At 54.5% G+C, this 139319-nt stretch overlaps 4 protein-coding genes across 21 annotated transcripts in view; 1 reads left to right on the top strand and 3 right to left on the bottom strand.

Moving 5' to 3' along the window:
* Window positions 1-2408: 2408 nt before the first annotated feature.
* DUSP9 (dual specificity phosphatase 9) lies at window positions 2409-4887 on the bottom strand. Its single transcript, XM_068962961.1, has 3 exons — window positions 4521-4887; window positions 2895-3344; window positions 2409-2734 (listed from the first exon to the last, which is right to left on the bottom strand). The coding sequence occupies exons 1-3, from the start codon at window positions 4885-4887 to the stop codon at window positions 2409-2411; spliced, it is 1143 nt and encodes a 380-aa protein (XP_068819062.1).
* A 47941-nt stretch (window positions 4888-52828) lies between these two features.
* CCNQ (cyclin Q) lies at window positions 52829-62161 on the top strand. Of its 3 annotated transcripts, XM_068962763.1 has the most exons (6): window positions 52895-53009; window positions 54367-54557; window positions 55501-55684; window positions 56968-57100; window positions 58500-58727; window positions 61719-62161. In XM_068962763.1, exons 3-6 carry the CDS (start codon window positions 55515-55517, stop codon window positions 61806-61808), a joined length of 621 nt encoding a protein of 206 aa, XP_068818864.1. In that variant the 5' UTR covers window positions 52895-53009; window positions 54367-54557; window positions 55501-55514; the 3' UTR covers window positions 61809-62161. The 3 variants fall into 3 exon arrangements, with proteins under 3 accessions (XP_068818863.1, XP_068818862.1, XP_068818864.1); XM_068962762.1 differs by lacking the exon at window positions 54367-54557 and having other exon boundaries at window positions 52829-53009; window positions 61779-62161; XM_068962761.1 differs by lacking the exon at window positions 54367-54557 and having other exon boundaries at window positions 52829-53009.
* A 7088-nt stretch (window positions 62162-69249) lies between these two features.
* Window positions 69250-109577, bottom strand: ATP2B3 (ATPase plasma membrane Ca2+ transporting 3). Of its 16 annotated transcripts, none has more exons than XM_068962724.1 (21): window positions 109370-109577; window positions 105793-105990; window positions 105362-105619; window positions 105031-105156; window positions 104759-104904; window positions 101970-102006; window positions 100715-100879; window positions 100189-100403; window positions 99456-99698; window positions 98890-99131; window positions 96365-96599; window positions 91569-91748; window positions 91365-91452; window positions 90580-90686; window positions 89583-89774; window positions 88024-88237; window positions 87077-87288; window positions 85796-85903; window positions 84298-84480; window positions 79266-79352; window positions 69250-69570 (listed from the first exon to the last, which is right to left on the bottom strand). In XM_068962724.1, exons 1-21 carry the CDS (start codon window positions 109575-109577, stop codon window positions 69250-69252), a joined length of 3765 nt encoding a protein of 1254 aa, XP_068818825.1. The 16 variants fall into 16 exon arrangements, with proteins under 16 accessions (XP_068818825.1, XP_068818824.1, XP_068818826.1 ...); XM_068962723.1 differs by having other exon boundaries at window positions 79239-79352; window positions 101970-102011; window positions 104779-104904; XM_068962731.1 differs by having other exon boundaries at window positions 69545-69570; window positions 79199-79352; window positions 101970-102011; window positions 104779-104904.
* A 23233-nt stretch (window positions 109578-132810) lies between these two features.
* Window positions 132811-139319, bottom strand: part of BGN (biglycan) — a 13873-nt gene continuing 7364 nt past the window's right edge. Inside the window, exons 2-8 of the mRNA XM_068961941.1 lie at window positions 137853-138104; window positions 137469-137581; window positions 136490-136703; window positions 135878-135988; window positions 135532-135625; window positions 135291-135429; window positions 132811-133900 (exon numbers count right to left, since the gene is read on the bottom strand). Coding sequence (XP_068818042.1) covers window positions 133703-133900; window positions 135291-135429; window positions 135532-135625; window positions 135878-135988; window positions 136490-136703; window positions 137469-137581; window positions 137853-138093 — 1110 coding nt within the window. The 5' untranslated portion in view covers window positions 138094-138104 and the 3' untranslated portion in view covers window positions 132811-133702. The remainder of the gene's footprint in view (window positions 133901-135290; window positions 135430-135531; window positions 135626-135877; window positions 135989-136489; window positions 136704-137468; window positions 137582-137852; window positions 138105-139319) is intronic.

The raw sequence follows: 139319 nt of genomic DNA, 5'->3' as shown, positions 1-139319 counted from the left end.
TGACTTAATTACATCTGCAGAGTCCCTTTTTGCCATATGCACAGGATTCCAGGATTCTTATGAGGCCATCTTGGGTGGGGGGCAGGATACTGTGCTGAAGACACCTGTTGAGAGCACAGCACCACCCTTCAAAGGTACTGGCTTTATGTGTGGGCCCAGGAGGTATCTCCCATCTCATGACTGGTGTCTGGAAGGCCATGGAAAGGTGTCCCAGGAGAAAGGATGGGCTCTGGCTCTTGGGTGTAGATGCCCCTGGGTCAGGTGCTGGCCCCAGAGCTGACTCACTTCTCTGGACTCAAGTATCATTCCTGATCTTGGAGGCTTTCTCTTATTTCCCTACCGGCTCAGCCATTCACGCCAACAGGTTTTTAGGTTCATTCTTCATTTTAGAGGTTCTGGACCAGGAGGGTGGCTCTGGACATGTAGGCCACATTGCCCATAAAGTCCAGTGCCTTCTCACACTGTGCTTGTTTCTGCCCACCCTCCAGCTCCCTTCCACTTCCTGCCGTGTCTCTGTCACCGGGAATCATGACTTTAGAATGGGTGCTCCAGCTCCAGTGTGCAGAAGGCCCTGGAGGAGGCCAGAGAGGAGCAAGGCCTTGCTGTTGTTTCAGGTGACCCAGTGGCCTCCGCATGCTCCCCTGGCCCCCAGCCCTGGCCTCTGGAGTCCCAACTCCACCCTGTGTCAGCCAGAGGGCCGCACGCTGGGATGGGCAGTCTTCTCACATCCCTCACCAGCTTGGGTCTTCCTGTGGCTCCATCTCCTTGTCCTGGGGCTTGGGTTTGACTCTGCACTGAGTCTCGGGGCTCAAGTGCCCATCCCTCACGGTCACACCTGGGTCCTTGCTCCCCCCGTCTGTTTGCCACCCTGGGGACCTGATGTCATTTGCTGCATCACCAGATCTCAGTGCCTCCCTCCCACTCTGGGAAGCTGACTGTGAGCAGGATGCCTCTGACTTGCAGCTGCATGCTAGTCTGCAGCCTGCATCCTAGTCCCGAGCCACGGGGCACGGAGTTGGAGTTCAGTGACTTGTGAGTACAGGAGGTGTTCAGCCAGAGGCTGGGCAGCGTGGATGCTGGATGGCACATGACAGTGGTGATGGGGTGTGGTGTGCGAGTCCCCCGTGCACCCCCTTCCCCAGGCCTCCCTCCCCACCTTCCCCCCCAGACTCTCCAAGGTGCTCAGGATCTCAACAGAAACCATTTATTGAGGACCAATTAAAGAAAGCAACCGCGCTGTGGATTCCCCAGGGTGAGATGGCCTTGCCACGGGGACTGCTGGTCCTGGGCTGGGTCTGTAGGTCAGGAGAGTGTGTGCGTGCAAGTTTTGATACATGGACACACAGACATACATGCACACAGGCTGCTCATCAGGGAGTTGTACTGCAATGAATGACCGTGTGTGTGTGTGTGTGTGTGTGTGTGTGTGTGTGTGAAGCTTGGCCCTTTCCCCACCCCCCAATCCAACCAGGGCCGCGTGGGACCCACAGCAGCAAATTCCAGGCTGTCTTCTCCCCTTCCCCCACCCAGCTCTTGCTTAAACCCCATCTCCTCCGGTGGCAGTCTGACCACCCTCAGTCACAAAGAGCCCCAGTGATCCTGTCAAGACATCTGGGGGAAGAGGGAAAAAAAAAAGCATCTTTTCAAATGTCAAGTGGATAAACAGTCAGGGCGCCAGATGTGAGGCTGGGAACCCGCCCAATGGCTCCTGGCAAGGAGCGCACCCAGACGCGGATGGTCCCCGTGGCTGTGGGGTGGCTGCTGAGTCTCCAAGGTCATGTCCCCTGGGAGTCCCCTCACCCGACGCCCCCATCCCAAGAGGCCTCAGGCCCCTGTGGAGGAGCGGCAGGTGACTATGCTGGTGGTGGTGGTGGTCCAGCTGCGTGGCAACAGGGATGGGGCTGGGAGCAGGTCCCTGTGGCCATAAGAGGCCCATGCCCTTCCTGAACGGGAGACCCCAGGGAGGCTCAGGAGTTGGCCGGGCACACATCTCCTGGGCCCTGGGAACTGGCAGCTATCTGGAATCGTCCCTCGGAATGGGAATCCACCCCCCACCTCCAACCACCCCCCCCCCCCCAGAGAAAAGTAACAGTCGTAGAACAGGCAGGTTCTGGAGCGGGCTTCCGCCCCAAAGCGGCACGGGTCAGGCCGGTGGCCCTAGGCCTGGCCCGTAGGCACGTTTAATAGGATTCCTCGCAGATGTTTCCAGTGGGTAGGACAGGGCTGTCCCCACCGCCACCCTGGAGGGGGTCCCCAGCCTCTGCCTCGTCCCACAGCCCCGAATGAGGTATTGTGCTCTCCCCCCACCTCCCCCCCCCCGCCCCCGCTTAGGCCAAGCCCCCTCTGGCCTCATCCCCAGCATGTGGGTGGCTGGGCTGGGCACACCCGCTGGAGGGTGCCCTGGGGCCCTATGTGGCGTCCAGCTCGAAGACGCCATCGCTGGTCGGGGTGGTGAAGAAAGAGGGGGGATCAGAGGCGGTCGACTCCTGCCCCCCGCTGCCCCTCTCTCGGGCACGGCGCTCTTCCAGCTGCAGGGTGCGCTCGAAGTCCAGCAGCTGCCCCATGAAGCTGAAGTTGGGCGAGATGTTGGACTTCTTCCTCTTGACCAGATCATAGGCATCGTTGAGTGAGAGGTGCAGCTTCTGCATGAGGTAGGCCACGGTGACAGTGACGGACCGGCTGACACCCGCCAGACAGTGAACGAGCACCCCGCAGTTCTGCGACAAGGCCTCGTCTAGTGGGGGCAGATGGGGGCCCCGTGTGAGATGGCGCATCACGGGGATCACATCCTCAGAGCCGCCCGGCCCCAGCAGGGCCATCCTGGGCTGGGCCTAGGGGGAAGCCAGGCCTGGAGTGGGGCTGGGGAAGGAGTGGGGAGGGTGGAGTGGACTCACCAATGAACGCGATGGCCTCCGGAAAGAACTGGGACAAATTCTGGCTCCAGTGGTCCGAGATGGGGATCTGCTTGTAGTGAAATTCGCCATTCTTCTCAAAGAGGTTGGGGAGGTTGGGGGTGACATTGAGGATGTAGCGGATGCCCAGCTTGGCCAAGCTCTCCACGTTCGCTGAATCGCGGGCGCTGCCCAGGTAGAGGTTGGGCAAGATCTGGACGGGGAAGGATGACAGCAGCCCCGCTGGGGGGGGCGTGGTGCCCTCCAAATCCAGGCCGCAGCTCATGGCATCACGGTCAGGCTCGGAATCCGCATCAGAGCAGTCAGAGCCCAGGCACAGGCCCCCCAGCCCCACCACAGGGCTGGGCAGTGGGGCCATGCTCAGGCCCCCTCGGCGGTCAAGGCTGGTCTCACAGAGGTGAGGGCACTCGGCCTGGAATCTGCTGAAGCCACCTGGGAGAGGGGATGAGACGAGGGGCCCATTAAGGTGGCCTCTTGGGCAGCTAAGTGCCCTGGCTGGGGTTAGGAATGCAATCCTAGATCCTTTTGATGCCGGAAGAGGTGGGTGGGCAGATGTACCCAAGAGGAACTCAGGAGTGAGCAGCCTTGACCTACATGGTGTCCCAAGTGGTGTGCTTAGTCCTGTAGCCGGTCCTTTGGACGGCAAGCCAAAGAGGATCTCACATCCCTGGGGCCAAGCCAAGGCAGGCGTGAGGGCTCAGCACGTAGTGCCAGCCTTGGGAAGGACAGCAGGCATCAGTTAAAGACGAGGAAAAGTTCAGATGTGAGTTGTCTGCCTGGGTGATTCCCAAGATCAGGGGCCAGGGCACAGCCACATCTGTGCGCTCTTCAGAGAGTCCGGGAGAGAGTGTAGCATGCCACCTGGATGGTCCCAAGGTGCTCAAAAGGGAACATCTCCATCTCCAAATAACTACTATTTTCCCCCGGCTGGGGGGCTAGGAGGCAGCGCTAGAAATCCAACATGTTCTATATTTCTATATCCCTGTGCATTCAGAATTGAGCAAGGGACGACAGTCCAATGACCCTCCTCAATGGGGAGAGGGGTCTAGGTTCCTGGAAATCCTGTCTCTATCCTGGATCTCTGAGGTGGAGGGTGTGTTTGGCTTGGCAAGGAGCCAACACGCCTGTGTCTGTCCATGCCTCCCCAAGCCCTGCGCTGACCATGGCGGGGGGAGGGGAATCGGGGGAGGTCTCTGCCATTGCAATTTCTCTCCCTGTCCCCCCCCCCCCGTCTTCCCCTCCCCCTTCCAGACCCTTCGGTGAGCTGGGGGATTTGTCCTGGGGCTCCAGCCTCCTTTATCCATGGCTGAGCAGCTGGGGGAGGGGGCGATAGGGACCTGCTGGGATTCCCGGAGCGTTCTCGGAGCCAGGTCAGATCGGATTCTCCCATTTTCCAGGCTCAAAAACTGGGGCTCCCAAGAGTGAAGGGCTTCCCCAAGGTCATGCTCAGAGGAGGACAGACTCTCATCTCCACTTTGGACCACAGGAGGTCGGGCTCGCCCATGATCAGATGGATTAGGCTGGCCCTCCGAAGGTGCGGTCCTGCACTCCCCGGGCAGGGGTCCTCCCTAGACAGGTGCCCGCCCGCCGCCCACCACCAGTACCTACCCTGTAGGTAGTAGGCCAGGTAGCCTTCCTCCCGAAGCTTCTGCAGCAGAGTGCCCAGCACCGAGTCGGCTTCCCACTCCTCGGCCTCGGCCTCGGCGCGCCAGTGCCGGCCCCCGCCCTGGTCGTACAGGAGCACCGGGGCGGGGGGCGGTGGCTGCAGTGGTGGCCCCGGTAATAGCGCTCGTACCGACAGGCTCCCCCGCCGCAGGCGGCGCAGCAGCAGCGCGGGCAGGGCCACGCTCAGCGCCCCGCCGATGCGCGCCGACTCGTAAAGCTCGCGGCTGCGGCAGTCGAGCAGCAGCAGCCGCGGGCGCGGGGGCGACAGCTCCCGGCGCAGCCACAGGCACGAGCGGCCCAGACCCTCCATGGCTTCGCGGCTCCCAGCACGTCGGGCTTCCGGAGCTGGGGAGAGAAGGAAGGCACAAGACGTGAGCCCGCGATCTGCGCGCCCAGAAACGGCGCCTGGGGTCTCGCGGGGGAGTCGCTCTATCGCCGGATCTTCTCCTGCCTCTCCCACGGCATGCCCAAAGGCACCCCCGTGCGCACCAAGAAAAACGCCCCAGGCAGCCACTCGAGTGCCCCACTGGAGAAGGGAAATGCGAGAGGTGCCCCAGCCAAGGAAGGCTGAGCGTCCGACGGCCCCCTTTGAGAGCCGCTACAGTCCCTCCTGGCCCCTCGGAGGGGCTCAGGCCCCTTCCTGCGTCTCTCACGCCCGCGATCACTCCCCGCTTTCCAGCTTCCAACTGGGGGGGGACCGCGTGCGCCGGGGTGGGGGCGCGGCGGGGAGAGGGGCTCTAGGCTGAGATCATCCCCAAGGCCCGCCGGGGCGAGGAGATAAAGGCGGTGCCCAGGCGCTGGCCCTCGGCAGGCGGGACCTCTCGGGGCTGCCCGACTCCACCCGGAGAAAACAAAAGGAGAGACCTGGAGCGTGATCCCGCGGCGAGCAATCGCTCGCGGATGTCCTGGACACAGCCACCGCGGCTCGAGGGGCGTCGCTCCTGGGCTGGGTTGCCCCGGCCCCGGCCACTGGGAAGAGGGAAGGGTGGCAGAAAGAGCGCGCCGCACGTGGAGACAAGTCCACCACCGCCTGCGCGCACCGGCAGCTTCCTGGCACTGTAACTCAGCTTCCCACCTTGGAAGCAAGTTGCCTTTGGACGTGGAGTTGCCTTTGGAGGGGCGGGGCGGTGGGGGCGGGCTCAGGGGGGCCAGCGAGCCAACGGGTGCCCTCGAAAGCCGGTGAGTGGGCCCCCGCAAGTGGCCCGCTGGGCCGGGGCTTCCACCCAAGCGGGACAGGGCCAGGGGCAGAGGCCAAGGGCAGGTCAGGGGCCCAGCAGGGGACCAGCTGCAGCTCCCCTGGCCGGCGCCAGCCAGGCCCCTGGAGGCAGGGGGAGGGGTGTGTACAAGAGCCCTGTGTCCCCGCCCCAGAGGCTACCTCCAGCCAGGCTCATTTGGGGTGCCCTTGGACCATCTCGTCCTGGGACTGGACTTTAAGTGGCTTCATCCATATAACAGGCTCATCACCATGGCTGCCAGGGAAATGGTGGAGGGGAAAAAGAAGCAGAACCACAAATCCACTGCTGCCTTCTGGCCAGAACTCGGCCCAGGGCTAGCTGGAAGGCTGGGCAGGCAAAGGGCAGCTTTGGGGCACCCCAGTAGCTTCACTGGCATGAGCCAAGCCAAAGACTCCAAGAGCCCTGCCCTACTGATCGTGGGAGTCAGCCTGGCTTCTCGGGCTGCCTCCTTCCTAGTCAAGAGTCAAGGGGTTTCTACCTAAACAAACGTCTTTCACTTCTGTACTGTCCCCTCCGCCCCCTGTGCTGGCCCAGGTCGCCATCAGAGCTTTCAAAGCCCTCTCCCCATCTCCAGGCCTGTTTGCCTCAACTCCCCTCAGCCCTGCCCTACAGCAAAGGCCCCACGGTGGCCTCCAGAACCTTCTGTGGACACAGGACAATGAACCGTCAGGACACACTTGGGCCCTTGTTTGCAAGGCACTCCCAGGCCAGCAGGACAGGTCAGTAATAAACCGAGGGATGAAATGAGAGAATACCAGGTGTGATAAATGCTAAGACAATGAAATGAGGTGGTGGAGCTTCTGAAAAGTCTGGTCTATGTCCCCCCTACTTTTTTTTTTTCTTAAAGCCCTAAAGCAAATAGGCCAGTTGAAGGAAGGTGTGCAGCAGAGAAAAGAAAGCTCATACAAATTAATCAAAAAGTTGAGACTCCTATAGGCACATGGGCAAGGAACCAGAAAAGACTGCATGAAGGAGCACATGCAACTGGTGCAAGGCATTTGGAAAAGGTACAACTTCACGCATGGGAAGGAAAAAAAAATTTAAAAGCCCAGCTAACAATGACAGAAAACAAGGTAACACTTCCTGCTTGTTACATTAGTAAAATGTTCTCAGACTGAGAATACCCAGTGCTGGCATGGCTGCTGTGAGATGGGCATGTTGCTCTGTTACTGATTGCTAGAGGTATGCTGGTGTGACTCTTTTGGAAATTAACTTGGTAATATATATCCAGAGCTGGGAAGAACCCCACACTGGGAATCTACCCCAAGGAACTAAGTAAACAGAGGTAAAGCTATGCACACAGGATGGGTACCATAAGAGGGGTAACTAAGGAGTGAAAGGTGCAAAACTGCTGGAAGGTCACTGATCAGAACATAAAATAGGATGGGAAAAAGCAGAAGGTATTGCTGGGGAGATGGCAGGTCACAGATAGCCAGGTTGCCTCATAGGGACCTCCGGTTGCCCCTTCCTACCCTGCCTCCCTTCCCAGCCCAGTGGGCTACCAGGCTGAGACTTGTCTCCAGCCACACTCCACCATGTCTTGGTCTCTGGGATGAGTCCCATCACCTGGCTCCAGGGGCCGTGGGCAGCTGGGCTGGGTCCCCTCACCCTCAGCCTGGGCTGCCTCCTCTGCAGCCTGTCCTGATTCTATTCCTTCTTCACTCCCCTTCCCCCAGGTTTCTGTCTCCCTCCTCTGTGCTCCAGACCTCAGTTCCCTGAGGTTACCAGCTAGGCTGGAGCCGAGTGGAGGGGGCGGGGGTTTGTGTGTGCATTTCGTTTCTCTCACATCCCAGTTCCCACAGGCAGAGGTGGGAAGCCACCAACCCTGGGGGGCTCCCTCCAGGCCTGCTGCAGCTGTGGGCAGGACCCCGGAGTGGGCTGGGGTTGAAGGCAACCAGGGGTTCTGGGATGTGCCAGCCTGGTGTGTCTGGCTTGGCCAAGTCGCCAGAGTGGAGGTGGCTGCCCTGCGCGGGGAGGAAGAGAGAGAGAGACACACCCTGCTCCTGTCCGGTGCTGCGGTCTCCGGGGTTGGAGAGAGGGTCGCCCTGCGGTGCCAAGGCCTGCTTTCTGGAGAGGGCTCCCTGAGGGAGGGAACCAGCGTCAGGCCAGGGAGGCAAATTCTGCCCCTGGGCGGGGGTCGTGCGGGTCTGCCCCTTGCCCAGATCTCTGCTGGTCAGCTGAGAGTGAGCTTTGGTGGGGGGGTGGGGGGCGTTCAATCACCAAAGTGCTCACTGCCCAGCGCCAGCAGCTCCCGCTGCGCCAGAAGCAGGAAGATATCCTGAAACCTGTTGCCACCTCTGCAGTGCAGGGCTGAGTGCCACCAAGCCCCCCTTCCCCGACCCTCGCCAGGCCCCCCGCAGCGCCGGCTGGGGTGGGGGCTCCGACACTGGGCCCCGCACCCACTCCCCAGGCGCGCGCGCTCCAGGCGCGCAGTGGCCTCCCCAGGCCCTCTCAAGCGGGCAGAGCTTGGCCGCGCACTTCGCGTAGGGTGGGCGCTGCGCCCGCCGCCCGCCCCCTTCTCCTGCCGGGCGCCCCTGGCCTCCGCCCAGCCCAAGCAGTGCCCCTCGGAGGCCGCGGAAACGCCGCTGCCCATAGGCCTCTAGCGCGCTGCCCATGCGCCCCTGGGGCCCGGGAGCCTCCCGAGAGCGGCGCCCCGCCTGCTCGCCACAAGCCCGCCTCCATCCCCAAACACTCGGGTCCCCGCCGGCCTGGTGGCGGCAATTGGGCCGTCCGGCCCGGTTAGAACTCCCAGACACAGCGCTCCGGCCAAATCCGGTGTCTTTTCCTCCACATCCACTTTCCGCTGGGGATGGCTTTCTGCTTTGCCGGGTCGGCCTCCTGGCGGGACTGGGAGTTCCTCCATGGCAGAAGCGGTTGTGTACCCGGCCCCGAGCTGGCCCCAGCCCCCCAGGGAAGGGCCTGGCACGCGGCGCTCATGGAAGAAATGCTCGTGAACAAAGAAGGCATGAATGAATGAAACCAATTGTTGCACCAGTGAGCCCAGGGGGGGTGGCTTTCTCCCTCAGCAGGTCACTCACCCAGACACACAGAGGCACACGTGTGCACGTGGTTCCTACCCTCCCCCCACCCGCCCCCCACTGCACTGGCAGGCGGACACACACACACACACACACACACACACAGAGGCACTCCGATTCCTGCCTCCAGGAAAGCCACCTACTATGTGCGTGCCAACACCTGGGGCCCCTTTGGCCGCAGCTGGGTGGCTTCCATCTCAATTGCCTGCCTCTCCCTTGCCGTCCCCCATCTAAGTACGGTACCTTGCACCCCCAGTGCCTTCCTTATCTCTTAGGGACCAGGCCAAGTCAGTCTCTGGGGAGACCCGGGGCCTGTTTAGGGAGCCACCTGGGGGACCTCAGGGTGGTGAACCACTGCTGCAAAGGCGAGCCAGTGGCGCCTGGCAGAGATGCCACCAAATGCTGCAGCCTCCAGAACCCGTGTGCCAGGTGTTGGAGGGAGGGACTGAAATGTGTTAGAAGACGTGCAGGGCTATGTGCCATGGGTGCAGGCCAGGGTGTCCAAGAGCCAGAATCCTGCAGGTGTGCACACATATTGGGGGTGTACGAGGTGCAGGCCTGGGGAGCCAGCTGGGCTTCAGAAGTGCAGCGTCGGCCTCTGGGTGAGGGTTCCTGTTGGGGCTTCGTCCAGGGATGGGTGGATGTCAGCGTCTCTGGGCTGGGAACGTGGGTGGGGTGTCTGTGATGAGCATATGGGGAGTTGGAGATGGTGCAGGCCGGCGAGGGGAGCTGTGTTAGTGCAGATATCCCAAGGATGTGTTGGGTATCTATGTGTGTGTGTGCGTCTGTGTGTGTGTGTGTGTGTGTGTGTGTGTGTGGTGTGTGTGAACGCGCGCGCGCACGCTCTCGCGCGCCTGGGTGTGTACTGAGGCGTGGCAGCGTCTGGGATGGGTGCTGGCCTGAGTTGGGGACAGTAGTCGATGGTGACTTAGCGGCTGCCGGGGCGTGCACTGCAGGGCCCTGGGTCCGCGGTGCACGGTTTGTGCACGCGCGTGTAAGTGTCAGGGGGTGTGCGTGGCCATGGACACGGGAGGTGCACGGGCGGGCGCACTGAGTGGGTCTCCCAGGGGCGCGTGCGTCGGCCTGGCGGGGTGCGCGCTGGCGAGACTTTGGGGGCGCAGGGCGGAGGCGCACACACGTCGGGGGGGCGGCCAGGCGGGGTGGGGGTGGGGTGGGTGCCCGGGCGCCGCGTGCCCCGCTCACCTCCGTTCCGCTCGGCTTCCTGCGCCGGCTCCGCGCGTCGCGGCCGGGAAGTTTCCGAAAGCCCGGCCGGCGGGAAGCGCTACCGCCGCGGCCGCCGCGCGCCACCGGAGCCTCGGGCGGCGGCCTCGCCTGGAGCCGAGGGGCCGCTGCCGCCGCCGCCGCCGCCGCTGCGGAGGGAAACTCCAAATCCCGCCTCCGCCGCCGCCGCCTCCTCCCCTCCCGCCGCCGTCTTCTCCGCCCCCTGCCCAGGAGGGGCAATGTCGCCGGCGGAGGCGCGCGAGGAGGGAGCGGGGAGGGGCCGCGGCCTGCTTGGCGTCTGCTCCCACCTCCCCTGCCCGCCTGCCTCCCACCTGCCGCCCGCAGCCCGCTCTGCCCTCGGCGGCCCCTCTCGGCGGGGGCGGGGGGATGCCCCTGCAGCCCCGGCTCCCAGCCGCCTCGCCGCGGGGTCTCCGAGCCTGGGCCGCCGGAGTTGGGTGGGAGGTCCTGACCTCGGTCGGGCCTGGGCTGGGCTGCCTGGAACAGTCCACCCTGGCACTCCTGCGGCCATCGAGGACCAGGCACAGCTTGGACCCCGGGGCCACCTCCTGATGTCCCAGGGGCTAAGGTGTAAGGTCCGGGTGAGAGCATCCGAAGCGCCCAACCCGCGGTCCTCCGACCCCTGTCTTCTGCCATCCTCCCGTATCAGATTCTGGCTCCTGGAGCTTTGGGGCTTGAGTGCCTGGAAGGGGTGCGGCCAGGACGGTGGGGGTGGGTCAGGGAGGAGGTGCTGTCTGCAGGCCTGGGGTGCTTTCCTCCTGCCCTCGGGCCAGGGTCCGCCCCCCATAACGGGCCTCCTTTGGTTTTTACACCCATCTGGGAGTTGGAGGAGACGGTTCCCCTGCTATAGGTAGGGAAACTGAGGCAGTGGTTTCCCGGGGGTCACGCCGCTGTGTGGTGACAGGGCCAGAGTGGAGGGGGACGCAGGGAGGGCTGGGATGCCAGCTGTAGCCTGAATTCCCCTGAGTCATCACCTTTGGGAAAGAGAGGACAGAGGCTGCATGTTTGGGGATGGAGCAGACCTCACCATCTCCAAGGGCCCTCACCAGCTTTGCAGCAGTCTCTCTCCAGGGTGTGGGAGCTGGGGCAGGGTCCAGATGCCACCAGCCTGGCAGGCCCAGCCCGCCCTTTGGCCTCCTTCGGCCCTCAGCACGTGCTTGCCCTTACCACCCTTCCCTCTTGAGCGCCTGGGCCTTTCAGGGCTACCCTCGCTGGGAGGTGCATCTGTGGGCCGGGCTGATCGTTCACCTCCCATTCAGCAGCAAGGCCCCAGGGGCCAGTGTGGAATCAAACTGCCAAGACGATAGCACGCAGGTGGGCAAACGAAACCAGTGGTGGTTTGGGTGGGTCCTGCCACTCTACCCCGTGCTTCTGTGCCATCCATGCTGCCAGCTGTCCTGGAGTCAGAGGGCCCTTTGCTAAGATAGCAGCCTGTGCTAAAAGGCATGCCGTTCAGCAATAGGACCATTTTGGTCTGTCAAGGGGCAAAATACACAGAAACCAGAAAAGATGGGGGCCAGCTCCCCTGGGGACCCTCCCATTTGGGGAAGACACACGGCAGCCGTGCCCCTGGCCCTGGGCACTCGGCCCCCTGCAAAGGCTTGGTGAGCTGACTCACAGAGGAGTTTCTGGAAAGGTTGGAGAACTACCTGCCCCCCCACCCCCCCGCCCGAATTCTGTGCTTTAGTGACTCAGGGCTGAACGGCTGGAGGAGGAACATTTGGACTGGATGATGCCACCCTCACCCCTGCAGAGCTGCTATCCCAGCCCTCCCACAGGGCCTTTGCACTTCAGGCAACAAGACCCACCCAGCGCTAGAAGCGAAGAAAGCTAACCTGAACTGCTAGGCCAGTCCTGGGAGCTCTGAGGACACAGACCTGGTCTGCCTGGGAAAACGGGGGCCACCTGCCTCATTCTCAGGGGCTTGGCTAGCCAGGCCTAGCCTGTGATCCTGTTGAGGGATGAGCTGGAGAACCTTCTCGAAGAGGACTTGAGTGAGAGGCCAGCCATGTCAGAATTGAGGCTGTTTTGAAGGCACAGCTGGGCCTGCCTCTGAGGCAGCCAAGCCTGCATGCTCAGGTCCTAACAGAAACCTCAGGGTGGGCTCTCCTCTGTGGCCTCCCTGCTTTTCCCACTGGGAACCACCCCCCCAAGCCCCCCACCCGCCCCAGACACGCAGCAGAAATCGCCTGTGCCGGGTGGAGGAGCAGAAAACTGAGCAGTGGCCGGGATGCACCCCCGTGCATTTGTGGCTGAAGGTGGCCCTACCTGTGAATATGCAGCTTTTCCAGGTCCTGATTCTGGGTCACTTTTCAGACAATTGAAGCTTTGAAGAAAGGTCTGTCTCACTGGGTCCTTGTATGGAGGCCCTGGCGTCCCCAGAGCACTGGCGTTTGGGTGCACGTACACGTGAGCCTTTATTTCTGGGCAACCATTGGGTCCCACCGAGCGCAATATCCTCCGCTGAAGCCATTTGCTCACATGACAACCGCCCCCCAGGCCGCCGCCGCCCCTCCACCGCTGGGGAACTGGCTTCACTGCCCCTCCCCCCTCAGAGGCGCGTTAGCCAGCATCTTCTGGACGCATCTCGCGCTACCAGTTGCCATGCCTCCAGGAGCACATCTTAGGCCCTGTTCCAGGGCACCCCACTTGCCCGCCATAGCCCCCCTGGCAGGACCACCTGCGGGCATTGGAAACCAAATGACCCAGTGATGGCTCTCAGATTGGCGCTTGAAGCCCAGGTGAAAGGGACAGAGAAGACAGGAGGGAGGCAGTGTGTGCAGCGCAGCAGCGATTGATTTCTGAGGGGCCGGGACCTCGGGAGCCATTAACATCCCCATTCCGGGAGGGCTCTGGTTCAGGTTCGATAACCTGGTTATCAACCCCCTCTGGCCAGCCACGCGGGCTCCCGGTACTTGTCTTCCCAAGAAGCCGTGCAACGCGCCTGTCGGGATGTACGTTTCAGATGATATAATTCTTTTACTGGGAGAGAGCCAGACTCCCATGCCCATTGGCTGGACCGGCAAAGGGAGGCGGGAGGGAACCAGGGGCCAGTGGTGGGAGGGGATGAGACAGAGGGCTGAATGGGGCCAGGAGAGGGGAACCAGAAAGGTGGAAGGGACAGGCCAGGAGATCTGGCCCCTTTCAGCCCTGTCTCTCATCCCCTGCTGCAGGACCTGTCACCAACCGCTCTGACGATGGCCTCTGTGAGTGAGGCCATCACCGGGTTCTCTGGTCACATCTCCCTGTCCTCCCTCCAGGAACATGGCTCTTGACTCAGGCCATCACCTCACAGCAAGGAATGTGTGAAACAGAACAGTGGGTTCAGGCCCCTGGCTCTGGCTCAGTTGTCTTTGGGGGGCCAGGAGGGGCTCCTGGGGACGCTGTGGGTTTTTCTCATGTCCTCATCCTCAGGGGTCTGCCTCCCTGTATCACAGATCGACCACCTCGCTTCCCAATAGGACAAGGCCAGCCTGGGTCCCAGGAGCTCCTTGCACCCAGACCAAGGCCTGCTAGCAGGTTGGCTGGGTCACTGCTGTCCTGGGGTCAGGGGTGCTGAGCACAGCTCTGCACACGTCTCCTCCCATTGTGGGAGCTTTCCACCCCAGTCTGGTCTGGGAACACCTCAGCAGTGACTGGAATCAATTAAGTCAGGAGGGGGCCAAGGCCCAGGTCAGGGACCTGCCCCTTGGCTATGGTGTCAGTGCTTAAGCTGCCAGAGTCAAGGGGAGGGCATTGCACAGGGCGAGCCTAGAGCCATTTGGCCCCTGGAAGGGAGACTCGGGTGGGCTTTTGCCACGTCAACTCACACTTGCTGCCCTTTGAAGCCTTGCTGTCACCAAGTTTGGAGCCAGCCTCCTTGCTGGCCCAGAAGGCCCCGTCGTGGGACCCTTAAATAATGAGAACAGTGACTTTTTCTGGTCACTGTGCCAGGAACAAGGGCCACGAAGCTTCCATATGAGGAAACCGAGGCCCTGAGAGATGAGGCTGAGGATCCCAGCCTCTGGTGTCCGGGCTTGCGTCCAAGCCCATCTTTCTCACAGATTTCAAGGTTTCATGGTGTCAGGAGGGGACCCAGTGACACAGCCCCAGCGAGGAAGGACGGAGCTCCAGGTCACAGAGAAACCATGGAGAGTAGTCCACACGGTCCAAAATGGTGGCAAACAGCCTATGGAGAGGCCCTGGTCTGCCTGTGAGTTCAGGCCCACCCTGGCCCGGATGAGGACTTCTGTCATTGTCCCTCAGCCTCGTCCCTGTCCCCAAGCACCCCTCCCCACCAACCCCGCTACAGCCCCATTGCTACTTTCGTACTTGAGAGGCTTGCCACAAGGAAGGCCCGGGATATCTCTACCGACTCCGTGGGGATTTTTCCCATCTAAATTCAGAGAGTACCTATTACTCTGCTGTACCCGCTTCTCACAAAAAGGAGAGCCAGAAGAAGAGCAAGGGGAAGGCCAAGGCCTGATGGCGGCAGGGCCAGGGGACGGTCACTCTCTCCCCACAGACGCTGCCTCAGGCCCTTGAGGCTGGTCCTCTTGGCAGGAGGCTGTAAGGAGTCGGGGGTTCCTCACAGGGGTCCTCAGAGCTGTCTCCCTCCAACACGGTGTGTTCACCCCTCCTCATTACCTGCCACCTGCCCCTGCCGCCCCCACCCCCAGCACCATTTCACTATCACAGAGAGAAAAGCCAAGGCCTGAAGTTGGTTTCCTAGCCGTGGTGGCCTCTCTTCACCGCACCTCCATTTTAGGGACCCATGTTGGGGCTGGCGTGGGCAGGGACGAGTGTAACCTAGAGCCCAGCGTGTCAACCTGCAGGACTTGGCTCTTGGGACCTGTCTGGAGCCACAGGGTCTGTGACTGGGACTTTGACCTCCCTATGGCATCCCTGGCCTGAGCTGCCTGTTCTCTGCGGCCCCAGAGGAGAAGAGGGAATCAAAGATGGAGTCCCCATGTCTATAAGCCTGAGAGGACTCTTCCTAGTCAACAGAACGAAGTCCCCAAGGTCTTGTGCTCTGGCTCTCAGTGACAGCTTGGGATGCTTTCTCTGTCTTAGCCAAACCTTCCCTCCCCATCTCTGTGTCCTCTCTCCTCACCGCTGACCCTGTCCTTCCAGCACCAGCCCTGCCTCCACCCAAGTCTCTAAATTGCTCTCAAAGTTCTTTCCATGATACTTAGTAATAAACTATCAGGGAAAACAATCTGAAAAAGAGTATATGTATATATATATATATATATATATATATATATATGCGTATATATGTATATATATGTATCTGAATCACTGGGTTATATACACTGAAGCTAACATAATATTGTAAATCAACTATACTTCAATAAAATAAGGAAATGCCTCATGAAATTTTTAAAAAAGCTATGGCAAATAACATAAAATGTCTAAAGAAAAGCACTCCTGCATGTTCTTGCTCACTGCACCTCCCAGAGCCCAAGGCCGGTTGGCATCACCTTGTCTCTCAAGGTGATGACTTCTAGATGTGACTTGTCCATCTTCCCGCCGAATGCCAGGACCTCTGAAGCTCTTCTTCTCAATCAACCCACCTCTCACTCCCTGGTTTTGGATTCACCGCTGGGGCCTTGGGTCTGGGCTCCCACCTCTGTCCTGTCCTGTCCATTCGAACCCCTGCATCTCCGGGCTTCTCCCATAACCGTGGTCCCCTCTCCACTTGGTACCCTGTGGATCCCTTACTTGCCCCTGGCCATTTTCCTTTCCCACCATCATCAGTGGCCAATCCAAAGCTCCATCAGTCTTCTGGAGCCCAGCTGAGGCCTGACCCTTTCAGTGGGTAACTTTGCCACCCATATGACCTGGCATCTTCAGGCCAATTGGGTGAGAGCTCCCTGGACTTCCTGCCCTTCCTGACTCAAAGCCAGCAGCAGTTGTAGTCCCAGTCCCCTGGCATCCAGGCTCAGAAGAGCTGGGGTCCGCTGTCCCATTCCCTTAGCTACTGTCCCAGATGTCACCTTCAGAGGTGCCTTCCTATGTCCCTCCCACCCCTCTCTGCCCTCCAGGTTTGCTTCCCACCACTCTGGCCATTTCTGTCAAGTTTGTCTCAGGCTCTGAGTCCTCTTCTCCCCCTGCGTGTTCCCCTGGGGTGGCCTCCGCTACTGTTCTGGGTGGGCTTCCCTGGTGGCTCAGATAGTAACGAATCTGCCTGCAATGCAGGAGACCCAGGTTTGATCCTTGGGTCGGGAAGATCCCCTGGAGGAGGACATGGCAACCCATTCCAGTTTCCTGCCTGGAGGATCCCATGGACAGAGGAGCCTGGTGGGCTATAGTCCATGGAGTTGCAAACAGTTGGACATGACTGAGCGACTGACACTTTCACTTCAACATGTTCACCTTTCCTGGGTGATGACTGTGTCATCATAGTCTCCACGGCTCCCTGGATGACCCATGGCCCTTCAGATGTGTTCTTTGCCACAGGGAACTCACTGTCTCCCCTCAGTTGCCCAGTTCCCGGCCTCAGGGCCATCATTCAGTTCCCTTCTCGCCACCCCTCCCACCTCAAGTTGCCACCTCCTGCTGGGTTCCCACCTAAAGAGTGGGCACGTGCTGCCCTCCTGTCCCTGTCCCTTCCTCAGTCCTGCCCTCATCCCCTCAGGGTTGACATGGTGACTCTCCTAAAGCAGAGGCTCTTGCCACCTAACCCCCCAGCATTGTTCAATGGCCCTAAGTGGCCTTGTGGCCTTGGGGACAAAGTCCAAGCACTTCAGCCGGCTAACATGGTCCTGTGTGACCTCTTGCCTTCCAGCCCCTCTCTCTCTGGAATCTTCTGCAACCCCACTGCAGTTCCAGTGCTTGCCAGAATGTACCAGCTGTCTCGTGTCCGCTGGCCTTATTCAAGATAAGCTGACGCTCTGAGGCTCCAGGCACACACGTATTCTGTAAGGCCACTCTTCAGCCCACTACAGCCAGCCCGCTGGCCCCAGTGCATGTTAGCCCATGTGCAAAATTCCCCCCACCCTGTCATCTCCCAAAGACTTCACCTGCCATACCACCACCACTTAGTGTTGCAGCTCCTCATCAGCCCGGTAAGGGCACATTGTCTTTTTTCCCTTCGCTGGTACAGAACAGTTGGGGACAGAGGCCACATCGTGGTGGTGTCCCTCTCCAGCGTGGAGCGCCCAGCCTGGCTCTGGGGTGGGGCTCCTGTAGTGTGTGTGGACCCCAGGAGCGAATGGATCCAAGAACCTGACTACGATTGCTAGACAACTGAACTGGGTCACCAGACTGCTGATTAAGAAGCAGGAAGACAAAGCCGGCCACCAAGGAAGGGGCTGGGAGACACGGGCGTCACTGCCGGCCACCTCCATCCTGGCCACAGGGGACCTCAGAGCGTGGGGCTCTGGTCCTCCTGGTTCCCTTTGGAGTCACAGGTCTGAATCCAGGCCAGCTCTGAATGCAGGTGACACCACCCAGCCGCCGCAGGCCCTTCTTCCTGATGGGCCTGGGCATGTCCTCTGGCCCAGGATCACGGGGCACTGGGCATCCCGGCACAGCTGCATGCTGACACCCACCCTGAACCTACCGGGGTTGAGGCCAGTGGTGGTGGGCTTTGGGCCAAGCCTCTGTGAGATGACCATTGGGCAGCTCGTGGTGGTGGGACCAGCCTGACCGTGAACGCTCGGTGCCCTCTGCAAGGACTGGCTGGGGGCTGCTGCCTGGGACCCCAGCCCTGGAGGCCCCCAGTCATGGCTGCGACTCTGGGTGGGAAGGGGGCGGCTTGGCCAGGGGCCCTGGCCTCCCTCTTCCGAGCAGGAGGCAGCACTGTCATCTCACTGCAGGGGGTGCCAGGCCTGTCCTCCCAACTCATTCCCCACCATCCACCAGCCCCTTCCTGGCTCTTGGCCTTAGTGGGCTTCTGGCCAGGAGCAGGCCAGGAGGGAGCTCGGGGCACCAGGAAGGAGGAGATTTGGAACCCAGGGGAAAGGCTGGCCTGCGTCCCTGATGGACTGTGTTGCAAGGCTTCCCTGTCTGTTGTCTGCTCCTCTGTCCAGGCAGCTGGTGAGCCCAGAGCCCCCACTGCAGGCACCTCTGGGCTCCACCTCACCTGGCATTGGGCCTGGGCACCACAGGCCCTCCACAGATGTCTCCTGAGTGAATGATGTGTAACCCCATATGGACCTTCCCAGCACCCCCGCCCTGGCCCACAGCTGTCTGACCATGGGGCTGGCTCCTGCAGCTGTGGTCACTTGCCAGGGCCCCTCTCTGCCCCAGGTTGTCCTCCTCCTCCAGGTGAGGACTGTGAATTCCTGGGGTTGAGCTCCAATAACTGTCTTGGCTCCCTCCTCTGTGCCCGGCTGTACCCACAGCCCGCAGGCACGGTCACGGAGTCTGGACGCTCCCGCCGACCCAGGTGCCCTCACACCACCAGACATCTCTCCCAGAACCCTCCAACTGCCCACGCATCCCTCTTCCACTCCAGGCAGCTGGCCGGGGCCCCAGGGTGGCTCCTACCCACACCTGAGGGCCAAGCGTGTGATTGCTGAGGATGGGGTCAGTCACCCCTGCCCTGCCCAAAGGCGCTTGCTGGGCATGTAATGCAGAGGAAAGGTGGGCAGGGGCCGGAGGGGGGATGAGTTACCATGCCATCCTGTCTGTACCCCTGGGACACCTCTGCTGCAGGTTCTGTGACCAGTCACCAGCCTTGGTTACTGCGGAAACTGGAGCCTCATGTGAGTGCTTGTCAGCTGTGTGGAAGAGGACAGGTAAAGAGCGCATCTTTCCAAGGGATGAGGGCCAGGGTGCCCACAAGACTGCATGGAACCCCACCAGGTGTCCACCAAGACCCTGGCTGGCTTCCAGGCTGAGAGGGGCCCCAGAGTCGGCTAAGGGAAAAGGTTAGGGGCACCCGAGGCTCCCAGTGTCGGCGCTAAAACTTGCTCCATCAGTGGTGCTATGGTAGCACAAACCTGGAACAAGGACAGTCACGTGGTGTCCACACGTGAGTGTGCACAAGCCTTTACAGGGCATAAATTCACCTCCCCTGGGAGCCTGCCAAGGTTGAGACACATGCGCACATGCACACACTCGTATATATCCAATTAAGATTTAATTGGACCACATAAGGTGTAGCCAACAAAAGGGACAGTGACACAAAAGACCAAAATGTTCTAATAGGACATTAGTGTAAGGCTTGTTACGGGTTGAATGGCCCCCCTCCCACCACTCATATGTTGAGTCCTAACCTCCCTGTGCCTGTGAATATGACCGTCTTTGGAAACAGGGCCATCATCGATGTAATTAACATGAGGTCATACCAGAGTGGGGTGAGCCTCTAGTTAAATATCAGGGGACCCCAGCCCCTAGGCCATAAACTGGACCACACAGGAAGGAGTGATTGTCTTCCACAAAACCGGTCCTTGGTGCCAAAAAGGTTGGGGACAGCTGCACTATGACTGATATCCTTATGAAAGGGGGATATTGATTTATCTGTTGCTGCAGCATGTGGGATCTTAGTTCCTCAACCAGGGATGGAACCCATTCTCCTTGCACTGGAAGCATGGAGTCTTAACCACTGGACAGCTAGGGAAGTCTCAATAGGGGACATTTAGACACAGACACTCCCAGGGAAAATGCTGTGTGGAGCTGTAAAACCAAGGGGCATCAAAGGCTGCCAGCACACCAGCAGGAGCCAGGGGCGGCCCCTGGGGCAGACCCTTCCCTGCTGCCTTCAGAAGGAGCAGAACGCTACACACAACTCGATCTGAGACCTTCAGCCTCCAGAGCTGCGACACAATAAATGTCTTGTTATTTTAAGCCGCCTAGTTTGTGGTGCTTTGTTATGACAGGTGTAGCAGACAAGTGGAGAGCCTTAGAGCTCTTGAAAGGCTTTCTCATCTATTGCATCATTTAAAGCTAAAAGATACCCTGTGAGGACTGCAGCGCACCATGCTTCTCTGTCCTTCACCATCTCCTGGAGTTTGCTCAAATTCATGTCCATTGAGTCGGTGATGCTAGACAGTCTGAATACATGCTAGTTGGTGTTGAGGCAAATAGCCTTAGCATTTCTCAGGTGAAGAGTTCAAGATTCAGCACACTTGAGTGACTTTCCCAGAGTAATTCAGTTGGAAGCAGACCTGGGGCTCAGTGCAACTCTTCTGGTTTAAAATCTAGATCCAGTGATATGTAAAAGCGTTAAAGTCACCAAGCTTCCTGATAGAGTCAGATTTTAATTCTGTTGTAAACGATAAATTTGTGATGTTTTCGGCCTGACAGATACTGTTGATTGAATGAATCAAGGCAAATTGTCTATCCTTACTCTATGCACTGTCCTACCTCTGATAAATTGATTCCTTTTAAGGGAGAGAAAGAATCTTTCTTCTTCTTCTTTTTGCTATAAATATCCCTCCTCAGCACTGCTTTAGCTGCCTCTCACAAAATTTGCTACATTGGAATTTTATCTTCTTTCATTTCGGTGTATTTAAATTTTTTTCTTTAGACTTCATCTTTGCCCCATGGATTATTTAGATGTGTGTTTAGTTTCTTAGTGTCTGGAGATCCTTTTTTGCTATCTTTCTGTTACTGAATTCTAGTTTGATTCTATCGTGATTGGGGAATAAACTCTGCATGATCCAGTTCTTTTCAATTTGTTGGGTTGTTCTATGGCCTGGGATATGGTCTGTCTTGGTACATATTTCATGGTGTTTGTAAGGAATGGGGATCTGCTATTATGGGGTAGTGGTGGTGTGGTGGTTGTTTAGTCTCTAAGTTGTGTCTGACTCTTGCAACCCCATGGACAGAGGAGCCTGGTGGGCTATAGTCCATGGGATTTTCTAGGCAAGAATACTGAACTGAATTGCCATTTTCTTCTTCAGGGCATCTTCCTGACCCAGGAATCGAACCCAGGTCTCCCGCATTGCAGGCAGATTCTTTACCAACTGAGCTAGATCTATAAGTGTCTATTACATAGGGCTTATTGGTGGTGGTGTTGAGTTCTTCTACATCCTTGTTGATTTTATCTCGTTCTTTTGCCAGTTTTTGAGAGACGAATGTTGACCTCTCCAACTGTAATGTGGACTTCTCTGTTCCTCCTTTTGCTTCTAACAACTTTTGCCTCACGTATTTTGCAACTCTGTGGTTTGGTGTACGCACATTTAGAAATGCTATGTCTTCTTGGTGGATTGGCCTTTTATCATGATAAGTTTTTATTGTTGTTGAGATGAATTTGTTTATTTTTATGCAGATTATTATTATTATTATTATTTTACCAGTTACAGTTTTCATGATTTAGGGGATGCAGCAGAATTAGAGGGTCTTGGAAACCAAGGGAACTCATCTCAGAGGAGGTAGTTTTACTTTGTTTGGCTATTCTAGACTGAAATTACAGAAAAAAAAGAAAGTCTGCACTCTTTCTTGCCCCTTCCCATGGAAAAGGGAGGTAGCCATGAGTGGACATTGTCACCTGCTTGGGAATTCCAGCATAGCAGAGGTATGGATGGGGCTGGGCATTTTGATCAGAAATCACAAAGAGGTGTTTCCTTATTTTACCTCTGAGACAGGCCCAGCTTTAACAAGCAGCAGCAATCATAGTTGACATTGAAACAAGGTTCTTAATTTATTCTTTTTTTTAAACTGTGTCCTGTTAGCATGCAGGATCTTAGTTCCCCAACCAAGGATCGAACTTCTGCCCTCTGCCGTGGAAGTACAGAGTCTTAATCACTGGCAGGGATGTCTTTTTAGCTTATTCTTAATTAATTGTATTCCTTTAAACCCTGCTCTAAATTATAGCTTTTCCCAAATATGTATCCCAAACTAGTGATTGATAATTAGTTATGTTAGTTAAGAGCTTATCTTTAGGGAGAAAGCATAATTTAGTTGGCATCTAATAAATGCCTGTGGAATAAATGAATGAGCTGATTCGATTGGTTTCCAGGGATAATCTAGGTCTGGGCATAGTTACTGACACGGCAGCAGAGAAACCAGGAGGAAGTGGACTGCCTTCAACAAGTGTTCAACAAAATACACAGGCTGGGAAAGAACAGGGAAAGCTCTGTAGAAGGGGGGCCCTGGACCCTAGTCTTGCAGTAGGAGTCCACTGGGTGGAGCAGGGAAGAAAGTGGTACCAGGCTGGAACAGCATGGGCAAGACAGGGAGGGAGGAAAATGCTGCACCTCTTCAAGGACTCAGAAAGACTCCCTGTGGCACGTATGCGTGTGTCTACTTGGGGTAAAGATGAAGCTGGAGGCATAGAAGAACCAAATGTGCAGAGCCGCACAGCTGCCACATCAGAGAAGGGGACTATGCGGAAGGCAATGCCCAAGGCTGCCCCCTCTCTTTTGTTCAAGAGCCCAAGGCTGCTTCCCAGATGCCAGCTTGTCTCCCAGAGCCTCTGGGACACACACACACATTTTTGGGCCTTGATCACTCCCATCCCTTCCACACACTTTTGCCTGAAGTCACAGTACATGCACCCACACGTTCACAGTGTGAGTGCGAGCTCCTGGATACTGCCTCACCTGCCCTGTACAGCTGCCTGCATGCACACATGCATGTGTGTACACACACACACACACACACACACACACACACACACACACACACCCCTCTTGCCTCTGCTGGGCGAAAAGCCGACAGACATACCTGTCCTTGGGGCTGGACCCTTTAGCTAGTGGCCTCTCGCCGAACCTTCCTCTTCCCCCCTCTTATGCCAGCTTCTGGTTCTCTATACTCTTCCAGAGGTGGGCAAGGGGAGCCGGGCACCATGCAGCCTGACAGATCCCTACAAGGGAGGCAAGATGTCTTTGCATCCCCTTGAGATGGTGGGCGGGTGGTTTGGTCCACGGATCAGTGGGTTGGCTGCCAGATTGGGCCAGGGACATCAGGGTCTTTTCCAGTGACTCAGTTCTTTGCATCAGATGGCCAAAGTATTGGAGCTTAAGCTTCAGCATCAGTCCTTCCAATGAACATTCAGGATTGATTTCCTTTAGGAGGGACTGGTTGGATCTCCTTGCAGTCCAAAGAACTCTCAAGAGTCTTGTCCAACACCACAGTTCAAAAGTATCAATTTTTTGGTGCTCACCCGGGTTCGATCCCTGGGTCGGGAAGATCCCCTGGAGAAGGAAATGGCAATCCACTCCAGTATTCTTGCCTGGAGAATCCCATGGATGGAGAAACCTAGTAGGTTACAGTCCATGGCGTTGCAAAGAGTCGGACACGACTGAGTGAATTCACCTCACCCAGCTGTCTTTTGGGTCCAACTCTCACATCCATACATGACTACTGGAGAAACCATAGGCTTGAATAGCCAGGCCTCCATGTCTGGTGAGCATTAACTCAGAGGCCAGTGGCCCCAGGCAGGTGGTTCGAGATTTGACTGTGGGGAGGATACCTGGATCCACGGACAGCAAGGACCTGGAAGAGGGCTTTGGTGATGTGTACCCAGGGGCCAGGCTTCATGGTTTTGAACACCCTCTCCTCCCTGCTCTTGTAGGGTGTGATGGGCTTCTTCATTCATTCATTCGTTCAAAAAATAGTGAAGTACCTCTGGCATGTCACATACTGTGCTAGGAGCTGATAGAACAGGCAACAAAGCCAAGCAACTGTTGTCGAGGTGCTGATATTCAAGCAGGGCAGGCAGATGGTGACTCAGATGAAAGGCAAGTTTCCCAAAGCTCAGGGGAAACCTGAGCCCAGGCACCCTCCCAGAGCCCCTTGGAGCCAGCATGGCTGTGCCAGGTCCCTTCTAGTGACGGCTGGGCCCTGGGTGGCAGTGGCCTAGCAGCTGTGAGGCTGGGTTCAGGCTAGCACACTGTCCCTTGCAGCCCCCAGCCCCATGGGGGAGCCCCTGGGGCCATCCTCTCCTTGTGTGTCCGGTGTCTCTCTTGACTACATCCTTCACTCCTGCCCACAGTACCGTTTTTGCACTGTTCTCATCTTGGCATGTAAACCCAAGGAGGCCTCAGAGAACCGGCTTGCCTGGCTGCCCTGGGTCTCCACCACTCCCCTGCCCCTCATCAAGGCCAGGGAACACGGAGCTGAGGCTGCAGACAGACAAGCAGACAGGTCGATGGGCCATCAGGCCTGTAGGGAGGAGGGTCATTGTGGAAAGAAAGGAAAGGGTCAAAGTCACCGGCTTTTGTGACATGGAGGGCCTTGGCCAGAGCAGTGTCAGTAGGCACTGGGTAGGTGGCCATCAAATGGGCAGAAGGCTTGGGGCTGGGGGGTGATGGCTGGGGGGGTGATGGCTGGCAGGGTTCCCATGTGCTGAGTCCCAGTTGCTCAACCTTCACGGTCGGGGGAACGACCTGGGCACCTTGCTGGGTCCAGCATGCTCACCGAGTGATGGCCGCCAGCCCTTGCCCGTGGTCGGGAGCATCAGCTATCACCCTCCTGGTGCTTAGAAGGGCTCTTTCCCACACCCCCGTCTCCCCAGGAGGAGTGTCCTGGGGCTGCCCTCAGGGTCCCACGAAGGGGTAACGAATGTTACCAGAATGTTCTCATCTCCAGAGCCTAACCTCATCACATCTTTGTCGAATCGGGCCACATTCACAGGGCCAGGATGTGGACCTGTGTCTCAGGGTTGTTGGGGGGGGTGCTCACCATTCACCCCATCAGACCCCCAGTGTGTTGCCCTCTCTGCTTCCGAGGGCAGTGATTTGCGGGAGGGTTCCTGGGTCCTCCCAGCCAGGGTGGAGGACGAGGGCTCCTGGCAGCTCTGCGGGGGTGGGGGTGGCCACCCTAGCCGCTGTCCAGCACGTAGCCAGATGGGAGTTTCATCCCCAGAGGGGCTGGTGTGTTTGCAGCTGGGCACGTGCTCAGTGCATGACAGAGAGCAGGCCAGTGGGGAGGGGCCCAGGGCCCCTGTGGAGGGGCTGGCCTCACAGGGGAGCAAGGACAGGCCATCTGGACGGCTTGGGGGTGGGGAGCGAGGGCCATGTGGGTCACGGGGATGGCCAGGGTGGGGGGAAGGAAGAAGCATTTGGGAAGTGGGCCCAACTGCACCTTGAGAACCTTCTTGAAGGCCTCCCTCCATCCTGCCCCCAAACCTTGGCTCACGAGGATCCCCTGACCTCTGCCCTTGCAGCCCCTCACCCCCCTACCCCATGCTTCCAGGTTTCTCTGTAGGACAAGGGTTCAGCTCTCCACCCCCACTCCTATCCCCCCAGCCTTGAAAATTATGCAGCCACGTAAATGCCATTCACCGTTAAGCCAAGCAAGCCATGGTTACTTTTCTCCTCTGTACAGCATTTTGTTTTCCCAGGAGTTAATAATTGTCCTCCGGCTGACTGTTTGCTTAGCTTCCCATGCACTTATCACTAATTCAACCCGAGACTCGTCCCGGTGTGTAAATGTTCTCTCAAGACGTTCAAACACACCAGGCATTCAAGTGATTTCATCTTGAAGAAAACCTCTCATGGCAGAGCCCTCTGACTGGCCATCTGGCTGCCTGTGGCCCTGTCCCTGGGCACAGTGGGCACCCTGGGTCTCTCTTTGCCATCTCCCAGGGAAGCCCCCCATGCTGCAGCCCTCAGTTTATGGTCAATTTCCCCCTCTTAAAAAAAAAAAAAAAGCATGTGCTTACATACTGCTTATGTAAAGTTTAAAAAAAATATATTTTAAGAGAATGTGATTGGAGATCAGAAGGACTGTGATTCTATGTGGCCTTGAGAAGGCCTCCCTGGGTCTTGCTTCCATGATCTATAGAACCGCAGGTTTTGACTATGGTTATTCATTAATCCTTCAAGTATTCATTCAACAGACATTGGTTTAGCAGTGACTCTTAAGAAAACTGTTTATTGCGGAAAATATCAGCCATTAAGCAAAGGTGGAGAGAATTGTTAATGAGGCCCTGGGGACTGACCAGCCAGTGTCAACAGTTATCAACAACTGGCTTGGATTTTTCCTTTTGACCCTTATTTTTCTTTTCCTGGAGTGTTTTTTGGAGTTTATTATTTCAAAATAATTAGATTCATAGGAAGTTGCAAAAAAAACAGGCAGGAGGCCAAGGCCCCCCTCCCCAGTTCTGTGTTAATTTCTGCTGTAGAGCAAACTGACTCAGTTATAAACAAACACACACATATTCTTTTTCATGCTCTTTTCCATTCTGGTTTATCACAGGATGCTGAATATAGTTCCTTGGGCTGTACAGTGGAAACTTGTTTATCCATCCTAGGTGTACTAGTTTGCATCTGGTAATCCCATACCCCATTCCATTCCTTCCCCATCGCTCTCCCCCTCGGCAACCAACAGTCTGTTCTCTATGTCTGTGACTCTGTTTCTGTTTCATAGATAAGGTCATTTCTGTTTCATAGATAAGTTCATTTCTGTCATATTGTAGATTCCACACATAAGTGATATCATATGGGATTTGTCTTTGTCTTTCTGACTTACTTTACTTGGTATGATCATCTCTAGTTGCATCTGTCTTACTGCAAATGGCAGTATTTCTTTCTTTTTTATGGCTCAGTAATGTTGCATTGGATACATGTGCCACGTCTTCCTTATGCCTTCATCTGTTGATGGACATTTAGCTTGCTTTCATGTCTTGGGTATTGTGAATAGTGGTGCTATGAACATAGGGGTACATATATATATTTTTGAATTATAATTTTCTCTGGATATATGTGCAGGGGTGAGATTGCTGGATCATACGGCAGCTCTATTTTTAGTTTTCCAAGGAATCTCCCTACTGTTTTACATAGGGACTGAACCAACTTACATTTCTACCTACAGTGTAGGAGGGTCCTCACAAAGTGAGCTTTTGACTGTGAAATAATTTTGTTGTTGTTTAGTTGCCAAGTTGAGTCCAACTCTCTTGCAACTCCATGGACTGTAGCTCACCAATCTCCTCTGTCCATGGAATTTTCCAGGCAAGAATACTGGAGTGGGTTGCCATTTCCTTCTCCAGGGGGATCTTCCAGACTCAGGGATCAAATTTGCATCTCCTGCTTGGCAGGTGGATTCTATACCACTGAACCACTTGGGAAGCCCTGGGATAATTTTACACGAAGTTGCAAAGATAGAACAGAAGCTTCTGGGTTCCCCTCACCTACCTAGCTTCCCCTAATGTTAATACCTGGCCTTCCCAAGATACGTTTGTCAAAACCAAGAAATGAACATTATTACAATACCAGTAACTAAGCTCCAGACTTAATGTAGATTTCACCAGTTTTTCTACTCATGTTCTTTTCTGTTCCAAGATCTCACATCGTTTCTAGTTTGGATCATTTGAAAATAAATGGTAGACTTCACATCATTTCACACATAAAGACATACCTATGGATTTCTAACAGATCCTGGCTTCTAAAAACAGATACTGGCTTCTAAAAACCACCCCACATATCATGATCACACCTAATGATCGATATTAGAAATAGTCCTTAATGTCACTTAATATACACTTTCTTTGTCTGAAAGATGGCTTCTTATAACTAGTTTGTTTAGATATGAGCACCAGCAAGGTGATTACCTAACAGACAGTTGATTCACCTCTCATGTCTTATAAGATCTTGTAAAAAACAAGTCCATCCTGAAGCATTCCTCACAGCCTAGATGTGGCTGATGATGGCATCCTTGTGTCTACTGTGTTGTTTGTTTCCTGTATTTCCTATAAACTGGTAGGTAGAGCAAGACGTGTGATCAGATTCAGGTTAAATTTTGTTGGTGAGATGACACATCCAGTTGGGCTGAGCACTTCACATCCTACGCCAGGAGACACATCTTGTCTAGTTGACCACTTTCAAAGTCAAGATGGACTGGTAGGTGCAGGTGGGGTCAACCTGATACAGCAAATGTCCACCCAGCAGTTTCAGCAGGCATTGATGATCTCCATCTAGGGCCATTATTTTAAGTTATGAATGGTGATTTCCTGATTCTATAATTCTTCTTGCACCTCCTAGTTGGCTTTTTGGATGTAGCAATTATGGTAGAGACTGCTGGTTGCTTCTGTGGTGACCGATCTTTAGCTGGGCCCATGACTGTCTGAGGATAAGACTACACTTCTGAGCCTCTTTTACAATTGAGTGTTCTGAGCCTCTTTTACAATGAGATTAATTAATTAATTAGCTTTCCTTCTGGGAAATTCTTTTCAGAGGTGCTGGTGTTCTCCTTGCTCACCCTTTTCTCTATTTTCTTCCTTATCTCTGTCTGGTGCTATGGCTGGTGCTCTGGATGCCATCTTGGATAAAGTCAATGAAGGCCACACTTTAGGGGGTTGGAATGATCTGGAAGGATTCTTGATTGTTAGTGATTTTGTGAAATATCCATTCTAGTCATGAGTGTTTTACCTCTGGACTTCATTAATGCACAAGACAAATAAATGTCTCCCTTGGTTAAGCCACAATTAAGTTTTTTTCTTGTATGTGTAACTGAACCTAAATGCTAACTGATGTGGTCTCTGTTATTACCTAGTGTGGAGACAGCCATTTGATGACATTGTTATTATCATCATTATTATTACTGCAAAACTATCTATTAAAGAAAAACACAAGGGTATTCCTCAAGTATTCTTGCCTGGAGAATCCCAAGGACAGAGGAGCCTGGCGGGCTACTGTTCATGGCAATCTCAAGAGCTGGACACAACTTAGTGACTAAACTACTACTGCTACCCCTTAACAAAAAATCAAGAATGAGAAAAAGAGAAATTCATCTTAGATGAATTTATCCAGATTTTTGCAATCAGAATACCAAGAAGGAAGCCATTTTTATGACAGAGTACATGCAAGGTTTGTGATCGTTAAAATTTTTTTTAGCATTATAAACTAGATGGTCTGTGTGACCTTTCTGACGAAAATAACTAAAGTCACTGAATAAAAGATCTAAAAAATCATCCTTTTAAATGAACCAATTAGGTGGTAAAAGAGTAAGGAATCCCAGAGTCCAAAAATTCAATTAAGACAGAAATTCAGAGACGGAAACAGAATGCTGAGGCCAGTCTTGAGAACATTTGTGGATCCTGGTGACCTTGAGCTTCAGTTTTCATGGCGTCATGGATTGTGACTCCAGATATTCAAACGATCAAATATAAACTTGAAAATAGCTAAGCATACACTGTTCAAAGATATAATTAACAATATTGATAATTATGGCACGGAACTGCAGCTATAAAAAGAGCTACTTAAAAATTCTAGAACTAAAAATGACAGTAACCAAAAGTAATAAACAAATGGCTGGGCATAAGAGCAGACTATGTATAGCTAAAGAGAGTATCAGTGGACTGGAAGGTAAGTCAGAAGGAACTATGCAGAATGAACTGGGGAGAGAAACAGAGATGGAAACTAAAAAAAGAGGGAAAGAGAGACAGGATACAGAGCTAAACAAGTGGATAATTAGAAGAGGAGAGAAGGCAAGGGACATGATCAGCATTAAAAGACCTAGTGGCTGAGAACTTTCCACAAACTGGTGGGGGGTGCCTCAAACTACAAATTAAAGAGGGCTTAGAAACTACTTGCAGAATAAATGAAGAGAAATGTGCACCTAGAGATATATGGGTAAAAGAGCTAAAAACCAAATTACTGAATTGTGAAATGTTGAAAGCATTACGTTTGAAGTCAGATACAAGATAAATGCTACTGGCTAATTCCATTTGACATTGTACTTGAGTTCCTGGCCAGTGCCTTAGGGCAATCCAAATTGAAAAAGAAGATTTAGAAATTCTTTGCAGATGCTATGATAGTTTATGTAAAAAGCTTGAAGATTCTGCAGATAAATTATTCAAATTAATAAGAAAATTTGGCACAGTTTCTGGATATAAATAAATAAAAATAAGCAGGGACAGAATTTATAAATAAAAGAAAGATAATGTTTACAATAGCATAAAATATCTATGTAGCAGTAAATACAAAAAATGACATGTAAGACCATTATTTAGAAATTTGCAATCACTTGAGAAGACATTGAAGGAAAGATAAAAATAACAATAGAAATATATGCTATGTTCATGGATTGGAACACATACATATTTTTTCGCTTTAACTTTTTAAAACATAATTTCAAATATGTGAAAGATTACAAGAATAGTAGAAATAAATGGTGGAGGGGGGAACATCTTCAATGTGAAACAGGGCATGTAGGAAAAAACACAGATAACATCATACTTTGGCATAGTCAATAAAGCAGAAATAGATGTTTTTCAGGAACTATCTTGCTTTTTTCCATGATTCAATGGATGTTGGCATTTGATCTCTGGTTCCTCTGCCTTTTCTAAAGCCAGCTTGAACATCTGGAAGTTCACAGTTCACGTAATGCTGAAGCCTGGCTTAGAGAATTTTGAGCGTTACTTTACTAGCATGTGAGATGGGTGCAACTGTGCGGTAGTTTGAGCATTCTTTGGCATTGCCTTTCTTTGGGATTGGAATGAAAACTGACCTTTTCCAGTCCTGTGGTCACTGCTGAGTTTTCCAAATTTGCTGGCATATTGAGTGCAGCACTTTCACAGCATCATCTTCCAGGATTTGAAATAGCTCAACTGGAATTCCATCACCTCCACTAGCTTTGTTCGTAGTGATGCTTTCTAAGGCCCACTTGACTTCACATTCCAGGATGTCTGGCTCTAGGTGAGTGATCACACCATCGTGATTATCTTGGTCATGAAGATCTTTTTTGTACAGCCTTTGACTGTGTGGATCACAATAAACTGTGGAAAATTCTGAAAGAGATGGGAATATCAGACCACCTGACCTGCCTCTTGAGAAACCTATATGCAGGTCAGGAAGCAACAGTTAGAACTGGACTTGGAACAACAGACTGGTTCCAAATAGGAAAAGGAGTATGTCAAGGCTGTATATTGTCACCCTGCTTATTTAACTTATATGCAGAGTACATCATGAGAAACGCTGGGCTGGAAGAAGCACAAGCTGGAGTCAAGATTGCCGGGAGAAATATCAATAACTTCAGATATGCAGATGACACCACCCTTATGGCAGAAAGTGAAGAGGAACTCAAAAGCCTCTTGATGAAAGTGAAAGAGGAGAGTGAAAAAGTTGGCTTAAAGCTCAACATTCAGAAAACGAAGACTATGGCATCTGGTCCCATCACTTCATGGCAAATAGATGGAGAAACAGTGCAAACAGTGTCAGACTTTATTTTTTTGGGCTCCAAAATCACTGCAGATGGTGATTGCAGCCATGAAATTAAAAGACGCTTACTCCTTGGAAGGAAAGTTATGACCAACCTAGATAGCATATTCAAAAGCAGAAATATTACTTTGCCAGCAAAGGTCCATCTAGTCAAGGCTATGGTTTTTCCAGTGGTCATGTATGGATGTGAGAGTTGGACTGTGAAGAAAGCTGAGTGCCAAAGAATTGATGCTTTTGAACTGTGGTGTTGGAGAAGACTCATGAGAGTCCCTTGGACTGCAAGGAGATCCAACCAGTCCATTCTAAAGGAGATCAGTCCTGGGTGTTCTTTGGAAGGACTGATGCTAAAGCTGAAACTCCAGTACTTTGGCCACCTCATGTGAAGAGTTGACTCACTGGAAAAGACTTTGATACTGGGAGGGATTGGGGGCAGGAGGAGAAGGGGACAACAGAGGATGAGATGGCTGGATGGCATCACCGACTCGATGGATAAGAGTTTGGGTGAACTCCGGGAGTTGGTGATGGACAGGGAGGCCTGGCGTGCTGCGATTCATGGGGTCGCAAAGAGTTGGACACGACTGAGCGATTGAACTGAACTGAACTGAACATTATACTTTATGGTGAGAGACTGAAAACTTTCCCCCTAAGATAAGGAAAAAGACAAAGCTGTCTGCTCTTGTCACTTTCAGGTAACATTGTGCTGGAGCTTCCAGCCAGGGCAATTAGGCAAGAAAAAGAAATGCAAGGCATCCAGATTAGAAAGGAAGAAGTATAACTATCTCTAGTCACAGATGACATGATTTTGTATCCTAAGGAATCCACTAAAAAGCTATTAGAATGAATAAATGAGCTCAGCGAGTTGTAGGATACAAGATCAAGGTACTGAAATCAATTGTGTTTCAATACACAGCAATAAACAATCCAAATGAAATTTTAAAAAGTTTATTTATAAATCACAAAAAGAATAAAATGCTTAGGAATAAATTTAATGAAAGAAGGGCAAGTCTTGTACAACAGTATGCTGTTAAAGGACAATAAAGAAGATCTAAATAAGTAGAAAGACATTCTATGTTCACAGATCAAAGAACTGATATTAAAGTGGTAGTACTGTGGGCTTCCCTGGTGGCTTAGAGGTTAAAGCATCTGCCTGCAATGTGGGGGACCTGGGTTCGATCCCTGGGTCAGGAAGATCCCCTGGAGAAGGAAATGGCAACTCACTCCAGTATTCTTGCCTAGAGAATCCCATGGATGGAGGAGCCTGGTGGGCTACAGTCCACGGGGTCGCAAAGAGTTGGACACAACTGAGCAACTTCACTTTCACTGTCCAAACTGATCTATGGATTCAGTACAATACTTATCAAAATTCTAGCTGGTGTTTTTGCAGAAATTGACAAGCCAATTCTAAAATTCACATGGAAATGGAAGGGATCCAGAACAGGCAAAATAATCTTAAACAAGAAGAAAGTTAGAAGACTCACACTTCCTTATTTCAAAATTTCTAACAAAGCTTCAGGAATCAAGACTATATGGTATTGGCATAAGGATAGACTTATAAATTAATGTAATAGAATTTAGATCTAGAAATAAGCCCTTGCACTTATGGTGAATTAAATTTTTTTGAAAAGGAAGCCAAGACAATTCAATGGAAGAAAAAATGGTGTTACAACAAATGGTGCTGGGACAACTGGATATGCACCTGCCAAAAAATAGTTGTATTCCTACCTCACAGCATACACAAAAAGTAACTCAAAATGGATCAGAGACCTGATTATGAGAGCCAAGACTATAAAGCTCCTAGAAGAAAACATAGGTGTAAATCTTCATGACCTTGGATCAGGCTATATCTTATCTTATCATATCTTAGATATGATACCAAAAGCAGGAGTGACCAAAGATAAAAATAGATAAATACACATCATGTAAATAGTTTTATGCCACAAATGATACTACCGAGAAAGTGAAAGCACAACCCACAGAATGAGGGGAAATGTTTACAAATCATATATTGGATTAAAGGGGGTATAGCTCAGGGGCATATATTGGACAGAGGGCTTGTATCTACAATATAAAAAGAAACCTTACAACTTCATGATAAAAAGACAAAAGATTCAAATCTAATAATGGCAAAGCATTTGAATAGATATTTCTCCAGAGATGATGTACAAGTGGCCAATGAGCACATGAAAGATGCCCAACACCATTAATTGTCAGGAAGATGCAATTTCAAAACATCATGAGATACTACTCCATACCCACTGGCATGCTTGGAATCAGAAAGATGAAGGGGGACTTCCTTGGAGGTTCAGTGGTTAAGACTCCATGCTTCCACTGCAGGAGACATGGGTGTAATTGCTGGTTGGGAAACTAAGATCCTGAATGCCATTCAGTGTGGCAAAAAAAAAAGAACAAAACATGTTGATGAGAAAGTGGAGAAATTGAAACCCTCATACATCATTGATAAAAAGGTAAAGTGGTACAGCTTGTTTAGAAGTTTGATAGTTTCTCAAAATGTTGAACATAGAGTTGCCATATGATCCAGAAATTCCACTCCTAAGCATAGTCCCAATAGGTAAACTGCATGGCATATGATTTATATCTCACTATAGTTGTTAAAAAGAAGAATAGATAGATTTTTTTCTATACCTTTCATAAAGATTTCCCAAATGTTGACATTTTACTCTGTTTGCTTTATTCTTGTCACTTTTATCTACACACACACACACACACACACACACACACACACACACTCATAACACATTTTCTGAATCTTTTAAATCAATTAAGACATGATGCTACTTTATCTGTAAATACTTCAGAGCGTATTTCCTAAAAACAAGGAACATTCTCCAATCTCAACACAGTTCAGTTCAGTTCAGTCACTCAGTCGTGTCCAACTCTTTGTGACCCCACAGACTGCAGCACGCAAGGCCTCCCTGTCCATCACCAACTCCCAGAGTTTGCTCAAACTCATGTCCATCGAGTCTGTGAGGATATCCAACCATCTCATCCTCTGTCATCCCCTTCTCCACCTGCCTTCAATCTTTCCCAGCATCAGGGTCTTTTCCCAGGAGTCAGTTCTTCATATCAGATGGCCAAAGTATTGGAGCTTCAGCTTCAGCTTCAGCATCAGTCCTTCCAACAATTATTCAGGACTGATTTCCTTTAAGATTGACTGGTTTGATCTTGCTGTTCAAGGGACTCCCAACAAGTCTTCTCCAGCACCACAGTTCAAAATTATTAAGTCTTTGGCGCTCAGCTCTCATTATGGTCCAACTCTTGCATCTGTACATGATGACTGGAAAAACCATAGCTTTGAGTATACAGACCTTTGTCAGTAAAGTAATGTTTCTACTTTTTAATATGCAATCTAGGTTGATCATAGCTTTTCTTCCAAGGAGCAAGTGTCTTTTACTTTCATGGCTGCAGTCACCATCTGCAGTGATTTTGGAGTCCAAGTAAATAAAGTCTGTCACTGTTTCCATTGTTTCCCCATCTATTTGGATGACGTGATGGGATCGGATGCTATGATCTTTGTTTTTTGAATGCTGAGTTTTAAGCCAATTTTTTCACTCTCCTCTTTCACTTTCATCAAGAGGCTCTTTAGTTCCTCTTCGCTTTCAGACATAAGGGTGGTGTCATCTGCATATCTGAGGCTGTTGATATTCTCCCGGCAGTCTTGATTCCAGCTTGTGCTTCATCCAGTCTGGCATTTCGTGTGATGTACTCTGCATATAAGTTAATTAAGCGGGGTGACAATACACAGCCTTAATGTACTCCTTTCCCAATTTTGAACAAGTCCATTGTTCCATGTATGGCTCTGTTTATTCTTGACTTGCATACAGATTTCTAAGGAGGCAGGTAAGGTGATCTGGTTTTCCGATCGCTTTAAGAATTTTCCACAGTTTGTTGTGATTCACACAGTCAAAGGCTTTAACATAGCCAATGAAACAGAAGTAGATGCTTTTCTGGAATTCTATTGCTTTTTATATTACCCAAAAGATGTTGGCAATTTGATCTCTGGTTCATCTGCCTTTTCTAAATCCAGCTTGAACATTTGGAAGTTCTTGGTTCATGAACTGTTGAAGCCTGGCTTGGAGAATTTTGAGCATTACTTTGCTAGTGTGTGAGATGAGTGCAATTGTGTGGTAGTCTGAACTTTCTTTGGCATTGCTTTTCTGTGGGATTGGAATGAAAACTAACCTTTTCCAGTCCTGTGGCCACGGCTGAGGGTTCCAAATTTGCTGGCATATTGAGTGCAGCACTTTAACAGCATCATCTTTTAGGATTGGAAATAACTCAGCTGGAATCCCATCACCTCCACTAGCTTTGTTGGTAGTAATGCTTCCTAAGGCCCACTTGACCTCGCACTCTAGGATGTCTGGCTCTAGGTGAGTGATCACACTTTCGTGGTTATCCGGGTCTTTAAGATCTTTTTTGTATAGTTCTTCTGTGTGCTTTTGCCACCTCTTCTTAATATCTTCTGCTTCTGTTAGGTCCATAACATTTCTGTCTTTTATTGTGCCCATCTTAGCATGAAATGTTCCCTTGGTCTCTCCAATGCTAGGTCCGCGAATCAAGGTAAATTGGAAGTTGTCAAACAGGAGATGGCAAGAGTGAATATTGATATTTTAGGAATGAGTGAACTAAAATGGACCAGAACAGGTGAATTTAATTCAGATGACTACTCTATCTACTACTGTGGACAAGAATCTCTCAGAAGAAATGGAATAGCCCTCATAGTCAACAAAAGCATCTGAAATGCAGTACTTAGGTGTAATCTCAAAAATGACAGAATGATCTCTGTTCATTTCCAAGGCAAACCACTCAATATCACAGTAATCCAAGTCTATTCCCCAACCGCTAATGCCAAAGAAGCTGAAGTTGAACAGTTCTATGAAGACCTACAAGACCTTCTAGAACTAACACCAAAAAAAGATGTCCTTTTCATCATATGGTATTGGAATGCAAAAGTAGGAAGTCAAGAGGTACCTGGAGTAACAGGCAAGTTTGGCGTTGGAGTACAAATGAAGCAGGGCAAAGGCGAACAGAGTTTTGCCAAGAGAATGTAGTGGTCATAGCAAACACCCTCTTCCAACAACACAAGAGACGACTCTACACATGAACATCACCAGATGGTCAATACTGAAGTCAGACTGATTATATTTTTTGAAGCCAAAGATGGAGAAGCTCTATACAGTCAGCAAAAACAAGACTGGGAGCTGACTGTGGCTCAGACCATGAACGCCTTATTGCCAAATTCAGGCTTAAGTTGAAGAAGGTAGGGAAAACCACTAGACTGCTCAGGTTAGACTTAAATCAAATCCCTTACGATTATACAGTGGAAGTGACAGATAGATGGAAGGGATCATATCTGATAGACAGAGTGCCTGAAGAACTATGGACAGAGGTTCATGACATTGTACAGGAGTCAGTGATCCAAACCATCCCCAAGAAGAAATGCAGAAAGGCAAAATGGTTGTCTGAGGAAGCCTTACAAATAGCTGAGAAAAGAAGAGAAGCAAAAGGCAAAGGAGAAAAGGAAAGATATACCATCTAAATGCAGAGTTCCAAAGAACAGCAAGGAGAGATAAGAAAGCCTTCCTCAGTGATGAGTACAGAACAGTTATCAAAATCACGAAAATAACACTGAAACAATACTGTGATCTTACCCTTGTCCAGAGTTTGCCAGTTGTCCCAATAATGCCTTTTCTAGAAAAGGAGCACATTTTATCATGAATTACATTTGGTTGCCATGTCTCTTTAGTCTCGTTTAATCTGGAGCAGTTCTTGGGTCTTTGTGGTTTACGGCATTGACATTTTTCAAAGGTGTAGGCTGATTATTTGAGAGTATCCTCTGTTTTGGTTGGTCTGACATTTCCTCACCATTAGATTCAGTTTTACACTTTTGGTAGACGTGTCAGAGAAGCAACGTAGTGGCGCATGACACATGGAGGCACACAACAGCGGTTTGTCCCATTACTGGTGAAGATGTAACTTTGATGGCTTAGTTGATGGGATGTCTGCCAGGTTTCTCACCTGTTGAGTTGCTATTATTTTCCATTTGTGTGTGTGGGCCACATTTTGAGACTATTTAAACATCCAGTTCTTTGTCAAACCTTCACCCAGCAGTTTTTCAGTCACTGATAATTTTTACTTGAGTCAGTCATTCCTATGATGGTTGCCAAATGGTGCCTTTACAGTTCTATCATTCCTTCCACACTTATTCTTTGGCTTTACTGTGAAGAAGAACTTCCCTTCACCTCTCCCCATTTACCTGTTTATTTATACCAAAACAGAGTCATGGATTCCTTACTTTCTGGAGGAACAGGATGTTCTAAGATTCCTCCAGACCTTCCCTGGCCCCCACTCCTAGGATCTGCCATTTATCCTAGGATCCCTAGTTCATTTTGAGTGGATAATTGTTGTAATTGGAAACCTATTAGGAAATTACACACACACACCACACATATTTATGTATAACACATTCATGCATACATGTAGATGTATGTGCTTAGTGTCTCAGTCATGTCCAACTCTGTGCGACCCCATGGACTGTAGCCCACCAGGCTCTTCTGTCCATGGAATTCTCCAGGCAAGAACACTGGAGTGGGTTGCCACACCCGCCTCCAGGGGATCTTCCCAACCCAGGGACTGAACCCAGGGCTCCCACATAGCAGGCAGATTCTTTACTTTCTGAGCCACCAGGGAAGCACATGTAGATGTATATCTTTGGATATATATGTACACTTTCACACATCTGTATTATTAATCAGTATTCAATGTCTATCTATCTCTCTATCAATGATCTATCTCTCTGTCTCTCTCTCCATGAGTTCATACTGACATCTCTGATTCCAGGTTCACTCTAGCATTCTTCCCCTTTGCTTACTTGTAATTTCCTTCTCTCATTGAGAAAGCTGGCTCACTCACCCTCAATTCATGTGTGTATTTGCTCAACCCTAGAACACTCTGAAAGCAGTTTCAGAGTTGTCAACTCATATCTCTGCAAATAAGAAAGCTACTCTCTGGAGTTCAATATTTGTTGGTAGTTCTTTGTCTTTAACTTAAGGGCAGCGAGGCCAAGGACTGTGTTCAAAGGTTACCTGGCTTGGTTCTTTTCTTCCCCTTTGGGGTGGTTATACATTGATATATGTGTTGCTTCATTTGTTTTTGTTTGTATTTTATTTTTTAAGAGATTTTCCCACGTCCTTGTGATTTTATTTATTTTACATAATTCGAAATTTGGATGCTGTCTGTCTTCTGGTTATGCTGAGGGCATGGGTTTTGTGTGGTCGTATTTGTTCTTGTTTTTCTTAGTTGATTGATTTGGAAGCTGTGTTGAGAGTTTCAGATAAATGGACCTTGCCACCATTATCTTGGCTACCCAGAAGTCTCAAAAAAATCAAAGTTTTGAGCATGTTTTGAACATTTCCATTTGATTTATTGATTGACTACAGTAGCAACCTAAATGCCATTTTAAAAATGGAGCTTGACAAAGTAGTTCTTAAATGTATATGGAAGAGCAAGCAAACGGTCAGGGGGATGGAGCTGCCTTAGCAGATTCTGAGATGGATTCTGCCACCAAAGTGGCAGAATAGAGACAGTGGAAGCAGATGAGCTGCGTGGAGAAGTTCAATGCATGACGAAGTTGGCACTGCGGGTCAGTGGAGACAGAGGTTTTTCAATGAAAAATCCTGGGACAGTTGGTAATCTGCATGGAGGATAAAGTCTGACAATATCAGGCTCTCTGGGCAAACCACAAGAAAACTCAGAGGCTGCAGGCCCACAAGCCGTGGGAAAGTGATTCATCCATCCTTAGCAGAGTGGAGGGTTCGTGTGACATGCGGCCCACGGGCCTCCCCCTGCCTGTGATCATTACAGAAACTCACCCTGAACATCAGGACACCTGTCCACGAGTGTGTCAAGCCACCCTGTTTGTAACAGTACAAAAGATGGACTTGGGCCCACTGTCCATTAAGATGACCATGGGACTCAGTGTCAGCTCTTAAGGGGGAGCATGAGTGAGTCTCAAGATTCCCATGTTCAATGACAATGCAGGTTCGAGAAGAATACACACAGCATGATTCCATTTATGTACACTTGGAATCTGGCGAAAGGAAACGTGTTGTTGGGGGATGGACACATACAAAGGTGGCGAGACTGTAAGGAAAAGTCCAGGAGTGATCAATGCAAAATTCAAGAAAGAGGTCCCATCTGAAGCAGGGGGAGAAGTGGGGTGGGATGGACAAGAAGGGACACCCAAGGTCCTTAAAGGCAACATCACCTTTCTTTTTTCCAAGCTGAGCAGTGAGTAAGCAGGGCCTGCTGGCGTTGATCTTCCTACCCACATACGTTTTGTTGGTACTCTTTTTTTTTTCAGTTTTTACTGTGAAGTCTTCATTGTTTCCTAAAGTGTTGAACGTTTTAAAAGGAAAAGCAAGCTTTCAAAATTTCAGGCCCTTCATTTAAGCACCTCCGCCAGTTCCAAAAATCTTCTTCACCACCCTAGAAGCAAGACATTCTCAAAGAACCATGTTGGTACTCTTTTGTGTCTTCTCTTTATTTAGTGGGCTTTCCTGGTGGCTTAGAGGGTAAAGCGCCTGCCTGCAATGTGGGAGACCCGAGTTCGATCCCTGGGTGGGGAAGATCCCCTGGAGAAGAAAATGGCAACCCACTCCAGTATTCTTGCCTGGAGAATCCCATGGTAGGAGGAGCCTGGTAGGCTACAGTCCACAGGGTTGCAAAAAGTCGACTGAGCAACTTCACTTCCTTTCTTTTTTCTTTATCTAGTACAAACAATTTTAGAGACTAAGACTTCTGCGGAATTATCTCTGGTGAGGCGCTGGGATCCTGTCCTGGCTGGAAACTTCATAAGCCGGGCTCTGGCGCCTTCCCAGGGAGGAGGGCCCAGTTTTCTGGGCCCACGGTCTTGATCACAGCAGCTGGAACCCCGGGCAGGGCGGTACCCACAGTTAAAATGCTGCAGGATTTCTGGACACATCAGTAAATTGCAGCTCAGATGCTCCTGGTCTGCTGTTCCCCTGCCCCCTCCCGATCCTCTAACGAGGGTTGTGTGGGGCCCACGAGAGGCCCCCTGAGACCTTCTCTTTTGCCCCCTCCAGGCCTGGGCCCCCGGGGTTGGCAGCATGGAACATTGGAGCTGCACCTCCTGGGGCCTCTGGTCTGGGAGGAGGGAAGAGTCAAGGTTATGTTCGCTCACTGGGTCCCTTTGCCTCCCCGTCCTCAACCAGTTTGCCTAACCACCAGGTCACCTCCAAGCCTGCATTTGGAATTCAAATGAAGGAGTTTATTTCCACCTTTTATTCCAACACCAGCTCCAGCTTAATCAGTTTTCTAATGATCAATTTGCCTAATTTTAAAAAATGAAGCATTTGGAAACCAATTCACTGATGGCCCTTCTGTCTCTGCGGTGTGTTTCCAAGCCTTGCTTTGCGTTGGGTTAGGGATGACGGCTCTCCTGGGGGATCTTTTGCTTCTTCTTGCAAAAGTAGCCATGTCTAGCCATGTCTTTCTGCCCCCCTTCCCTCACTCAGAAGCTGTTAATGGTTTAAAGGTGGTAGGGGGTCACCCCCTACCATCGGGTTAGTCACCCCTAGCCCGATGGAGGGGTGACTCAGAGACTGTCACTCCCCACTCTCCCAGCTGCCTTCTGAGCCTGGAGTGAGGTGTGGGGAGAGCTGGCTCTGTGGCCTTGGGAATGGGGGTACCCACGTCTCCCCACTGGGGTCTCAGGAGGCTTGCTGGAGTGCCCCCCTCGATTGGCCAGGGGGTACTGAGACAGCATGTTGAGAAGGAAAGCTTGGGACCCCTGCTCGCCTCTGCCTCGGGGGGCAGGAATCGTGGGTGGCCAGAGAGCCAGTGTCGGAAAGGGGGCACCCACCTGGAGAGGAGGCTGGGCTGTGGACATGGCAGGGGGCAAGAAGACAAGGCTGGCCGGCTACCTGAGTCCTTGGTGAGGAGGGGCTGAGCCCACCCTGGGAAAGGAGTGACCCTTCAGCAGGAGTCACAGTCAGGGATGGAACAGCACCCCCCTCCCCCGCCACCTTGACCTTGGGCCGGTGGCACCAGACAAGGCTGGCTGGCCCTAGCCTTAGGAGCAGGGCAGGGGGGTATTGGGAGGGGAAAGGAGGTCAGAGCTACTTGTCTCCATTCCGGTTCATTCCAGTCCTGGGGAGGCGGATGGGGTGCTTCAAATGAGATGTGAGTCTGGGCTGAATTTTAATCGCCCCCAAGGACTAGAAAAATGAATGAGTCAGGGGTGAGGGGGTAGGGACAGGAGGAGCTGGTGAGTGGGATAAACAAAGCCTTTTGAGTGAGTTCCACCAGTGGGGAAAGTTCGGGAATGACCAGTAGAGACCCAGGAAGTGCCAGAGGGGCTTCAGGTCCGGGTGTGATTCCTATTCTAGGCTCTGGGTGCTCAGTCCCCCTGCCAGGCCTTGGGGCAGCCTCCTCACTCCCGCACCCCGTGGTGCCCTCCCTATTCCAGGAGACCTTTCCCAGAACTAAGGCTGTGGGGACAAGGTAAGGCCCCTGAGTCATCTTAGAAAACTGAATATAGAGAGGGTCCCTGAGCTGGCACAGTGGCTGCCTGCAGGTTTGGAGACTGGAGGGACTCTGATTCTTGCCTACTCTCCTGGGAGGGTGGCAGGCCACCTACAGGGCATCCTTGGGCCCGTGGAGAACAGACCGGGTCCCAAAGGGAAGCTGCAGCCCCAGGGGCCCCCAGCTCAGAGCTACCAGCAATTTCTAGGTTTCAAATGGCAGAATGCAGAAGGCTAAGACCCCAGAGTCTGTTGCGCTTGCAGGCTGTGGACACCCAAGACATCCCTCCCACTCACCATGTTCTGGCCAAAAGAGAAATGGGCTCCTCTGTGCCAAGAACCCATGCCCAGGGCCGAAACCAGCAATGCCTTCTGCCCAAGCACGTGTTGGCTTTAGCATTTGGATTTATTTTTTTCTGTGTAGTCTTTTTTGCAAGGCCTCTTGATCTGTGTGCTCAAGGAGTGTATAATGCCCTGATGTTTACGCTCTGGCCGTGGGGAGAGATCTCTGGGACTAGCTTTTTTTTTTTTTCCACCATCTCGCTTGCTTTTGGCCACTGCAGCTGCACACCCAGCCAGCACCAGCATCCCGTTGCGGGAAATGGCTTCCACCGCGCCCGCTGCTTGGTAGCAGAGTGGAAACCATGGCAACAGGAAGCAGGGAGGATCTTCCCGTCACCCTGTAGAAAGGGCAGCCTATTTCTGGGACCTGAGCCCAGTTATTCACTAGTTCTGCATTTTGATGTGAATTTCAGTTGTTGAGATCCAGCTTGGAGGGTGGTGGGCCTGAGTTTGTGGGGGCTGGTTAAGTGGCCTGCTCCCTTCTCTCTCTGAAGGAGACCCAACTCCTGGCCCCAAAGAGGGCTGTTTGTGCTGCCACAAGACTCAGTCTGTAGCACCCAGTCAGATCCCTTCTTTTGCCTGAACAGGGGAGATGGGTGCTTTGGGTGTTGACTAGGGTAACAACCGGATTGTATGAGCTCTTCCTGTTCTGAGAGCCTGTGTCCAGCAGAGAGGAGCCTTTCAGCCACCGTGGCAGCACAGAGGAGGCTCTGACATGGTTGGTGAAGAGACAACCCAGCAACGAGCATGCCCCCAACACGTCTGTACACACACTTAGACACACACACACCCGCACTCTCCAGCTGTGTGGACTTTGATGTAGTCGACTCTGCCCCCTGGTGGTAGGCTGTGGCCAGTACAATGGGCTCAGGGCAGCAGGCTAGCCCCCAACTCACTGGGATTCCTTCTAGCCTTGACTTAGGAAGACCGTCTTTGGAGATCAAGGAGATAGGAGACTGGTCCTTGGATGCTATATCCAAGGAGAAAACTGCAGGCTAAGGTTGGGGTGGAAGAACTTCTGAAAGCTTCTGCAGCTGGCCTCCCCCAGGCCATTCTTTCCATCCACCACCTGCCCCCCACTCCTTGGGTGACCTGCACCCTCTCCTTGGGTGACCACAGCCCCCCTCATGGTTGTCGAGGCTTTTCCAAACTGGGGACAGCTCTTTTATGGCTTCCCTTCTCCTCCCTAACACCTAATGCCTAACCCTCACCCTCCTGGGGGTTTACATCCCAGACAGATTTAAAATAACCCACTGTGACAGGCAGAATTTTGACTCTCACATCCTTGGTCCTCTGATGTCGTACTCATGAATATGTTATGCTGCACAGCTGAGGCGACTTTGCAGATGTAATTAATGCTATTAACCAATTGACCTGAACATGGGGAAATTAGCCTTGATTATTGGCTGGGCAGTGTCATCACAGGAGCCCTTAACAAGCAGAGATTTGCTGGCTGAGGCCACAGGGGAGTCAAAGATGAAAAGGTATGGAGAAGGACTCCACTCACCAGCTTGAAGATGAAGGGACCACAAGTCAAGGAAGCAGGGAGCTTGGTCCTTCAGCCTCAAGGAAATGGATTCTGCCAACAACCTGAATGAAGTTGGACACAGAGCCTTGAGTTAACAGCCCAGCCCCAACAGACATCTTTTGTTTTTATTTTGAAATTGTTATAGATTCACAGGAAGTTCCAAAGACAGTGCAAGGGAGTCTTGCGTGCCTTTCTCCCAGCTTCCTCCATGGTGACATCTTACGTAACCACAGTGCAGGAGTCAGTTGTTTCTGAGATGAGGGTTTGGGGTCTTTACTTTCCCTTTGAGCTTTACTGAAATATCACTTACACACTAATTCACTCATTTAAAGTGTACAGTTCAATGCTTTTAGAATCTTCACCACCATCACCACGTGGTTGTGCAAACATCACCACTCTCTTAGGCCAGAACATTTTCATCACTCACAAAAGGAAGCCCATACTCACTGAGTGGTCATTCCCCAGTCTCCCTCCCTCCAGCCCCTGGCAGCCATGAATCTTTTTTTTTCCTCAGCGCTGGGTGGCCAGTCGGAGCTCGGAAAGCCCTGCCATGCTGCCCTGCTCGGAATTGTTTACTTTTGATGAATTACAATGTATCTGTGATTTTGGAGCTCCAAATCTGCAGATGGTGACTACAGTCATGAAATTAAAAGATGCTTGATCCTTGGAAGAAAAGCTATGACCGACCTAGACAGCATATTAAAAGCAGAGACATTACTTTACCAACAAAGTTCTGTCTAGATCCGTCTAGTCAAAGCTATGGTTTTTCCAGCAGTCATGTATGGATGTGAGAGTTGGACCATAAAGAAAGCTGAGTGCTGACGAATTGATGCTTTTGAACTGTGGTGTTGGAGAAGACTCTTGAGAGTCCCTTGGACTGCAAGGAGATCCAACCAGTCCATCCTAAAGGAAATCAGTCCTGAATATTCACTGGAAAGACTGATGCTGAAGCTGAAACTCCAATATTTTGGCCACCTGATGTGAAGAACTGACTCACTGGAAAAGACTCTGATGCTGGGAAAGATTGAAGGCAGGCGGAGAAGGGGACAACAGAGTATGAGGTGGTTGGATGGCATCTCTGACTCGATGGACATGAGTTTGAGGAAGCTCCAGGAGTTGGTGATGGACAGGGAAGCCTGGAGTACTGCAGTGCATGAGGTTGCAGTCAGACGCGACTGAGAGACTGAACTGAACTGATGATGTATTTACTTATGTTATTTATTGGTATCATATCTAGGAAACCATGAACTTATCCAAGTTCACGAATATTTATGTCTATTTTTTATAAAAGAGTTTTACAGTTTCAGCTGTTATGGTACATTTAGGTTTATGATCCATTTTGAGTTGATTTTTCTATATGGTGTGGGGAAGGGGTCCAACTTCATTCTTTTGCATGTGGCTACTATCCTGTTGTCCCAGCGCCATTTGTTGAAGACACTATTCTTTCCTTATTGAATGTCTTGTCACCCTTGTTGACAATCAGCTAACCAAAGCAGTATAGGTTTCTATTTTGTGGGTCTGTATCTCCACCTTTGTGTCAGTACTACATAGTCTTGATTCCTGTAGCTTTGTGGTAAGTTTTAAAATCAGGAAGTGTGAGTTCTTCAACTTTGTTCTTTGTCAAGATTATGTTGGCTAATCTGGGTCTTTTGCATTTCGGTATGAATTTTAAGATGGGCTTGTCAATTTCTGCCAAAAAGCCAACTGGAATTTAGATAGCGATTGCATTGAATTTGTAGACCAATTTGAAGAATATTACTATTTAAACAATTAAAACCTTTTAATATATGAACAGAAGATGTCTTTCTACTTAGATCTTCTTTAATATCTTTCAGTAGTATGTTGTTGCACAAGTTTTGCCCTCCTTTTGTTATATTTATTGCTGGGTATTTTATTCAATCGATGCTCTTATGAACAGAACTCTTAATTTCATTTTCGATTCTTCATAGGTATTGTGTAGAAATACAATAGATTTTTGTATACTGCTCTTGTATTCTACAACTTGGATGGACTATTTATTAACTCTACGTAGTCTGTGTGTGTGTGCGTTCCTTAGGATTTTCTTTATATAAGGTTGTGTTATCTGTGCATAGAGGTAGTTTTATTTTTCCCTTTCCAGTCTAGATGCACTTTGTCACTATTTCAATGGCCTGCCTTCAACGTAATACTGTAACTCTTCGGATACTTGCCTGGGTATCACCAGACAACTGGCTTTTTCCCACTTATTTCTTCATCTAGCAATTTAGACCATCTCTATTGACTGCCTGCCAAGAGAGTTGAAGGCTTTATTTCCCTGTTCAGTGAATAAATAGCAAAGACAATATCTCTGGCTGACCACTGGAAAGGGTGGGTGATGACGCCCTTTTCTCTGAGTCCCTTTCTGGGTGTATGGGGGTGGTGCACAAAGTGTAACACCTGAGGTCGTGGGCTCAGATGCGCTGAGACTGACCCTGCCAAATGGGTGTCCTTGGGCTCCTGGGTTGGCATGCTGGTCACTGCCGACCTCCCACACAGCTTCCCTAGGAATGTGTATAGACACTGAGCCCCCTCAACCCTGCCACTGATTTGACCAAAGGTGGCTTCCTGTTTCAGAGGGCTGTGTGTTCATAATGAAGATTCATCCCATCAGATTCTCCCTGGGGATTTACACCTTTAGACACAGACTTGGTCAAGTGATAGCGGGCACACACATGAGAAAAATCTGGGATGCGTTACTGCCCTGTCCTGGTGGAGGGCAGAGAGAGCAATAGGTGTGTCCATGAGCCTTGGCGATCGCAAACACAGAAAGCGCTCTGCTGGCATTGACATTGACAGGGTCTGGTAGAAAGATTGAGATGGCTGGGGCTAGAGAGGCATACAGGAAAGTGGCGCCTGGCAAGGATGACCAAACTGTTGAGAAGTTCCCTTTCTAAGCTCCTGGAGCTAACAGCCCTGACCCATTTGGGCTGGCATCCACATCCTGGGAGGCTTTGAGAAGCCGCCTGACCTTCTTGGATCTGACTGCTTCATCTGCAGTCTTTTTATCTCTTTTGTTTCCCAGTGCTCTGGGGTAAAGATTTTGCCCCCCTCAGGCCTTCTTCCTTCCACTGGCAGAACTTGTGAGGGGCCCACACAACCATCAGAAGCCACATCTATCTTCTCTACTGTCTCTGTAGCAGATGGCGAGGTGGGGCTTAATCACTCCCTCCCACACCCCTTTGTGTCAATTTCCTTGGGCTGTGGCAACAGAGGACTGCAAACCGGGTCAACAGAAATGGATTCCTTCCCATCTGGAGGCTTTAGGGAAGGACCCTTCCACATCTCTCCTTCTGCATCTCTTCCAGCTTCCAGTGGTTGCAGGCATTCCTTGGCTTGTGGCCACATCACTCTTAAGCCCTGCCTCTATTGTCATACGGCCTGTGGGTTAAAGTCACTGGTGAGAGGCACTCAGGTCAAGATGTCTCCGTCAGCCCCCACTCAGACTGGCGGATCCCAGATGCGTGGAAGTGTCAGGCCTGGGTGTTCCCCCCATCTCCAACAATCCAGTCAACTCCCCTCCCCAAGGGGGAGCAAAGTACCCTGTGCCATTATCTGCCCTATTTCAGGACTTTGAGGGTGGGTCCGTCAGTTCACCAAAGAAGAAAATGGCAACCCACTCCAGTATTTTTGCCTTGAGAATCCCATGGTCAGAGGAACCTGGTGGGCTGCTGTCCATGGGGTCACACAGAGTGGGTCATAACTGAGGTGACTTAGCATGCATGCATGCATTGGAAAAGGAAATGGCAACCCACTCCAGTATTCTTGCCCGGAGAATCCCAGGGACAGAGAAGCCTGGTGGGCTGCCGTCTATGGGGTCACACAGAGTCGGATACGACTGAAGCGACTTAGCAGCAGTAGCAGCAGCTGTCAGTTCACTTGTCTCTGAAGAGCACAGGAACTTTAAAAATTAACAGCTATGGAGCTATGTCAGATACCATAATAGTCACTCATCTAAGCTACACAGTTCAACATGTTATTTTTTTTAAACATATTTACCTTTTCTCCACACCCTCTCCAGCATTTATTGCTTGCAGATTTTTGGATCACAGACATTCTGACTGGTGTGAAGCAGTACCTTATTGTGGTTTTGATTTGCATTTCTCTAATAATGAGTGATGTTGAGCATCTTTTCATGTGTTTGTTAGCCATCCGTATGTCTTCTTTGGAGAAATGTCTATTTAGTTCTTTGGCCCATTTTTTGATTGGGTCATCTATTTTTCTGGAATTGAGTTGCATAAGTTGCTTGTATATTTTTGAGATTAGTTGTTTGTCAGTTATTTCATCTGCTATTATTTTCTCCCATTTAGAAGGCTGTCTTTTCACCTTGCTTATATTTTCCTTTGTTGTGCAGAAGCTTTTAATTTTAATTAGATCCCATTTGTTTATTTTTGCTTTTATTTCCAGAATTCTGGGAGGTGGATCATAGAGGATCCTGCTGTGATTTATGTCAGAGAGTGTTTTGCCTATGTTCTCCTCTAGGAGTTTATAGTTTCTGGTCTTACATGTTGGTGGGAATGCAAACTAGTACAACCACTATGGAGAACAGTGTGGAGATTCCTTAAAAAATTGCAAATAGAACTGCCATATGACCCAGCAATCCCACTGCTGGGCATACACACCGAGGAAACCAGAATTGAAAGAGACACATGTACCCCAATGTTCATCGCAGCACTGTTTATAATAGCCAGGACATGGAAACAACCTAGATGTCCATCAGCAGATGAATGGATAAGAAAGCTGTGGTACATATACACAATGGAGTATTACTCAGCCGTTAAAAAGAATACATTTGAATCAGTTCTGATGAGATGGATGAAACTGGAGCTGATTAGACAGAGTGAAGTAAGCCAGAAAGAAAAACACCAATACAGTATACTAACAAACCAATACAGTATTATAAAGTAAAATAAAGTAAAAATTAAAAGTTAAAAAAAAAGAGACATATTTACCGAGTTATGCACTCATCACCATAATCTAATTCCAGAACATTTCTATCATGCCTTCAAAAAACCCCTGTGCCAGTTATCAGTCCCTCCTGTGGCTTGTTGGTGGCAGCTGTTTGTGCACATCTGTGGCTGGATTGCATCTTCTGACCCTCATGCTGACTCTCAGCCCTTCTCCTGAGGCCCAACTTGGCCTCATAGGAGATCTCATAGGTGCTCAGAGCTCACTCCACTGTTCTCCGTATTGAGTCTGTCTTCACTCGAAACTCATGTAGTCCAAAGGAAATAATCCAAGGCAGTAGATAAACCAAGAACTATAATCTCACCAGTGTTTGTGCCTGGGAGGACACTTGCTGGGTAAATACAGCTGCCTTCTGGCAGCCGGTATGGCTCTTGTGGGGGCTTGGAGAGGGAAGGGCACTGATTGGACTTCGTTTTTACAAAGGTGGTTGTGTCTGGAGCCAGAGCAAGGCTACCGAAGGCAGACACTGTCTGCTTTGTCCCAGCACCAGGCGTGAGCCCGACTCACTGGGCACTCAGCTGACCTGGGAGGGAGGAGACGAGCCAGGAGAACAGGCCCGGAACCTAGGAATCCCCGAAGGGAAAGCATTTAGGGCAGGAGGGCGTGTGTTGTGGTCACTGTGTGCAAGTGAGACGGACACCCCCACCCCGAATGTGGTTTGGATGTGGAGACTGATGGCCCCACACCCACTAAGAGGTTATGAAAAAAATCCCTGGCTCTGAGTCTGAGGCCCCCCCAAGGTGCTGGGAAAACAGCTCAAGTGCATGGTAGACTCTTTGCTCTGGCTGGGGCTGGGGGGAGGGTATCCTGATCAGCTTGCCCAGACGTGGGGGGACAGGGAGCATGAGGCTTCAAAGCTTGCCCCGATGTGGGGGGTGGTGCCTGAGGAGACACGGAGCACAAATCTTCAAAGCCGTCCAGGTACAGAGCCAGACCATGTACCAAGCAGTCAACTGCAACGAGTGGCCGCAGGTGGGAGACAGCTCAGACGTGACCCTTGACCTTGGCGAGGGCTATGGTCTGAATAGGCCCTCTCCCAGACTGATCTGGTGAAGTCAGAAGGCCCAAGGTGATGGTGGTACCCGGAGGTGGACTTTTGGGAAGTGATGAAGCAGAGCCCTTGTGGAATTAGTCCCCTTCCAAAAGCATCTCAGGAGCTCCCTTGCCTTGTCTCTCCTGTGAGGCCAGAGTGAGAAGCTGGCTGGCTTGTAATCCAGAAGGGGGGTCCTCTCTAGAACCCAACCCTGCTGGCATCCTGGACTTCCAGCCTCCCAGAACTGCGAGAAATCCGTGTCTCTGGTGGTTTTGTTGATGGAATGGGGGCAGGGTGGGGGACCAAAGGCACAGCGTGGAATCCAGGGACACAAGTAGCTTCAAGGATGCAACGTTGAGAAGGGTGGGTGGGCGGAAGGCAGTGGGGGGTGGGCAGGTAAAGGGATCCACAGGGAAGCTTGAGCAGCTGCCTTCACTGGTCCAGAAGGTGCCAGTGAGGCGGGGGGCAGGGGAGGCAGGGAAGAAATGGTGATAGTGTGATAGTGGAGTGAGAAGTTTCCAAGGAAAAGGGGCAGGGCTTCCACTGACTGGTTCTTGGGTGGAGGCCCCTGGGAAGCAGGTGTGCAGGGCAGGCACTTTGGAGGTGAGCCCTGCCTTTGAAGAGCATGTGGGCTTTCCTGAGGTCCTGCCCAGGCACAGCTTTCCTCTGTGCCCCAAACGCCTCTGCCCTCCTCTGCCTCATCTTTTGAGCTTCAGTGTGACCCCCTCACTCGCTTATTCATCCTTGTGAGGAGGCTGCAGCTCCCTCGGGGTTACGGAGCATGGTCAGGGGTAGATAAGGAGTCTTGGCAAATATCACAGAGTCCTCTTCCGAGATGATGTCCACCCTGCCTTTCTTGACCATCTTCTCTCTGCGGGGCCTGGAGGTGATCCCCAGGTGAGGTCAGGGGGGCAGAATGAGGGGGGACAAGGCAGGGAGTGCCTCGATAGTGGGTGTGGCTTGCCTGTGAGAGAAGAAACGCTACCCCGAGGTTGGCTGGCTCCAATTGGTGGCTAGTAAATGATTCATTTATCAACCACTGCACCCAGGCGGCCTGCCAGGAGGGTGCCCTGTGACCCAGCGCTTTCAAAATGAATGTGTTCGTTGAGTCATTCCCTTGAGTCACATTTGCAGGCACCTATTACTCGCTGAGCCTAGACTCCTCAGACCACAAAAGGCCCGGGGGAGAAGGAGGAATCCTAGGGGCACTGTTTAACCAGCAAGCCCAGTGGGCAAGGAGGTGACAGGCAGGCTGCTGGGCCACGGGCCAGAGGGAAGAGTGGTACAGTTTGGGTGTGAGCACGTGCACACCCCAGTGGACAAGGAGGGAGTGTCTGACTCTTGCATGCGTCTGTGTGCGCACGTGTTTCAGGGAGGGGGGGCATGTGCATCCTACACAGATGTGGGGAGCTGGGAGGGGTCAGGAGAGTACTGCTCTGGTCCCAGGGACAAACAGCAGTGATGGAGTGATCACGGCATGACTTGATCACCTAGATTGCCGGTCATTTGTTATACCAGCCCAGGAGGCTGGGGGTCCCAAGCTCCTTCACAAGCATGCAAACACATGCACACTCAGAGGTAATCAGCCCAGAGGGCCTGCCCCTTGCCTTGGACAGAAGGAGCCAGGGATAAAATGTGAGGAGCAGTTCTTTCACTGGGCAGAGAGACCATAACCTTCGGGGAGCTGCCGAAGGCCTTTGCCACGAGTGACCAGTTAGCAGGGTGACTTCTCCAGGACTAGAAGGTCAGGCAAGGCCTTGGGCTTTCTCCTGAGGTAAAGGGGCCCTGGAGGCTGTTAAGCCAGGCAGGGTCACCTTAGTCTTGACCTGCAAAAAACTCACTCTGGTGGCTGCTGTCGTGGGCAATGGTAGCCACCCCACTCCCACCAGAGATGTGTCCATGTTCTCATCCCGGGAACCGTGTGCATATGGTCTTATTTGGCAAAAGGATCTATGCCGATGTGCATAGGTGATTAAGGTGATTAAGGACTGCAAGTTGCTACCATCCTGGATTAGTCCATAAATGCAATGACAAATAGGGCAGAAAAAAGAGACAGACACAAGGGAAGAGGCCATGTGACAACGGAGGCAGACACCGGAATGATGCGGCTACAAGCCAAGGGACATCTGGGGGCACCGGAAGCTGGGAGACAAGGAAGGATGCTGCTACAGAGCCTCTGGAGGGAGTATGGCCCTGTTGACACCTTGATTTAAAGTTCTAATGTTTTAAGTCACCTACTTTGCTGGTCATTTATTATAGCAGTGCCAGGAAACCAAGCCAGCTGGTGTAGAGAGAACCAGGTGGGGGAAACTGACTAGGGAGGGGCTAAAGAAGATAAAGGTTGGCCTTAAGGTGACTTTTTCCTCTCAACCTTCCAAACTCTCTCAAATGGTAGGAACTGTCTGGCTGTATCAGAATGACCAGAGTGCACTGTCTATCAGTAGCTTGGGGGTCCCTTTGGGGTTGTACATCCCTAATGCCTGATGCAGAATTTCCTACTTGTGGAACACACGAAGTGTGGGATTGCACTGGGAGCTGGATATTCAATTAACACTCATTGAGCAAACATTTCTTAAGCTCCTCCCTTGCTGCCAGTCTGGAAAGGAAAGCCGCAAGCAGGTCCCCCAGGGATGCTGGGCCCCTGGAAAAGCCTGACACAAACAGCCCTACTAACTGTCCTCATTTTGTGCACACCGCTTCCTTCAGGGTTCACCTGTAGGTCTGGGAAACTCTGGCAAAGCCGGACTTGGGTTTTAGGAACACTTAGATTGAACCCCATGTCTTGTCCGGTTGGAAGACACTGTTGTGAGTTCTGGTAAGCGCCGCCTCGGCCCCACGCTGGGCCACCAGCCCGGAGCGACACCGTAGGGACTTGTCGCTCAGGCGTTAGGGGGGTTGTTTTTGCGCCCTGGCCCTAGGACTGTAGTAACCTCCCTGCGCGTTGGAGGAGTAGCCTCCCGGGTTCCCCGAGGCCGCCTGTGGGCTCCCAGGGGCGGAGTGTGAGTCTCCGAGGGCGGGACCTACGTCTCCTGAGGCGGCGCGGGATGACTTCCGGAGTCCAGGCTGAGGGGCGGGGAGCGCGGCAGTCGCCTGACAGACCCTGACAGGGCGGGCCTGTGCGCTTGCGCTTGATCTGGCGCCTGCGCAGTCCGCCGGGCTCGCCTTCAGCACCCTCACCCGGGGGGGTAGGGAGGGCCGACCCAGGCAGGGCGGGGCGGCACCTCGGCTCCCGCGGCGAGGACACCCCGGGAGCAAGGCGCCACGCGTCTGGGCGCCTCTCCTTCCGGTGAGGGGCTCTGGGTCTGTGGGGCGGGGCCTCATGGAGGCCAGTGGCCCCGGGACCTGCGGAGGAGGGGCTGAGACCCGGGGCTCGGAGGGGCGGCTGGCACCTGAGTCGAGGGTACACTTCCGAGTGACAAGGTTCATCATGGAGGCAGGTAACCGCGCCAGGAAGAGGGCGGGACGTGGTGGCCGGAGCCGTAGTGCTGCACTTGCGTCCAGCCGGCCCCCAGTCTGCCACGGGAGCCGCGAGCAGGCGGGCAGGGGCTACTGGAGTAGGGGACCCGCTTCCCGGAGGAGGGGGACCTGCCAGACGCGGAGCTGGCGTGGCTGAATGGAAGGCAGAGACCGGGCCCTAGCTGAGGCTCGGCCTGTGGGTTCTGGCCTCAGCCTTGACGCCACGCCCTGCCTCCTGGGCTTTTGGCCATTTCACGACTGGCGTCTAGGCCTCAGGAGAAGATGTGGCAAGGGACTGGCCATAGCTTAGAAGGTGCCTTCCGACACACCTGTCTCCCAGCATAAGGGGACGCCCGCACTTGGTCATATGGAACCTTCTGGAACATGCCATTGGTGGCGCTCCTGACAGGTCCCGTCATAGCGAGGACCCAAGGCGCACCCTCTGTTCTGAACCTTGACATGGCGCCCCCTGTGCTGTTGGGCGCCCCTGCTCCCAAGGCTGAGACTAGGAAGCCAGTTGTATTTCCGTGCAAACATTATTTCTCTGTCAAAAATGCTAGGTTGCTTCCAATCTTGGTTACTTTGTGTACACCCTGCAGAAGAGGGGTTTGAGTGTTTCCAACCCTGTCGCGGCGTCCATGTTGAGCGCCCCTATCCCCAACAGGCGAGGGAGCCAGTTGTATTTCCATAGAAATGTTGTTTATCTGTCTAAAATGCTACATTGTTTCCAATCTTTGTTACTTTATGTACACTCCGGGGAAGAGTGGTTTGAGTGAGTCTGCTTTCAAGTCAACATAAGCAGACTCTGGAGAAATAGTTTAGGACCATTAATCCCAGTGGTGTGTACATTTAATTTTCAAAACGTTTTGAAAAGTGTATAAAGAAGGATGGCAGTGGCCCCTCATATATGCCACACACATGCTTGGAAGGTCCGTGTAAACCAGGAAAACATGCTACCCTTTGAGGCTCACATGTAGCAATACCACCTCATCTGACATCTCTGAGAATGATGGGTCCCATGTAGGAACTGCCTACATAGAACTTCACTGTCTAAAGTCAAGTTTAAACCTTGACATGCTTAGGTTTTACTAAGTGCTGAATGTTGAAAGCTAATGCTAAAATGTTTGCATATGTCCTTCCTCTCATGTTTTGCATATGCCCTTGCTCTCTCTGTGAGGCTGAATACTGGTCCAGAGATTGCCCCATCCTAATCCCCAGAACCTGGGGCTGTTAACCTCATCTAGTGAAAGAGATTTTGCAGGTGGGATTAAGCATCTTGATGTCAGGGAACTGTCTTAGATGATCTGCTGCACCTGATATAATCACACCCATCCTTAGATATAGAGGCAGGAGAAGTAGACGGCAGAGGAAAAGGCCATGTGATGATGGAAGCACAGTTAGAAGATGCTGCACTGCTGGCTTTGAAGCTGGAGGAAGAGGCCACGAGCCAAAGATTGCAGGCACCTCTAGAAACTGGAAAGGGCAAGGAAATGGATTCTCTCCTGGAACCTCCAGAAGGAACCGGCCCTGTAAGAGAAAAAACGTGTTGTTTTTAGCCAATTTGTTTATGGTATTTTGTTCCAGCAGCTCAAGGGAACTAATACATCTTTTAAGGTAGAGAATGTTGAGCACAATTTTAATGATTATTGGTTGTTCTCCATCTTCCTTCAGTCTGTGGGGTGTCAAGTTAACCTTCCCTTGTTAACCCTGGTCATTGTGAATTTGTTTTAGTTCTGTGACCCAGTGCAGTGATTTCATTAGTAGCTTTCTGAGGGATTTAGGGCTTTTAAGGCCTAAATCAAACTATCATGCTCCAGTTTTTGAGTTCTTTCTGTTCCCTTTTCAGTATCTTGCTCTTCTTTCCTCAAGCCTGGCTGTGGTCATTGATGTTGCTTTTCTCCTGCTCGGCCTGTGGTTGCCTTTAGCAGTCACCCTGCTTCCTTTGCTTGCCTTTTCTGACCCTGTGGACTAGTACCCTAGTGCATCAGGACCTGTGGCATCTGTGTGGCACTCAGAGGCCTTTTTTCCTCTTGTCACCTTGGCAGGGTTTTGGTTACAAGCTGCAAAGGTGGGAGTGACCTCTTGTTAAATACTTCCTCACGTGGAAACAGACACACAGCTGATGCTTTTGAGATGTGCAGAAAGGGATATGCCAGGCACAGATCGGGGAGAAGTTTGAAGCCTTGGGGGCTTGGGAGACATGAGGAACCTGCAGAGCTATGAAGGGAAGGCCGCACTTGAGTGTGACCTCCAGGGGCTCATTAGCCTGTCAGAGTCTGACAGGCTGCCTCTAAATTCCTCAGGTCAAGGACCCCGTGGAAGGGTCGGCAGCCCCTGTCAGCTGGGCCCTGGGCTCTCGGTGCTGTCTGAGCAGGCGTGTGCACCCTCAGTGCCCAACTCATTGGCGCACCTCACACTTCACAGGGGGTGAGCTCTGGATGAAGCTCTCCCATGTGTGTTTTCTCTTGGTAGGTGTCAAGCTAGGGATGCGGTCCATCCCCATCGCCACCGCCTGTACCATTTACCATAAATTCTTCTGCGAGATCAACCTGGATGCCTACGACCCCTACTTGGTGGCCATGTCTTCCCTTTACTTGGCCGGCAAAGTGGAGGAACAGCATCTGCGCACGCGTGACATCATCAATGTTTCCAACAGGTAGCAGCTTCCAGTGTCTCCCAGATGCCAACAGTCAAACTCAGAAGGAGGCACCTGGGTGGCCTTGAACTGGGGCCAGGAGCTCCAGCAGCAGAGGCAGAAGTGAGCGCAGTGTCAGAAGTCTAGGGACACCTGTGCAACAGCAACTGGGGCCAGATTTGGGGGAAACCTCAGAGGCCTGATGGCATGCAGAGAAGGGTGGAAAGAGGCTGTTACAGGCTAGAGCAGAGGGAGCTTGCAGAGGGGCACCAAAGAAGATTCTCAAGGTGTCTTGGACAGGACAGATCAAAGCAGTTGGGTTCTGGGGCCGTTGTCCTATTTAGATGGTGTGGAAACTGAGTCAGAGTAGCTCAGGAGTGTCTCTCGCAGCCCTGGGCCTGAGTAGCCATGTTTCTGTTGGGGAAGAACGTGGGGTCCAGCCAGCTGGATGGGCTGTGCCAAGGCCCAGCGGGTTTGGGAGAAAGCAGTTTCTGGAAAGTTACTGACTAGCAGTGCATCATAGCCCTTCTAGGAACTCTGTAATCATTAAGGAAGAAAGCTATTTTGTGCTGCTTCTCTTTTAATAAACAGTTAATGGAAAAGCACTCCCCACACCATAAACATGACAGGTTCGCGATGTACTGAGAAGGACTAGGAGATAAAACCAGAGAGGGCACTGCAGGGGGCCAGCCGGAGTCCACTTGTAATTGCCAGGGCCCAGCAGGGAGTACGGGTGGGCACGAGGGGAAGTTGTAGGGCTCACTAATTGAATGTGGGCACCCAGGTGGGTTCTGTGGGGAGCTCAGAAGACGAGAGGGGAGCTGAGAATGATGACTCAGTGGCTGAGAGTTCTGATCACTCGAGTGTAAATCCTGTTCCCGTATATCTTAGTGATCTTGCATAGGTGGGAATCTTGTAGACAAATAAGGTGTACACAAGGACAGAAAGATCTGGAGTGAAAGAAAGACAATCTGGGAAATAGCTGAATACTTTTATGTTTCTGAGTGTGTATCATCCCTGTGTTTAAATACCTTCCCTGGGCCCAGACTGAATGCCATGGGCATTGCCACCCCCGGGTGCAAAGAGCCCATGTCTTGCTGAGTGCCATGGCACAGCCACTGGGGCTAACACCGGAGGCAGCTTCTTTCCTCCCTGGTTCCTGTTTTTATCCCCTATGTAGACATGTAGGTGGACCCTATGCTGGTCGATGACAGAGGAGCTCTGGTATGTGTATCTGGACACCCCATGACAGGGCTCCTGGGGGCACCCCCTTCTATTGCCAGCCATGTTGTTTCTCTGTTCAGGTACTTCCACCCGGGCAGTGACCCCTTGGAGCTGGACTCGCGCTTCTGGGAGATCCGGGACAGCATCGTACAGTGCGAACTGCTCGTGCTGCGGGTCCTGCGTTTTCAGGTCTCCTTCCAGCACCCGCACAAGGTACATGTGGTGGGGGTTGGTAGAAGGGCAGCAGTCACTTATGGTTCCCAGCAGCATGAAAGTCTTTGCTCTTTATCTGGAAAGTGCAGTCACCTGAGCCTGGAGCCACACAGGGCCCCGAGGAGGCACAGTGACGCTCGGGTGGCCTGTCTCATCCCCACTCCCAGGGTTCTCAGGCAGCTCCGATTTCAGCTTCTCCTTTCTGCCCACTCGGCTGTGGCTGAAAGCTGGGATCCATGTGCCCTCTGAAGCCTGTACCTGTCCCTAGACCCATATAAGTTGTGTGTTCACTGACCCACAAAAGCAGAGGCAAGGCTGGTTTCATGACCTGCTGGAGTCTCTGTTCCTGGGAGTTGCTACTCCACCTCACAGCTCACACGCAGCTCATCTGTGCAGAAAAACCCTGAGAAAAGCTGGGTCACTGACTTCACTGCTAGGAACACATTCCTCCCAACAGCAGAGCTATCACAGAAAGTAGCCCTGCAGCAGGCTCATTTGGGGCCCTGAGGCCTCATGTGGGCAATTGGTGGGTGGACTGCAGAGAGAAGGGGGAGGTGCTGTGATGTGGGCCTCTGCACTGTGATTTTGTCTCTTTCCCATTGGAATTTTTGTCGAGTGAGTTGTAGATTTAGAAGGAGTCAGAAGAAATAGCCCAGCCTCCCCAAATGGCATTTTGCAAAACTCGAATAAATAGAAGATAACAGTCAGGGTGTGGGCACTGATACAACACCCCTGCCCAAGTTCTGGGTGTTGCTTGTTTGTCACATGTACTGGTGGCCACTGCCTTGGTTAACGTATGAAAGAACAACTTGGTCACCATGGAGGCCTTCCTATTTCCCCTGTTACCATCTCTTCCCCCCACCACCTCCCTAATCCCAGAACCCATGGTGGAGATGCTCAGCAGTCGTGGTTTGTGTTGGTGCACAGTGCAGGGCTCCCCTCCCCATGGGCTCAAGGAGAGCATGTGTTCAGGTAGAACAGGAGCTGACAGTCAAGCTGGAGGGTGTTCAGAGACTTGAGCTCCCCTGATGTCCTGTCTCTGGCTGGCCCGTGGGGGCTGTGGTCTGTTCTGCAGATCAGGCTGCTGTTTCTGGAGCTTTATGTTTGAGCTGGGCCAAGGGGAGGAGCAGAATAATTGCTGATGGTGTCCGGAGCAGGGCCATGTTGACAGAGAGGCCCAGGCAGGTTTCAGGAGCTGGGTTCAGAGGACAAGAGTGGGCAAACCGGTGGGGACCTGGGGCAAGGGTCGCTGGAGGTGGACACAGGGAGACGGCATCTGATCTGTGATGTATACACACCATGGCAGTTTAGGAGAGAGGCTGGCAGGGGGAGGGCCTGCAGACTCGCAGTTAAGGAGGCAGGTGATGGTGGGGGGCGGCTGACTGGTGTGTCTTTACAGTACCTGCTCCACTACCTGGTCTCGCTCAAGAACTGGCTGAACCGTTACAGCTGGCAGCGGACCCCTGTCTCCGTTACCGCCTGGGCTTTGCTACAGGACAGCTACCACGGGGGGCTATGCCTCCGCTTCCGGGCTCAGCACATAGCCGTGGCAGTAATCCACCTGGCCCTACAAGCCTATGGGGTTGAAGTGCCTGCTGAGGCCGAGGCCGAGAAGCCATGGTGGCAGGTGAGGTGACTGCACCAGTGTGTGTCTCCCCCCCCACCCCCCGCCTTTTCCCTCCCTGAGGACCTTCAGCAGTCCCCACACCAGGTGTCAAATGTCTTTGTAGTGATTACCTGCAAAGAAAGATGCAGGCTACTGGGGAACCCTGAAGCTTGAAAATAATCCTGTCACCATAGCCTAAGCTGGGCTCTTCCCCCTTGATATTGTGGATGTTTGGGGGGTCACGCTGGGCACTGTTGGGTGCAGGGCGGCATCACCAGCCTCCATTCACTGGATGCCGTGACAACCCAAGCGGTGTCCAGACATTGCCAAGTGTCTCGGGGTGGGGAGGGGGTCATCCCTGGTTGAGAACTACTGAGCTCAATCAAGCACTTTTATTGCATTGAGTGGGAGCTTGCTGTAGGTGAGACATCAGTAAGTCTGGCATCACATTCGAAGTATCAGGGGTGCCCTAAAACGACAGTGGCTGGTAGGTAGGTAGATAGGCGATAGATACAGAGATGGATCAGTGATGAGTGGATGGCTGGATGGATAGATGTTAGAATAGGAATGTCGACGGATGATGGATGGGTGGGTGGATGAATGGATAAACAGAGGAGATAGATGACAGCCCTCCTCCTCAAGACCAGCTGGACCCAGGGAGCAGTTTATTGAGAGCTGGGTCAACTGTGTCCACCAGAAAGGCTGCATGCAGTCCTAGCAGGTTTCCCTCAGTAGTCCCACCATTGCTTAAAATGGGATTTTGAGATCATTCTTTGTTTTTCCTTTCCCATGCTTGAAATCTGCTGTTCCTTTCTTCATGAAACGAAGCTCATTGTCCCTCCTCGTCCTGGAATGAGATTCCATGTGAGCAGACTTTGAATTGCTGGAAGACTCCCCCTCTTTGTGCACTACCCCTCCTCTGTGAACCTACAGTGGCTGCCTCCCTCTTCCTGAGCACCTCCCCGCCCCCACCAGGCTGCCCTTCCTCGGAGATAGCAGCTTCTCTCTGTGCTTCACTGTCCTTTCCTGCCTGTCTGTCCTTCCCCCTCTCCTGAAGCCAGGGATCTTGTTTGCTTCATCAGCGGCCCCAAGCCCAGCGCCTGGGCCTGGCGGGTAGTAGGTGTGCAAGTATCGTCGAACAAAGGTGTCTGGCCCCAACCTCAGGCTGGATGTAGCCTGATGGCAGCTTGGAGCGGGGAGTGGGAAGGGTGGCTGTATGGACAAAAGCATTGCTCTGTGCTGGACTTCTTGGGGACTTCCAGATTGTGTGACCCCCTGCGTCCCCCTTCTGTTAAATCAGGTAGTGGGCCTCTTTTCTGGGTGACACACTTCCCCTGTGTGAGCCTACTTCTCTGGGCAGCATAGCTGCGCTTCCCTTGTTCTTTGCTCTCTTTGGGTGGCTCTGGGCTCCATGTGCTGGAGCTCTTGGGCCTCCTCTGGGCGTGTGAAGGCCACTTGCTTGCTGATGAGAGATACTTCCTGCTCACATGCACCGAGCTGCCACCTCTGTGATGCCACTTGTCTGCTCTGGGTGGGCTTCCCACACTGCTCAAGAGACTTGACATCCCCCGTGAAGCCTGTCTGCCCTTGGGTGTGGTGGTGGCAGTGGGGCAGCCCTTGGCACCCAACTGCATTTGTCCTCTGGGTGGATGACACTCCAGCTCTAAAGCAGTAGTGAGTTGTAGCAGGACTCAGAATTTCCATCCTTTTTTAAGGCTGAGTGCCGTTCCTTGGTACAGCTGGTCTGCGTCATGTTAGTCCATCCTCTGTGGATGGACTCTTGGGTTGCTTCCAGATTTTGGCCCTGGGCTACTTTTTAATGGTCATTTGTTGGCTTGGGGTCTCCAGAAGCATTCAGGTAGTGGATCCTGACAAGCAAGCCTGTGTTTCTGAGATATTTATTTTCCACCCAGAGTGTGGGGGCAGGGGGAGGGAGGGGAATGGCTGGATCTTCCTGAGCTGGATGGGGAGGGCAGGGGTTTTTCCAGGTCACTGTCTCCCACCTGAGATGACAGCCCCGATGGATTCAAGCTTCCTTGGGTGTCCATGCAGCAGGGGGAACTCAAGTCCAGCTTTTGCCCTGGCTCAGCCCCAGACCTGGAGCCCAGGCAGCAACCCCCAGGCCTGGGGGCCACAGCATCCAACCAGGGACTCCTTGTTTTGCCTTTTACTTCAGGTGTCATCAGGGGTCCTCAGGAGCACCTTTAAGCTCCATGTGTCACTGGGAGTATTCCCAGAGTTCAGAAAAGCCATTATACTCATGGTTATGGGTGTCAGGGTTAGTTCCTGGGGAAGGATGCAGGTTGAAATCAGCCAAGATAAGAGGAATGGAGGTATGGTCCAGGAGAGAGCAGGTCCAAGCTCCCAGGCAGGGCCCCTCTCATCAGGCAGGGCCTAGCAGTCCCTTCCCAGGAGCAGGGCCAGGGCCAGACCTTACTTGGAAACAGGCAGGGTAACCCCTTTCATTTGGGCCCCTGGGGACTCATCTTGCAATTTTACAAGCTCTGTGGCACAGTCAAGGGGCAGTCAGCAATTTCCTGGTGGTACAGTGGTTAGGACTCTGCACTCTCACTGCTGGGACCTGAGTTCGGTCTCTAGTCAGGAATTAAGATCCCTCAAGCCGAGTGTTGCCACCAAGAAAAAAAAAGATGGTCTGGTCCAGGGTAGAGAGCAAGTCCATGTGTTCCTCAGGGGCTGGCCTAAGGTGGGGTGTGTCCAGTCTACTTCTGGAAATGGACCCCCCCCAGAAACCATGGAGCTGAGAGCTCATGGGTAGGAGCCTGTGCTCTGGGCCCAGCTCTGTCACCAGCTCCCCACATACCCAGGACAAGTCCCCTCTTCTATGTGAGCTGGATGATCACCAAAGCCTCTTCTGTCTGGAATGGTCTCCAATAGCAGAGTCCCCATGCGATCTCCACTCCCATGTACTGTGGTTCTGTGCTTAGTGGCAGGTGCCTTGTTTAACTCAGAGGGAGTCTAACCAGAGCCTGTTTTCCTTCTCCTCCTTTTTAGGTGTTTAGTGAAGACCTTACCAAGCCAACCATTGATAACATTGTGTCTGATCTCATTCAGATTTATACCATGGACACAGAGATCCCCTAAAGCCCTGGTCCAGGCCTCCCCAAAGAGAAGCCCGGGACGCTTGGCAGCCTGGGGACAGCACCGCCAAAGGGCCGTGAAGGCCAGCCCCCAGAGGACCAGCTGGGAGGGCTGGTGAAGGCGATGACTGTCCCCAGCAGCTGTGGTCGGGACAATGACAAGAGTCACGCCTTCAGCGGGCAGGCTGAGAGTATACCGTGTGAGGTGGCTCAAGGCCAGTTGCCGCGTCAACATTTGTGCTTTGAGAGGACCTGACTGCCATTGAAGAGTGATGTCATCAGCAGGAAAATCTAAGAAGCTATGGGACTGCACCCCTGGGGATTTTTTAAAAGCCAGATTTATAGAAAGTATGAACGAATGTTCAACATAGATGGAATTTTATTTTGTGTAATAAAAGATGATAGAAATCAGCTGAGACGCCCAGTGTTTGCTCTGTAGCCCGTGCTGCCCTAGAGGTCTGTGGGTACCATCCAGACTTGATTTCTCCTCAGAGGCTCTCCAGGTGGAATTGCCCTTCCTACAACCTGAGGTGCCAAGGGCAGACCCTCCACCACTTCTGGAAGGGCAGGATGACACAACTTGTGCCCATGTCACAATGGCACCCCCTAGAGGAGCCCACGTGACCTTCTTCCTCTGCTGGGATACTTGCAGGGCTTGGCAGTAATTCTGCTTGGTGAATGAACTTACATTTTGGAAGGAGGGGTTAAGGACTATCATTTGAGATCAAGAAATCTAGATCTGACCAAAATGTATCTAGAAAGTTACAGATTTTTTTTAAAAGTGCTGAGATGGTGAGTCTAGATGCAGAGTCTAGTTAATCTCCGGCCCAAATGTCCTTCTCCCTGGGAGAAAGGGTCCGGGCTCCACGCGTGCTGGTGGGACCGCCCTTCACCATGATAGTGTGGGGCCTGGGGGACTGTCCCAGGCACTTCACTGCATTTCTGAGCTTGTCACCAGGGAATGTGGGCTCTGGACACTGGCCACTGTGCCCTCTGGCACACACAGGTGTGGGAGCTGGTTGGCATGCCTGGGGCCCACTGGGTCAGGGACATGAGGAGTCATACCTCGGTGTTAAGTCAGGCAGCAAGGCTCCTTTGAGTTATGAAGTGACTGTGTTATTTGGCTTCAAGGTGAAGGATATGAGCCAAGGTCCCCTTTTCCACTTTGTCCTTCCCTTTGAGGACAGAATTGGTGCCCAAGCCCAGGGCCTGGGCTCGGAGTGTGGATGGTGGAGGGTGAGGGCCTGGCTGGGCTCTGAAGGCGGCTTTGGGTTTCTTGCCAGTCCTTTCCACCTTGTGCTTTCTAAAAGGCACCTTGCCTCTATCACCCCCTTTCTCCCCACAGGAGGGGTGTAGCCCCTCACCCTGGGACTTGCCTGGCCTGTGTTGACTAGGTCTGTCCTTGGTGTCCCAACCCCAGCTGTGAGCCACAGAGCTGAACTGGGTGAGCTCTGGGCTGCGGGGCTAATAGCAGCCTCTCTGGAGGTTTTGTGGCCCTAAGTTTCCTCTCAACGATAATCAGGTATCAGGCAAGTTCCTTTGTCTCAGTGGGACTCAGTTTCCCGCTGTGTAAATCAAGCAGGTTAGACCAAAACATTTCAGAATGTGATAGCTATTTTAACTCCCTCATCCCACATGTGTTATCTGTCACACTGCCCTGGGGACTTAGGGCGTCACTGAGGGGTTGTATGTGTGTGTTGTCTTTGGAACAGAGGTAAGGAATGGTATTGGGACATATGTGATGCTTTTGGGGAATATGTGACATGGCCAGCTTTGCTTTGTAAGGACAGTTCAGTCACACAATATGAATTAAAATCTGGTCCAGAGTGGTTTTCTTTTGTTTGCTTTGGCTTCCTATTACTGAGGCTTTGTAAAAGATAATAAGGATTAAAGAGATACGGTCTTCTGTCTATTTTATTTTAGATTCAAAAAGGTCAATAATGAGAGATGAAGATTTTCTAGAACCCCAGGCCTCTGGGAACTTTTTAGTCCAGAGCACATCTTGAAGTGATAAATCCTTCCTTGGCCTGTCAAGCCAGAGAAAGGGGGGGAGCAAACCAGGTCCTTATAGGGGCTCGGTCCATCTCTCCATCTCTTCTTTTGTAGCTGGGATGGAGTGTCTGGTGTCCCCCAAAGACATGGTCACGTCCTAAGCCCCAGAACCTGTGGAGATGGGACCTTATTTGCAAATAGAGCCTTTGCAGTGTCATCAAGGTAAGATGCGATCTTACAGGAGTAGGGTGGCCCTCGTGCAATATGCCTGGTGTCCTTTATAAGAAGAGAGACAGACACATACCAGGTGGAGACACAAGCTCATAAGGACAAGGCCCCATGATGATGCAGGCAGAAACTAGACTTATTTGTCTATAAGCCAAGGACTGCCAGTGATGCCAGAAACGGGGGAAAACTAGAATCTGCCTTCTGGCCTCCAGAACCAGGAGAGAAGAAAGGCCTGCTGCTTAGGTCCCCCGAGTTCATGGCAGCCACCTGTGTTCCCAGGCTGCCGACTGATAAGAATGGCTCCCAGCTTTGTGAAGGGATGGGTGTCGTAGTATTTTCCCTGCCTCAAGGCGTTGGTGAGTGACCAGTTGTTGTTGTTGTTGTTTTTTTTTTTCCCTTGGCAACCTGAGTCCTATTTGCTCATGGAAGTCTACGAAAAAGAGAACTCAGATATAGATGAGTAATATCTCCCCAGAAGGCATAGCTATCTTGATATGGTGTTTGGCCCAACCTCCACTGACTTCACCTTCTTATTTGAGAGGACCTCGTGTATCAATGAAGCCAGAACTTCTTGCTATTCGTTTCTCTGCTGTTTGCTGCCATTTGCCTTTGGCCTTTTCTGCAAGTATGGTCTCAGGTGGTTGGGAGGGAGCTTAGGAGCCATTTTGCTCGTTTCTTGGCAGTTTCCCTGGAAAATGCTCCCTCTGGCGCTGCCATGTCTACCAGGGTGACATGCACAGTGGAGGAATAGAAATACGAGGAAACAGGATGCAGGGACTTTGGGCCCTGTTTCCACACAAGTCATCTGCAAATCATGAGCCAGGGTTGCCCTTGTGGCTCTGCTGGTGGGGCAGACTGGCTGGGCCATGCAGCTTGGCTGTCCCCAGGACAGATGTTCGCACAGCTGGCCCCAGCACAGATGTTCAAAGACACTTGATGTGTGAAGGCATGAATGGTGCAGTGACCCTTGGAGCCAGGGAATGAGGGCAGTAACGGGCTTTCTTTCCATGGCTTTGGTTTAAAGAGGAAATCTGTGATGGTAACCCTTGTACACTGCTGGGGGGAATGGAAAAGGGTGCCATGGAAAATGGTCTGGCTGTTCCTCCAAAAAGTAAATAGAAGATTACCATAGGTGGAGAACAGTGTGGATATTCCTTAAAAAACTGGAAATAGAACTGCCATATGACCCGGCAATCCCTCTGCTGGGCATACACACTGAGGAAACCAGAACTGAAAGAGACATGTGTACCCCAATGTTCACTGCAGCACTGTTTACAATAGCCAGGACATGGAAGCAACCAAATGTCCATTGGCAGATGAATGGGTAAGAAAGCTGTGGTACATATACACAATGGAGTATTACTCAGCTATTAAAAAGAATGAATTTGAATCAGTTTTAATGAGGTGGATGAAACTGAAGCCTATTATACAGAGTGAAGTAAGTCAGAAAGAAAAACACCAATACAGCATATTAATGCATATATACGGAAGTTAGAAAGATGGTAACAATGACCCTATATGTGAGACAGCAAAAGAGACACAGATGTAAAGAACAGACTTTTGGACTCTGTGGGAGAAGGCGAGGGTGGGATGATTTGAGAGAATAGCATTGAAACACGTATATTACCATATGTGAAACAGATCATCAGTCCAGGTTCAATGCATGAGGCAGGGCACTCAGGGCTGGTGCATTGGGATGACCCTGAGAGATGGGGTGGAGAGGGAGGTGGGAGGAGGGTTTAGGATGGGGGATACATGTACACCCATGGCTGATTCATGTCAATGTATGGCAAAAACCACTACAGTATTGTAATTAGCCTCCAATTAAAATAAATTAATTAATTAAGAAAAAGATTATCATAGGATCCAGCAATTCCACTTTTGGGTATCTACTGAAAAGCAGTGAACACAGAGGCTCAAACACATATGGGTACGCCCATGTTCACAGGTGTGCAGTTCACAGAAGTCAAAAGGTAGAAGGAACCCGCATCCATCGATGCATGCCTGGTTGAAGAGAACATGGTCCAGCCCCACAATGGAGTGTGATTCAGCCTTCAAACGACAGCCACTACAACATGGCTGGACCTACAAGGCATGATGATCAGTGAGAGAAGCCAGACTCAAGGATAGACCCCATATGACTCCACTGGTATGAGGTGTCTAGAGTTTTCAGACCCTAGAGAGAGTAGGATTGGGGGGCATGGGCTGGGGGAGGAGATGATGTTTAATGGGGCAGAGTTTCCATTGGGGAAGATGGACAGTTCTGGGGATGGCTGCACAACCACGTGAACATACTTAATGCCGCCAACCTGAACACTTAAAAATAGTCAAGATGCTAAATGTGATGTTATTTGTACTTTGCAGCAGTGAAAATAAAAAGACACCATCTGCATGTGTGCCAGGGTTCTGGCATTTGGGTGGTATTCCCCACCCCACCCACCTCTGAGGATGCTAGTCTAGACATTCAGGTGAGGCCCTTCCAGGTCAAGACCATTCAAACCTGACCACACAGAGCAGGTGAGCTGAGCACTCTCCTCCTTCCATTAGGATCAGCAAGGTGGCTGCACCCCTGGGAACCCCGCTGTCCCTGGGGCTCACCCCAGCTTGATGAAGGGGAGAACACCACCTCTCTAGCTTCAGAGAATTCACCAAATAAATCACACACATTACCCAGAGTGAGATTGTAGCAGCCTTGCATTTTTTTTTTAATATACAGAAATTTTGGTCTAGTCTTAAAATTAGGAAATTCAACTACAGACTTTAAATTATGATGCATCTGTGGTCTTCTTCATTAAGTTATATTTGTTCATCTTTTTTAACAGGCAGATAAAAATGTAAAACAGATTTAATAACTGAACACAGTTGACCAAGCCATTCCATATAAGATAATGCTTTAGAGAGAGGGGCTTCCCAGTGAGACAGGGCCCCCTAGTCTGAAGACACACAGAAACGAGAGCAGCAGTCTGCACCTCACACCCCGTGGAAAGGCACCCGGGGACTAAACGGTCGCCGAGCACAGGAGGCGACTGGATAGCAGCAGTGAGGCTTGCGCTATATGTCAACCATGTGTCCTACCAGTGTGTCTACAACAGAGGATGAAAAGAAGCCCGTGAGCGTAGTGTTCCGCGTGCATCTTCTTCCATTTCAACATTTCCAATTTGAATTCTTGTTTAAGAACACACAGACCTGTGACAAATTGAGTTGCCCTGTTTGTTGTTGTTTAAACAAGGACATTGGAGAACAATTTACAAATGGGTAACATTCTCAATGTGCCCTTTGGAAAAAAGGGATGGCTTTAAGTTATCTGTAGCTGGCATTGTTAGTGGGATTTGCCTTTCTAACCGAAATACCCTGGCCCGAGATATGACTACTCCTGCTCAGGGGTGACATGGTGTTATGTTAACAGTGGGGACTTGAGCGCGCTTGCGACGCCACCCATCCAGACGTGCACAGACACAGGTTGAGGTCAGACCAGCCCTGGCCAGGGGCTGTGGGATGGGCCCAGGATGGGCGAACCAGCCTTGCCAGTGGTCTAGTTAATGCCTCTCCGCCCCTCAGCTCCCAACTGTCCCCCAGTGGCTCAGCTCCCAGGCCCCAGCCACAGGCTGTGGTTGGACCCCAACCTCCTCTGTGCAAAATGGGAGACAAGAATTCTGAAGGTAAAAGAACCACTGCTTTTTTCTGCATTTCCCTCCTGGGATATCATAAATTTGAGGAAAACTGAGGGCATGCTAGGGGCCCACACTGCCAGGAGAGGCCCCCAAGGGAACTGTCTGGGGAACCCAGATCCAGCCCTCCACGTGGGCTCAACCAACCACATGGCAGAGCTGACCTCCTCAGCTTCCCACTTTCGCAATTACAGCCACAGACACGAGGTACCATCGCCCCCAGGGGCTTGGCATCCCCGAGGTCACCGTAGGTGGCTGCAGACCCAAATCCATGCCCTCATGCATCATAGTTATCTTTGAGTGAGAAGACCAGGGTCAGGAGAGCGCTTTGGCGAGGGGTGACTGAGAACTGATCCAAGTCTCTTTAGGGGCAGCTCAGAGACTTCTTGGCATTCTCTAAACCAGAGTGGGAGTCCAGCTGGAGGTGCTGATGGGGGCTGAGGTCTGCGTTGTGGCCAAGTCAGCTCCTCCTGGGTTTGGTCCCTCTCTGCTTTCTTTCTGACTCTGCATTCTTCCCTACCTGCACCTGCGGACCAGCTCTCCTGGATTGTCCCCAGGAGGTCAGGAACGTCTAGGGCCGGGCTTCGTGCTCTTGAAGTGGAGATGCAGACAAAGAAAACCCACCCACTGGCCAGAATTCAGGACTTAGAGAATCGGAGTTGGAGCCAAAGGAAACCGAAAGCAAAATTCCCCCTTCTACCTACTGGAGGGGATCATTCTCAATAATACTTTGGTATTTTCCTTTGAAAGAACAATTTTGACTTTTTTTTTTTTTCCTCTATAGGCAGGGGTCTCAAAGTGTAAATGTTTCCAGTGTTCTGATTTGCACCTGCATTCCTTGACCTTCCTGCTCCCAGGAACTGTGCTGGGAGGATAGGGGATGGAGGGGACTTTTGGGGGAGGAGCAGTGAAGTGGGCCCCAAGCAACCAAAAGGAGATTCTTGCAGTCTAGTTCCCTGAAAAAAAAAAAAAAAAAAAAAAAACCGACCCTGGCACAATAAATAATGAAATTTCAAAATGAAAATACTGGATAAGAGGAATGGAAATATCATGCCGATAAGTAGTTCCTTATTCTTGAGATATGCATCTGGTCCTCTGTGTGCACACACATGTATATACGTGCACACGGGGCTATGCACACACGCACACACAGACCAACTGCACCCATCCCGGCGAGGGGGTGCTGGGCTGGTGGGCCACCTGGGTGAGAGCATCCTTCCTGCAGGGTGACACTCCCCTGCTGAAACTGTTGACCCAATTGCTCTGCAGTGAGCGCTCCCCCCAAAAAACAACAAGGAGACTTCTGTTCCACTGCATGGCCTGAACGGTGAACATCTGGTGGAATGACAGTGTTCATTTAAAAAAGCTTCCATAGAAAAAGAGGGGGGACACACAACTCTTCTCATTCTCTGATCTCTCCTTCATCCTCCTCCCCCTCCTAGAATGGATTGGCTTCAGGCAAGGGTGGTCGGGCATCTTCAACAGTCCTCACTGCCCATGACCCCACCCGTCCAAGTGCGTGTGTGTGCATGGTGCGCGTGCCCAGAGCAGTCCTGCTTAGAGGGACGTCTCCACACTGTGGAGCGGGCTCCCGGGTCTGGAAGAAAACAGTGACGAGGTAGCTGACTTGGTGCCGTGCGTGGTCAGGTAGACGCCGCTGTCTATGGCATTGTTATTCTGGTTGGGGGAGGGTGGAGGGGGTGCTCGCAGGCGTTCCTCATTTTCATCCACGTCCGTGTCGTCAATCAGCGGGATGTTGTGGGTGTAGTCATTGATCAGAAACTCGGGCGTCGCCATGAAGTTATGGATGGAGGTCTTGGATTCTGGTTTCTCCAGGCCTTCGTAGAGGGAGCTACGGAACGCTTTCACCACCCGAATCTGGAGGGAGATGGGGGAGGGAAGGGAAGGGAATAGAGGGGGAGGAAGGAAGAAGGAAGGAGACCATGAGTGGTGGCTGGCGCTGCCAGTTGTGCCCACATCCATGGCAGGGGTCACTGCATGACAAACATTGGTCTTTTGGAAGAGAACGGTCGGAGCCCTCTGCCTGGGTGTGGTTACCTCCCATCATCTGACATGCATGCAGGACAAATGGTAGATATTCTGGAACTCACGAGCAGCAGATGCAGTGGACTGCTGACTACACTGGGGTGGGGGAAGGCGGGGCGATTCCAACATGGGAGCCGAGAAAGTTGACTGGGAAAAGGGAATGTGATGGGCCCAGGGCTCTCTACTTTCTCTTTCCAAAGAATCTGGAACTTTCTGGCATGAGAAAAGTCCCCAGCCTCTGGGCACACGGCAGGCCTTTCTTGAGTGGGTCCCCCTCTGGCTTCTCTAGGTCCTCTCCTCTGTCCCCCAGCTCCCATGCCTCAGCAACTGCCCCTCTTTATGGAAACTTCCATGACACTGCCCCTTTCTGGCCCTCCTACCTCACCAGTTTCTCTCTCTCCCTCTCCTCCACTCTTCCTTACTCTGTCCCAGGGTGCCTAGAGCACTGGCCTGTCCCTGTCCCTCCTCTTCGCTGTCCATGCTGCCAGGCCAACCTCTTGTCCCTGGCCACAGCCCAGGGCTCATCTGGCTGAAACCGGGAACTGTGGCTCAGGCCCCTGCCAGTCCCCCATCTGAAGGCACCCAAGATGGAAAATGGCTCCACTTTTGATTTCTACTCACCAAGCCTGTCCTGCTCGGATGCCCAGCATTTGACCAGGTCATCACTTCCTTTCACAGACCCTTTGCAGGGTGCGCCTAACCCACCCCTCTAGCCTTTCTCACCCTCCTCCTTTTCAGTCTCCAAGACAGACAACTTCTTTCAGTCTCTGGAATCTGACATATTTGCCCTATTCTCAGGTTCTCTGGCCACCCCACTGGCATCTGCAGGCCTCAGATCAGCACAAGGGTCCCAGGAAAGAGCTTCCCACAATGCCTTGCTCCCCTGCTACTACAGCTCTAGCTGCACTCAGGCAGCCCTGAGCCCCACACCTCCTGCAGGCCTAGCCCCTCGGCTTCTTCTGATGGCCCTGCCTTCACTTCCATGCATGCTCAAGTCTCATTGGGTCTACAAGCTGCAGAGCTGCTGCCTCTCTCTGCTCCATTCTTGGGCCCCCAGCCTGGCCGCTCTCATACTTCTAGAAGGCAGAATGGATGGGAAACCCTAAGCTGGCCCCCATGCTAACCAGCTGGCCCTGTGCTGAGATTCAGAGGCCAGACTCCCTATGTGAGTGAATGGACACATGTCAGTTCTAAAGCTACTTCCAAGTCCAAGGTGCTAGGGTTGGATTTTCTTGGTTTAGAGAAGGTATTGGCAACTGTGGCCCAAGAGCTAACTCTGGCCCTCAACATGGTTTTGTGAATGAAGTCTTAGTGGGGCTGCGGCCACACCCATCCCTGTGAGCATTTTGTCTGGCTGTGTTGGAGGGTGGAGCCATATAGCTTCCACAGTGACTTGGACCAGAAGCTAAAAGTACTTGCTCCCTGGCCCTTCATAGGACAACTTCACTGCCCCCTGGTTTTGACCATGAATCCTACTGTTAACAATGAGTCCTTTGCTACCCTCTAGTGTCAACCAGGCTCAGTGCTCCGTGATCAGTTTAAACCAGGAGAACCTTGCAGTCAAGTGCCAAAAAATGAACCACACTGCACCATCAAATTGGAATTTTCTAATTGCATATCTTAAATCCTGTGAGGATTTGCTTGGAATTTGGTGAAGACCCATCTTCTGGCTGCTAGATGGCCATCATTTGTTGTCGGCCCCTCCATTCCCCAGACTGGTTTCTGAGATGGGGCTGACACCAAAATGAGTGTCATTTTGACTTTTTTTAATGAAAGGGAACAGTTCACTTTTTGTAGCCACGGCAGATGTGGCCTCATCATTTGGGGCTTTTCTGGCACCAGGACTGTGGGAGAACCACGGGCAGCTTCTTGGCTGCATGGTCATGCTGGAGGACTTGGTTTGGCTCTCAGCCACACCCCCTAAGCCACAGAAGCGGGAGCCAGTGGCATCCTGCCACCCTCAACCCTGGTGGCCCTCGTGGTAAGTTTACCAGCAGTCATCCAGTGCCCTGGCCACCTCCTTTGCCCGATCAAGCCAGGCCTCTGCTCACTCACCCTCAGCTCTCCCAGTCCACCCTCGCCAGGGCCGTCCTCCGGGCTGTACTCAAAGACTCACTTGAATGTCTGTCATTAGCCTTCTTTGCTGCCTGGTGCCAAAGCCTGGCACAGAGCAGCTGCTCAGTCACCAACACGAGGTGCCAGGGCTGCCTGCTCAAACATGCACCTCTGGCTCAAGTCAACCTGAGTGTGTTTACAGCTGACCATGAGTCAGCTTCCCTCCAGCTTCCGTTTCCCTGTATCCTAATCTTGGGCTCTTAACAAATGGCTTGGGATGGGTCTTACAATGGGGTGTTTTCAGGCCACCTCCCACCAAAGGGCACAGCCAACCTCTGGGACATGGGCATGGGTTTGGTTGGAACTGGGAAGACAGAACCACCCTGGAGGCCTGGGCTCACATCCGGGGCCCTGAGGATGTCCCCATGGTGAAGTTGGTGCCTCCCTGTGAAAGCCTGGTCATAGCCAAGTGGATCCAGCACCCTGCCCTAGCTCCTCTCCTGGCCTGGGGCTGTCCCAGAGGCCGGGGCAAGGCCCTCAGGTCACCTCTCCATCTCGAGAACCCCAAAGGGATGTCACTGTACTCAAGGCTGCCAGTGTTGCCCACAGCTTACAGCCCAAGTCGATGCCATCAACACCCCCTGCACCACGACCACCTGCAGCCAGGACCCACCCTTCCTGGCATCTGCTGCCCCTGCACCTCCTGTGGATGGCTAATAGGCCTCTCAAACTGAAGGAGGTCCTGGAGGGACCCCCAGCCTTGCCTCTGCCAACCCTGCCCCTTGCCTTGTGTTCCCTTCCAGGGGGCAGGGCTCTGGCTGAACCTTGGAGGCACCCAGTACTGCAACCCCAGGGCCGAACATCAGCATATCTTGTGGCCCCTAGTTCTCAAACCTCAAACCATGGAGCCCTTCCCACCTCCATGGCTGCAGTTGTGTTTCCCGGGGACCACAACCCCCAAGCACAGAGACACTGGGGCCTGGGCCCCTGGATCTTCCCTGGGTCCCGGGGGGTCTTCCCTGTCTCCATCCCTTTTGTCTGACACTGAGTCGGGCCCTGCCCTTGCAGGTGAGGACTCCAAACATCCCAGCAGCTGGTGAGGCAGCTCTGGGTCCTACCGTGGTGGCACTCACACCAGTCTGTGCAGTGTGGGACACCCCCACCCCAAGTCCAGGTGACTGTAAGATAATTTAAAGGTGAAAGAAAGACATGAAAAGCACCAGCCAGCGAAGAGGACTCCTAGGTTAGGGCAGGTCTGGCTGGGGCTGGATGCTGTCCTATAGTTTCTCGCCCCATCTTTCCTGAGACCTGTTGCAACCCCCACTTCCTGGCATATGAGAACTGCCGTTTTTTCTCCTTCACTGCTTGGGCGTGCCGCCTGGCCATTTCCCTGTACCTCATCTAGGTTACTCTTTGCCCCTCTCTTGGTCCTGCTGTCCTTCCAGCTGTGGCTACGGAGGACCCCAGCTTCATTTGGCTCTGTTCTCTTCCGCCCCTTGCTCTCCGTGCCAACCCATTTCCAGGCTGGACACCGGGTCATCTGGGCCTTTTCTCCACCCACGTCCATGCATCTCCTGGGTGCTTCTAACCATCTGTCTGGTAAGGAGGCCTCATCTCTATGTCCATACTCAGGGCTCTGCCTGCTTCCTCAACTTTACCTCCCATTCCCAGGTCTCCTCCCTTGTCTGGCTGCTGCCTCTCTTGACCTCCGCTCTCTCTTGGCATGGAAGCCCGAGCCATGTTTTCAAACAAACACAAGTCAGACTGAGTCACACCCTCCAGTGCTCCAAACCCTTCAGTAGCCCTGTCTCTCTCAAAGGAAAAGTACTGCCAAGGCCTGCCTTGGACCATTATCTTCCTCTTCCTCCTTTACTTTCTGCAGCCCCCTGGCTCTTCCTCAAGTGGGACACTCCTGCCTCAGGGCCTTTGCACTGGCTGTTCCCTGTGTCAGGAAGGCTCTTCCCCAGGGAGCCTCATGGCTCCCTTTCACTTCTTTCCATGTGTAGCTGCAATCCACCCATCTCCCTCAGCAGCCCGGCACCTCTCTGCCTCCTTTTCTCCCCAGCACGGTTCACCTTCAAACACCTCACACATCCTATTTATTCTCTGTTTCCTGTCACTGGAACATAAGACCCCTGAGAGCAGGGGGCCCACATGGACTGGCACATGTCCCCCATCATAGCTCCCCCAACCAGCACTCTCCACCCGTGTTGCTCAGAACAGTTAGCCTGAGTGTCCCACAGGGCCATCACACCTGCCCCCTTCCCCCGCCTAGACTTTTCTTCCACCAGATCATCCCATCAGCCTTGTCTCCTCATTTGGAACTCAGCTGACAATCCACCCTCTAAGAGGCTGTCTCAGAAAACCTTTATCCCAAACAGCGCCCCTAACGTTTCTCTTGTTCTCCTTCCTTTTGTTCTGAGGCTGGTGAGCATCTGCACTGAGCACAAGCTTACTTCTTTATTGTCTGCCGCCCAGGGCCTGCCTTCTTCTCACCCTGCACTCCTGACCTGCAGGACAACTGGGGCCACATGGAGGAGGGGTGCTTGTGTCAGACTCTGCCGTGGGGCCATGCTACTGATGAATAGTTGGGGCCTGAGGAGGCAGGATTGTGAAGGTCACGGCTGAAATTGGATGGGCGGTGCTTTGGTTTTGAATTTTAATCGCTGGAGTTTGCAATGGAGGTGCTGGTGGAGGCGGGGAAGGGCCATGAAAGCAGGCAGGATGGTGAAGGACTGAGGGAACACCTACCCTATTAAAGGAAAAGAAAAGGAGAGAAGAGAAAACTAAAAGCAATAACAACAGTCACAATAGAAACTGGGCCTGACGCCTTCTGTCCTGTGGGATGAACAGGCCCTGGGGGGGTTGACATCCTCTCTACCCTCTGCTCCTGTCTCAGCATGAGGCTCACAGAACTCAGAATTCTTCCGGCCAACTCCTGCCCTGTCTTGCTCTACTCCCTGAAAGCCTGTACATGATTGATGGATATGCCTGGCTCTGGACCAACTACTAATCCAGAACTTTCTGTAGGAAGAAGGAAGCTGGCAGCTTCCCTGGCATTGGGGCTTTGGATTTAGAGCAAATTCTGAACACAGCAGCCGGGGAGAGCCATGAGGCCTCCATGAATTTCAGGTTCTCAATTCCCAAACCCCGCCCATAGACATGAAGGTGATTCATGACTTGAAAGCAACACAAAGACATGTAAGGTGATGGAACCACAGTTGAGGGGACAGCAAGGGGAAGGTTCCCTTTCCTCAACCATGGAATTAGGAGGTGTGGCCCTTTCACTGAGGTACCGAATCCCAAACAAAAGACATGGATTTGTGGGTGTTGGCCAACCGAAAATGCTGGTGGCTGGTGAAGTTGTGAAGATTACCCCCCATTCTGTGGGCATGTGTGCGTGCCCAGGACTGAGATAGTCCAGCCTCAGTGGCTGGCATCAGCACAACATTGCACTCAATTGACCAAGGCATGGAGAGTCCTGGGCTTTTTGGGAGCTTGGCCTTGCCTCTCACCCCAGCCATCTCTAGCTTCAGGATCTCAACTAAGTCTCTTGAGCTGTCTCAGCCCTGGCTCCCAGCCCCTGGAGTTGGCCTGGAAGTGCCTACTGGGAAGGGCTCCAGAGCAGGGCTTCCAGGGTCGGCCTTAGGCTTTCAGCTGGTGTGTGCTTTTGGAATTGCCTGCAAGGTCCTTCCACGTGGTAGGGCCCCTACCTGCATGAAGGCTTGGGCAGGGTTGATACTGTTCCTAGTGTGGAGACAGTGTGCACACTGTCAAAGAGCCAACTGCAACTGCCAATACACTATTCCCAGAAACCCACACGTGCAGAGTTGGCTCGAAACCAATGGATTTCCTGAGAAGGAAGCAAACTCCAGCAAATGAGACAGCTTTCACTTGCAGACTCTTTCCTCCATCCTCCATGAGGCTGCCTTAACTACTGCTCTGTGAGCATGTGAGGAGCACTCTCCCTGCTCTCCAGAAGGGCATGTCCATGGAAGACCCAAGGCCCCACCTAGCTGGGCTTTGCCAAGTTGGATGGAATGTTTTCATGTTGCAAAAGCCAATTAAAATAAAACAACTGCCATGATATGTTTCTGGCACGGTTGATCAGAACAAAACCGCCCTGAGGGAGTTCTTTTGGCCACATCTGACCAAAATCACAAGCTGCCCCTGCGACAGTAAACGTTGGAGTATAGACGGCTGGGCTGATGTGGAATGGGCTTTGGATGTGTGGCTGCGGAGGGCCTGGGGTGTGTCTGTGTGTCCCCCCTCATACCTGGGGGCAACCACCTGGCACCCTGGGCTTGCTGCTTATAAGTAAACCTGAGTGACTAGACATTCCCTGTCTGGCTCTACCATTGGCATCCTGACAGCCAGCATTATTGTGTGAGAGTGTAATCAGGGCAGGAATGGGGGTGACTGACACACTAACAGAGGATAGGATTTCACACCCCTTTCATTTCCAAAAGACTGAAGGTGGTTAGTAAAGGATGAATTTCCCTAAGCCACTCATATGGGTGGCCTCAAGGCCAAGCATGGCTGAGGTCCTGTGAAATGAGGTGGCAGGCCAAGAATGAAATGGCTGTGGTGGGGCAGCCACTGAGCCAGGTGGGAGAAATGGCTGAGTGAGCAAGGAGGAGGCAGCTAAGGCCATTGTGGAGCTGGGAGGTCATTGCCTGTTGACCAGGGGTGTGGGGACCGAGTAGGACTCCTGAATCCAGGAGCAGCAAAGACCCGCAAGCACATATAGACATGGGAAGCCGAGCTTGGGGGGATGTCAGAGGTTGACTAGGAAGCGTGGGTGGCTGTGAATGTGGGCACGTTGAGCCCCAAGGATCACTGCATCTCTAGCCTCCCCGCAAACATCCTTTGGAAGGATTCTCCTCCCCTTCAGATTCTGAGGACATTCTCTGGCCACTTCTTCCACTGATGTTACATGCTGGGACCTGCATTGGGTGATCTGTGTCATGTTTCATTCTGGCCTTCAGACTCCTCGTCCACACCCTGAACCGGGCCTTCCACCTAGAGAGCCCGAGGTTCTCCGTAGAAGTGACACTGGGCTGAGGCTGGCTGTGGTGCTCAGGACGAGGCGTGGCCTGGCCAAGTGGTGGGCAAGGAGGACAGGAGCCTTCCTGAAAGAGCCAGGTTTTCCCGAGGAAACCTTGTGCCCCGTGACCACTGGTAAGTTCTGAGGGAGAGAGTTAAGGCCTGGGGCTGTCCTCTGCTCCACCAGGCCTTCCCCTGATTTGCATGATGCGGGTGCCAGGCTTGGTGATTTCTCAGGGTCTTTGAAGCTCAGACTGGGAACTAGTTTAGAGTTCCAAGCCAACCTGCCACGCAGTGATGGTGGGAGGAAGCAGTTTTGGTGGGCAGTATCTGGAATCTGGAATGTCCCCTGGTGTCACCTGGTCCTCCATCCAGCATCTTCCTCTGCAGAGGGGTCCTTTCCGAGGTGCTGTGCCTTTGAGGCCGCCCCTTGTGAATCAGAACATCAGAACCCTCCGCAGGTTGAAGGCACTCATCTCCCAGTGGCACAAGGTGTGGAAGGGACAGCCAACCTTCTTCTGGCCAGGAGCTACTTGGGTCCCTGTAGAGTGGCTCCTACTCTGCACTGCTGGGCTCCCGGCAGTGGGAAGCGGGGTGCGGCACATGGCCACAGAAAGAAGGAAGGCACTCGCAGCCAAGGAAGATACAGAAGAGACACTGCCCCAAGGGAGGAAGCTGGAGGCACCCAGACAGACAGGCAGATGGACAGACAGACAGACAGAAAGCACAGAGAGAGATGGCAAAGGAATACGTGGAGGAAGTGGGGCAGGGGGAGGGCAGCCCCTGCCCAGTGGGCCCTGGCCAAGCCTCCTGTAAGTCTCTCTGGGTGGAGTGGTGGCAACTCCCCTGTGTGATGAGGCTGGAGCTTTCCAGCTCACCCATGAGGGCCATCAGCCAGTATTTGTGGCTCAGGTGGGTGTCTCAGTGAGCATTCAAGGTAGCCGGACGTATGTGTGGCCTGTGGGATGGAGAATGCATTTGTGTGTGTGTGCGTTCACATGCGTGACATTTCCAAAGGGGACAAGGTGACCCCAGTGGGGACCAGTGCAGCCCACATCCCTTCTGTAAAGGGCAGAGTGGCCTGAAACAATGGCTTATGCAAGAGGAGGGACACCCTCCACTGGGGACCTCTCACCAGTTCCTAAAAAAAAAAGAGAAGAAAACAAACAAACAAACCAAAAACCATAAAGAAACTACAAGACAAAAGAAAAAAAGGAAAAGAGAAGAAATCAAGGTAAAAGAAAATCCCAGAGTCTGGTGGGAAAAGCATAGTTAATGACTCCTGTCTGTGGGGAGTGGTGTGTTCTTGGAGTGAGAGCTGCCAGGTCCCACTGGAAGGAAAGGAAAGAGGCTCATATCTGAAGGTTCACTGTTTTGTTTTTGAAAATGTCAAGTTTGTTACGAGAAGTAGGTGACCCTAGGTGGGTGGGGCACACATTGCATTGTCATTCGGGGGACCATGGGGTAGTGGATTCAATGATCTGATGGCTTTCCTTTTGTCTTTGTAAAGAAATGTGAGCAAATGTGGAAGTTTCTACCTCTTCAGGACTGCCCCCTGGGTTCCTTTCTAAATGTGATGACATGGCGGGAAGTTTTCAGTGGAACGTATAGCAAGGAATCAATATCTCCCAACTTCTCGAAGGAAGGAGGATAGAGAGTATGGACCAGATCAGGTTAAGAGCTTCCAATCCTCAAGCCTGCTTGGAAAGAGCAAAGATGCATTGAGGACAAATGGCAATGTGGCCGAGGGTGGATTTGGGGCATGAGGAGGGCTCCTGGGGACACCTCTAATGCCTGGTGGTTCAGGTCTACTGCCTTTGGAAACCACCTCAAGGAGAGTTCTGGAAGCTGTTTCTTTAGTCCCCAGTTGGTGGGCTGGGTTCTTCCACTGCGAAAGATGCTGCAAAGGCTTCTCCTTCAAGTCCCGGAGACGGCCCTGAGCCCGCACGCCAACCTCATGCTGCCCCGCAGAACACTGACCAAGTGCCCACCAAGTCCCCAACGCCACTAGAATACGGCCCAAGTTTGTGAAGAACCATCAGCAAAGGCAGACCAGTTCAAGAAAAGAAAACCAATGACAGAAGGAGTACTAAACGAAAATAAAATAAACTACAATAAACCAAACAGAGAAAAGAACGAAGGTCCAGCAGTGCCATGGATTCAATACATTTCATAAGAGGCTATGGCTTTGGAGTGACACACCATCTGGTGGGAAGGACTGAACAGGGCAATAAAGAAAGAACGGAAAAGCCACGGTGCGCGGAGGATGCAAGACTGGAAAAAAAAGAGAAGGAAGAGTTGGAGGCTTTTTCCTCCCCAGAGATGCCATTTATGAGAGAAAAGGGGACTCAAGACTCACTCCCAGCGGCACTGGTGGGATTGGCAGCAGAGAGAATTACGTGAGTAGGGGTAGAAAGATTGGTTACGTCATGGAGCTGGCTGAGGACCGAGGACCGCCGGCGCACAGCACCCTGAAATGAACCGCTTCTCTTGAAGGTACTCACTACCTCCATCTGTGGGAGAGAAAATGAGATAAAGGTTGGCTTGCACTGTGGTCCTGGGGACTGCATGGGGGTGGGGCTAGGTGGGGACAGGGACCATGCTGGGCGCATATCGTGACAGCAAAGCCTCATAGGGGTCGCCGCGGTGCTTCCGGTGGGACCGTGGCCAAGGCCCTTGGCCTCTGTGTCATCCATCAAGAGACGGTTTGCTGAGCGAATGATTTGGGCTCAGAAGACTTGGGGCGCTCGGGGATTAGTGATGGATCAGGTGCACCACAAACGATTTTAGGGAGAGCCATTTGCATTCACGATATGCTCATTGCAAGCCACTTGTCAATAAATACCTGTGTCTGGCAATACTTTGTTATCCTAGGTCAGTAGTGCTCAACTTTTTTGCTGCCCCAACACGCCTGAGGGATGTGACATGCTCCCATTAGGAACAAGGTCATGGATGGTGGGGACAGCTGCCCTTTCCCGCCCGTCCTTGCTTACATGGCTCTAACCTGGCATCACTCTGCTTCTGTGGCTCATCCAAGTGACTGAGGGGTACTCAGAGGGAAATCTCAATGGAAGAATGGATTTTACAAGAGGGGGAGGGGTTTTCTCAAAGCCCCCACTTTGTCTTATCAGAATGCCTACCCACAGAGCCACAGGCAGGATGGGAGGAAAATGGAGAGATAGGTCTGGGGAGCAAAGACGGCTTTGGCTTTGGCCCTCACCCTTTAAGCTTCCAGGGAGCCTTTGGGAAAGAAGTGCCATGGGGGTGAACTTGCCAGAGACACAGTGTCTTCGGATTTCCCGACCCTGCCTTTGGCTGGTGGAGGGGGGTGCTGGGGGTGGAGCAAAGCCAGACATGGGTTTTCAGGTGACTGTGGGTGGGTGGGCACTATGAATGTCCTGCCATCAGAAATCTGTGTGTCTAGGTTCTGGGATAGCAGCCTGCTGTGACGCACTTGGGGTGCTTCTTAGGGGATAACCTCTTGGGCAGGCTATGTGTGTGTGTGTTTATGGAATTTTTTGGAGTTAGAAGGTGGATCCAATTTCTAGAAAGTGCCTATCTAGAACTATTTCTAGAGAGTTCACTGGATGATGTGAGCAGTATGCATTTTTGGAGCCCAGAGCACACTGGCTGCCTGCTCTGGGCCCAAGGCCATGACCCCTGCTCCCAAGCCCCCAGGTGGCTATGTGGTAGCCACCAGGGTCCGTGGTGTGTCTGACATAGGGCCAGCCTCTAGGAAGAAAGCAACTTGAGTGCTTGGATTCCCTCCATCCCAACCACAATGAAGACGTCCATCATTTCAACCCTTGGATGCACTGTGAGACAGACTTATTGTTGTGTGCCCACTGCTGAGCGCCCATGGGGCTGGCACAGTGCTGAGTGCCCCAACACACTGAAGAAAGATGACCCATGCCATGATGTTGCTGTCTCTTTCTATTTCTTCCCTAGGTTGAGATGTTTCTAAGGCTACAAAGATAAGTCTGTCTCAAGAGGGGACTCTTACTGTGGAAAAGGCAACAAAGGAAGGAAAAAATGCCTTTCCTGTCTCTGATTGGGCCTCTCCAGGTGGTGTCCTGATGGGATGATGGTATCAGTCAAAATACCACATCATTTTCCCCTCGCCCCCACCCCATCCCAGAAGCCCCCACACTGGGCCAGGAACAAGGCACAGTCACTGCTGAAGCTTCTCTTTGCTTTATAATGGAATGCAAAATAGACCATGTCATGAGTGCTTTGAAAAACTCTAAGTCCTTAGATTTGAGGACTCATTCTGGAATGAGGGCTTCTCTGGTAGCTCAGCTGGTAAAGAATCCACCAGCAATGTAGGAGACCCCAGTTCAATTCCTGGGTCAGGAAGATGCCCTGGAGAAGGGGTAGGCTACCCACTCCAGTATTCTTGGGCTTCTCTGGTGGCTCAGACAGTAAAGAATCCGCCTGCGATATGGGAAACCTGGGTTTGATCCCTGGATCAGGAAGATCCCCTGGAGAAGGGAATGGCTACCCACTCCAGTATTCTTGCCTAGAGGATTCCATGGTCAGAGGAGCCTGGCGGGCTACAGTCCATAGGGTCACAAAGAGTCAGACACAACTGAGTGACTAAGCACAGCACTGCACATTCTCAAATGATGTCCTGCCTGGCTGGTGCACTGCCATGATGGGTGGGCAGCAGGTTAGGAAAGGCCTCCATTTAGCAACATAAAAAGTTGTGGTGGCCTCTGAAATCTTGGGAGCAATTCTGTATTTTGCAAAAGTCAGAAATCTAAGGCTAGCTATCTAGACAATGGTTCTCTTGGCTTGGGGTATATACAACCTGAGGGACTTTAATTTTCCTGGGCTTTATTTTCTCGGTTCAAGTAGGTATTTTGAATAAAAAAGAACTTTAAAAAGTGAGCTACAGTAACGTTGGTTCATCATTCTTGAGAAGCATGGCAGATTCGATGTGACCAAGTCAAGGGGAGGGAGACTTGAGTGACCTTAGGTAGGTCCCTTCTCTCTGGGCCCCATTTCCCTGTGTGGAAAGCAGGGGTCAGAAGTGTCAGACTCTATCTGAGGGGACACAACTAGCTGGGGCACCAAGGACCTCCACCCAGACACCTCGGATGGGGGCAGGGCTGCTGTCTTCAGCTCACTAATGGGATTGAATAGGCTCTGCCACACAACCTGCCTGGCATGACACCCCAGAGCTGATCGAGGCCGGGACAGGGTGGGTAGAGGCTCACAGATGAGCAGCAGGAGGCCACAGGGGAGAGCTAGACAGCTGGCATCAGAGGCTCCTCCCATTCTAGTGGGCACTCGCTGTTCTGGCTGGGCTGAAGACATCCTTCTCTGGCCATGCTGGTGCTTGGGATGCCAGGAGGCATGAGCCAGAGGCTGGGAGAAGCCCCTTGGGACCCCAGGGAGCTCTTTCACATGGTGCTCTTTGGTGCCCCCTCACCCAGCCCTATAGGATCCCAGGCTCTGGGTGACCCGGGACCCTGCAGTTTTGGAAAGTCCCCTGGGGCATCCTGCCCACCTCTGATGCCAAGTGGAGGCTCAGCTGAGTGTGTGTGCCCTGGTGGCAGCAGGGAGTGGACTCTGAGAAGGCTACATGGGATGAGGAGCTAAGGAGGCCTGGGGCCCAGACAGCAGCCAGCATGGAGGCACAGCAGCATGGGGGAGCAGAGGGAAGTCTGGAAAGGCAGCAGGGGTTCTCGGGGTGCAGGGTGCATGGGTCAGGAGAGAGCCTGAGAGCTGGCCAGGGCTCGGGGAGGAGAGAGGGGTGCCTGGAGGCTAGGACCCCAAGGTCTGTGCGGGAGCAGCTGGTGAGCCAGGGACACCAGGAGGGCACTTTGGGATGAACCCATGGTGATGGGTGAGATGCTGCAGGCAGATGCCGGTGAGAGCCATGGGCTGAGGTCCCCACCCAGGCCAAGGGGCCCATGGCAGGAAGTTGCCTAAACAGGGGCTGGGCAGTGTTCGTCCCTCCCGTGGGTCTCCAGGGGAAGAAGCAGTTGGAGCTGGCTCAGGGCAGTGGGGCTGGGGGTCCAGTACAGAGTGTGGAGAAATGCATGGGAGAAGCAGGGAGTGGTAAGTGTCACAGACTGGCTAGGTTGACAAAGAGCTGCAGGGGTCCAGGGTGGACACAGGAAACAATCCAGGCAGAGACACGGGTGATTAGGCCCAGAGGAGGCTGGCGGTGGCTGGATTACGGATGCAATGGGCATGCACCCAAGTGTTCAGGGACACAGGAAGAGGGCTGGGGGCAGCTCCAGGTTCTTGGCTTGTGCAGAAGTGATGGAGCCATCCATCAGTGGCTGGGGGGCTGGGAGGAGGTGGGCTCGGGGTGGTGGGGCCTGTGGTCTGGGCTGAGCAGAGCCCCAGCCCAGGGCTGCTGGTTATCTGGCCAGAAAGAGGAGGAGGTGGTCGCCATCTGGAGGTTATGCAAGGAGGGCCAGGCTACGGGGAATGGGCGCCTTCCCCCTCCACCCTGCCCCGGGGCCTGTGGGATTTCCAGAAGCTGGGGTCACAGCCAAGAGGCGGGGGCAGACCAAGATCTCAACAGAGGGTGGGAGTGACAGGCAAGGAAGAGGGAGAGGGGACAGGAAGTTGCCAGGAGAGCAGGGTGGACTGCACTTCTGGAAAGGCGCTGGGAGGCAGCAGGAGGAATGGAGGGAAGGCCCAGCTCAGGAGCCAGGAGGACGTCTCGCAGACTTTGGTGAGGACTGATATCAGGCCATGATGAAATCACCAGGGAGTGCCAGGGAAGGACCCGGAGAAACAGCAAGTATGGAACATTCTGGCAAGAAGGCTGGCCGGGAAGAGGTGGGGGCAGGAAGTGAGGGTGGCTCTGTCAGGCAGGCTCTCATGAAGCCTTTGCAAGTGCCCCCAGCGGGGTGCCCATCACAACTGTCTGACTTTCTAGAGGACAGCTGCTGATGGCCCAGACCTTGACCAGCACTGACATTTGGAGATTGGGATGAACAGAATGGACCACCTTGGTGGCCAGAGTGTGCTTCCCAATGAAGTCTTTCCCTAGAATTCTCAATATAACCCAATAAATGCTGAGTTCATCAAAGGCTATTTGAAGTGGGCGTCTGCCTCAGCCTGAGAAGGTCCCTTTCCCGTGACCTGGGACCACCCCCAGGAAATAAAACAAGTCCCAGTAGCTATTCGAATTGCAGGTGGCCTGTGCCCTCACCTCTCCAAGACACAGCTCTTGGTCACAGCAAACACTCTTAGCTGCCACCTGCACCCACTCTGGGGAGGGCCACCTGGGCTCTGAGGGGGTGTCAAGGAGAGGCCTTCTCAGTGACATTCTGTCCCTGGGCACTCCAAGAAACTGCCCTTGTGCTCATGGCGACCAGACCCCAGGGTCGCCCTATTGGTCTCAGGCTCACCTCACCCATTCTCTACCTCTGGCTTGCTGGCCCCTGTCTTGAGGTGGGAGAGCTGGAGTGGCCAAGCCTCCCAGTGGCTTACCTGTGTCTGGATCCGGTTGAGGCCCCGGAACCAGAGGATCTGGCCTCTGCGGAGCTCCCGCTCGGCATGGTCAATCTCTTCTTCTCCTTCAGCCAGCTCCTCGTCAGTCATCTCATCCTTCCCGGGCCCATGTCCTGCTTCCTTCAGGCACTTGAGCTGGCTGGTGGGGATGGTGGCTATGACCTGGATTGCCGGAGGTGAGGGACAGCAGGCAGAAGTGACTGTCAGAAGTGGGAGGGCTGCTGGGTCCAGGAAGGGACCCACACTGCCCACCTCCCTCAGACCCAGGACAAGGCTGCTCCCTCCGCCTGCCCTGCACCATGCTTGGCTACTTTCTCAAGGCTTCCTCCCAGTGAGGGGCAGTGTGTGTGCCCAGAGGAGCAATGCATGTCACCTTCCCACACAGTATGTGACATAAGGGACTCGCCTTACCAGACCAAGGCCTGGCTCTGGCCTGGCTCCTGGGAGGAGACCTTTAGGGCCCTGCCTGATGAGTGGATCTTGGTTTGTCAGGGGCTGAGGGCCGGTAGTCTATGCCACTGGAAATCACGGAAATGCTGGAAATCATGGCAGCGTGATTTCCGGCAGGGCCTTGGACCTCATACCAGCTTGACCTCCGGGGCCCAGAGATCAAGAAAATGAGGTGAGCCACATGGGTGCTCCAGGCCTCCAGGAGTGACTCCCCCTCAAGCACTGCTCAGGGGAACTTTCCTGGTGATGGTACCCGTGCATGTTGTCACATGTGGCTCTTGGGAGAAATTGTGCTGCTGGTGGCTCCTGTGGTGGGGACCTGGAAGCCTATTCCCGTTCCCTCCTGGATTTGCCCTATGTAAGCTTGATCTTGGATGTCCAACCTCCAGACAGTAACATCTGACGTTGAAGCTGCTTGGTCTATGATACTTTGTGGTAGCCTGAGGTGGCCTGAGACACAGGGTAAAGTACATACTGGACTCAGCCTCCTACACCAATGTTCTAGAACTCTGGAGAAATATCCTTAGGGGCCTCTTGTGTTCCCAGGGCCTGATCTGGCCCCTCCTGGCCTCTGCCCAGCCCCAGTACCCAAGCCCTTTCTTCCTAATGTAACCTTTGGCACTAGGAACTAGCTTTAGCGGCAGCCACAGAGTCAGAAGTGTGAGACTTGCCCTCTGTCAGCTCAGAGGATTTCCTCATTTCCCTTGAGACGTTCTCTTGTCCTCTTGAAGGTTCAGAGAGGTGTTGTGTAGCTTCAAATGTGTTAACATCTTCCAAGTTACCCAATTCTAAAGCACAATTTTCAACTCCTACTGTGGAAAAGGGAGTGGCAGGCGGTTTTACCAGGGCCTGTCACATCCTGGCCATGGTCGTCTGCATGCTCTCCACTGATGCTGTCACTTGTAGCTTTGCACCTAGGTCATGGCCTGTCCCAGAGGCAAGACAGGAGCCCCTGGGTTGTCTTCACTTACTCAGACAATTGGGAAGGGAGCACAGGGCTGGAAAAGTGGCCGAGGCAGATGCTTACCTGTCCCCAGACTAGTTCCCCAACACCGACAAACAGGCACCAGAGCCACTGCTCCGTGGACAGCGGGGAACAGCTGAAGGGCTTTCCACCGAACTGGACGATGACAATCTGTGGGAGAGGGGTGGGCAGGAGGTGGGTCCAGCCAGCACCTCTAGGCCTCAGGGCACCCGCCTGTGGGCCCAGCTCAGGGAGTCAGAGGGCCTCCTGATTCACCCAGATAGACAGGCCATTCATGGGAGAATTCCTTTCTCCAGGCTCCTTCCCTTCATCTCCCCCTCAGCCAGTGCTGAAAAAAGCTTCCCAGACCGGCTGACCATAGGCTGTGGGTGTCATGCCAGATGGGCTCAGGGCCTTGCTAGTTGCCAGGAGCCCACTGACCCTGGTGCCCCACACCATCCTCTTTCCAGCATGCAGGTGTGGCTTGGCAGTGCTAGCCAAGTCCCCAGCTTCTATGGACATGGTGTTTGAATGTGCTAGGTGCTGGACACTCCAATGGGCCTCCTGCAGCCCCATCACTGCTCCATGGGAGGTGGCCTCTTCCCAAGGGCGAGCTTTCTAACTCCAGACCAATTGGTCCTGAGCTTGCACTCCAACTCCCTCTGTTCCTGGACTCCCACCCTCCATGCCAGTGTCTTCCTGCCTTAACCACTCAGGGCCAGGTCTTAGACCATGAGGTAGACAGCCATACACTCCAGAGCCAAGAGATTATTCATACCACCAGACCCTCAGCCTGCTCCCTCAATCTCACAGGTCCTGCCTTCGTTCCCCACTCTCCCTCTGCCTCCCAAGAAGCCTGGGTGCTTCCCCAGGTGTTCCCATGGTGTGGCAGGCCTTCCTCTGAAAACTGCAAGAAAAACACTGGCCTATTGTCCTAGCCTATTGGCCTCACTCTGGCTCACATTTTCTATCAGTATGCCCTGGTTTTGAATGCTCAGCACCTCTTGGAGAGCTGAGTGACCAGCCTGGCACAGGGAGAATTGTCACAGGAAACTTCTGGAGCTAGAGTGGTCTCTTGCCAAGGAATCGAGTGCTAGACATGGGGATGGCAAACCTGTGAGAAAACCTGGGAGAAGGTCAGCTCTGGGGAAGATCCACTGAAACCCTCTGGAACTGAACAGGTGAGCCTGGGGCCAGGCCAGGGCTTTTGAAGACGAAGATGCTCAGAGGGCTGGGCATCGGGGAATGTGGGCAGAAGGGGAACAGAAGCCAAGGCTGGTGTGGAGAGTGGGGTGATGGTCCCCTCTCCCCCACCTTTTCCAACAGTGGAGCCGCCCATCCTACCTGGATGGCAAAGGTGCCTAGCACAATGGTGCAGAAGATGGGGTTGCTGAAGATGCCATGGAACACATTGCGCTCGCCATGGATCTTGCGGGCATTGATCTCGTTGAAGAGCTGCATCATGACGAAGGTGTTGAAGATGATAGTGTAGTGCTCGGAGGGTGGCGAGTGCAGGGGAGCGTTCCGTCCACTGTCAATGTCAAAGAAGAGCTCCCCTGCAAGCCCAGGGCCACATGAGGAGAGCTGGACCCAGGTGGGTGATACCTCCCACTGGGTGATACAGGGGGAAGTCATGAGTCCCCCAGCACCCCCGGGGCTAACCCACATTAGGTCACAGCAAAGGCTGGATCCTGACCATGGGAGCTGTCACCCAGGATAGGAGCTGTCCCCAGGACATGAGTGAAGACATTGAAACCCATTTGCGCACTGGCTTGAGCTAGGGAAGGAATGGGAACTGAAGTCTCAGGGCAGGCCTGACCCTCCTCTGCCCTGCCTGTCCTGTTACAAGGACCAACCTTGGCTTAGCCATGAACAGCTTCTGCTCCCAAGATTGCACAGAAAGGTCCCATGATAGTATCCCCAGAGGCTATCTTTTGGTGCCCCCAAAAGACGTTTTGCGTCAGTATTACCCTTGGCCAGCACCATCCCTGCACTGAGCTTCAAGTCTGCTCCCAGGAATGTGTGCTGAAAGCCAAGCCACCAAGGGTTACCTGACCCATGGAGAGCCCCCTGATGTCAGGCAGAGAGGCCACAAACAGAAGAAGTGACAATCCCACTCGGTGTAAATAAAAGAATCACATAAAAGTTGCTGATGCCAGACACAGAAGAAAACTCCCAGGATAGCAGTGAAGTGAGGGCTGAGGGGTCCTCACTGGAAATCAGATTCCCAAGTACCTGTCCCTTCCACTGCTACACAGGGCCAGAGGCTATGTGGCTCTGGATCAACCTACCGACGAAGAGCAGGGTGAAGATGATGGTGAGCTGGTAGACAGCATGGCCCAGGATGTTCTTCATCATGGTCCGAGAGATCAGGGGCTTGTCCCGGCCGTATGGCTTACGCAGCAGCAGCGACTCAGTGGGTGGCTCTGTTGCCAGAGCCAGAGAGGCGAATGTGTCCATGATCAAGTTCACCCACAACATCTGCACGGCTTTGAGAGGAGAGTCCTGTGGAGAGCAGCCAGTCACCCCAACATGGGCCTGGAACCCTCACTGACCCCCAACCCCCACCCCCTGGGAAGAAACTCAACTAGGGGTCAATGTTACTGGAATTTAATTCAAGTGAAATTGCAACAAATCCAGCCTTCCCGTAACATTCTGACATTTCTATCCCTATGTTGCCTTAAGGTGAGCAGAGAGTTTTCACTGGCTCTCAGATTGCTGCTCTTAAAATGTTGTTAGTCTCCCTTCTTCTCTGACCTGCTGGCATTGATGTAGAAGATGTGGTCCCAATTGTTAGCAGGAGGTTGCCACCTCCTTGTCAGTTGCCCCAGACCATAAAAGAGCATGATGAATGGGTGATCTCCTGTGCTCCCATGCCCACGGGCCAGGAAGAGGTAGAAACTGTGATGAGGGCCTTCCTCCTCATCACTTCTGACTTGTTGGTTAAAAATGAGCCTCACAGAAGATAGACACCAAGGACATCCTGTAGGAGTCCATTCCTATGAAACTTCCAGAACTGACAGATCCATGGAAACAGAAAGCAAATGGGTGGGTGCCAGGGATGGAGGGAGAGGAGAGTGGAGTGTGGCTGCTTAGTGGGTACAAGTATAGGTAACAGTTGCACAAGATGGAGACAGCATCAAAAACCACTGAGTTGTACACTCTGGTTCAAATGGCTATTATGGTACAGAGGATGTTATGAGATTTTATCTCAATTAAAAAATACCTTTGAAAGAGAGACAAATTCTGAATACTCACTAATGGGGAGAATTGGATGACAGAAAAAGAGGAAGAGGCTCCTGCAGAGGTTAACCACAGAGTTCCCAGCAGACCCAGGACAGGACTTGCACACACAAGTCCATAGTGGTCACAGGTGGAAACAACCCAAATGCCCACTGATGAAAGGATGCAGAAAAGCTAGGTGCTCCATCCATACAATGGAACATCAGTCCTCCATCCATAGGAATAAAGTACCTGCTACAACATGAATGTACCTTAAGAACATTGTGCTAAGTGAAGGAGCCAGACACAAATGACCACCTATGATTTGCTTCCATGGAGTTGAAATGTCCAGAAGTGGTGGAAGGTGAGTGGGGAGTGACTGCTGATGAGGATGGCACTTCCTTTGGGGTGATGAAAACATGATGGAACTAGACAGAGGTGATGATGGCACAGTGCTGTGAATGTACTTAAAAGTCATTGAATGGTGAATTTTTTGTTAGGTGAATTCTATCTAAATGGAAAAAAAGTCAGCAGCAAAGAAAAACCTGGCTTCTGCCACTGGGCCCTGAGGCCCAGGCATACCAGGTGGGAGAGCTGTGGTCATGGAAGGGAGAGCCCCAGCACCCACCTGAGTGATGCAGGCGCCCGTGAAGGCCACGATCACAGCCACCACGTTGACCGTCAGCTGGAACTGCAGGAACTTGGAGATGCTGTCGTAGACGTTGCGGCCCCACATGACAGCCTTGACGATGCTGGTGAAGTTGTCGTCCGTCAGGATGATGTCTGAGGCCTCCTTGGCCACATCTGTCCCTGCAATGCCCTGGAGGGCACACACATTCCATGTCCACAGGCCCCTTCCCCAGCCCTCCTTGCTCACTCCAAACGTATCCTTGTACTACAGAAGTTTTGCTCACAAATGAAGAAGACACCATGCCTGCAGTGGCCTCCCCCTGGTCTTCTGTCGGGTCCCTGCATAAGGGGCCCCTGGGAGTCCCAGAGAGAGAACACGGCTTCCCAGCCCACACAGGTCACCATGGTGCTGCCCAGCTGGGTTCCTTCAGTGCCCGGAGCTGGGGCTGGGCCCCCTCTGGATATGGCCCTGGGAAGGACTGCTCTGTGCCCCCGGTGCCTGCACTCTGAGGGCCGTGCCCCTCCTTTGAGGTGGGCTGGGAGAGGCCTCACTTGCTTTCTGCCTTTGGCAGCTGAGCACAGCCTGTTTTGTGCCAAGGCCACCCTGCTCAGCTGTTTTTACAGAAAGAACCAGCTTTATTTCAGCCATGAGAGAGATGCACAGAGGAAAAGCTCATGTGGGGACTAGGCTCATCACACGTGGGGCTGAGGTTCACTCAGACTGGACCTGGAGATGGTGAGGCAAGTTTTCAGCAGACAAGTCCCAATGACCCCCTAGCAATGCAGCCAGTCCCTCATCACCTTGGGTACCATCACACCAAATACCTTGGCACAAATCACTGGCAGAGGAGGTCAGGACGTGAGAGAAAGAAATGTCTGGCACTTGTAAACTTGCCTCAATGCTAGCTCCCACATTCTTGCCCAAAGCTTACGCATCCTCTGTCACAGGGCCCCATCTGCCATGGTGACCCAGACTGGCATAGCAGGCAGCTTACCATGGCGAAGCCCACATCCGCCTTCTTGAGGGCTGGCCCATCATTGGTTCCGTCTCCTGTCACGGCCACCACCTGCCGTTGCTCACCCGTGTGGCTGTCGATGATCCCTGGAACATAGATCAGTGCAGGGCACGGCTCCTGCCATCTGCGGCCCCAGGTGACCAGCCCAGGGGCTGTGGGAGGCCAGATGGCTCTGGAAAGCCTTTGAGATTGCCACCAAGCCTACTGCCTCCAACTCTCCATACACTCCATCACCTTTGGGACCAAGTCTTGCGTCTTGATTGGCAGCCGCATCCTGCTTCTCCCACCCTGGTCCTCACCCAGTGAGACAATACAGGGCGGTGGGATTTGGTACAAGGCAGGGGCCTGGCACTGGGTGACTTGGAAAAATGTCTCCTTCTCCCAGGCCCCAGTTTGCCCATCTGCTCTGATGAGAGGCTGGCCCCTGCTGGCATCTTCCATTGATACTGTGAGTGCAGGGGGGTGGAGGGGCAAGCTCAGCCCTTGGAGGGAGTCTCCATTATTATCCCCATTTTCCCAATGAGGAAACTGAGGTTTGGGAAGGACAAGTGACTTCCTCTGGGACAAAATCTCCAGGAGCCATGTATCCAGAGCTGAGTAGCCTGCTTCTTAGGCAGGGCCAGACACCCAATTGGAAGCTCAGCATTGGGCATCTGGGAGCAGACGACCCACAATCGAGGTGACAGCCACACCGCCCCCTCCCCCCTGCGTCATGCCACCTGGGCCGGAGGAAGGTGGGGCCATGAGCGAGGCCACTCCATTACCTTTAACCAGAGTATGTTTGTCGGTGGGAGATGATCGCGCCAGGACCCTCAGCTTAGGCCACACCTTGTCCAGACGCTCCTGCTCTATCTGGGAGGGGAAAGCACATAGATGCTGCAGAGTCTTGGAGGGGCTGAACCAAGGGGCAGGGTGTAGAAAGTGCCAGAACCCTGGACCCGCTGGGCCACTGATGGGCAGAGAACTACCTCGCCTTTCTCATTTCGGATCCGCCGGTTGAACTCTTTCCCCTCCAGGCACAGGAAGTCCTCCCCAGGCTGGATGATGCCGCACTTGGCTGCAATGGCGCGGGCTGTGTTGATGTTGTCCCCCGTTACCATGCGGACTGTGATGCCGGCCCGCTGACATTTGCGGATAGCTTCAGGGACCTGCAAGGGATAAGATGGGTGGGTGCAGCTGTCCAGGCCAGACGCACCAGTGTCTGAGCTCTACCCTTTCCTCCGTCCAGATCTGAGGTGCCCCTTGTCTCACCATGGGGCCTGGAGGTGGTGGGGGAAGTGGCCTGACCCACAGGGAGCAGTGTCCCCCCCCCATCCCCTACCAGGTGCCTCCTTCCCTGTGCCAGTCCCAGGGAGCAGCAACAACTCAGACCTAGGCCCTGACCCCAGGAGCAAGGCTGAGAGAAGCCACGGGAACGCTGTTGAGCGGCACTACTGGGGCCGTGTCCAGCAAGGTGACTGTAGAAATCACCCAGTTTCCACCAGGGAAATGGAGACCCACAGTAGCTGAGCTAGGTCCAGCCCCATTAGCAGGCTAGCTGGTGGGATACCATGTCTGTGAGGTCCGGAAGGATGAGAAAAGAACTTCTGGTCCCAGTTGCCCCATCGGTCAGATGGCAGGAGCCATCATGGGCCTCCCCTCCCAGGCCTTGATTCACTTGTCTCTGCATCTCTTATTTTATTTTTAAAATAATATAAAACCTAAGACTTTAACAGTTTCCCTGGTGGCTCAGATGGTAAAGAATCTGCCTGCAATGTAGGAGACCTGGGTTTGATCCCTGGGTTGGGAAGGTCCCCTGGAGAAGGGAAAGGCTACCCACTCCAGTATTCTGGCCTGGAGAATTCCATGGACTGTATAGTCCATGGGGTCATAAAGAGTTGGACATGACTGAGTGACTGTCACTTTCACACATATATATTCACACACAAACATACACACACATACACACACAGATGGGCTTCCAGGTGGCTCAGTGGTAAAGAATCTGCCTGTCAGTGCAGGAGATGTAAGAGACACAGGTTTGATCCCTGAGTCAGGAAGATCCCCTGGAGGAGGAAATGGCAACCCACTCCAGTATTCTTGCCTGGAGAATCCTATGGGCAGAGGAGCCTGGGGGGCTACAGCTAATGAGGGTCACAGAGTCAGTCACTCCTGAGTGACTAACACAAGACTAACTTTGGTAAAGAATCTTTCTGCAAGGCAGGAGATGCGGCTTTGATCCCTGGGTGGGGAAGATCCCCTGGAGAAGGAAATGGTCACCCACTCCAGTATGCTTGCCTGGAGAATCCCATCGACAGAGGACCCTGGTGGGTTAGTCTAGAGGGTCTCAAAGAGTCAGAGACAGCTGAGTAATGAACACTTTCACTTTCAAGACTTTTAGAGCCATAGGGTTGACATGATTAGGTGTTCTCAGGGGGAAATGGGCCATCGCTGTGGTTCCTCACATCTCCATTTTCTTAACGTAAGAGTAGATTCCAGAAAAGACAGAACAAGAGATCCCTCTGGTGCTGAGGGGGAAATGGGCTGTAGGGAGTGGAGACTAACTGAGAGGTGGTGCTCTTGTCCCAGAGAGTGGAGACACTCCTGTTTTTTCGATGAGGATGGGCTGGTGAGCCCTGAGATGGCAGTGTGGAGGGGAGCCAGGGTGACAGTGCCTGAGGGCTGGGAGGGGACAGGAGGCTCAGAGCTCAGGGAACTGGATTAGGAGGTGAGACCTAGGCCTGTGACATGTCCAGATGGGGCCCTGGCGCGGGGTGCAGCCTGAGGAGACCCAGCTGCCTGCTGTGTCTGCTGGCCCCAGCGCAACCTTCTGTGAGCTCCTAGTGGGCACCACTGGAAGCCCGGGGGACAACGTGAACCTAGGGACGATGTGAGCCTGGGGACAGAGAGTTAGAGAGCCCACCATGTCCTGGGTGTGGCCTGGCAACCAGGCCTGGGCACCGGGGACAGAGGGGTGATGGGGACACACATGTGTAGTGGCCAGGGGAGCATGGGCCAAGGGTGGGGGGCAGGGCATCCATTGAGACCCCAGGGCAGGTGGCCAGTAGGCTGGGCCAGGCGGGCTGTGGGGGAGCCCTGGCCTGGGACGTTGGGGCCCACTGGGGGCCCCCAAAGCCAGGGGGTAGTGGCTGTGATTTCTGCTGTGGAGAAAGTAGGGAGAGGATGGGTACCCAGGGCTGGGACAGAGTGACCTTACACATTCTGCCAAGTTACCTAGAAGCCCCAGCCCCGGGACGGGGCATTGCATCCCGCCCCTTCCGTAATGTGTGTGTCTCCTCACTTAGCCTCAATCGAGGACCCTTTCTGCTTTTTGGGGATCCTTGGGAGTTGCCTGGAGACATCCTCCCTTCCAGCAGGTTCCCTCCTGGCTCTGAAGCGTCTGGTTGCTGGCTCTTTGCTGTCACCCAGTGGTCATGACGCGCCTGAGCACGCTGATCTTTGATCTAGCCTCTGCTTGTCTCCGAGTGGCTGCGGCCCCGCTGGCTCCCTCTCTGGTCTGAAAGGCCCTTGGCCTCCCAGGCAGGTAGCAGGAAGCTCCCCTCCATCTGTACATGCCCTCTCCCTCATCGGGTGACTGTCCTTCCTCACCTGCATCCCTGCTGTCCCAATGGACACAGCCCTGGTCCACTGATGCCTGGTGGCTCCATGTTTGCATGAGCCCCTGCACCCCTCTGGCATAAATACAGCATGCCTACAGGGGCCAAGTGATCCCCCAGGGGCAGAGACATGCCACTGACAGGCCATCTTTGGGTTGCAGCTGTCCCAGGCCCACAGACATCCTGGCAAGTCTAACAGTGCCATCGGTCTTCCTGCCTGCCATTGGGACCCAGGGTGTCCTCCTTGGCCACTGTCTGCTGGCTGGTCCCCATGGTAGGGGGGGCGTCCTGCCTGGCTTCCCTGTCCTGGCTGTGTTGGTGCCACCTGCTGCCCAGTCTCTCATGCAGCCATTCTCCAGCCAGAGGCAAGACATCTTGCCCCTAGAGCCCCTTTACCAAGGCAATTTCTGGTTCTAAAACAAACACCCCATTACTTTGCCTTGAGGGTGCTCTCCCTCTCTGATTCAGCCCACTGGGGCAGCCACTGAGGCTGAGCCTTCGTGGTGACCTTTTTGGAAATTTTATCCAGGTTTTTTCTAAGATGAAGGCTTTTTTTTTTTTTTTTAATGTATCTCTGAGAAGAGCACTAACAGGGAAAGGTTTAGGCCTTGCCCCACCCACATGCTTGCCTTCTGGACTGTTCCATCTAGCCCTCACCCTGGTCCCCAGTCTCAAGCCACTGTGGACCTGCCTCTGCAATTCTGTCTTAGGATGTATGCATACATCTCAGGCCTCCAACCTTGTATCGATGACCAGAGCTTCAGTTTGCAATGAATATTTATGGGGGAAATGAGGGGAAACTGGAAGGGCTCCTTGGCCCAGGGGGCTGAGGTGGAAGGGCCAGACGGCCTGGTTATGATGCTGTGGACATGGCCTTGGCCATGGCCCTGGGAATCTGGGAACCTCATCTTCCTCTGTCTGTGATAGCTGGGTGGAAAAGTGTAGAGCTGTTGTCGTCAACACTGGGGACAGCAGTGGCAAATGGCTCTGTTCAGAGGGGGAGGCCGTCGGTCTAGGCAAGGGCCACATGGCCTTAGGACTTGGCTCGCCGTGTGGACACAGCCCTCCTCTTTGCCTCAAAGTTTCTCCTTGGTCTGGTGAGGGGAAAGGCTTGCTCCCTGGGTCCCCCAGGGTGGCCCTGCAACCCTCAATGGCACCCTTTCATCCTGCTCTCCTGGGCAGCTCCTCCCACTGCCCACCTTCTCTGGGCCCACTCCAAGGCCAGCCTAGTAGGCTCTCTTCCTCCAAGATGGGGTTTCCCATCTTGAAGGACACACACCTCTCCCCATTGCTCTTCCTCTCTAGGCCCTGATTAGCTTCTGCCCTGTTGGTGTGTTTCAAGAAAGCTCCGAGTGAAGTCATCTCCAAGCACTGGCTCCCTGTGCCATCCCACGGGACCTGCTTAGCTCAGGGTGGGGCGGGCCACCTGCCCTCTCGCTCCAGCCAACACGTTTCCCATTGTTTCACCTCCCTGCCTGGCCCTTTCCTTTGCAGGCTCCTCCCACCGTCTGCTTGGCTACCCTCATGACCCTAAGTCATGCAAAGTCATTTCCGGACAATGTCCCTCTGGCCAGGACCTTTGCTCTGAGCTTTCCATTGGGATGTCCGGAACCCCACTCAGCCCCAATCAAAGCCTCAGCTGAGAACTGTCCTCCTATCTACCAGCACTCCTCAAGTACCATGTACCCAGTTCTCTGAACCAGAGCCCAGTCAGCTGTCCCTGGCTCGTCCCTCCCCTCCTCATCATCCTTTCTGGTCCATCACTTCTGCTAGCCTTGGCTGCCATCAGGGTTCTACCTGCTGCCCTCTCTCCCGTGGCAGAGGCAGAACCTGAGCCAGGCGTGGATGCCAAGCCAGAGGGGACCTTCCAGAGGGCAGCACAGAGCCTCCCGAAGGGCGCCAGGGCCAGAGAACAAGGGGGCTCCAGTGTGCCTGGGAGGTCTGACCTGGGCCATGGCAGCCACGCCCCCGATGCTCTGCCATCGTCCACCCTTCTCACCTGGTCCAACTCTGGCCGGCTGCCGTGTGTTCTATCTAGAAAGCCTGGCAGGGAGGTCGTGATGGCCAGGAGGGCAGGAGGAAGGGGCAGTCCCCTCCTTGCATTTGTGTCCCAAGGCCGAGGCCCCGTGCAGACAAGAACGGTTGCCTTAGCCATCCTGACAAGCTACCTCGGGCCGCACAGGGTCCTCGATGCCCACGACAGCTATGCAGGTGAGGTCGCCCACCACCTCGTTCTCATTGTCCCAGTCAGGCTCCTGGGCGGCGGTGAAGTCCCGGTAGGCGATGCAAATGGTGCGGAGCCCATCGCAGGCCATCGGCTCAATGATCTTCTTCACCATGTCGTCCCGGTCCCGAGGGCGAAAGCTGCGGAGTTCCCCATTGCTGTTCAAGATGTTGGTGCACCTGGGGCGGATGGAGCAGGAGGAGCTGGTGTAAGGCAGGGTAGAGGGTTTCTCTGAGGGAGGTGGTGCTCCGCTGCTGCTGCGGCTTAGAAGAACCCCCACCTTGTTCTCACCAGAACCTTAGAATGTGACCTTATTTGGAAAGAGGCTTGTTGCCAAGTTAAGATGAGGTCATCCTGGATGAGTGTGGGCCTTCAGTCCAATGCCTGCTGTCCTTATAAAGAGGAGCAAACACATAGAGACACAGACACAGGGACAAGGCTGTGTGATGACGGAGGCAGAGACCGGAGAGATGCAACTACAAGCCAAGGAAGACCAAGGAGACACGCCAGGGAGCATCCCATCCTGGAGGTCTTCTGGGGAGGGTGACCCCGCCCACACCTTGACTGAGGACTTCCGGTTCTGGCACCAGGTTGATGGTACTCTGTTTTCCCGGGAGCCAGGAGCTCAGACACTTGTGCAGCACATCTTTGCACACTCGATGGGACCTGGTGGGGGTGTGTGTGTGTTGCGTTTGCCCTGTTGAGCTTTGGGGCAAGAGGGGGGATGTTAGCAAAAACCCAAGGCCCCAGAAGGGCTGGGATGGGGAGGGCTGACGGGATTTGGGCACAGAAAAGGAAGGAGCAAAGGAAACCTGCCCGGGGGCCGGCATGGCCATTGGACAAGTGGAGGCCCTGAGAAGACTGGTGAGGAAGGAAAAAATGTTGATTGTGGAGGTTCTGTTCAGGTCTTTGCCTGTCCTGAAGGCTCCGGAAGGAGGCGGGGCGGGGGGAGGGGTGAGCAGTGAGGTACAATTAGGTCAAGTCTTAGAAGGCGGCTCCTCTGGAGAAGGCAGCTGAGGAGCCAGGTGGGCGGGGGAGGGTGCTTCAGGGCTGCAGAGGTCAAGGCCAAGGGAAGGTGTGAATGCTGAGGGGTGGGGGGGGGCAGGGCACTGGGCAGGGCACCACCTCAGTCTTCCTAACAGCTCTGTTGAGATCTAATTCACACAGCACATGATTCACCCGTGCAATGGGTCCTAGTATGTTCATAGCTGTGCTGCTATTACCACTATCACCTTGAGAACATCACTAACCTCTGAAAGGAACCCGGCAGAAGCAACAAAAAAGGAGAGATAGATTAGACTTCCCAATTGAAAGACATTTGTGCATCCAAGGACAAATCAAGATAAGGAACAAGAAATCTATCAAGGGAGTGAAAAGACAGCAGCCCACAGAATGGGAGGAAATGCTTTGAAATCAGATATATGTTAAGAATCTAATATTCAGAGCATACAGAGAACTCTCACCGCTCAACAATAAAATGACAAAGAATTCAGATCCAAGATGGGTAAGGGCTAGAGTAGACATTCCTCCAAAGGAGCTAAACAAATGACCAACAAGCTCATGAAAAGGCACCAAATATCCCTAGTCATCAGCAAAACGCAGGTCAAAACTGCTGTGTGATCCCGATGGCTATAGCAACAGCAGCAACAATAATCAGGTAATAACTCGGTGAGGATGAGAAGCTAGAACCCTTAGGCACTGCTAATGGGAAGCTAAAGTGGGACAGCTGCTGAGGAAAACCGTTTGGCATTCATCAAAAGATGAAACACAGAGTTACCAGTTTTGCTCCCAGGAATATACCCAAGAGAGCTGAAAATACGTGTTCAAGCAGAAACTCTACGCAAGCCTTCAAAGTGGCATGACTCACAGTAGCGAAAAGGTGGAAACAACTCAACGGTCTGCCAATGGGACAACTGGATAAGTAGAAGGTGGTCTGTCCATGCAATGGAATGTTATTCCGTTGCAGAAAGGGATGAAGCACTGATAAGGGCTGCAATTCAGATGAACCTTGCAAACCACGCTCCGTGAAAGAAGCCAGATGCAAAATGACACATCCTGTATGATCCCTTCATATGAAATGTCCATAATAGGTAAATTCACAAACAGAGAAACAGCTGTTGTTGGTTATTTGTTTGGTTGTTTAGTCACCAAGTCGTATCCGACTCTTGTGACCCCATGGACTGTAGCCCACCAGGCTCCTCTGTCCATGGGATTTTCCAGGCAAGAATACTGGAGTAGATTGCCATTTCCTTCTCCAAGGGATCTTCCTGACCCAGGAATTAAACCTGAGTCTCCTCCAAGAACTGGGGGGATGGGGATAGGCATGGGGTTTCCTTTGGGGTTATCAACTTGTCTGGGACTGAATTCACTTTAAAGTGATTAAAAGGGCCAGTTTCAGGCTACTGTCTATTGCAATAGGAAAACCAGAAACGCCATAGCCTTTGGCTAGCCCCAGTTCCATCCACTCACTTTTTCAGCAGGATCTCTGAGGCGCCCTTGCTGAAGAGGCGGAAGCCGCCGTCAGGTGTGCGGATGACCGTGCTCATGGACTTGCGGACCGAGTTGAAGGTGTACACTTTATAAAGCTTATCTTCAGGAATCTGTTCCCGCACCGGCTGGAAGTCCTGCTTGAGGTCCAGGACGAAGCCAAGCAGAGCGCACTCTGTCTTGTTGCCCACTTGGCGTGGGAGGGCGCCTTCCTTCTCTGGAGGCTGTGAGGTGAGGAGAACCAACATGGCCCTGGGGGCCCCAAGTCCACCCACCTTACTGTCCTTGGACCCCAGGCCAGCCTTGGCCTCCAGCATGGACTAGATGGGCAGCTTTCCCGCCATTCACTGGGCTGTGAAGGGCTTCCAGAACCTGCAGGCCCTGCCCAGGGTCCACAGATGAGGAGGGAGCCCAGCACCCCAGAAATGATTGTGGCCCTGCTCAAAAAAGTCCTTAAGGGAGCCTAGCCAGCCCCTGGTGACAGCCCACCCTGCAGCCACACCTTGCCGCCCCTGCCTGGGCCCGCCCACCACTGGCTCCCAGCTCACTAGTATTTTGGTGGTGTAGGCACTGTTGATGGAGATGGCGTGGACCAGGAGGTCGAGGATCTTGGGGGTCAGGGCACTGGGGGCCGGAACCTCTTTGTAGTGGGTGTCCCCAAGGTAGGACTGCACCACGGTCATGCGGTTGGTGGTGAGCGTGCCCGTCTTGTCAGAGCAGATGGCCGTAGCATTGCCCATGGTCTCGCAGGCATCCAGGTGGCGGACCAGGTTGTTGTCCCTCATCATTTTCTGTAAAGGGCACAGATGGAGGCTTGGGTAGCCAGCTGTCCTGGGGGAGGGGATTGGCCCAGGGGGTGAGGGAGTAAGAAACACAGCTCAGATGGGCCAGGATGATGCCCCTGCCCGGTGCCCCTCTCAGGCAGGCCCTTTGGGTTCCCCACCCACCACAATCTTTGCCTTCCCCCACTGTGTCCTAGGGGTCGTCCTTCATCTTCTCCCCCATCTCAACTCCCTGCCGCCCTGGGACCTTGCCCTCATCTGGCAGATGCTGGCTCGTCGTGCCCCCATGTCCAGGAGGCCAGGTTGGAGAAGGATGTCCAAACCCAGCTCTGCATCCCTGCTCGCCAACCACCCCCCACCCCGCCATTCTGCCCCTGAGCAATCCCAAACTTTATCTGGTCCTCGCTTGTTCAAGCTGCTTAAGGGCTTTGTGCCTCGAGTCCTGGTTCTGTATCCTGGTACCACGGGATTCGAATCCATGGTATGTTGATTTTATTACCTTGACGGAGTAAGCTAAGGAGATGGTGACAGCGAGAGGCAGGCCCTCTGGGACAGCTACAACCAGTACGGTGACACCAATGATGAAGAACTTGACGAAGTACTGCACGTAGACAGGCGTGCACTCTGCCAGCCACACCCGGCCGTCTATGACGAAGGTCTCGATCACAAAGTAGAGGACCAGGATGATAACAGTGATGGCGGACATCACCAGCCCTGCCACAGGCAGTAGAGGCAGGAAGGGAGAGCAAGGGATGAGAGAGGCAGGAAGGGAGAGAAGAGATAAGGGATGCTGCAGCCTGTCCCTGGACTCTTGGAGGGTCACAGTCCATCCTCACCAGAAGAGGCAGAAGTGGGCCCTGAAGGCCGTCATGTGTCCCTGGCCGGTCCCCTGGCTGATTGGCCCATGGTCCCCATCACTTTTCCTTTGCTCACTTGTTCTCCTTGGCCCAACCTCAAGCCCAGGAGCCCAGCGCCCTCCCTGCCCACCAGGTGGCCCCCTGGGCTACCCCGTCGACGGCCCCCACCTGCTTTCCCAATCTGCACGGCCAGTTTGGTGAGCTTTCCCTGAAGGACTGACTTCTCCTTCTTGGGCACGTTGGCTTTCTTCTTCTCCCGCTCCTCCATCTCCCCGCCCTCTGCGCTCTTCAGGGGCTGCATTTCCATGGCAACAGCCCCATCCTGCTTCTTGGCTGTACAAAGGAGAAGCCCGAAGCCAAGGTTAGGACCTGCCTGCTGGGGTGATGGCTACAGGGGGGCTTTCACATGGCAAGCAATGGCACACCAGCCCTCCTCTCTCCTCAGCCCAGGCCCTCCTGAAGTAGGCGCTGTCCAGGGCAGGACCGAGATGCTCCTCTCGGGGCCTCGCAGGGGAAGAGAAGACAGACAGAAGCACTGCTAACTGGGGAATGCACACAGCGTGGTCAGTCCTGTGACACCCCAAACCTCAATACCTGAGAGTGGAGACCTGGGGTCCATAGAATGTTCCAGAACCCAGAGCTGACTCTGGCACACTGGCATCTAAGCCATGTCCCCACTGCCCTCAGGGAGGCCCAAGAATCCCCGCACTGTCCTCCCCTGCTCTTGGCTCAGGCCTTTCTTTGCTCCTCTCTACTAGCTGTCTGTCTCCCTCCTCTCTGGAACTAGCAGTCCCATCACAGCACCCCTGCTGCCCTAACTTAGTGGTGCTGTGTTCCTCACCACCCTTTATGGTCCCTCCACCACCCGGAGGGTGCACCCAATGCTACCACTCATCCTCATCTCCACTGAACGAGCTCTCAGTGACTCTGCACATCAGCCAATCCCTGTGGCCCCATCTCCTAGCCCTTTAGCTGCAGCCTCAGTGACACTCAACATCCCACCTAGCTGGACCACTCTAGTCTCTGCCCCCAATGCAGTCTGCCACTCTCTGTCCCAGCCTGGGCCCTGGCCATCAGACTAACCTCCAGTCCCAAGTGCCCGCCCAACCACCAGCAGCCTCTGAACTCTTTGTCTTCCTCATCCAAGAGGGCAGCAGGCCTCAAAGCCTCAGCAGAAAGGCCACTGAGCCGGGAACCCATTGACCCCACAAGGTCTTGGGTGAGTCCCCCTTCCAGAGCATCAGATCCCTCACCAGGATGTGGGCTCATGGGCCATCTTTGTGCACTCCTGGCGGGGTCTGCTGACTGGCTGCCCGCCCCACTCACCTGGCCTCCAGGTCCTGCCCCTGCAGCAGAGGCAGGCAGCCCCCCCACCCCACTTGGCACCCTCTGCCACCCATCCTGAGTGCAGAGCGCCCATTACCTTTGGTCTGGCTACTCTCCATCGCCCCATCCTGCTGCTTGCCTACAACGGAGAGGAACGACAGACACGGAGACTTGAGAACACCACGTGGCCCTGGTAACACACACGCACATGGGACAGCGGGGCACAGGACACTGCAGCCAGTGTGTGCGGGAGGAGGGGCGGGCGGTGAACCCACGGGCCAGAACCAGCACAAGGGGCTTGCCTAGATCGGCGGTCCCCAACCTTCCTAGCCCCAGAGACTGCTTTCATGGAAGACAACGGCTCATGTCCTGCTCTGCAGCCCAGGTCCTACATGGAGCGGTATCTATCCAGGGCTTGGAGGGTTGCAGTTCCCTGGCCTAGATGGTTCCTAAGCCCAGTGGCCTAGAGATCAGCTTTCTACACAGCATGGTCATGGAGGGAGAGGAGTTGGCCAGGGTCAGGACACCCACAGCACTGGAGGGAGCATCAGGGCTGGACTCCAGGTGGATCTGTGTGGGGATCCTTTGCTGATGTGCTTTGCCACCATAAAGCCTGAAGCTGGCTGCTAGGAATGGTGGCAGTGACTGGCTTCCCCGTGTCAACGTAAATGGTGCCAGCCGTGCCTCTGGTTTGCAAGGTTGGCAAGGACTGTCCCACTGGGAGGGCTCAGAAGAGCCAGCAGGTGAGGGGCTTCAGGCTTGGGGGTTCGGGTTCTGTACCCCAGCTTCTCTTGCTTCACCTACACCCAAGAGAGCTCTCCAGAAACCACACATGGACAGCCCTATGTCCAAACACCACTGATCCCAGGCAGGAAGGGCTCTCGTGGGCTGGCTCATCAGACCCCACAGAATAGCTCATAGGTCACTGGAGATCCTGGGATGCAGACTGGAGGAAACGTAGCTCCCAGGTGGTGGGGTGTGGTCTGGGGGGGTTCCAGGCAATCAGGAGAGGCTCCTTCCCCACCCTCATGGGGGGTTGGTTGGGCCCCATGGGTGCATTCAGAGGCAAAGGGGTGGGTGACAATCCGGCACAAGGAAAGGGTATTGCCCTGTGATTGGGGGAGCCTTTTGGAGGGGGGAGGGAGGTTTGAGATGAGCACAGCCAGAAGATGATGGCTGGACCTGGCCTGCAGAGGGGGCAGGAGCCAAGGTAGGGGAGGAAGAGGAAAGACAAGTCAGCCCAAAGAGGACCACGAGAAGTCAGGCCAGAAGGCAAGAAACAGCCTTTGGTGGTCAGGGAGTGCTCAGCCTGCAGGCAGGATGGATCGCAGCGGAGGTGGGGAGAGAGTGAGACCCCACCTTCCAGTCTCCAGTGTGCAGTAGTGGGTGCAACGCCCTTCCCAGAGCCTGGCCAGGTCGGCTTCCCCTCGGGGCTCCCTTCCTCTAGGAAGCCAGGTGCTAGAGATACCTCCTACCTGACATAGCAAGTGGGGGACAGGACCCGGGGCTGCGGGGACCCAGGGGGCTGGAGGTCAGAGATAAGGGGCCTAGGACCGAGGCCTTCAGGCCTCTGACATTGAAGGGACCTAGCAGGAGGGGAGGAGCCCGGGAAGGAACATGGAGGGGGGCGACCTGCCAAGCAGCCATCAGGATGTCACTGGAGGGTCACCGGGGACTCCAGTCCAGCCTAGGGGAGGTCCGGGGCCTGCCTACCCACCCACTGGCCGTCCTGGGGGCACCAGGGTACTGACTGTTCAGAGACACTGGGCTGAGCCCTACAGGGAGGGGAGTCCACAAAGGGAACCCAGGCCCAGGATGCCAGGACCTGGGGCCCTGAGAAGCCTCTAGGCAACAGCAGCTCACCCATCTCCAAGGAACACAGTGGCCCAGGAAGGGGGACATGAGGAAGTCTTTCCTTATGTTGACCCATCCCCATGTTCCTGGGCTGGCAGACTGATCCCACCTGCGCTCAAGGCCCAGTGGCCTTGATTGACTGGGGTGGAGCTGGTGACTGGTGACTCGCTGCCTATGTCCACAGGACCCTGGCTGCAGGCATCTGGCACATGGTCCCTTCGTACTAGTGTGTGTCTTTGTACTTCTAGTGGATGCAGGGGGCTTCACTCAGAGGTGGGGTGCACATGGAGCAAACGCCATTCCTCACCTGCTTTGTCACAGGAGTGGCCTAAGGGGAGATCCAGGTCAGTGCAAGGTGAATTGTGAGCAGATGTTGTGAGGACTGCAGGGGGCACCTGCCATGTCTGGGACTCAGGTGAAGTAGCTGGGTAGCCATGTGCCAGTTTGGATACAGAGCTGGGATCTCTGAAGACATCTGTCCCTTGACAGTGCTTTCCCTTGGGGTGAGGGCCCCAGCCCCCTCTCAGCTTCCTCTGCCATGATGGCCTTTAGGGTGCCCAGGCCCTCCTACTTGGGAGCCCTCCACCTTGGAGGGCCTAGCTGTCATGGTGGCCTGGGGCCCTCAGCACTTCACCATGCAGGCTGAACACCTCCCCCTGCGGGCTGAACACCTCCCCCAAGGATGGCCCCGAAGTGCTCTCCCAAGCCAGGGTGGCTGGTCTCTGCCCTCCAACTCCCTTCCTACTCAAGCAGGGCCCTCCCCACACCTTGGCACACCTGTGCCTGGGCACATATGCCCCAAAGCCTTCAGGGCACAGCCTTCCAAAGGAAATTATCTTGCACAAGACTGGGGGTCCCAGCCTGCTGGCTCTGGGGCAAAGACCTCAGAAGAGGGGCCTCCAAAAGGAATTCCAGGAGAGAGGGTATGGGCTCCCACCCGCCGAGGGCTGGTTCTCATCAGTGCCAGAGCAGGGACGGGTTGAGCGAGGGACCACCAGAAGGCAGGCTCAGAAGAGAAAGCAGGCTTCATACAACGGTTAGTGCTGCCTTACCTTTCTTATCCTTCTTCTCTTCCTCCTCTCCACCAGCTCCAAGCAAGGTAAAGATGATGCCCGTCTGGGAGTTCACACCCACGGCCGTCACCACCATTCTTCCAGAACCTTCCATGACATGAGTGCCTGGCACAGCAACACAAAGGCTGAGACAGACATCTGTACCGCGGGCTGGGAGGCACGCTCAGCACCTCCAGGTCTTGTCCCCCTAGGCCTCCCAGGACCAGGAGCCCTGCTTCCCCCGGGGCTCACCTGACAGCAGCATGGGGTCCTTGTCTGTCGACTTGCGCACATGGTCCGACTCGCCTGTCAGGGAGCTCTCATCGATCTTGAGGTCGTTGCCCTGGATGAGCACGCCATCAGCAGGCAGCAGGTCTCCTAAGGCCGGCCAGGCAGACAGAACCACAGACTGTCCGAGCGTCTGAGCAGCCTTCCTCCCCACTGCCTCCCACCACTCCCAGAGGATGTCCCCTTGGGCCTGGGTAGCCACCCATCCCCAGTCCGGTCATCTAGCTGCCAGGGAACCGGGCTCACAGAAGCACCCAGCTGGGTGTGCTGGAGGTGCTGCCCTGGGCGCACTCACCATACTTGACCTGGGCGATGTCCCCTACCACGAGCGTGGCCACGGGCACCTGGAGGAGCTGCCCATTCCGGATGACGGTGAACTTCTGCTCCTGCTCAATGCGACTCTGCAGGCCTCGGAACTGCTTCTCTTTGCTCCAGTCGTTGAAGGCCGTGACCAGGACCACGCAGATGACAGACAGCAGGATGGCGGCCCCCTCGATCCAGCCCGCCTCGGCTTCCCCTTCGTCTTCGGCCCCAGCCGACACGTTCCCACAGGCTGTGCCCGCCCGAGGACAGAAGGGAAGGATGGAGGCGGCAGATGAATTCCTTCACTGGCTCCTTCCTGCTGCCGGTACCTCCTAGGACCCTCCCCTCCTCCCGCCCCTCGGTGGTGCAGCCCTCGGCCCGCAGTGCGCCTCCACGCCCCGCCCCTCCGAGTCCGCCCCTCACCTTCGCTCTCCTCCCCGGGCGGTGCATAGAATGAAAGGCCCAGGGACACGATGGCGGCCACCTCCAGGATGATGAGGGTCACATCCTGCAGGGCCTCCCACACCAGCTGTAGGAAGGTCTTGGGCTGCTTGGGGGGGATGAAGTTCTGCCCGTAGATCTGCCTGCGCTTCTCCAGGTCGTTGGCGTTGTCAGCCAGGCCTGCGCAGTGCGGGGATGCAGAGCAGAGGCACAGAAGGAGATGATGGCAAAGGCCAGCCCCGCACCTCCCGCTCCCTTTTCCACATCCGCCCGTTTCCCCCTCTAGACTGAAAGCTCCCAGGAAGCGGAACCGCGCTGGCCCAGCGCCTGGAGCCCTTCTGCAAAGCCTGGGGGGCACATAGGGGGCGCAGGCAGCGTCTCCAGCCGCCTGGATGGCCAGGTGTGCGAGCACGTGACAGTGCAGAGATCCCAGCATGAGGAAGGGCTGGACCACCCTCCCATACGCCTGGGTGGGGCCAGGAGCTAACAACCCCCTCTGCATCCTCGCAAGCTGCTGTGTGTGGGGTGGCAGGGAGGGAATGCAGGGTGCAAAATCCACACCCACAAAGGGGCTGGCCCCAGGCACTCATTTCAGAATCTGTGGCCTGACTTCTCATTCTTGGGACAACCCACTTCCTACCCAGGTCAGCACCAGGGCCTCTGGGTCTCTGCTTTCACAGGGTGAGTCTCCTCAGGCTCATTCCTGAAGGCAGCGAAAGCTTCCACATGGGACTGGCATCCAGGCCACCGCCTCCCAAGGCCAGACATCCGCTTGGCCATCTTCCCCAGGGGCAGACACAGTGCCCTGGTCCCACCTCGGCCCTTGGGCTTTGGCTTCCTTCTAGGCCCTTCCACAGGACCCCTCCACCCCAAAGCTTTCTGGCTTTTTGGTGCCCCCAATTGCCTGACCCCACACTGACACCTCATGGACTCCGTGGCTTGCAGTTGCCAGCCCTGAGGAGCTACAATTACCAAGGCCTCCAGTGAGGACGGGCGGTGGTCGGGGTGGAGCAACCGGAAGGGCTGGGGTCCCAGCCCGTGGGGTGCTCCTTGTCGGCTTGGAAACGCACGCAAGACATGGTCCCAGATGACTTGAGAAGATGAACGTGCTGAGGGTGGTATAGAGGATCCGAAAGAAGGAGGGTGGGCATGTGCTGGGTAGGGAAAGTTTGTTTCTGGGGAGGGGACGATGGCGCCTCGGGGTGGAAGGACCAACAAGAATGCGCCCTCCGAGCTAGGCTGCGGCCACACACTGTCTCCCTCACCAGCAGCAGCCACAGCTATCTCTGTCCCTCTCGGCTGGCCTCACTGTGCTGGGCCTGGCCACGGGTCAAGGTTTCGGAGGCTGTGGTCTTCCACTGGGAGAAACTGAGAACCTCAGCTCCAAAGGGCCCAGCGACCCAGCTGAGGGCTTGTGTCCCACTCCCCTGACCTACAGAAGATATGAAAAGGGGGCTTACTACTCAGAAGGTTCTTGAACTCTGAATCTCCCAGACACCCAGGGTCTCCACTACCCCCACTCTGGGAAAGGGTGCTGACTTGGAGCCACCAAGAACCACAGAGGCCCAACCCACTGTCTAGAGAGCCCCTGGGCCCCTGTCATGCCTCAAGAATCTGCATGCTGCCTGCCCAACCCCATTTGCCCAGCCAAGCCCTCAGGGCCCCTTTCCCAGGAGTTTCCTCTCTCCCTCCCTTGGCCTGTCCGTTGGCCTTGGTTTGCCCTTGATGCTGCCGCAATGCCTCTCTCTCCCTTGCCCTAGAGCAGCCCAAGGCCTTGGCCTTCCTGTTGGCACCAGGGGTCTGGAGAAGTGCTCGCGAGGGCAACCCAAGACAGCCAGCAGCAGCCGCTCTGGTTCCGAGCACACACTGGTCCAGCCCCAGTCTAGGCTGCAGGGGCAGCGGCCGGCGGTTGGCATGGACACAGATGGGCACCCTGCCCAGACCAGAGGCCAGATGCCATCAGAATTGGATTAGGACCACATCGTGCAGCTCTCCACTCATCTGCCCCTCCTTCCCATGAGTGTCAGTGGAGGCCAGGAAGGGGAAGGGCCGCTCACCCTAGCCTGGCATAGGCTCGCAGCTTCTGGAATTTTTTTGGATGCACTTACTGCCGAGAGGAAACCCAAAGTCCCCTCCTCCAATATAGCATGCACCTGCTTGGCCTGCTGCCTTCCCCCCACCTTGCCAGGGGGTGTGTGGGGGCCCTGAGGCTCAGCTATGCTGCACCCCACCTCCCCGCCCATCCTGGAGCTCAGGTCACTGTGTCTGAATGACAGTGGGAGCATCTAGGTGGGCCAGGAACAGAGCCTTATTCTGGATGCAGAGCGGGCCGGCTGGCTCCCTCTGCCATGGCCGGGCCACCCACCTGGGCACCTGCTCTTCTCTAGGCCTGCCCCTCCACCGGGTGAGTGCCAGAGCCACTGTGGCAGAATCGGGCATGTTCCCAGGGGCCTTGACATTTTAAATATTTAACAAGGCCTGACAGGCAGAGGAAGGAGCTGCCAGCTGAAGCCCATCTGCTTCCTTTTATCTGGGAGAGGCCAGAGCCCTGGTGGCTAAATGGCCCTCTACCTCGGGCCTCCCTCCACCCAGCCCCAAGTTGGGGGTGGGGGGACGGGCCAGGAGGAGGGGAGGATAGAGATCCTCTGGCCCCGAGCCAAGCCATCTGCCCCTGATCGATCACACACCTGCACCAGGCTGGGGCCCTTGAGAGCACAAAGCAGGAGGGACCCAGGAGGGCCCTCGGTGCTCCTGATCTGGCCAGGTGGGTGTGCTCTCACCCAGCCTCAGGTCCACCTTCTCTGCGGGGAGCAGGGGCGCATTTCTACCCCCTGTTGCAGCCCTGGTGTCACCTGCACACAGATGGAGCCAGGGAGCAGGAGACAAGGGTGGAAGCCAGGGCACTGGTGGACAAAGGTGTGCCAGCTGAGACAGGGCCGATAGGATCCATCTGTGCTGGTCAGGGACCATCCTGGCACCGGCCTGGGGTAGCCCCAGTAGCCCTGCCAGGGAGGTGGCAGCTAGGCCAGAAATGCTCCAGTTGGTGAAATCCGGGGCCAAGCCTGGGTCCCCCCCAGGGGGTCCTGGCCTCCCAACAGACCCATAAGGCCTCCACGCCCAGAACCTTCTGGAGGACACAGAAGGGGGACAGCATGTGGGGAACACTTGGTCAAGGGCCGCCCTGCTCATCTCTTGCTGAGGTTTCAGTTTAGGGCCCATACCACCAGCATGTGCCATTCGGTGCCAGCTTCCTCCCTTACTTGGCTTGGGTACTTCAGTGCTATTTCATCTAGAGAAGAGATGCAAGTGGGAACCACTGGTGATGGAGGCAGGGAGCAGGGGGGCAGGATGCCCCATGCAGAGCATCTCCCACTCTAGGGGAAAATGGATGCCCAGGGAGGGCATAAGGGCACAATCGTGGTCATGGTTTAGTGAAGAGTGCCTCTGGGAAGCGGCTGCAAGCCCTGTCTGCCCTGGGGCTACAGAGCCTCTTCAGGGAGGAGTGTGGGGAGGTAATGGCTCTGCACCGCTGGCATACCCGCCCTGCTGGCAGACTTACCCTCGGTGGGTGAGGTCTTCAGCCTCCTGCAAAGCCCGCCCACGTCCCCGTAGGCCTCCTGGACTTTCTGCAGTGCCTCGGCCCCCCGGAGCTCCATGAGGGAGCGCAGCTCGGCCAGCGTGCACCCGAAGCCGCCTGCATGTGGGGCCTCCCGCTGCTGCTGGGGTTTGGGGTGGAACTCGATGGAACTGTTGGCCACGTCGCCCATCCTGCCTGTGGCACGGGGGCGGGGGTGTTCTCGCAGGTGCAGCCTCCGCCGGGGGCAGGCGGCCCCCCGAGGTCCCAGCACTGGGGTGAGGTGTAGCCGGGGGGGGGGGGGGTCAAGTGCAGACACCTGGGGAGGAGGTGAGAAGCATAATTGAGATGAAACCAAGGTTCCCTCTCTGGAATGTTCTCTGCAAATGTGCACTCAGGTTGAGCCACGACTCACTGGGTGCAAAATTCCGCCCACCCCCACCCCCCCCACCCCCCCCCACCCCCCCCAGGCCGGGCCAGGCCCTCATGCCTACCAGGCCTGCCTGCCAGGTTACCCCTCAGTCCTGCCCACCACAAGAACACAAGCTGGCAGGGCTTGCCACTGGGGGCAGGAGGCAGAATGAGAGCCTCCCAGTGGGGACCTACAACTGCTAGCACTAGGCAACCTGGGACATGGGGGCTCTTGCTGCCCCCCAAGTTCACCTGGGCCCCCACACTGGAGCAGGCATGACATGTTGGGATGGAACGAACAGTGGGTGGTCCTGCCCCGGCATAGACGCTCCATCACACTCCCTCGCTTGCCTGATTTAAGACTTGTCCCTGGAGGCAGTGGTCTTCGGGCGGGGCCCCTGCAGCTCAAGGTTTCAGGCCCGTGGGGGTCCAGGGAACAGGGCAAGCCATGGACAGAGGCAGCTGGGCACTAGGTCAGGGCTTAGTGCACAGGGTGTTTCTGCTACCCTGGGGGCACCTGGGATCCAGGGCTAGGAAGGGAGAGGGTGGGGTGGGCAGGGGAAAAGGAGGGGAGAGGGCCAGAGGGAAGGGGAAAGAGGCAGGGAGGGAGGGAGTGGAAGGGGAGGGTGGAGGAGAAAGCAGAAAACAGCCACAGGTCACGGGTGACTTCTCTGTCACCCTGCCCCACAACACAGTGCCACCCTGTCCCCCTCACCCTCCGGCCCTCCAGATGGCAAAGTGAGGAGCTGGGGTCTCCCCGAAATTAACAACAGCTGGCTAAGTCCCAGGCCACCCACCTTCCTCCTCCACGGAGCATCCTGAAACTTGCCCGAGGAACTCTGGTACCCCTGGCTGCCCCGTCCGGAGCCCTCACTGGGTCTGCTGGTGCGGGCCACAGGGGCTGCTGGGCTGCCTTGTCCCGGGTCCCGAGCTTCTCTAGCTAGTCTCTCCCTTCCTCTCATCCTAGCTTGTGGCCTGCGCGGAGTGGCGGCATCGCCAAGGCCACGCACTAAGCTACCGGGACTGAACGAGTCTCAGCACATGTGGCCTTGGCCTTCACACCGGCGCAGACGGCTCCTGGCAACGTGGCTCAGTTGGGCTGGATCCCTCACCTTTGGGGAAGCTCCCGGCTCACAAGGATCCTCTTGGAAGCAGCTCTTGGCTACCCATCCAGGTTTCTGATCTAGAACTGCCCATGGAAACACAACGGCCCAGAGGTGTGTGGCCTCTGATCTCAGGAGAGCTGTGGCTACTCTCAGAGGCTGGCCAATGCCAGGAGCAGGGACGTGCCCCAGTCCTCAGGGGCTGAGACCAAGGTCTCTGGGAAACAAGGTTCATTTCTTTCATTGCCCACCAGCCCAAGGGGGCTCGGAACACAGAGGGGCTCTCGGTTCCTCTGGACACTGAGGCGGTTCCTGCCACAGAGGTGTAGCCTGAAAGGCATCTCAGCCAATGGCCATGTAAAGTGAGCCAGGTTGTCAAAGTTTGGGCACTTAAGTGTTAACACTCTAGACAGTTTCTGCACGAAGCAGCATTCCCTGCCGGAAGACGTGGGAACAAGATGGCAGACTCGCGAATGCACGGTCCTCTCCGGCTCCCACGCATCTCCCCACCGCCTGTCCCTCCTGTTCGCCATCTGACCAATCTTTCCTGAGCACCTACTCTGTGTCCGGGCTGGCCATCCCTGCTGGCTACGGAGGGGTGGGCAGGACTGAACAGGTCCTTGCACTCTCTGGCCAGGAGATGGGTACCTAGCAGGTCCTGCTGCTAAGACACATGGCCATAACAGCTTCGGAGTGTTGGGGGGGGGGGCGGCCACAGTTTCAGCTGGGGGCCGGGATGGAGGAGTGAGCCATTCTTTCTGGTTGGAAGAGTGTTCTGAGACCAGGAAGGAGGCAGGTAACGGGACAGGGTCCCAGACAGGAAACTGGGCTGCCGATCCCATGCCACCAAGAGTGGCAGAGGCCACCACCAAGCAGAGGGCTGCTGGCTGATGATGGACGATAGGGGAGGGAGGCAGGAGATGAGGGTTGGGACTGCAGGAGAAGGGGGAGTGGGGACCCCAGGGTGTGCCTGGAGCTCAGGGGACTTGAAGGAAGTGAGGATTCCAGGCGTTAGTCTGAGGCCGGGTGGGCTCCTTCTGGGGTGCTCTGTGAAGGTGTCACACACCTAGGCAGGCATGGCAGGAATCCCCCTCCCATTTGTCACTTGGCCAGGTGAAGGGGCAGAGACACAGGGACATCCGAGTCTCCTGCTTCTGACTTCAGGCTCTTTCTGGAAGCGCTGGAGGCCGAAATGGCAGCTTCTGACTGTCAGTCACACTCCTGAGTTCTCTGTAGATGCCCCGAACTGTCACCAACCCCCCCGCCCCCGCAGCTTCCTTCTCCACCTTTGGTTAGGTGCTGCGTGTGCTGGGATACCTGTCTGCCCTGCTTTCTCTGCCTTGAGCTCTGTGCCTCTGCCTCGACACTCCCAGTAGGGAGCACCCTGGATGAAACTGGCCATGTTGGGCTCAGTCGCCCCAGCCCCTTTGCCTGTTAGTTGCTGGAGGGGAGGGGGGGGTCTCGTCCGTCCGTGGAGGCCCTGGCTTTGGCTTTGATCAGCCCTGGGCCCATGGACAGGGCACCGACGGCCTCAGGAGTCCGATCCTGGGGCTCAGATAGGCAGCTTGATCAACCTGGGGGTACTATGAATTCGGGAGGCTGGGGAGCATCTGGCAAATATGTGAGTCACTTGTCCCTAAGCAGAGTCCCTAGCTCTGGCCGGCACTCACCCCGGGCTGTGATGCCCTTGGCAGGCAGGCCACTGGCCTGCATTCCAAGATCTTGTGGGTTCGACCCCAGGGTCCCAAGGACAAGCTGGGTGCCTTCGTGGCCCCCCACTGAGCCACCTCCCCAATGCTTTGTTCTAAAAGGGAAGCCAGGTGAACAATCTGTTCCTTTTATCCTTTTGGCCTCTACACTCACTCAGACAAGACTCGGTTGGAAGGCACTCAGTCCCGCCCACATGAGTCAGGTGGGCTCATCCAGGTGAAGGTTGCACCCTTCTAGGGCACAGCACCCTCCCTCCTGGCCCTGACAACCAGGGCTCACCCAAGGGTGCCTTCATCCTCCTCCAGCGGTTGCCCAGACCCAGCCACACCAGGGCTCCCTACTGTCATTGCTGTGGCCTTACTGGCTCCAGAGTGACTCCTGGTAAGGGGACCAGGTGGAGAGTTGAGGCCTGGCCTTCTTCGAGGGCACAGAGCTCTCCTAGCCTCTCGTTGCAGTCCCTTGGCTGGATTTGCCATTGCTCCACCTTGTAGCCTGGCCTCCTGCCTGCAGCTGTGGCCCACTCCTTGGCCCTCAGCGCCTGCCAGGCAGGCCCCAGGGATCTCCCCATCTACCACCCGACAGGTCTCCCTCCAGCTGGGTGACTGGTCACTATGTGGCCTGGTTCAGGAGTTGTCAGTCTGTGCCTCCAAGCTGCACTGCCCAGAAAGCATGCCCCAGCATCAGTCCTCCTAGCCTTCCCTTTTGCACATTTCTTTAAAGGCCCCCTCAGCTCCTGTCCTGTGCTGGTTGGTCAGCTCCATCCCATAGCCCGGTCAGCACATGGTCCTGTCCCCTTCTCCCCCGACAGCCTCTGATGAACCTGAGTGGCAATTCACATGGACGGTTCTCCACACAGTCCCGCCCAAACCAACTGCCACTGAGTCTAGAATCCCATGGCCAAATCCTTATTTCACTCTGTTTGCCAGGGGGCCAACCCTAGAGTGGGTCTGTCCTGTGCTTGGGTCATCATCTCTTTGAGACACATGGTTATTGAGTGGCTGGGGAGCCCACTTCGTGGTGGGCTGTGGCTGGGGACAGGGAGGTAGACGAGTGAGTGAGTGGAGGCCTGGGTGGTCTGAGAGAAGCCAGGGTCCTTGGGAGGTGGGATGCAGGGATGATAAGTTGACCCCCCAAGTTGAAGAGTGTGCTCTTAAGAACGTTCTTCTTCATCAACTCCACAGGGTACCGGGTACAGGAGTCATCAGTAAGATTAAGACCAAACAGCATATCCTTTGGTTTCCCTGTAAGCCTGGGGGATGGCCTCCCTCCGCCTGAAAAAAAGGACAGCAGTCATCCCGAAATGGCCAAGAGCAGAAGTGATCAGGCCTATCAGGGCTGCAGGCCTGACAGAGACTTCCTGGCCTGGGCTGGCTGCCTAGAACGGTTTGTAGGCACTGAAAGGGCAGGGAACATACCATTTCTGTACACTTCCATCTCTCAAACCTTAACTGGCTTAACTGAATTGTAAACTTCCATGGAGAGGGGACTCGGACCTTCTGGCTTTTGCTCCATCCTGGCCCAAACTGGCTGGCACTGGTGGGGTGGCAGGAGCCGACCTGCTGGGGGCTTCCTGACCTACCTCCCCCGGTTGTGTGACTTTCAACAGGCAGCTACCTGGGGGGGTGGGGGTGGGGTCGCATGGGGCACAGCTGGAGACTGCTCAAGTTCGCGCTTGGATTTTCCGATGTCTCTTGCCCCTGGGCCCTGTGACTCATGTCCACTCAACCAGAAACCCAGGAGTCTTCTCTGCCTTGCGCTGGCCCTCCCTGGCCACCGCTGACTGGCTTTGGGAGTTGGCCCAGTACCTCTGACTTAATCTGCCTGGGTCCCCAACTTCGCCTCCTGTGAACCCCCTCCCCCTGGGGCCCTGGGCAGCTAGGAGCTTTCTGAATGAGATGGGGGCGCTTCCGTTCCCAAGCCCCAGCTCCAGAGGCTTCCCTCACTGCCTCCTCACAGACACCCCATGAGGGCAAAGAGACGCCTTCACTCCATTTCAGAGAAGGCAAAACAGGTTCAGACCTCCAGGCCTTGCCTTCCATGTCCCCAAAGGGAGGGTCAGACCACCCTGGGCTGCCAGGAGAGATAGCCCTTCCGAGGAGACGAGGAGCAGAGAACATCTGTACCCACAGGGCTGACCGGGCATCTGTGACTGGCACTGCCACCTCCCTGGGGTGGACGGATTGTGGCTGGTGGTATTAGCCAGAAGTCCCTGGGCCCTCCTGGCAGTAAGCTGGGGCCGAGAACACCCCTGCCAGGGAGCAGAACACCCATGGTAGAGTCCCCAGTCCCATCTGAGTCCCATCCGAGGCAGAGTCCCAGGGCACCAGATGCCACCTGACACCCGCCCCGTGCGTGCCCTTCTGGCTGACCCAGCTGCGTGGGGACCAGGGGGCTAAGCATTCAGACTCGCTGTGGGGATTTCTTGAAATAACAGTCCCCTCCTCTCGCTACGTCTAGGCACCTGGAAACTGCAGATGAGCTTGGAGCCAGGAGCCCTTGGAGACTAAGGGGAGTGGGCGTCCTACCCTCGTTCTGCCCAGGAGATCCCCGTGATCCCAGGCAGGTGGGCCGGGGATCCCAGCACCCCCTCCCCCTTGACTTCACCCATGCCACCCCTTCCCTGCCAGGCCCTCGCCCTCTGCTGGCCCCACCCCCTCCCTTCTGCCCAACGCACCTTGGTGACCACAACCATAGGGGCAAGGGAAAGGAGGGATCCAAGGACCAGGCCTGCTTTCAGCCAGGGAGGGAGGGAGGGAGGCTGGGGGGGGAAGGCGCTGAGGCAGAGAACAGCCTCATTAATATTTCAGAGGCGCCATCACTGCAGCTCCTGGGCCCTCACAGCACCGACACTTGTGCTAGTGGAGGGAGGAGGATGGGATAAAAGAAGGAACTAAAACAGAGAAAACAGATTTAAAGGGACAGCCCAGCTCCCCTCCCCCACCTCCATGCCTTCCCTCCCCCTTGTTCCTGGTACAATCTGTGCACCCACCAAGTGGCTCTCCCAGGGAACAGCTTTGGGCAAAAACAATAACAGCAGAAAAGGGCCAATACTCGTGTGCAGCACCCACTCCCGTCTCCGCCCATGTGGGGCTGTCCCTTTCGTGCTGTGACCAGGACACCCAAGCTGCCCCAGGGACAGACTCAAAGGACCATGTGAGGTCAACTGAACCACAGATGCACGGACTCTGGACACTGGAGTTCCCCACTGAGCACAGTCCACTCCAGAAGGATTCTAGAACCTGGAGAAACACAAGTCTGGATTCCTAGAGGTGGCAGGGACCGGGGTCTCCCTGATTCAGCTCTTGCCTTCGGGTGGGTCTCAAAAATGTAGATGTACAATTACCATAGGATCCAGCAATCCTACTTGAAGGCAATCTCCCCAACAGAAGGGAAAGCAAGGCCTTGAAGTGATACTCGTTGCCCGTGTTCACAGCAGCCTTATTTGCAACAACTAAAACATTTAAAACCACCCAAGACTCCATCAATGCATGCCTGGATGTAGAGAATGTGGTCCAGCCCCACAATGGAGTGATTCAGCCTTCAAAAGACACCCGCTACAACACTGCTGGACCAACAAGGCGTGATGGTCAGTGAGAGAAGCCAGACACAAGGACAGACCTCATATCACTCCGCTGGTACGAGATGCCTAGAGTCGTCAGACCCTAAACTGAGAGGAAGATGTGGAGGGGGCATGGGCTGGGGGAGGGGGAGTTAGAGTCTAATGGGGCAGAGTTTCCACTGGGGAATATGGACCGTTCTGGGGATGGCTGCACACCCACGTGAATGTATTTAATGCCACCAACCTGGACACTTAAAAATGGTCAAGATGCTAAATTGGAAGTTCTGTGTGCTTTCCCACAGTTAAGAAACCTAAGAGGCCACGTGGCCCCTTTGCTCTGTATCCAGATTAGCTTCCTGTGGTGCCCCAGGTCATACAGTCATCACAGAATTTCCATTGCCTTGACCGGCAGATCAGCTGACCATTTGGCCCATGTAAATGTTAACTTCCTGGAGCAGCACCTGCCTGCATAGAAACCTAAGCAGACCTTCCCGCACCCCAACTCTGCAGCCTCAAGGGCTTTCAGCACCACCCACAGCCTGCCTCAGCTGGGTGGCTGCCTCAATACATGGCAGAGAAACAGATGAGCTGAGAGGCCAGACTTGCTGGCAGCCACTGCCACCACTCTTGTCCCCTTCTCGAAAGCCGTGTGGCCCCCAGGGCCTCCGTGGGTGCCCCCTCTCTCCTTGCTGTGCATGTGCACTTCCTCAGAGGTGCTGACCCCATCCTGTCCTCCGAAGGAACCAGAAGGTGGTGTGGCCAGAGCAGACAATCCAGCCTTAGGAGCTGCTCACCGATCCCCAGGAGCTCATGGCAGAGACTTGCTAGACTTTTCCTGATTTCTATTCCCGTCTTCCCATGTCGTATTTTAATCTTTAGCTAGTCTAGTCATCCAGCTAACGACTATCCTCCCCCAACTCCAGTGTGGCTACGGAGGACCATGTGACTAGATCCTGGCCAATGCGAGCAAAAGGGACATGGAACTGCATTACTCTCAGGCAGCACTAAGGGTTCTCAGCAGAAGTTGGGGACAGAGCCAACTTCAGGGTTGTGTCCTTAAAGAGAAGGATGTGTTCTCCCCTGCCCCTCTCCTTCCTGCCGACTGGAATGCTGATGTGAAGACTGGAGCAGAGGCAGTTATCTTGCTCCATCTGGCATGTGGAATCCATATGTCACAGATGGCAATGCCACGCAAGGAAGCCAGATCCCTGATGGCCAAGTAGCCCAAGGTTGCCTCCCTAGACTTTTACGCACAGAAGAAATCCTCTCTCCCATTCACTTTTATGTCCATTAAGCTAGGTCTCTGTTACAGAGCTTAAGCCTCTCTCCTGGGTAATTCAGGTATATAGAGAGGAACTCAGCCAGCAGGTAAGATGCCTGCCTTCCCTCCCTGACCAAAGTCAGCCCTGGTTCTCGGAGAGCCAGGAGGCCTCCCTGAAGTTTCCATGACCTGCTAACCAGTGACATTTCCATGGATTCCCTGGAACATGGGGTGGTTCCGAACTGGGCTCCCTCTCATCTGTGTCATTTGATATTGTCCTAGGAGAGAGAGACACAGACAAGCCATCAGGTCACAGGCAATACTGAGCACCTTTCTGTATCATGGTGTAATTCCACATTCCCTCTGTGCCCCAAGCCTCGAAGGCTGGAGGAGTCATTATCCCCACATTAGGACTAAGCTGCTGAGGCACAGAGAGGTTAAAGAACTCATTCAAGATCACACAGCCAGGGATTTCCCCTGATGCTCCAGTGACTGGGACTCTGGACTCTCAAGGCAGGGGGCGCTGGTTCGGTCCCTTGTTGGGGAACTTGGACGTCACATGCCGAAACTGTAGCTCCTACATGTCTCGGCGAGGATCAAGGACCCTGCAGGCTGCAACAGAAGTCTTCTATAGTCAATAAATCATTCTTAAAACAGAAAAGGATCACACAGCCAGCAATGAGCAGAGGCCAATGTGGACTCAAGTACTCTGATTCCAGAGAACTCTACATTGCTCATCTGCCAAGTGACGGCCCAGAAAAGTGACGAACACGTGGTTCAAACCAATTCAAAGAGCTCACCAAAGTGACCAGACAGGAAATCTGTTTCCATATACCTCAGAGATTGGGGGTGCTGGGGTTAGAGTGAGGCCCGGCACAAATCTCTCAACCTCTCTTGGTCTCCACTTCGGAATCAGGGAAAGGTGCCCTTGTTCCTCCTCGTGGCATTGCTGTGAACTTTCCACCACCACGCACTGCCCCCCTAGGAAGGGCCCCAAGGGCCCATTTCCCTGGAGGGTTTTCTCAAGCCCAGCAGCCACACCTGTAGACCAGAATTCACGGGTAGGGACCAGGCTCCACCAGGGAGGCCAGACCATTCTGCTTGGCCAGGGGCTGACCCATGGGGGTGGCTTTCACATGCTCCCCCATTTCTGGGGCCATCCTCAAGCTGATCCAGCCCCAAATCCCTCCTGGGGACCACGAGGCCCGGGTGGGGGGCCTGGAGAGGAACTGAGTCCCTAGGATGCTTCTGGGGGGAAGTCCATACTCCTACATGGGTGGCCTCACATTCCCAGGTACCTCTCCATCCTTGAGGGAAGTGGGAAGCCCTTTTACTTACTGGGGCCTTGCAGCGTTATGGGGGTCATGACTCTACCCTGGAGGTGTGGGGGGGTAGCAATCATTTGTTTCCTGCCAGGGAAGGCGACAGCGTGAGCGAGCAGGAGCAGAGAAGCCCACGGGCAGGAAGCGTAGTGACACTAATTATCCAATTACGGCCGCCGTGCCAGGAGAGCGCTGCATTGCAGCAGGGAGCCCAGGCCAGCTGCCCCGCCCCCGCATGCCAGGCTGCCACACTCTGCCCTCCTGCTTTACCCTGAAAGCAGGTGGTAGCCGCTTAGGTCCTGGGCCTGTTCCGCAGAGCGGGGCCTGGCTGGTGGGCTCAGAAACGGTGAGCTTGTGGGGGAGACCCAGAAGCACTTGGGCCTGGCCCCTGGGGCATGCCTCTGGTCCCCTAAGGAGCAGAGAACACACACATGGGGCTTGCGGAGCCCTGACCCCCAGGCTTTCATCGCCAAGAACATGTAGATAGAATGAGGGGCCCTCAATCCTGATCTGCCCCCCCCCCACACACACACAAAAATCCTCCCTGGCTCTGTCCATGGTACCACAGTGCCCACCCTGCCAGCTTCCACTCCCTGGAGCCAGCTCCAAGCCACCGGAAGCAGCCAAGTCCTAAGCAGGTAATTAAGGAAATTACAGACAGCTGGAGGCCATGGGACACTGCAGGCCCAGGGGGACTAGATAAGGAGACTGTCAGGACACACACTTCCTCCTAGGGACGGAGGGGGCCCCATTATGGGTCCTTGTAGGGAAGGGTCTGCTTTCTGTCTCCCCTTGGGAAGGCAGATTGGAAGGACTCTTCAAGTCAAGGTCAGGGGCTGGAGGACCATCAGGGAAGAACCTCCACTTCCCCTCGGCCAACAGAAGAGTCCAGAAGGCCGGGCTGCAGATAGGGGACCAGAGATGTGTGGGCTAACTTGGGCCCCACCTAGAGGGTCTCTGAGTGATGGCAAAGCAGGTCTCTTTGGGTCCCTCATAGGACCCAGCTTGCCCGGAGGTTGGAGGTAGGTTTAATGGCCAGGAGAAAGAAGTGATGAGGATCATTACCATACAGGGACCCTGGGCGTGGGCCACACCAAGTATGTAGCAAAGACTTTGGTCGTGGGCACCCCACTGGGACGAATGAATGGCAAGGATGCTGGGTGGAGCAGAGGAGACACGCTCAGACTGAATGTGGGAGTCCAGTCCAGCTGACCTTCTGTGACCCACACATGAAAGGCTAGCACACCGGAGTGTTCGGGCCACGTTTCCAGGCTGACCTGCTGCCAAGAGCATGGACAGAGGAGGAGAGAGTGGCCAGTAGTGCCACCCTGGAGAACAGCTCAGAAGCTGTGGCCCAGGGAGGGGCATCTGCATGACTCCCAGGCTCTGCTCCAGCATCCTTACCAACCCCAGCTGGCAGCCATGGCAGAATGTGAAGGTCACCAGGGCACCAGACAACAGGGGCCTGGCTGCCATCTGAATCATGGACCCTGTGCACTCCTGGGTCCTGAAAGCTATCTCTGATGGAGGACCCCACACACAAATGCAGAAGCCTCTCCAGCAAAGCCCTGCAGCCCCAGGGGGGTGCCCGGGAGGGAGTAGGGGGTCTTGCAGAGCCAGAAGGGCCCCCATCACAACAATACAGGGTCCGAGTGCCCCCCACTGGGCTGATCATGGCCCACTAAGGCCGAGAGCCAGGAAGGGGCTGGTGGATGGTGGGGTATGAATTGGGGGGACAGGTCTGGCACCCCCTGCAATCAGATGACAGTACTGCCTCCTCCTCAGAAGAGGGAGGCCGGGGGCCCTGACCAAACCGCTCCCTTCCTACCCAGAGCTGCAGCCATGTGGGCCTCTCCGGGGGCTGCCAGGGCTGGGGTCCCAGGCAGCAGCCCCTAGCCAGTCCTTGCCCTCTGGCCCTGTGGGTGGATGGGGGTGCTGGGGGCACCTTCACTCTGCTGTGCTCCCCAGGACAGAGGAGGGGAGCACACCCAGGCACCTCCCACCGGGCCCTGGGAGGAAGGGCATGGTCAGCGGCCCAGGAGGGAGCGATCAGGTAGGGTGGGGGTCCCCAGGACAGCCAGAACCCCAGCACCAAGGAGCCTGGACCCCCGGCCCTGGCTCACAAGCCTCCCTCCCAGGCCCCTGGCTCCAAACTAACACAGGACACTTCGCCCAGACTATTCCAGCAGGAACGGAGCTGAGGCCCAGGGCTGGGGAGCAGGCATCAGAGAAGGTCCCTCTGGGCCCGCCTGGCAGCCGGACACCAGGACGAGGCAGGGAAGCAGGTGCCCCGACTGAGGGCACCGAGTGTTCACGGTCGGGCTGGTCCCACCACCACGAGCTGCCCAGCGGTTGTCTCACAGAGGCTTGGCCCCGAGCCCACTGCCACCGTCCTCACCCCCGGTGGGTCCAGGGTGGGTGTCAGCATGCGGCTGTGCCAAGATGCCCAGCACACCGTGGTCCAGGGCCGGAGGATGTGCCCAGGCCCGTCGGGAAGAAGGGTCCACCGTGGCTGGGTGGCATCCACCTGTGTTCAGGTCCAGCCTGGATTCAGACCTGTGACGCCAAAGGGCTCCAGGAGGACCAGAGCCCCATGCTTTGAGGTCCCCTGTGGCCAGGATAGAGGTGGCTGGCAGTGACGCCCGTGTTTCCCGGCCCCTTGCTTGGTGGCCGGCTTTGTCTTCCTACTTCTTCATCAGCAGGGTCTGGTGACCCTGGGCCGTCTGGCCATCCTTACTGTAGGCCTTTGCTTCTGATCACGCTCTCCCACCCACCCCTGCTTCCCCTGTGTCCCTCTGTGAGGAAAACCCAGTGTCTGTGGAGAGCCAGATTCCAGCCAAGTCTGCGGGGAAGCATCCTTGCTCCAGAGGCTGAAGAGACCCAGACAACAAGAGCTTGATTTGAGGGACTGGACAAGCAGCTCTAAAGGCCAAGGGACGAAGAGGCAAGCAAGAAGAGCAAAGGAGTTTTGCTTTCAGATAATTCATGTGGGACGTGCAGGTGAGGCATCAAAGGACACAGGGTGTGGGCAGATGACCCAGGCACAGGCCCGACCAGACATCAAGATCACACATTAGCCAGGGAACAACGGTTTAATAAAAGAAATGGAGATGATGGCTCACCACTCGGGAGCCTCACCTTGTATTATTTCCCAACATGCTTTTTTTTTTTTTCATTAAACTGGATTTGGCAAATTCCAGCCTCAAAGCCAAATCTGGCTGTGAAGTGGTTTTGTGAATAAAGTTTTATTGGTACACAGCCACAGTCAGGACAGAGACATTGTGACTTGCCAGGTGGAAAATATTTACTCTCTGACTCTTCAAAGAAAAAGTTTGCCCACCCCTGGATGAAAGAGTTAGACATCTTAAAAATGCAGCTACACATATGCTCACTCACACACATGCAATGTGTGTGTGTGTGTTAGTCACTCAGTTGTGTCCAACTCTTTGCGACCCCATGGACTATAGCCCAACAGGCTCCTCTGTCCATGGAATTCTCCAGGCAAGGATACTGGAGTGGTTTGACATTTCCTCTTCCACACGCACACACAGACATAGGGCCAACCCAGATAGCTCTGGACAGTTCTCAGTTTTCTGTAAGGGATTCTGTAAGCCTAGAAGCAATAGAAGGAATCACACACACAAAATTGTGAGACAGAAATCGTTAACCTTTTGCATGAAAACATGAAAAGGCAAAGAACAAAGGGGATTTAAAACTATTTGCAACCAGAATGCTAAACTGTCAGTATCTTTCACAGATCAAGTTTACCCAGGACAGCCAGAGGAAACACTTGGCCCTTCATAAATAAAGGTGAGGAAGAAACAAATCACTCAACAAGAAGAGAGACAATCAATAAACGTGGAAAAATGCTCATCCTCGGGAATAATTCAAGACATAGAAACTGAAGTAGCTATTTTGGACCTAGATATTTATGCCAGGTTGTTTGATTATAAAGCTTAACACTGGCAAGGCTGCAGTGAGCCAGCCCTTCAGACACCCAGAAAAGCCCTTTGGAGCAGAATTTGGCAGAACGAACTTCCGTCTGGGCACTCTGTCCTTGGGACAGAGGGAGTCACCCGCCGAGATGCTCAATAGAGCCTCACGGAGGAGAGTGAAATGAATCCGACCGCCTGAATCTCCACAAATAGCCAAATAATTAAGCGAATTACAATCTCCTGAGAGAATATTATTCAGCCATTAAAAATTGTAATTACAGCCCTGAGGAGTGCCCCGATACATCCTGGGTGCTTGAGAAATTGCTGTCGACTGAGCGAACCATCATGTGTCATTCCTTCTTTGCCTTGTTCAAGTACTTTACTTGTGCGATAAGTACTGACTGCTTTCATAATCTTAAAAAAATTAAACCATATCCATTTTGAAAAAAAATCATTTAGAAAGGAATTACAATAAAGAAAATGCTCGTGTGAAGTTAAAAAAAATACATTCCACAATGGTGCCCACGGTATAATTACAATAATGTGAAATTAAATAGCCCATGCAAAGAAAACGGAGCAGAAATGTGTCCAATGAAATGGGAAACACTGGCTGGCATTTTGGTGATAGGATGGGGAGGGCTGTTTCTACATCTTCTACTTCTCAGCATTGCATGAATTTTCTGTTAAAAGCATGCATGTTAAGAGCATTATTTTAAAATGAAAGACATAAGCATTATTAAAAGAAAAACCCACCCAAGAGCTTCCCCCATCTGCAGAGCTGCCCAGGTGCCTTCAGCATGCCCAGTGAGAGATCCCAAGCCCAAGGCAGGAGACAGATTCAGTTTGCCCAGTTCTGTGGGCACATCTGGGCTGGCCCTTGGTAAGTGTGGGAGTAGACTCAGGGTCCCCATGAGGATCGGTCTGCATTGGCTTTAAAGTGGCATGGGGTGACACAACGTCCTGGACTGATGGAAATGTTCTCTGTGTGTGACTTCTGAGCACTTGAAACATGGTGTGTGGCCAAAGCCTGGAATTTTCAACTGCAATTTTCATCCACTCACACTTGTGGCCGGTGGCTACCACACTGAACCTTGGCCGCTATAGGAAGTGCATTTCTCATCTGAAGACAATGGTTCCCCTTTACTGAGGAGCCACCTACAGAACACTGAGTCAGGCTCAGGACAGCATTATGTAAGGCGATCCCCAAGGACACTGACCACAGCACCCACTTCACAAGACTCTGATGTGGACCCGAGTTGCCTTGGACTTGGTCCTCCTCGCCCTGTGGTTCTGGGTGTTGGTTCTGCCACCTCCTAGCCACGTGACCTTGGCCTCATCCCCTTCCCAAGCTTGGGCAGTCTGATGACACCCAGCCCCGACTCCTCTGGCAGGGAGCCTCTTTCCTCTGTCCTGGGGATGGTTGGGCTCAGATCCTGCTCTCCAAGCAGCACTCCCAGGCCTACTTCCAGCACCTCCCACCCAACAGAAGGTGCACAGGCAGGGCTTTGCAACCAGGCACTGCTTGGCCTGTCTTCTGCCAGCTTAACCAGGGCAGAGCAGGGAGAAACAGCCAGCAGTTGGGGTACCAGCTAAAGAACTGGCCTTCTGGGGAAGCATAGGGGGTGTGGCAGCATCTGTGCAGTGCAAGGGTCTGCCTGCTGTTCCCAGTAAAGTCATCTCCGAGCCCGGCCCCCTGAGCCCATCTGACAGGCAGCACGCCCTAGGTCAGACCGAACCGTCTGCCTTCACTGCTACAGCCCAGGTCTCCATGTATCAGCAGACACCTACCCACTTTTGTAGAGGTGCCCTAGAGGGGTCCCAGGGAAGGATACTGAAGGGCAGACAGTGCCCCCAACTTGTTCTGGACTCGTAAAACCCCACAGTTGATCCGTTTCCCTCAGGGGGTATCTGGGGGCCCAGCTACTGGGTCATTCTGAAGACTCAGTGAGGTGTGAGGTGTAGGGTCTTTCCAGGACTGGAAGCGCCCTTGACCCGAATAGGCTCATGCATCCAACGCTTCATTCTGCTGAGTTCCACCCAGACTCCCAGAGGCGACGGAACCAGTGGCGACACTCACAAACCAGACTCGGGAGTCTAACTGGCCTGCCTTCCAATTTGGCTTTGAGCACCTCCTCCTGGCTGTGTGACCTTGGGCAACTTGCTTAACCACCCTGGGCCTCAGTGGCCTCATCTGCAAAACGGGGACAGCAACAGTTGCTGCTTCATTCGGTTGTTTCACTGAAGTGAGAGAATGTCTGGGAAGCCCTGACCACCATGTCTGGCACAAGTTATCACTATCAGGGCTGACAGTAGTTGACGTGTTGGTGACCTCTGACAGAGACAGCAGCCATCAGTTAAATACACACAGCCTCAGTTTACAAACCGAAGGGAGTGCAGCATGCAAAGTCCACATGTATGCTGACAACTCTGTAAGGTGGTAGGAGGAAGCCGGGCCTGGCTTTGCCCAGCTGGGAGAGCCCCAGCTGGAATTGAGCTCTCAGAGTCCCCAGGGGCCCAGGATCCTCTGATCTTGCCCACCAAGGAGACGAGGGTCTCTCTTTAAAAGCCAGGCTGGAGGAGGGGCAGAGAGGCTGTTGCTGACCCCAGCACCCTTCACTGCCTCTTTGCGCGCTGGGAGAGGCTGCTCTGGACCGGACAGAGCGTCCACACTGAGTCACGGCTGGCCTCCCTGTGCTCCCAAATGATTCAGCCTCTGAAGCTCCAGCTCTGAAGCCTCAAATGTCAGCGGAGTTCACCAAGGCCCACCCCTGGGCTCCCTGGGCCTGCAGCGGGAAGAGACTTAGCCAAGGTCACAAAGACCAGCAGGCCCAGAGCTGGCACCAAAGTGGGGCACTTCTGGCCACCTTCTTTGTCCCCTTGGGGCCTGCTGCAAAGTCCCTGCCTGCCAGCCGCCAGCGCTCTTAACCTTTGGGGCTTCCTTCCCGGGAGGACTGGTTTCCCTTCTGGCTCTGCACAAAGCCCCCTCCCACGCCACCCCGGTTCCATCTGCCTGCGTTACTCCCCCAGCCCCCAACTTCTGTGCCAGAGACGCCTGCCCCTTCGCTCAGACCACCTGGTGGCGCTAGGCATGGACCATGTTGGTCTGATCCAGACTGCCTGTGTCCTTGGCCCTCCTCCTTGAGGCTAGCAGCGGGGACAATCCATGCCCTCAGATCACAGCTGCCCAGCCCCCTCCTAACGACTTGCTCTCCAGGGACTGGCTCCACCCTCAGACCCTCTGCTGAGCCTCAACTGAGACCCTCAGAGGCCTGGGCAGTAACCCCCAACCCTTCTCTCCGTGGGCCAGAGAAGGCCGGGTGTTCCCATCACTCAGGTCTGCACCCCAGTTCCCCTCTCAGGAGCCACGTGGCCTTGGCCTCCTCATCTGGGAAAAGGGGTGATGGCAACAGTGGTGATGCTTGTTGAGACTCAGCCGGAGAGTAGATGCCCTATGAGAACCATGCCAGGGCCTCTGGAGCCGCTCCCCCAGCAGCCACCTGCCCATTCAGGCAAATGCAAGCCTAAGTTCCTTCCCCTCTTGGGGCCTCGATTATCCCCTCGGGAAAATGGGGACAAGAATGCGGGCCTGGCCTCCCTCCCTGGGTGATTCTGCAGATTCCGTGAGGTCAAGGTCGCAAACATGCCATGCAGAAACCCATGCCCACTCTGAGTCAGGCCTCCTCTGCTGGGCACCTGAGCACCCCGTGTAGATGACTACCCAGTCCCTGCCTGAAGATGCTCACCGATAGGTGAGGGGTGACGCCAGTGGGTTGGGAAGGGACAGAGCTGGGGGGCAAAGGAGGGGGCTGCCTCCCAGGCTGGCACTCAATTCCTTGGGGCAGCCAAGGGAAATTGGAATGGTTGGGGTCAGGCTAGACCTGACCCCGTGGCTGGCAGAGATGCGCCTGAGGTTGGGGGCCCAATAGGCTCAGCTTTGATCCACCAAGTGGCCCCACTCCCTCGCCCCAGACCCGAGGAGTGTCAAGTGCCGGGTTCCGGGGCCCCAGGCCTGCCCTGTACTTTCACCGAGCATCGCCACTGCCTCTCCCAGCCCCTCACCAGACCCCCGCCCTGGGCTCCCCAAGGCTGACTCTGGTCCTCCCAGCCCCATGCCTGGCCCCCACCCATCCGCAGCTGATCAGGCCGCTAAGCCCTAAAGGGGCCAGGGGCAGGAAGGAGACCAAGTTTGCCAGAAAAGAGGAGACCCAGGGCTCCCAGCCTCGGGAGGGGGGGGGGGGGAAGTGCCACACCAGTGCTCCAAATGCCAGAATCCGAAACCTCAGAGAACGCGGCAGGACCGGTGGGGAGAAGCCCATCCGGCCAAGGTCACCCAGGTGAGGAGGGGGAGGATGGTGGCGCACGGAGTGATGGAGGAGTTAGCCAAGTGTGGCCGGGGCTGCTTGCCCGTCGCATTGCCCGGGCCGGTGGCGGGGTCAGCCCAGCAGCTGTGTGGGTGTGCGGGGGAGGGGGGACAGTGTGGGAGCGTGTGAGGGTTTCTCAGACTGTGGGTCTGGGAAGGATGATACAGTGTGAGGGCGTGGGGTGCGGGGGTGTGGGGGAGGGGTGCCTAGAGGCTCCGAGAAGGTGCGTGTGCATGCTGCAGGCTCCAGCCCAGGCCCGGCAACCACCCTCGGGCTGTGCGACCCTCCCCTCCTTTTCCTGGACCCGCCCGCAGCCCCCGGCGGTCTTTCTCCCCAGACGCAGATGCGCGTGCGCGCAGGATGCGGGGCGCCGGGCGCAGGTTGCGGGGCGCTGCCGGCCCGGCCACCCAGGGCCCCCGAGAGTGACGCGCGGCAGCGGTGCCACAAGGACACGCAGGCCAGACGCGGGGCGCAGGTGGCTCCGAGCGGGAATCTGGGTCCCCCCACCTGCGGGTCGGGCCACCTGCCCGGCCGGCCGCTCCGCCCGCGCCCGCGCCCACCCCGGCGGCGGCCGCGTGTCTAGGGCACCACTTACCCGGTCATGGGCACGGCCGCTCCCGCGGCCTCGGTTCAGGCGGGCGCTGTCTCTGGTCTCTGCGGGCGGGCGGCCCGGCGGGCCACGATCGGCTCCGAGGACCGCAAGGCCCGGGCACGGGGCGGCCTGGCCGGGGGCGCGGGCACGACCCTCCGCGGCGGCCGAAGGCTGCGGCTGAGTGCTCCCCACGCTCTGCACCGGCAGTGGCAGCGGCAGGCGACGCGGCGCGCTTGGCTCCAGCCGCAGCTCTGAGCCCGGAGGGAGGGAGGAGGGAGGGAGCGGGAGGGGGGAGGAGAACGGAGGGAGGAGGGAGCCGGCGCGGGGGGCGGTGCGCGGCTCGGGGGCCGCGGGGCGCAAGCCACGGGACTCCGGAGCTCCGCGCCCAGTGTGCGCCCAGGACGAGCGGGGGTGCCTGCCCTTCTTGGTTTGGCAGTGACCCCCGGAGGGCGGCTGCCAAGGATGGGGGTGGGCGCAGGCTGGGTACTGGGGGACCCTGGCACCCGGGAGCTCATAGAAAGGGCGCAGAGAGTGGCGGGCTGCCTCTCCCTCTCCAGGGCACCGCCCGGATTCTGTCTCCTTGACAGTCAAATGGGGCGTGAAGCTGCGTTGCTGACTTGTAATGTGGGGGTCTTTGCTCTTCTCTGGCCCCTGACCCCCACCCCGCAGCTTCAGAGGTGTTGGTTATTCTCAGGAAACTACCTGCTAATGGTTGGAAGTTAAGACATCTAAACAGTATTCCGGGAGGGTGGCCAGAGCTTGGGACAGGGTCTCAAAGTCGATGACCCCAAAGGTTATCACACAAACACCATCATACAGGACCCAGGGCGATCCTGCACACAGGTGAACACCCAGAGGCAGACACACAAGAGCACACCTTCATGGACACATGGAAACAGACACACAGACCAAACTCTAGTGAGGAGAAGACCCCCCCTCCCATCACCACCGTGTGGCCAAATGCACGTAGTGACATTCACAGACAGACTCAAGTGTGTGCCCATGGCCACCCAGTGGCCAGGTAGGAGCTGGCCAGCCCTGCCCCCGGTCCTTAAAGCCCCAAGCTGCCCAACCCCAGGGGCAGTCAGTGCCTCCACACCCCGACTGGGAGCAGTGGGCAGAGTGCCACAGGGTGGGGTGGCACAGGACGGGGGCTGAGTGTACGGAAGACAAGTGCCAGGCCCCAGGGAGCATCACCACCCCCGGGCAGGCAGGGACACAAGGTCCAGACACAGCCACTAATTCTTTCTTGCCTCGGACAAACAGGGCCCCAGGGTATCCTGAGTGCCAGGCCCGGGCTGGGCGCTGGGGGTGTGGCTGGGACCCTGACACAGGGAGCTGGTGGGCAGAGCTTGAAGTCAAGACATGGCATTTGGGGTAAAGGCCGCAGGAGACATAAGATGGTGCTGGGAGCTCGGGGAGGAGGTGCCAGGATGGCAGGACCTAAAGGCCACAAAAGCACTGCAGGAGGTCTTCCCCAGGTCAGGGGACAGTCCCACCTTGTCACAGTCTGTCCCTCCTGCAAGAAGTAACTGTTCCGGACAGCTCTTGAGATCTGGTACATTTCAGACATTCCACATGGGTGCATGCGCGCACACACACACACACACACCCACTCTGACACATGCTGACATACATCCTCCTGCATGTGGACACACTCTTACATGATGACATTGTCACACACGCTGACACACACGTGGTGACACACACGCTCACACACCCTGCCACTCACGTATGCTGACACACACACAGTGACACACATGCTCCCGCATGCTGACGTTCCTACTTGCTCACTCAGAACACATGCACACTTATGCATGCACATTCACACCAAAGCTCACCCATGGTCACAGCCTGACATGTGCACACTTACAATTGCTCAGCCACAATTCCTCATAGCCACACTCACTACCTCACAGGGCTCACTCATACTCACTCACCCCCACACACATATGCTGTTATTCTCACACCTTTACCCTCTCATCTCCAGTTATTCATGCATAGTCACATACTCGTGCACAATTGTGTGCACTCAGTTATTCATACACACACACACACACACACACTCAGAGCACTCGGGGCTCTTCTTCCCTGGTGTGGATGCCTGGGTCAGGCTTGCATCCCATCACCCATCTCAGTGAAAACCCAGCTTGACCACCAGCTCCAGATATGAGCGGGTGCCCCCCAGGGCCCAGATGCAAGGATGGCCAGGACAACCAGGCAGAGAAGACCCCAGGCTGCAGGGGCCATACCATCTCAAGCTGTGGGCCCTACCTGTTGTGATACATGTCCTTTTAAGAGGGAGGCAGGAGTGAGTTTTTGCAGCCCTCCTGATACCCTGATTTTGGACTCCTGCGTTCAGGAACACGAGAGACTTAATCTGTGTTTGAAGCCCCTGTGTGGTCTTTTGTCAAAGTGGTGGCCCTGGGCAGCTCATACCAGCCCTGACCTGGCAGTCCGCACTGGGTCCCTTCAGTGCTGGAGCTGCCTGGGCCCTCTGGGGTGGCAGGGGTCCTGTGTCACCCCTGGCAACAATGCTCTGCCCCAGGAGTCTGGCGTGGAACTGCCTTCGCCTCTTCCTGAAAACCCTGCCCTCCTGAGACAGGAGCCCATGGAGGTGGGGCCAGCAATGGATGAACACTCCCCCCCAGTTCTCAGATTGGGGCCCCTCCAGCCCTTGGGCCCTTCAGGAGGGGCTGTCACTTTCAGTGCCCCGGCCCCTGCCCTCAGACACCTGGCTGACTGCCCCTCGGACAAGCCCCAACTTGTCTAAACCCCAGCGGTGGATTGAGCTTAGGCTCCAGCTGGGCCCGGCCACATCCAGAAGGCACCTGACCTGCCAGGAGGACTGGGAAATGTCCCCCGCCCCAGCCCTGGGTCACTCAGGCAGCCCCTTGGTGGCCTCTCTGTTCACGGGACTGCTGGCCCCCAGCAAGCTGCTGCCATGACTTTCATTGCCCTGTGTGTGCGTGTGTGTGTGTGTGTGTGTGTGTGTGTGCCGGCCCCAGCTCACTCTCAGGGTCAGACCCCTCCTGCAAGTCACACCTGCGTGCCCAGAGCTCCCCAGGGGGCCCCACGCCACCCCCTGCCCCCTCTCCAGCTCTTCCCCCGTGTCCAGACTGTACCCAAGGACAGGCTGGACCCAGTCCAACTCAAGGTCGGCTGGACCCAGTCCCTCCCCCCTCTTTCCCTGGGGGTTACTGTGGCTTTGGAACTGGACTCCCCTCCACCCATCTATCGCTCCCCACCCCAGCTCACAGCTCAGTATCACAGCTCTCTGTACTCGGCAGGCTGTGGGCTGCCAGAGATGTGGCCTTAGGCTTTTTTCAAAGTCCGGTCACTCTCCACTTTCGCATTCTTCTTGCTGTCATCTCAGACCTTGCCATTCACCCCGTAGCCGACTGACGCTAAGAGGACTGTTGGTCTTGGACCTGGGGCTCTGGCTATGGAGACCTCCCTTCCAACCAGTCTCCGAACCTGCAGTGGGGAGGTGGGATAGTGGGGTGGCCTGGGTGGTCCCTTGGGTCCCTGAGAGCCACACTCTGGTCATGCTTGTGGGGTGTTGGCACCTCTCATGCAGGGTGACCCACTAGGTCCATGGGCCACATTCCCAGGGGCCCTACCCCAGGGGTCGGCTCTGTGTCTCCCAGCATTATGACACAGGTCCCACTGGCTTGTCAAGGCACCCATGTCCCCGAGAGAGACAGAGGCGGGGAGGGAAGGAAGGGCAAGGCCGCCGGGAGAGAAGACAGGCATCCATGATTCCCAGCGGGGGCGGGGGGAGGGGAGGCGGTGCTGAGTTGAAGCCGTGCCCCAGGATCTGGTGCCCCGAGCTCCCGCCAGTGAGGGGACTTGATCGAGGCCCTGACTCTTGGCCCCACACCAGTGCCCTTGCCCCAAGCCTGCCCAGCTCAGCAGAGATTGCGGGGGCCATGGGACACATGGCCCAGAATAGTGCTATGATGCCGACGAGTGGCATTCTATCGTGGGGCCAACCACACTGAACAGCACCTCCCGTCCCCCAAAGGAAAAACCTGCTTCCTGAAGGGCCCAAGGGGTGGAAGGGCCCTACACTGAGAACCTGGGAAGGGTGGTGTTCATCCATTGCTGGCCCCCACCTCCGTGGGCTCCAGTCTCAGGAGGGCAGGGCTTTCAGCAAGAGGCAAAGGCAGTTCCACGCCAGACCCCTGGGGCAGAGCGTTGTTGCCGGGGGTGACACAGGGCCCCTGCCACCCCAGAGGGCCCGGGCAGCTCCAGCACTGAAGGGACCCAGTGCGGACTGCCAGGTCAGGGCTGGTACGAGCTGCCCGGGGCCACCAGCATGACAAAAGACCACACAGGGGCTTCAAACAGATCCAGGCTCTCATGTTCCGTCGGTGGCCCATGGCTGCTCAGGGAAGCCCTGGCTCCCATCGCCCAGTGCCCAGGACCCTGGTGCAGGACGAGGGCAGAGACATCAGGCTGGAGGTAGCCTGCCTCCTGCTTAGCCCGATGGGCTTGCCACCCAAGGGGCATTTCTCTGAGGACTGTTCTCCCTTCGTCCTCTCTAAGGCAGATCTATGTCCCCCGGCTTCACCGGCTGTGTCCCCGGTCCTTCCTAGCGAGCCTGAGCCTGCATACTACGACCTGGGCATGGCTCTGCTGGCATATAGGGAGACCTACTGAGTGGACATGCCGCTGGGAGCCTAGGCCAAGTCAGAACAGGTGGGTGTACATGGCACTGGATCCTGTCCATGTGAGGCCTGAACCTCCTAGGAGTGCGCCCTCTGGTGCTCACATGGGTGTGGCACACGGCTCTGCCCACAGCTGACATCCCATACCGTTCTGAGCCCCCAGACTCCAAGACCAGCTCCCTCTGGTGGTCTGTAGCCAGCTCTGCTTCAGGGATAGACCGGGCAACAGAGGGGACTAGAAGCGAGGGAAAGGGGGCAGCCTGGGGCCTTCTGCCTGGTTTCTCAGGTCCTCTAGGTCTAGCCTCCAACCTGAGGGTGCTCAGGACCCTTCCTCGAAGGCAGGGAAAGCAGTGAGTAGGCAACCCAAGGCTGGGCATGGGCCCAGAGAGGCAGAACCTGGAAGCCAGCTGCGGTAGCCCATTGTGGCTCCCCCTTCTGCTGGGTCCCCAGACGCCCTGAGAGGTGGCACACACACAGCCGTATTGCACAGTGTTTCTTTAATTGAAAGACAACAACCAACCTCAGAAGCAGCCCCTCCTCAAGCTGGGTGTGATGGTTTGAAACCTCCACCAGACCAGAGGCCGGAAGGCAAGGGGACGGGAGACTGAGCCATCATGGGGGGAAAGGGGACAGTGAGAAGCGTGATGGGAACTCCAGTGGGACAGACCTTCAGGGTCTGGCTGAGCCCAGGGCTCCTCTCTTGGCTGTGGAGGAGGGGGTGCAGCACCTCCCTATCTGCTGGCCTCTGGAAGGATCACCCAGGCTTCAGGTGAGCCTGGGCAGAGAAGGAGAGCAGCTGTCCCCCACTTCCACCTGCCTGGGTAATGGCTGGGCAGAGAAACAGAAAGCAGACTTAGCCCAAGGATGTCAGAAACGAGAGGGAGGGACAGACAGAGAGAGCTGAACAAGACTGATCCAGGGGCCAGGAGACCCAGGAGGCTGTCCTGGGGGGCCATGAACTCGCAGAAGGATGGTGGGGGGCTGAGAAGGAAAAAAGGCTGAGGAGGGATGTGTGTCTGGCAGGTGGGGTGGGCTTAGTGGGGTCTCCATCCTTGAGCCCCCCAGGGACCATTTACCTTGGACTGGAGCCTCAGATTATTTCCTTTTGGGGTGAATGGGAAGAAAGCTTGGTTGAGTGGGGGGGTGCCTCTGAATGGGTATGATGCAGGTGGGCAGGGGCAGCTCTGAAGTCAAGGGGCATGTGATGGGGGCCAGGCATCACACCCCACCTGCACACTTGGGAGTCAGGGTGGGGGTGTCAAGGGGCTGTGAGTGGAGGGTGGGGGTCGAAGGCAGGGCTTGGCTCCCTTGCTTTGCCGCCCCTTCAGGACACGCACCGTGCACCCCAAGAGACCCTTCCCAGGCTGCCACTGCAGCAGCTGCCACAGCCTCTACTTTTTATAGTTGCCAAACTGGATGGCCAGGCGGTCAGTGACGCAACGAAAGGTGGCCGGCTGCACCTCCCAGTAGGGAACGGGGTTGTTGAAGAGGCTGATGCCGTTGTAGTAGGCCCGCTTGACCCCGAAGCCCACTGGGCAGAAGTCGTTGACGCCCACTTTGGTGATGTTGTTGGTGTGCAGATAGACCACCTGGGGACAGAGAGGCGTGGCTCAAGGCAGCAGGCCCCTTAGCCCCCCCCCCCAACCCCATCCCTGAGTTGGCCCCACTTGGGGAGCCCAAGCAGCGGGCAGAACCCGCAAGGCTGGTGCCCTCCGTGCCAGCCGAGTCCTGCCTGGCTGCCTCAGGGGTTCATGTGCTGCATCCATACAACCCTTTGAGGGCCTGGAGGTGATTCTTCCATTGTCTGGAGGAGTACAACTGGCTTACGTATGGTTGTCAGGCTGCTGTTGAGCAGTGTTCAGGCACTGGTGTGTGACCGGGTGCTGGGATTGGGGGTTAATGGGGTGGGTATGAATGGTGCTGTTGATGTGGGAAGGATGCCACCCTGGGTTCACACAGTCCTTGGCCCTTCCTCTGGGTTCCCTGGACTGAGGGTCTCCTCCTCCTCCTAGTCCTCAGGAGCACTTGCCCCCACTCCCCAACTCCTCGAAGCTTCTCTCTATGGGACTGTAGTGTGGGGAGCGTGAGGACTGTCTGATGGGGTGGGCAGAGGGATGCGGCCTGGAGGGCTGCAACAGTGCTTTCTAGCGGTGGCAGGATATGGCCACTAGAGGGCACTGCCGCTGTAGGTTGGCAATCCCCTTGCAGGGCTGGGTGATGGATTCATCCCAACTGGACAGCTTGCAAGAATGGCCAATCTTCTGGCATGTAGGTAGAGACTGAGGTCCAGAGCAAGGCCAAAGAAGACCTTGAGAGGACTTTTTGACCCCCTCATCAAGCCACTTCCTGCCCAGATTGTTCCCAAGCCCCTGGGCCTGTGGCACCTTTGTGGGGGTCCCACCCACCTAAGAAACTCCAATATGTTGGCCACCTGATGCAAAGAGCTGACTCATTTGAAAAGACCCTGATGCTGGAAAAGATTGAAGGCAGGAGGAGAAAGGAACGACAGAGGATGAGACGGTTGAATGGCATCACCCACTCAATGGACATGAGTTTGAGTAAACTCTGGGAGTTGATGAAGGACAGGGAAGCCTGGTGTGTTCTGGACCATGGGGTCGCAAAGAGTCAGACACTACTGAGCGACTGAACTGAACCAAACTGAACTGAACCCACCCGAGAGACCTTGAGCTCAAATATCTATCAGGCTGGCTCTGGCGCATCCTGCCACTTTGCCACCCCTGTACCCAGCCTCCTCTCTGTCCACAGTGGGGTCCCTACTCTCCCCTTTCGCTTTCTCAGTGTCTTTCCAGATGAGGAGCTGGAGTCATCGGCCAGAGGACACATCTGACCAGCTGCACAGCGAACTCCCGTTCTTCTCCGTGGTGGGTCCAAGCACTGACAGCTAGGGTCTCAGCAGCTGCCCCAGGGACATCGACTGCCCCCTCCCTTTGCTGCGTGTTAGAAAAACCTGGCTCTCACCTGGAGGAGCTTGAGGTCTGGAAGACCAGCTGGCACCCTAGACAGCTTGTTGTTGTCCAAGTGCAGCTCCCGCAGCGTGGGCAGAAAACTCAGGCTCCCGTTCTCAATCATGCGGATCTGGTTGTGGCCCAGGCCCAGCCTGGGAAGGGATAGATGAATAAATGACGATGTGATGGGGTCCGTGGGCCACAGTGCACTGGGCAGACTCAGGACCCCCTGAGACCCCACCTCCGCAGTCTACCTGTACAACTTGGAGTAGCGGAGCAGATCCTCTAGCTCGATTGCCTGGATTTTGTTGTGGTCCAGGTGGAGTTCATTGAGGGTCTCAGGGAGGTCTGCCAGGAAAAAAGGATGCTCTGAGCTGAATCCAGGAGGGGAGACTGTGGGGTGGGGGAGGCCTGGTCCTGTGTGTGTGTATGTGTGTCTGCACGATTTCACTCTTGGTGGAGCAGAGAGCCGAGCTCTGCCCCAGGTGGGGAGAGGGGCGACCAAAGCCCTCCCTGAGTACACTGGGTGGCTCCAGATGGCTCTGGGCTCGCTACCTGTGCTGCCCCCCAAAACATGGGAAAGAAAGAATGCCTCCCTACCTTTGGGGATGCCAGTGAGCTTGGCCTCGGAGATGCGAAGGTAGTTGAGCTTCAGGCCATCAAATGCTCCCGGTTCAAAGCCGCTGTTCTCCAGGGGGTTCCCACCCATCTCTAGGAGAGAGGCTCTCTCAGCCCTGAAGCCAAGGCTAAGCATCTGTCCCCACACGCTCAGGGCCTGTCGCTTCCTAAGGGGCTCCCACTAAGCACCCACTCCCTCATCTCCCCCGAAAGCAGTGCCACTAATTTACTGGACAAGCTGCAAACTCCTTGCTGTTGAACACCACAAACTACCAAGGGCCTTGGGCCTGGCATGGACCCTTGGGGACAAGGGGAGCCCTCCCAGCTTCTCCCACCTGGCCCCTGGCTGGCAGGCTGTGCCAGCTCTATACTTGCCCTTTCATTATGGGCCTGGGTTTCTCTTCACCTTGCCTTGGCAGCTATGGGGTGTGACCCTAGGCAAGCCTCCAGAATGTTCTGTGAGGCCAGCTGGCTTGTCCATGGCACCCGGCTGCTCTGGCGAGCAGAGCCCCCCTCCTTGACCCTCCCCCTTCCCTGTCCACCCTCACCACCGTGGGGGAGGGGTGAGGACACCACAGGGTGGGCCTGGCTCACCAATGCAGTTCATGTTGCGAAGCCCACTGAACACTCCCTTGGGCACCTTGCGGATGCGGTTGTCATGGATGCGGAGCTCCACCAGGGAGCTGGGCAGGTTGGGAGGGATCTCCACCAGGTGGTTCTTGGAGATGTAGAGCTTCTGCAGCTTCCGAAGGGGGCTGAAGGCCTTCTCGTGGATCTTGGAGATCTTGTTGTTCACGAGGACCAAGGCCTGAGGTGGCACAGAAAGCCTCAGTTCCCCACCTGCCTGCCTTCTCTTCTCTCCTCTTCCCTGCCCCTGAGCTAGTGATTCACGTTGTCGGGGCTTCACAGATGCTGGAGCCCCAGCTCAGCCTTCAGGAGATCTGCCTCTGCTCATGGGCAAAGTGCAGAGTGGGAGCTGGCACTCAGGTCCAGCAAGGCTGTTGCAGCTCATGCCCTGGTTACCCTACTTGCACCCTGGTTGCGATGCAACCTTTCCTTACTGTGTTGCTGGGAGGAGCCAATAAGATGCAAAGGTAACAGTCAACAGAGAGAATTGGGCTGGGTGATCCTGTCCTTTCCTGGTAGCTCTGAGAGGAAAGTGTCTGCTTGCAATATGGGGAGACCTGGGTTCGATCCATGGGTGTGGAAGATCCGCTGGAGAAGGAAATGGCCACCCACTCCAGTGCCCTTGCCTGGAAAATCCCATGGATGGAGGAGCCTGGTAGGCTACAGGCCATGGGGTCGCAGAGTCAGGACAGGATAAAAGGAAAGTGAAATAGCAACTTCACTTTCCTTTTATCTTGTCCTGACATTGCACATGTGCCCATGACCCTGAGTGCTCTTGCCACAGCTGCCTCCTAACCTCTCTCAGGACTCCCTGGGTCCCCGGTCCCCTCTCACATTGCACAAGTGCATGCCCACACCCATCGGGACCCCACCCCTCCACACACCCACTGGGCTGCAGGCCTGCTGCCTCTTCCCAGCCCCTTGGAAGAGTCAGGGGTGGGCTTACGTAGAGGTGCTGGAGGCCTTTGAAGTCATCTTTTCGGAGCTCAGAGATGTCATTATTCTGCAGGTCCAGCAGGGTGGTGTCGGGCGAGATCTCCTTGGGCACAGCCTTCAGACCTGGGGGCCAGCACCACAGTCAGCAGTGTGAGCCACGGCCATGGCCACGGCCACAGCCCCAGAGGGGTGCACATGCAGACCCACACATGGGGACTCCGTGGCTCCAAGTGGGTGCAGCTCCAAGGCCAGGGCTGGACACTCTTCTCCCTCCCCATGTGCTTTCAAGCAGACCCAGGGACACCCTCCCACAGTGAAATCAGGATCCCTGAGCCAGCTCCAGGTCACTCCCTGCCCACCCTCAGCCTTCCACGTCCATCCCCCCCAGACTGACCCAGGTCGGAGCACTGAACGACCCTCAGATGGCAGTGGCAGCCAAAAGGGCACATGGCGCTGTAGGTGGGTGGGAGGGAGTCCAGGTCTGGGATGCCCGAGGTTGTTTCTGCACCCGAAGCTTCCTCATCGTTCAGCATGGGCAGCCCATCGTCCAGGGTGAAGTCCCAGAAGGCTTTTTGCTCAAAGGGCAGGGCCTGGCTCAGGGCCAGCAGGGCTGCAAGAGGCCACAGGGGCCACATGGTGGGCGTGCCTGCAAAGCCAAGGTGAGGAGGGGCCATCAGGGGAGGCCAGCCGATGCCTACACCCGGGGGGCTGGGGTTCTGTGTGTGTGCTGGCCTCATGTCTGTCACACCTCCCCAGAGCAGCCAGACCCTAAGCTGGAGTGGCCAGGAGGGAGGTGTGGGTGGGTAGAAGGTCCTGGGCAGGGTAGGGGCATGGCTGGCTTCCTTCTGCCCTGCTCCGTTTTCAGGCAGGACTTGGCCGCCGTGGGCTATGCTGTGTCTTTCCAGTTAGTGAGTCTGCACTCCTCCAATGCATGAGCATACACACACATGCATCACCCCCCTCCCTGCACAGGACACTGAGTCAGCCTCAGCCTGTGCGTGGGGAGATCGGGGAAGCTAGTGGAGGTGGTGGAGAGGGAAACCCAGCCCTCTGCCCCCACAGACCTTGAAGAATCAAGATTGAAAGATAACCACCGGGGCTGGGGTCAATCCTTTCCTGCCTGAGCCCCCTTTGCAGTGCACCCACGTTTTTCTAAGAAAGTCAAGAGGCCAAGGCACTAGGGTGGGCATGCTTGGCAGAGCTGGGCTAGCCCTGGAGCAAAGCAGAGGAGGGGGCATCCTCCTAGCCCATGTGTGGAATCCCAGAGATGGAGGGAGAACCCTGGCGTCCCCCTCCATCCTTGCTGCTCCCGGGGCGCCTTGGCTTCCTCCTCTGGCCCACGAAGCCTTCCCCTGACCTCTGTCCATGGCCCAGCCCCCTAGAAAGGCCACTGGAAGGGAATAGGCTACTGCCAGGGTGGCGGGCAGGGTCAGGCTTGTCTGGAGGCCCTCAGGCTGGGAAGCAGGCTAGGGGTGGGAGTTGGGGGAAAGCCACTCTGTCCGAGGCTGCCCCTGGTGCCTACATCTGCCTGCCTTCTTCTCCTCCAGCAGAGGCTGCTCCCATCCAGATGGGCTCCTCTAGCAGAAAACCTTGTCCACGAAGGGGCTGCCCCCTCACCTAGATTTCCTGGGCAAGCCCCAGCCTCATTTCCCCAAGTATGACACAGGGATACACATGCCTGCCTTGCTTATTACCCAAGCACAGGGTGTCTGGGGTTGCCCCACGTGCGGACCTCAACCCTACCCCACAGAGGCCCTCACTTGGGGCCCGTCTTGGACAGGGGAGGGGCTCTTTGGGGCTTCAGCAGGATTGGGGTGAGCCCCCCGAGCCTGATGGCTGGCTGCAAAGTGAGGAGAGGCCC

The sequence above is a fragment of the Capricornis sumatraensis genome, chromosome X, assembly GCF_032405125.1.
Source record: "Capricornis sumatraensis isolate serow.1 chromosome X, serow.2, whole genome shotgun sequence".
NCBI lineage: Eukaryota > Metazoa > Chordata > Mammalia > Artiodactyla > Bovidae > Capricornis > Capricornis sumatraensis.
Note: the sequence above shows the minus strand (reverse complement) of the source record. Positions and strands in the feature narration are given on the sequence as shown.

Bases quoted from the DNA above. Each gene is read 5' to 3' on its own strand.
- CCNQ (XM_068962761.1), top strand. From the start codon at position 52,892: ATGGAGGCCAGTGGCCCCGGGACCTGCGGAGGAGGGGCTGAGACCCGG. The intron at 55,685-56,967 runs GTAGCAGCTTCC...TTCTCTGTTCAG, and splicing joins ATCATCAATGTTTCCAACAG to GTACTTCCACCCGGGCAGTG. The intron at 57,101-58,499 runs GTACATGTGGTG...GTGTCTTTACAG, and splicing joins CCTTCCAGCACCCGCACAAG to TACCTGCTCCACTACCTGGT.
- DUSP9 (XM_068962961.1), bottom strand. From the start codon at position 4,887: ATGGAGGGTCTGGGCCGCTCGTGCCTGTGGCTGCGCCGGGAGCTGTCG. The intron at 3,345-4,520 runs GTAGGTACTGGT...CCCCTCTCCCAG, and splicing joins CCTGGCCTACTACCTACAGG to GTGGCTTCAGCAGATTCCAG. The intron at 2,735-2,894 runs GTGAGTCCACTC...TGCCCCCACTAG, and splicing joins GGAGGCCATCGCGTTCATTG to ACGAGGCCTTGTCGCAGAAC.
- ATP2B3 (XM_068962723.1), bottom strand. From the start codon at position 109,577: ATGGGCGACGTGGCCAACAGTTCCATCGAGTTCCACCCCAAACCCCAG. The intron at 105,620-105,792 runs GTGAGGGGCGGA...GGGCGGGCACAG, and splicing joins GCCCGGGGAGGAGAGCGAAG to CCTGTGGGAACGTGTCGGCT. The intron at 87,289-88,023 runs GTAGGTTGATCC...CTGGGCTTGCAG, and splicing joins CTTCACCCTGCTCTTCGTCG to GGGAGCTCTTCTTTGACATT.